Source organism: Seriola dumerili, unplaced genomic scaffold (genome assembly GCF_002260705.1).
Source record: "Seriola dumerili isolate Sdu_G_001 unplaced genomic scaffold, Sdu_1.0 BDQW01000874.1, whole genome shotgun sequence".
In the NCBI taxonomy this organism is placed as follows: domain Eukaryota; kingdom Metazoa; phylum Chordata; class Actinopteri; order Carangiformes; family Carangidae; genus Seriola; species Seriola dumerili.
In genome coordinates, this window is record NW_019175129.1 from 4,454 (window position 1) to 148,632 (window position 144,179).

The window sequence follows — 144,179 nt, forward strand, 5'->3', positions numbered from 1 at the left end:
ATAATCTTTTATGCCTTAATATACTATGTTGTATTTTTGACATTTTATGCCATACTATACTATGACGTTTTTTGACAGTTTTATGCCATACTATACTATGACGTTTTTTGGCATTTTTATACCTTAATATACTACATACTTACATTCCTTACCATACTATGATGTTTCTTGTGACCTTTTATGCCTTAATATACTATGGTTTATTTTTGACATTTTATGCCATATTATATTGTGACGTTTTTTGGCAATTTTTTGCCTTATAAAACTATGTCGTTTCATTCCTTACCATCCCATGACATTTTTATAATCTTTTATGCCTTAATATACAATGATGTGTTTTTGACATTTTATGCCATATTATATTGTGACGTTTTTTGGCAATTTTTTGCCTTATAAAACTATGTCGTTTCATTCCTTACCATCCCATGACATTTTTATAATCTTTTATGCCTTAATATACAATGATGTGTTTTTGACATTTTATGCCATATTATATTGTGACGTTTTTTGGCAATTTTTTGCCTTATAAAACTATGTCGTTTCATTCCTTACCATCCCATGACATTTTTATAATCTTTTATGCCTTAATATACAATGATGTGTTTTTGACATTTTATGCCATATTATATTGTGACGTTTTTTGGCAATTTTTTGCCTTATAAAACTATGTCGTTTCATTCCTTACCATCCCATGACATTTTTATAATCTTTTATGCCTTAATATACAATGATGTATTTTTGACATTTTATGCCATATTATATTGTGACGTTTTTTGGCAATTTTTTGCCTTATAAAACTATGTCGTTTCATTCCTTACCATACCATGACATTTTTATAATCTTTTATGCCTTAATATACTATGTTGTATTTTTGACATTTTATGCCATACCATACTATGACGTTTTTTGACAGTTTTATGCCATGCTATACTATGATGTTTTTTGGCATTTTTATACCTTAATATATTATATACTTTCATTCCTTACCATACTATGATGTTTTTGTGATCTTTTATGCCTTAATATACTATGGTGTATTTTTGACATTTTATGCCATACTATACTATGACGTTTTTTGACAGTTTTGTAACATACTATACTATGACGTTTTTTGCCATTTTTATGCCTTACTATACTATATACTTTCATTCCTTACCATGCTATGATGTTTTTATGACCTTTTATGACTTAAAATACTATGGTGTATTTTTGACATTTTATGCCATACTATACTACGACGTTTTTTGGCATTTTTGTGCCTGACTATACTATATCCATTCATTCCTTGCCATATTTTTACGTTTTTATGACCTTTAATGCCTTAATATACTATGATATTTTTTTGACATTTTATGCCATACTATAGTAAGACGTTTTTTGGCATTTTTATAACATACTATACTATGACGTTTTTTGGCATTTTCCTAGCTTAATATACTATATACTTTCATTCCTTACCATTTGATGACTTTTTAAAGACTTTTTATGCCTTAATATACTATGATGTATTTTTGAAATTTTATGCCATAGTATACTATGACGTTTTTTGACAGTTTTATGCCACACTATACTACGACGTTTTTTGGCATTTTTGTGCCTTAATATGATATATGCTTTCATTCCTTATCATGCTATGACGTTTTTTTGACCTTTAATGCCTTAATATGCTATGATATTTTTTCGACATTTTATGCCATACTATACTATGACGTTTTTTGGCATTTTTATAACATACTGTACTCTGACGTTTTTTGGCATTTTTGTGCCTTAATATACTATATGCTTTCATTCCTTACCATTTTCTGACGTTTTTATGATGTTTTAAGCCTTAATATACAATGATGTATTTTTGACATTTTATGCCATACTATACTATGACGTTTTTTGACAGTTTTATGCCATACTATACTACGACGTTTTTTGGCATTTTTTGTGCCTTCCTATACTATATACTTTCATTCCTTGCCATTTCATGACTTTTTTATGGCTTTTTATGCCTTAATATACAATGATGTATTTTTAACAATTCATGCCATTCTATACTATGACGTTTTTTGACAGTTTTATGCCATACTATACTACGACGTTTTTTGGCATTTTTTGTGCCTTCCTATACTATATACTTTCATTCCTTGCCATTTCATGACTTTTTTATGGCTTTTTATGCCTTAATATACAATGATGTATTTTTAACAATTCATGCCATTCTATACTATGACGTTTTTTGACAGTTTTATGCCATACTATACTACGACGTTTTTTGGCATTTTTTGTGCCTTCCTATACTATATACTTTCATTCCTTGCCATTTCATGACTTTTTTATGGCTTTTTATGCCTTAATATACAATGATGTATTTTTAACAATTCATGCCATTCTATACTATGACGTTTTTTGACAGTTTTATGCCATACTATACTACGACGTTTTTTGGCATTTTTTGTGCCTTCCTATACTATATACTTTCATTCCTTGCCATTTCATGACTTTTTTATGGCTTTTTATGCCTTAATATACAATGATGTATTTTTAACAATTCATGCCATTCTATACTATGACGTTTTTTGACAGTTTTATGCCATACTATACTACGACGTTTTTTGGCATTTTTTGTGCCTTCCTATACTATATACTTTCATTCCTTGCCATTTCATGACTTTTTTATGGCTTTTTATGCCTTAATATACAATGATGTATTTTTAACAATTCATGCCATTCTATACTATGACGTTTTTTGACAGTTTTATGCCATACTATACTACGACGTTTTTTGGCATTTTTTGTGCCTTACTATACTATATACTTTCATTCCTTGCCATTTCATGACTTTTTTATGGCTTTTTATGCCTTAATATACAATGATGTATTTTTAACAATTCATGCCATTCTATACTATGACGTTTTTTGACAGTTTTATGCCATACTATACTATGACGTTTTTCGGCATTTTTATAACATACTATACTATGTCATTTCATTCCTTACCTTACTATGACATTTTTACGATCTTTTATGCCTTAATATACTATGGTGTACTTTTGACATTTTATGCCATACTATACTATGACGTTTTTCGGCATTTTTATAACATACTATACTATGTCATTTCATTCCTTACCTTACTATGACATTTTTACGATCTTTTATGCCTTAATATACTATGGTGTACTTTTGACATTTTATGCCATACTATACTATGACGTTTTTCGGCATTTTTATAACATACTATACTATGTCATTTCATTCCTTACCTTACTATGACATTTTTACGATCTTTTATGCCTTAATATACTATGGTGTACTTTTGACATTTTATGCCATACTATACTATGACGTTTTTCGGCATTTTTATAACATACTATACTATGTCATTTCATTCCTTACCTTACTATGACATTTTTACGATCTTTTATGCCTTAATATACTATGGTGTACTTTTGACATTTTATGCCATACTATACTATGACGTTTTTCGGCATTTTTATAACATACTATACTATGTCATTTCATTCCTTACCTTACTATGACATTTTTACGATCTTTTATGCCTTAATATACTATGGTGTACTTTTGACATTTTATGCCATACTATACTATGACGTTTTTCGGCATTTTTATAACATACTATACTATGTCATTTCATTCCTTACCTTACTATGACATTTTTACGATCTTTTATGCCTTAATATACTATGGTGTACTTTTGACATTTTATGCCATACTATACTATGACGTTTTTCGGCATTTTTATAACATACTATACTATGTCATTTCATTCCTTACCTTACTATGACATTTTTATGATCTTTTATGCCTTAATATACTATGATGTATTTTTGACATTTTATGCCATACTATACTATGACATTTTTTGACTGTTTTATGCCATACTATACTACGACATTTTTTGGCATTTTTGTGCCTTTTTATACCATTTTGTTTAATTCCTTACCATACTATGACTTTTTAATGACCTTTTATGCCTTAATATACTATGATGTTTTTTGGCATTTTTATGCCTTTTTATACCATTTTGTTTAATTCCTTACCATACTATGACTTTTTAATGACCTTTTATGCCTTAATATACTATGATGTTTTTTTGACACTTTATGTCATACTACGCAATACTATGACATTTTTTTGCCTTACTATACTATGTCATTTCATTACTTACCATACTATGATAAATTTTAAGACCTTTTATGCCTTAATATAATGTGATGTATTTTTGATATTTTATGCCATACTATACTATGACGTTTTTTGACATTTTTTTGCCATACTATACTATGACGTTTTTACGACCTTTTATACCTTACTATACTATGACTTTGGAGTTCTAACGAGTAGAGTTAGGCAATACTTACACTTGTACAACATTAAACACACCAGTAGTTATATTCAAAGACATTTATTCATAATACAACAAAGTAAAACATACAATGTCTAATCTTAAATATATACAGGAGTGTGTGTGTGTGTGTGTGTGTGTGTGTGTGTGTGTGTGTGTGTGTGTGTGTGTGTGTGTGTGTGTGTGTGTGTGTATGCAGGTGTATATCAGGGGACACAGCATAGACTGTATATAAAGATGTATGTAGCCTCCGTGACATCACTCATAGGTTTGTGAAGAGTGGGTTTGAACCTCAGAGTGGGCTGTGCAATCGTTGCAATCTTGCCAGTACCTGACTCCGCCAAACTCCCAGCTAATCCAAAAATGGACAAAGAGAAGGGGCACGTGTGTATCAAAGACATTGGTGCATGCCAACTTGTTGCAGGCACATGTTCACCTGCTTGTCACTCAAAGCAGCACGCCCTCAATTATGCAGAACTTTGAGCCTCAATAAAAATTTAAACGAGTGAGCTGTATAAAAATTCACCCCTCGTAGAGTTGGCATGAAGGAGGAAATTAGCCCTAGAAACCAAAATTGTTTGTTGAGGTGAGTTCCTTAGTTAGCCTAGTTATAAGGAGGTTAGTTGCATGTGTTACACCCATGAAGTTGTATACTCCAGGGATGACATACTTTAAAAAATGAGTGCCTGTGAGTACAAATAACAAAGGCACTGTGGGTGAGCTGGTTTTCAGTTGCTTTACTTACAAAATGTTAACTGCCAACTAAATCAATACAATCATCACAATTATCAAAATAATCACATCAAAATTACACTATTTCAAAAATGCAATAAAACTATTCACTAGATATTTCTGTTTTATTTATGTTAATTCTATATCATTTTACTATTTACAATTATTATCTTTCCCTATATAAACAATTATCTTATTCCCCTTTATACATTAAATCACAAAATAATCATATTTACAATGTATCTATAAGAAAATCTCCCTCTTCCTATTTCTGCAGCACTGCAGCCTGTGTGCTTTCTGGTTGCCTAGCAAAGGTACACTGTGCTGTGCTGTTAATCAGCTGCGGCCCTTTATGTAAGATCTGTAATATGAGACAAAACCCAATATCTGTCTGAGTTCCCCTACAGTGGCTGGTCTCCTCTCTTTGAGTGCCTGGACTGGAGCCAAGTCCTTACGGTCAACAGTATAACCCTCTCCACTGACCATTTTCCCCAGAAACCTGACATTTCTCTTGAAAAGCTCACATTTACAGGGAGGGAGTTTAACACCATGTTGCTGGTACCTCTTTAACATCATTTTCACAGGCTGAAGCTGGTCCTCTAAGGTGGAGCTGTGTACAAGATTGTCATCAAGGTACGGCTGGCATATTGTGTCTCTGAGACCTGGGGGCGGAGCCAAGGCCAAAGGGGATTCTTGTCCACTGATAGAGGCCCCATGGGGTGATGAAGGCAGTCAGTGGGCGGTTTTCAGGATCCAGGAACCCCTGATGGTAGCCTTCTCCTTGATCGAGGACAGAGAACCATAAACTGCCACTCAGGGAATCCAGCATGTCTTGTATGCGGGGGATGGGATGACGGTCTGGCACTGATTTACTGTTCAACTCCCTTTAGTCACAACAAAGGCGAAGACTTCCATCCTTCTTTCTTACACACACCACAGTAGAGTATGGGGACCTAGAGGGGGTGATCCAACCTTTGTTCAGCAGATCTTGGAGATACTCCTTCACCTCTGCATGGAGCAGCTTCGGGATGGACATGTATGTTTTCTGCACAGGAGTGGGATCATTGACTGTGATGTGCATGTTCGGTGTTGGTATACTGTTGATGAATGAATGTTAATAAAAGCCCTTTTTTTCCCAGTGTTGGTCTTTACCAGGCCCTCCATCACTTCCAGGCCGTCTGGTAGTGGGTGCTGGTCACTGGGGGTAAAGAGAACTTCTTGACCCTTGAGCATAGCTCCCAGATGAGCTGGCAAAGAGACAGTTGTCACCTTGTTGGCAGGCAAGCGGACTTTTCTGCAGCCCGTTGTCACCACTCCAACACTTTCACTTAGGTCTGGGGTTTGAATGAGTTTCACCACCATCCTTGCTATTCTGGGTCTGATGGAGAAGGTAGCACTGACAGTTGCTATAGTTGCAGGGTCTACTCTGGAACCAGGGCTTTGAGCTTTAACCACCTCCTCAATAACATTGTACCCTATTATAGGTTTCTCTGCCACACCAGGGTCATCTGACACAAGGATGGGGACAGCAAGGGCCTCTGTTTCTACCTCCTTATTGCACAGCTTAAACTCCACTTTAACCCAGCAAATGAAAGGAATTTCAGTCTGGTTAGCTGCTAAACCAGTCAATGTTTCTGATCCCAGGAGTTCTTGAATGCTGAGGGTGGTGTTCGGCTCTCCAGGCCTCATTGATGACAGTAGTCTGTGCTCCACTGTCCCACAGAGTTTCCACTGCAGCGTTATCTATCCTGCAGTTCACCAGACACTGTTTCCCGATGAGGATCACTAACTTTGTCTTTCAGTGTGGTTTCATATAGTTTACATGCAGGGGTTTTGGTGCAGATGTGGAGGGAATGCTCATGAGCTGTGGTGTTCTTTTGTGTGGGTTTATGCCTGTTGGTTCTACCTCTCTCTCTCTGGCAGGTTTTTGTTGGGACCTGGGGTGTGGAACTACTGGTGGTCCCCTCTCAGCAGCTCATTCTTGTCTCCCATCTGTCTTGGCCTCCTACACCCACGAGAGACATAGCCAGACTCTCCACAGTGGAAACAGTGATCACAGGGATCTCCTCTATATGCCTGCTGACATGCTTCGCAACCCCTGGGTCTTGCCCTAGTTTCTGGCCTTGCTCTCGATGCTTGCCGGTAGGTGGTTGGTTGAGAGGTGGGGGTTGTGGGTGCTGGGAGGTGGCTTCCATGGCTGCCAGGAACACTTGCCTCATTTTATAGACATCAGCCTTAAGTTGCTCCAACATTAGATGGGTGGCGGAGTCCTGGGCTTGGGCTTCTTTGGACTGAGGCTGTGACACCTTTGCTGTCTTTGGGGTGGGGCTTTTCACCATTGGTGAAGCTGTATTGGGAACTTCTGCCTGTATCTCACACATACAAGCTTTCCTACCACTGGTGGATTTCCTCAGCTTCTTTTCTCTTGCCTCTTGCCCTCCAGACTTGCAGCTTCACTGAGCTTCTCTATGAGGATTTCATCCCTCACTGTGACATCACTCAGAAAGGGTCTCATTTGAAACTTTATTGAGTCACTGAGAAGACCTGTCTCGATTGCCTGGAGAAACTTTCTCCGCACTAATTCTGGGTCATAGTAGTCATTAGCCTCTCCATCATTTGACTTCCACAGTAGCCTCTCTTTCAGCTCAATGGCGTGGAACAGAAAGGTCTGAGTAGTCTCCTTGGGCTCTTGTGAGAGGTTAACCAGCTTGTGGTAGATGTCAGAGGTGCTTTCTTCCTTGTAGTGCCCCTTCAGGATGGTTTTGAGAGTGGAGAGAGTTAAATTGCTCTTGATTTCAAGCATGTCTTTGAGATGGAGACCTGGGCTGACTGCTCTTATTACTGCCTCCATCACCTCTACCTCTGAATGTCTTTTACGGAGGCCTGATCAATCTGGTGGACTAGACTGGTGTAGGACAGCTTGTCTTTTTGTCCTCCTTACCCTATCTGTCCCATGATCTTAAATTCCCTCTGGAGTGTGACTTCAGGCACATTGGAGTGATGAGGGGTGCTGCTTCTTACTTCCCCAGTTGGATGCTGGTTCAGGGATGAAAACTGGTCATTTAGGGGACACTCACCTGCTGGTGAGGTATCGTGGTGCTTGCGGCTAAAAAGGTGGCTTTGATCAGGTGTAATGTTGCTTGCTAATCTTTATGCGCCCTCTCTTTGTTTTGCTGGAGAGTCACCCTTCAGCAGGCATAGAATAGTTTGTGTACTCACATATCTTAATAAGTGAGTGGTCCAACTGGTATAAGGCAGCAGTGACTTCAGTCAGTAAAAACTCCATATCTCTGTTCATGTTGCTGTGATGCTACTGATAATGATGAAGATGATGATGATGATTATGATGATTTGAAGATCTGGTTCGTCTAACTGGAAGTGGCTCTTGCTGATCTCGGATTTAAGAACTCACTCTTGGCTGGCTTGCCAAAAATATGTTACGCCCAGTCTGTAAAAATATAAAACATATATACAAATAAAACAACATACATTAATGAGTGGGCAATTAAATTCATAAATAAATAATATTAAATAACTATCCTATGTGCCACACATGCAGGTTCTAGAACTGAGATGCACTACATGTACATGTGTGAACATAAAAGTACCAAATTAACTGTGTGACTAACCACAAATGAAGCAAACATTACAACAACAAAACATTAACCAACATGTACATGTACATTAACAAACATTTAGAATTCTGCTGCTCAGCTATTCTGTGCTATGCTGTGCTAGCCCCTGAAGTAAACTTGTCCGAGTGCTTCACTGCTGTTAAAGAGCATAGTTTTGCAGTCTGCTGGGGGCAGGCATGCAAGAGAGCTGTTGTCTCATGTAGCAGTGCTGACCTGGGCTGGGAGCCTTGTTGCTCCCTGAAGAGACGAGAGGGAAATGGAGCTGCTGCTCTTGAGCAAGCTAAGGAGAGAAGAGAGAGAGAACAAAGAAGGGGATCTGGTTTTGTTTGGTGACACCTTGGAGGGTCACATGTCACACACTGACCAACATTGACTGTTTAGTGAGGTCCTTGGGGGAGGGTCATCCCCAGGTGTGAGCAGTGAGGAATTGTGGGGAAGTGAGTTCTTTGTCTCTAGAACAAAAGAACATGTGGTCTCAGTCCCAACAATATTTTTTCCCAACAACATTTTTTTGCCTCACTGTACTATCACTTTTTTGGGACTTTTTATGCCTTATTATACTATGACATTTTTATGACTTTTTAATGCCATACTATACTATGAGGTTTTTATGGCTCACTATAGTATACTGTTTTTTTATGACTTACTTTACTATGACTTTTTATGCTTTACTATACTATACTTATTTATGGGGCGGCATGGGGATGCAGCGGCTAGAACTGTCACCCCACAGTGAGAAGGTTCTGGGTTCGAACTACGGGTCTGGGGATTTTCTGCGTGGAGTTTTCATGTTCTCCCATGTTGGTGCTCTCTGGGTACTCCAGCTAAAGACATGCACATTATGTTGATTGCTGACTCTAATGCCTTCCTATACTATGACGTTTTCATGCCTTACTATACTATGATATTTGTATGCCTTAATATACTATCACATTTTTATGTCTTACTAAACTATGACTTTTTTTAGACTTACTACAGATATAGACATACTGAAATACATACACACACCAATAACCACAGTTGTTGCTGTGTCTACCAGACTGAAAACTTAAAGATTGTAAATTTAAGTTGTGTGAAGGTTATTCTACTTTCTGTTTTTAAAGATAGACACCATATCTATCTCTGTCTCTCTCAGTCAATACTGCCTTGTGTGGTTCTGTCCTCTGAGTAGCTTACCATTGATTCAGTATAGATTGAATGGCCATCACTCGTCAACATACTGACCAAGCACTAACGGACCTGTGCCTTTGTGAATGTAAACTACTGTTATTGGAATTTGACGGGAATATTGTAAAACAGATTTGTTTGTGCAAGCAACCACCACTGTTTCGACAAGCTAACTGAATTATTAACACAAACAAATCAAGTATAAAAATTGCATACTTGTTCCCTGTGTTGATGAGACAGTGTAGTGTGTTTTTCAGAATAATTGTCAAAAGACAACAGGCATGTAAATAAGTGTTAACATGGGGTCATGTTAAACTGAACACTCCATGACCAATGGATTGTTATTGCCGGTGTTTGTAAACTGCGTAATAAATTAAACCAGAAATATAAAAACCCGGTGTGAAAACCTGTAGTGGCTGTAAAAAAATACCTTCAGAAAGAAAAAAAAATAACAACAGCAACTTGGTGGCATCTGTTTATAGAGGGATCATTGGTAGTCTACAGCTGAGTTAGCAGCACAAACTGGAACAAAACAATAAAAGGAACAATAACATGGACATTAACAATGAGATAAGACAACAATCAAGATACAAGAGAACAAGAGAAATGCGATGAGGCAGAGAGATGGGATTTGAGCCAGCTAAACCAGCACAAGCATACACAGCAGCGGCAGGCTGAATCACTTTATATACTTCCAGCCAGGCTACTTCTGCCATGTGAAGTCACTGTGTAACTTAGGATAAGACTACAGGCTCAGAGCAGTCTCACAGTAGTAAAGCAGGTATACACACTCATATAGAGAGCAAAGAGACGGTGAGATAAAGCATGAATGGACTCCAATAGTCATTTTGCATATGGATTCTGTCTAAAGTGTCAGTGCCAAGGTTCTATGGATGGTAAAGTTGGTATGTCATGGGTCAATTAGTCCACCACTTTGGTTCAGATTGAAATTTGAAATTTTCCAGTGCAAACAACTTTTGGATGAATGATCATGAAATTTGTTGCAGACATTCACGTCAACCTCATTATAAACTTTGGTCATCGCTTGATTTTTCTTCAAGCCCATCATGGGGACAAAATTTAAATTTGTCAGTACTCTAGTGTAACACCTGCAAAAATAATCTAATTTGCCTCATCTGTAATTAGCAAATGTTAGCATGCACACACTCAATTAAGATTGTGAACATGGTAAATATTATATATGCTGAACATATGCATGTTAATATTGACACTTTAAGCATGTTACTATGCTGAAATTCCATGTTAAAGCACTGAAGCCTTTTCTATAGAGACACTGACAAATGCTGCTCACTGGTATTCAAAATAATATGGTCCATCTTTGTAGCAGTGTTTGAAATTGTGATTAAGTTACTTCACAGTTTTAATCTTTCTTCCTCTGCTATTCTTTGAACTATAACTTTCTTGATACAACTGGTACTGCCAAAGTAAGATATGGCACATAAAGGATGGTAAGTTACAAATTATGTTGTAAGTTGGTGTATTGAATTACAATACACTATGTTCGTACAGGCACTTTAAAGTTAGAGTTAATTTGAATTGGGAGCTGGATGAAGACAGAATGGGGTCAACGTTAACAAATTAGTAACTTGAATTAAAGGTGGCACAACAATTTGGGCAAGTTGAATGTGTTTAATACTGTGGTTGTGCTGTTGTGCATGAGAGCCAGCTTGAATGAATATATGATCTCACTCAGCAGCTGGACACAGTCTACAGAGCCTGCAGCTCTCTGCTCAGTACTAATCACTAATGTCCAGTCACTGTTTGTGTTGCTGCAGTTCCCTTTCTGTCCCTCGTCTGGTTCTTGGCTCACTGTCCCCTTTCATCCTCACACTCTCTTTATTTTCTAATTTATGTTTGTGTGCTTTTGTTGCTCTGCCTGTTTTCCAACATACCCACTGAAGCATATAAAGCCCTTGTTTTCTCAGTATGTAAAATAACTGTCACTCTTGTTGTCATTGTCTCTTTGCTTTTGTTCGCTTCCCTCTCTTTTAGTTACTATAATGCTAAGAGTCTGACATATGGAGTTTGATAGACCGCATCAGAATCAAATGGCCTCTTACCGCACATGTAGAGTTTTTTGGTTTTTTTTATTAGTACAGATTTGAATGGTTATATGTTCTTCTTTATATTTGCAGAACTCCACTTTCTTCAGCTAATGATTGTTGTGACATCTGTTTGATGTAAATTAGTGGGTGTAGCAGTGTTTATTAACAAAAATATGAATTCATTTCTCAAATTTCTGTTGTTCTTTAATTACCTTCAGAATGTAAGTTATTTCTGACATGTTTGCTTGGGCTGATTCTCACCATTTTTATTGGTATATTTAGTTTTTGTAATGTTGCTGTTGGTTGTTGTGGCCTTTGTTTGTCTCATCTACACACTTGTATCTGCTCCTGTACATAATAATAAAGATAGTATATAGAGTGAGTAGTGACATAACATTTTCAGGTCTCTATATAGCAGTTTGCTCATACAATTCAGAGAGCTGATGTCCTGGGTTTGACCTTTATCACATATCATACCTCCTCAATCTCTCCATATTTCTCATTGTTCTCCACTATCAACTGTATAAAAAAACAAAAAGCCATAAATACAATCTTTGAGATAATAATATCTGTGTCAGGTCAGTATGATAAATTTCTCCCTGTATTTTTGTTGAGTACTGGTGCAAAATTGTCAGTTCAAAAATTAGTTGGTTTTATTTGATAAGTACTAACACCAAAAATCTGACATTTACAACTGCTGCTGCTGCTGCTGCTACTGGAGGAAGCAGAAATATGTCCTGCAATAAAAATCAATCACAGCTTCACTGGAGACACTTGTCATCCAGAGCGATATGAAAATATCTCCAATAAACAACAGCGTTGAAATCTTTAAGGTGAATCCTCGTCCGTGTAGGACTTTCTGCTCTTTCCCAACTCTGTGGAGGGACGAGATCTAAATCTTTTATATAACTGACGAAGTAATGAGGGGTAGTAAAGCCCGCAGGTGGAAGCAGGTTGAAGGTCACCTGACGCACACAGTTGAGTTTGTATCTCTACCAACACCACATCTTTGGCTGTGAGAAGGATGCAGAAAGAGAAAACCTTCACAGCAGCAGAGTATGAAAGAGATTTCCTGGCCATGTCCAGGCAGAGGATAGATGTTTAATGTTTCTGAAGGTTGACTTCCTCTGTTGCTGATCAATAAAGAGTTTACTTCCTATTCTACCTCTGCACATTCCTCACTCTGTTAATTACTGTAGAAACAAGGGCCATTTGCACATGCCAGTTAATTAATTGGTTTTCTATTTTTTTATGAAATACAGCGCAAACAGTTACTTATCTTCACTTCAAAAATGAACTGAATGTGGAGTCTCCAGTAATCCTTTTTATTTCTAATATGAAGAAATTTCCATGATGGGTGCCCTTGTGTGTCTTTGTCGCTCTCCCAGATCAAAATTAAAAGAATGCAAACAAAGATGGAGGTATGCACTTCAGAAACATCCTGCTGGGAGTCATCATTGCTTGCATTATAACGAGAACTGCAATGATTTGAAAATGGTACCCATAAGCAATCAAAATCTGTGTATTTGACAAAAGAAGTAGAATTGCACTCAAGGGGCGTCGTGTAGCGTAGTGGTTTAAGCAGGCGCCCCATGTGTAGAGGCTACAGTCCTCGCTGCAGTCGGCCCCGGTTCGAATCCCGCATCGGACGGCCTTTCACTGCATGTCATTCCCCCTCTCTCTGCCTCCCCATTTCCTGTCACTCTCCACTGTGCTGTCCATTAAAGGCATAAAAGCCCAAAAAAATATACTTTAAAAAAAAAAAAGAATTGCACTCAAGAGAGCACATACCTCCACCAAGGCCAAACAATCCTACACATGTCTTTTGTTTTCATAGGTTTATTTATTTATTGTCTAATTTTTATGCAAGACATCTGTATTGTTTTATTACCTGTTGTGTGAAATGACTATGTCAGCATTAAACAATTGAACAGCTCTACAACAGTATGACTCGTCGCAAAGTTCTGCTATTTCTACAATTTTATTAGTTGCATGTTCAAAGAAATACAAGCATTCCTAAATGCTGCTGCAATGTCACTTACTATTAATAATGATAATAATGATAACAACTCAGTGTGAGATTTCTTACATAAAGATCCACACATTATTTCCAGGGAAATTGATGAAAGTGTAGAAAAATGCCCTATTTCACAATGTTGAAGAAATTGATGAAAATAAATTCCTGGATCTGCCCCTTCACAAAATTTCTCTGGTACGTGCCTAATCCCTCGACCAAGTTTGGTGCAAATCAGTTCAGTTCTTATGCGTAATCCTGCTGACAAACAAACAAGCAGAGGTGAAAACATAACCTTCTAGGTGGATGGAACTAGAAGGGCACTCAGTTCATAGTAAAGCAACCAGATCTGCCCCAAAATTTAACATGTGAAAACATAACCTCTGACTTAGACTAAAATAGTAGAGGTAAAAATTACATTAAATTTCCTAACACAAAATATTGCGTTTATTGCCTTGAAATTTTTAGTTTTCTCAACTTTTTCCTTTCAATGGTGTTGTTCTTTTGTTTTTGTTTTTACAGGATGCTCTACAGGATTTTTGACAAGTCTTCTAGAAAAAAAGGTTTTGCACACATTCAAAGATAATAAAAAAAACACATGAAGGAGGACTTTCTGCTTTCACAGTGCGATTTTATCTATCACATATGGTGAAGACCACATGGTGATATGCATCACCTCACTTGATAAATAAATCTAGGAGCAGCTCACAACACAACTATACACAATTATATGAAACAAAAAAAGCCACAGCTTTTTCACAAAATTCCACACTAGTCGGTGAAAACAGGTTTATATTTGGGAATTAAAACTGTAATCAGATTGTCCCCATGGGGCGAAATTGGGTTTCATCCACTCACTTTGGGGAATAGCTACGATAAAACAAATTCTACAAGACAATAAACAGCACAATAAACAACACAAAGTGGACAGTGAGATAACACATAACAGAAGTGGACTGCACAGGTTAACAAGTGTTTCTTTACCAACACTATGGCGAACAGGATAAAAGACTGTTGTTGTTTTTTCTTGTAGCCCACAGACCTGGAGGCTGATTCCAGATGTCCTACAGCATTCAATCTTTCCTATCTTGATTTGACCAGAGTTGAGGTTATCACTTGGAGCCTCTCAGTGTGCATCTATGTTTCATTATCTAGTAAGCAACATTAATGTCATTTTTTTTTTTTACATATCTGATTGTGGAAGAAGACATACAGTATCTGCCTCCTCTCCAGATCTAATCATTTCTCTCACTCTCCGATGAGAGTGTGGAGATTTTGGGATATAGCTGCATGTTTATCCTGTTTATCTTGCAGACACCAATAAATATTATAATCCAACAGCCCTCTCTATGGTTTTATGAAGTGGAGTTAAGGGAGTCTGGCTCTTTGCTGAGCTACAGCAGCTAATATTAAGTTTCTGAAATCCATCTGCTTGCTAATTCTCGTGGTAGCTATGAAACTCCTACGTGGCCCTGTGGGGCTATCGATTGTATCTGTTTCTCTTGTCACTGCTAAAGAAAAAAAAAATACGATAACACCAACAGCTGCTTAGTCAGCTCTTATACAGATAAATTATCTTGGAGGTAGAGGAGGAGGAGGAGGAGGAGGAAAAGGACGAAAGAGAAAATAAGGAAGAGGAGATTAAAGAGGGAGATGGAGTGGGAAAATGGAGGGAATGTAGAATGGAGATAAGGAATGAAGAGAAGAGAAAGTGAGAAGGAGGAGGGTGAAATTAGGGAGGCAAGTAAAAAAACTGCAAGTAAAATCTTAATGTATACACCAGAACAGTCATTAATTCATGTTTTTCACTTTTGTTTTCCTAATATAATGCTTATTGTCACATATGAACAATTTCCCCAACCATTGTTAACCCCAGTCACATGCAATAGTTAAATGCAACAGATCATAAAAGGTAGAATAGGATGGTGATATTCACTGACCTCCAAAAGCATCTGTCTCAAATGTTTCTACCATATATGTATTCAGACATTTATTTAGCACCTCCTGCCGTCACACTAATACAGTAACAGATTTGTTTTTTCCCCTGGTCAGTACTTCAGAAGATGCATTAATGGATGAATTCATTTCACAAGAGTATTATACAGATTCCTTGTTATAGGGTAAACGTTACTTGTAATCTGCCTTGTGCATCACTGTTGCAATTTAAAAGTCTCTTACTGCCCTCTGTTGTTCATTTACATATTGCCACTTCAATAATGAAGTAGGCCTACACCATTTTTTTATTTTATTTTTTTTTGCACAGTTTAAATGATAACACTGCCTCTGGGGTGTGTCTTGTTTTCAAAGTGTCCTTTTTTTTTTCTTTGTCACACTAGAGAGCCTCCCCATGCCATGAAAACCATCGTTCTTTGTTCATTTTCATTACACTAGCCCTGCAAGACTCCGGGTCCCAACTGTGAGTTTTCATCCTCTTTTGAAGTCTGCTGCTGGTCTGATTTAAAATGGAGCTCCAAGGCAGAGCTAAGTCATTCTTGGCCTGAAAAACTTTGACAGAAGAGAATGATGCATGCAAGAGCTTGATTTTACAGAGTTAATTTATATAGATAGATAGATAGATAGATAGATAGATAGATAGATAGATAGATAGATAGATAGATAGATAGTAGTGCACCCTCAGTTTTTGAAAGTTTATGTGATAACACCAGTGCTGTGGTTGTGTTTTAATCATGTCTTTGGTTCTCCCCATGTCAAAAAAAAAAAACAATCCTCTGTTTACTCCCATTATGCAAGCACCGTGTGGTTGCAGGAGCCAACTGTGAAAGTTTTCAGCTTCGTTTGAACTCTGCTGCTGATCTGATTTGAAATGGAGTTCCAAGGCAGAGATAACTCGTGGTTGGCCTGAGAATTAAAAAAGGCGCACAACTGATTCACTCAAGGGAAAGTTTAATTTCAAGGCTGTTAAATTGCCTTTTCAGTTCGACAGATAAATCCCTTGTACTTTCTCATTCGAATAACGACTACACATTTCCTAATTTTCCTCTCTGAAGTGTGCAAAAATCGATCTGTATGTATGTATGTATGTATTCTGTACAGGCCTGAGCCCTGAAGGGCTAACCCGTGTTTAGCCACTCTTCTCTGGAAGACTTGACTCAGCAGAGTGCTGGGTGTCGAGACAGACAAGAGTAGGAAATACACAGCTAGAAGGCGAGAGAATGTTGGACTTATAGAGACACAACTCCAAATGAATTCTAAAATTGTTCCGTGTTTGCCGGATATGTCAATTGTTTGCTAACACGACAGCCACAGCAACTTTATAAGGTGATAATATGTCAGAGCTGTTGTGAGCTCTGGTGCATAGTGCATCTAGTCAGGGTGCACAGATGGAGTGGGAGGGTGCTGTGTCAGAGCCTCATAAAAAAGGCACTCGGGCTATAAACTGGAACAAATTGCAGGAACATCCTACAATATAATGCATAGTGCTATAATAAATAACCTCATAGTATATATCATTAAGTTATTGTTAAGTTTGAGCCATGATCCAACTATGACAAATTTTCTGGCTGCAGTTTGTGCAGGGTGGATGTTTTAAATAATTTTCTTTCAAATTCAGATTAAGTCGCTCTGTGGTGTCCTCAAATCCCGCCACCACACCCTACTCTTGTGTCTTGTGTTTCTCTCTGTGCCTCCCTGTGTTTCGCTTTCTTCCCACTTTTTCACTTTAGCATCTACAGCACCCAGTGAGGTGACAAAGGACTTGCTCACGCCTCCCTCTAATTGGAGTCTACTGAGCTGTTAGCTCTGCCTGCATCTATCTCACTCTCATTGGTCAGCCGGAGAAGAGGTTCAATTTATTTTAATAAATCATTTTAAACTAATGTCCGAAAAAACTAAAGTGCAAATATAGATATATATTTATAGATATATGGTGTGTGTGCTCACTTTATGAAGGCCTTGAAGAATTTACTTATCAGCTTCCAACTACAAACGATGGGGTCCGACTCAAACACACTATTAATATGCAAATTTGCAAAACAATATCATTCCGTATTATTTTACCAGCACGTAGCACAACCACAAAGTCCTGATGAAGCAGTTTAGGTTGCAGCTGAATGTTAAATTTTTTAATATTTATCACTTCCACGTTGCAATGCTTCTATAGTTGTTATACTAGTTTCCTACCTAAACTCTCAAGAGGGCACACTGTTCTCTAAACATCCACTAACACATTCAATTCTACCTTGCATATTTATCAATGGAAAGTGCACCCCCTTTCTCCTGTTCTGTTCTGATTTTTCCTCTAGCGCAAGAGCGAAAGCATGTATGTGTGTGTGTGTGTGTGTGTGTGTGTGTGTTGCGCTGGTAATATGTGTGGGGGGGTGTGGGCGCGGGGGGGGGGGCAAAGACTGTGTATGCTGAGTGTCATGTGTGGAGGGTTGGGGGTGAGGACAATGCATCCATTGCGTATGGATGCATTATGCATTATGCGTATTATTGCCCTTAGCATCTAATCACTACTGAATACCATTTTATATCATATCATATCATATCTCTATAGAAGCCCATTACTGCCAGTGTGATGAAAAAAATGATCCTGTAGGTCATTATAGTAGAACGCTTTCTCAAAACAATGATTTAGTGTCTCAAAAATAATGATTTAGTATCTTAAAATAATTACTTTATATCTCAAAATTCAAAGTCTTTTCAAAGTCTAAGAGATACTAAAATTTAAGGGACTTAAGGGATAAAGATATTAAAGTAAGGTAAATGACTTAACCATCAGGCATTTGAGTGCTAGTGTATGTGGCCGTGCTAAGTTTGAGCAACCCACCATAAAAGGAAAAAAATTACCAACTTTTTTTTATTTTTTGTAACACCTTTTTAAAGTATAATAAAACCTAAACCATATTTGCCCCATGTCTTTAATCACTCAAACCATAATTAACACTATGGCCTAAATATAATATAGGACACACAAGTTGTTGTGTCTTTTGTGAGTACATAGAACCGTGACCAACTGATAATAAAGTACAGTCCAATATAGCATCAGCTACTTAATACTCTGCCAGCAAATAATAAACAGAAAAAGTGTCAAAGTTTATATTGTGTTTATATATTGGAATTCATACAAGTGTTCATAATATTGTGCCCTCCCCCTGTCAACATTCAGTGCCTCCTGTAACCGCACAATGTGTTACAATGAGGAGCTGCAAATTCTGCTAATCAGATTTCATAAAGCACATTTGGCATCATTAGCTGCGTTGGGAGAACAGTTCTCTACCACAACAGTACTGGAAAAGACAAGCAACAAGAATTTGGCAGTGCAGCCAAGATATCATCCTTCCTCTGCCAGTGAGGAGATACATAGAGGTTACTCACAAACACAGACACAAACACACACATACACACACACACTCCTCACTGTCTGTGTGGAGATAGAAAGATATATCTTGAATACACACACACACAGACACATGCACACACAGAGTCTCAAAGGAGTGATGAAATAGATGAGAAGAGGATCCACGGTGAGCCTGGAGGACTGGATAAATATTGACCTGAATGCATGAGGTCTGTCACAGTACATAAAAAGGGCTATACGCTTACTCCGACTCTCTCTCTCACACACACACACACACACACACACACACAGTTATACATACACACTCAATCACCAACATCCATGCCCTCAAAGAACCTCTAAAGAACTCTATAAACTACATCTGCAAATCACAGTTCAACTATATATTTTAACAAAACCTGGAATCAATATTAATATTTATGGAGAAACGGAGATTGAGCTTGACTGGATGTGGTATAAATAATGAAAGTCTTGAGTGTGTGTGGCTGAAATGTTCCCTTACATACGCACTGCTATGCATGGTATTTTTTTATGTTTTTATGCTTGCAGGTGAGGGTGGGGCGTCACTTGCATATCAATTAAAAGAAGACGCAATAAAGGCTGATAGTAACGCATTTAAAAAAAAAAAAAAGATTCTTCATGATCCGTTTCTGCAATTTCTTCCGTAAATACAACACTGCCAACTCACAGTCAGTCTGTTCTCCACTCGAAAGCCCAAAAAAGTTATGGGCGAAAAGTGCGGCTGACAGAAATGCTACACTCTGTGTGTGAAAAGGAAGATAATTCATCATTCATTAGAATAATGAATATGAAATAAAATAAGAGCTATCTTGGGTGAGAAGCAGCAAAGAAATGCAAATTGGAGTTAAAAAAAATACTTTTCATCGTGTAATCTTGTTAAACACATTTGAGAATATTCAAGTAACAATAGAAGTTTCCAAAATTTGCTAAATATTTGCTCATAATTTAAGTGGAAACTGCTATGACCACTATGGGTTTCAATAGCTGGTTCCATGTTGGAGGTCAAACACTACGCACAAGATGGTCAGCAGTATGTAGTTGTGGGGGATGGCTATACAGCTCTGATGCAGTGCTTCTTTGTAATAAAAGTGAAACTCAGCTTTATCAAAAATGTGCGGGTGGGGTAAGGCAGTAAAGAGTAAAGGTTCCCCTTAATTGGTTTACCAATGGGAGAAATACAAAGGTGAGTTCAGACTTAAATGATGCAACTCGAAGCAACGTGAAGCCAGAACCACTTCAGTTTTATCTGTCAATATGTGGTAAACAAAATCTAGTATTCCTAGAGTAATGACAACTGCATAGAACATGCTACCTAATGATATGACATGAAGCTGATTGTCATGAGCCTGCAGGTACAGTCTCTCTGTAGTCTTGGTCCATTGAGCCTGATGTGTAGTGATAAGAGTAACTGCGGTAACTGAGAGTGAATAGGAGAGACTGTACTCCCATGAAGAGCAACCCTACATTCAGCTTGTGTAAGCAGCTTATTGAAACGGAAAAAGCAAATGTTTGGCAATTTTGGCTGAGGTGACTTCAATGATTATCAAACTTCTTGATCAACATTCTGTCTTCCGTTTGCTTTTTGCACAGCCAGCAGTCCAAAGTTCAAAATTGCTCAGTTTACAGTGAGATATTTTTGGTCAAGAGATGACTGCAACTCCAAGGTTCACGGTCTCATCTATTGCAGGTAGGATTACTCATGTAATCTGTTTTGACGGACATGCATCTTGGAAAGCCTGTTACCAGATATGACTTAAACCAGCCGAGTGCGGCTCCTTTAATCCCAATGACATGTTACAGTATATGGATAGGGAGACAGTGATCCTTCAGCACCGATATTCATTCTGCAGCACGACAACTAGCCGCCCAGACACACAGGCAGAGTCATGAAGAAGAGACAACAAGAACACGGAGTCCTGCAACAGATGGTCGGACTCCCACAGAGCCCTGATCTCAACATCATGGAGTCAGTCTGGGATCACATGAAGAGACAGAAGACACTCAGACAACAACAAGCTACCTGCCAAGTAAAAACTAGATGTGTACCAAGGGGAACTGGTGCTGTTTTAAAGACAAAGGGGTGGCAACACAAAATTGATTTATCTTTTTTTTTTTGGTTTTTGCAGTTTGTATGAAGTTCATGGTGTTACTTTTGGAAGCATCCTCTTTTGTGCAGTGCTGTGATTGTAAACCAAACTAGTATTTTAGTGCTTGGAACAAATTTTTAAACACACAGGGGCCTGTGCCAAATTGTAATACCGACACATACCTTGTCTATGGCTGCCATGATGACACCCTCATTAGCTGCGTCAAACAGTGATCCAGTTGGGACATGCATTTGGCCAACAGAGGAACAGTTGTAATGTCGGGGAATTCTGCTTTTACCTGAAACACAATGAGTGATAGAAAAAATCAGTCAAATTGATTCTTGTGAATCTTCCTACATAGTATAATTGTTACCGGGCTAGATCAGAGTGCACAACACAGGAGGAGAGGCTGGGAATTGGAACAATGGTTCATTTATTAACAAGCTGACATTATTTGTTAAGAATGGGCAGCAGAGTCTTTGTGGGCAGAGGAGAGCAAAGGCTAGATGAGGGGGAACCGGGGGAGAGGTTGAGGCTGAAAGCAGGAGTCCGAGGCTTGAGACATGAGTAGGGGAGCTGAGAAGGGCAAAGCAGGTGAAGGGCAGAGGCTGAGCTGATCTAGTGCATTTTTCAGACAGAGCAGGAGATGGACAGGCAGGGGTCGGGCCGGAGAAAGGCTCAAACAAGCAAGGATGTTCATAAAGGCTGGAATGAGACTATACTGTGTAGCTGAGTCTATGATGTGGCAGTTGAAGCCCAGTACTTAAAACAGAGAAGACTGGAGATGATTAGCAGTTAGGTGTCTTGGTGCAGCAAGACACTTAAGCACCTGATCCCACTCCTGTAATCAGAGCACAACACAGTCAGACAGACAGATAGACAGAGAGAGGAGCTCCTGGCGAGGAGGGAGAGGGGGCACAAGCTGAGGGCATGACAGAAATACATGATCTCACACCAGTTTCAAATATTAAAAACACTTCAGTCATCATGTGTGTTGGGGATTGAAACACGAGTCTGCTCTTTTCTGGGTAAATAAATATGTGGAAATGTATGTGGTTTTTCTTTTTGCTCATTCACCCATCAAAAAGGTACATCACAATTCATGTCCCTTTCTGCAAGATATAGACCTTCTCATACTCACTCATGTCCAATTTGATAGTATTTACCACTCAGAAATCTTCTGACACTCCATTAAGATATTTTACTACTGAGGAAATCCTGTTTTATCTGAATCTCACAACTTCAGAAATATGATTCTATAGGTTATAGAAAACACATCAATTGGTTTCACAGTACTGATTCTGTAGCAAAGACAGAACTTCAACCATGGATAAAAGCAAAACAAGATCTTTTTAACTGGGCTTTGGTTTTCTTTGATACATCCCAAACTAAAATACAAAGAAAATATCAAAATATTACCTTGCTCTAATAAAAAAGAAATGTTGTCCACTTGTCTCAGAACTCTGCTATGAAGGGATCTGAATGAATGGATTCCTGTCCTCTATAAGCAAAGGTTCCTTCCATTTTATTTTTGATCAATGCTGGTTCTTCTTCTTGACCTCCCACAAAAATGCTTGCCTTTCTCCCTCAGGACTGTCTTCAGCTTCACCTGCAGCTGCAGGATAATCAGGACAGTAATTGACTTTGGCGTTCTGTTGCTTCTTCCCCTGGTTTGGATCTTGGCTAGTGGTGCCTTGCTTTTCTTTCACAGCTCAACTCGGGGAAGCCAATTTACATCCACGTTAGTTTCCATCAAAGACCACCAAGAGAGTTGACCCAAGGTTGTAAGGCATGCCTCAAGAGCTGCTCCCAAGCACTCTGCCGTGTGATGACACAAAGAGATAAGTTATTTAGACCTAAAAGTTAATAGTGACATAAATTAAAGATTATTCACTGTAATCAGCTTCAGGAAGTTGAGAGTATTCCCAGTTAAGGGAATTCTCTTTTCTGAAAACAATGGTGAAACACCTTTAGATTCAAGCTGCAGCTCTTAACACAATCATAATAGGCTGTCAAAAAATTAATTTATAATCTAACATCTTACGTCCAGAATCAATCAACGTGTGAACTTTTGAACCCGTGGTATTATCTTCATCCACTATGCATATAAACAAAGTGAAAATGATGAATGACCTTGTTCTACTCACAATTTAGGATAAGACCTTTTGAAGCTGCGATATTATCTCCCACTAAAATGCATATGAACAATAGAGCGATCATGCATCAACCTGTCTTGGGGATGCTGGGAGGAAGGGGCATGGGGAAGCAGTTAACCTTTGTCTTGACCAGTCAAACTCAGATGGGATTCCAAGCATCCTTGGCATTGACCTTTGACCTAGACCTGAAGAAGATCAGGATAGGGAACATGCCCTAGCATCATAAAGGCCTATACCATGCCATCCTTGAGTGAAATACTGAGCTCCTATTTGCTCTATGGACATTATTCTGGAGTTGAACCTGACCTCTGACTTGCCTGCTGAGGGAGACAAGTTTACAATGGACTAAAAGAGGAAGAGTTTGCATTTAAAAGTTTTAGTATATGTTAAAGCATGGTCAGATTCTCAGCCTAAATCCAGGTCATCTTCCTCACTTTTTAAGCAACACTACCATCTGCTGTTGTCATGGTGAGAGCACACCTCATTAAACATGTCAAGAGTTACCTTGGCCTTTTTATTTGCATGCCATCATCTGACAAACACAAGTGAATGTTTAACTTGTTTTGAGCCATTCACCTGTAATCACTGACAGTCTGTGTGATTAAAGTTTCACTCTTTTTAGTACAAAAATCTTTTTGTGTTGCTGTCTCTCTGCCATGGCTCAGCAAACAAACACTGTCCTTTGAAGCTCAAAGAGGGTGTTTTGTACTGTAAGGACAGGACAGCTGATGCCTCATTCTAGTGTCAGCTGAACTTGAGAACAAGGATTATGGATTTTGTCGCCCATCACTAAGATCAAAATCGCTTTAGGAAGGAATCTCTTTGTGCCAAGTATGGACAAAGAAAACAGTTGCAGCAACCAAGAACTCGTTCAAAGCACATATGGGGTTGGTAGTATTGTAAAAAAAAAAAAAAAAAAAAAAAAAATGTGACCCACTACTTTAACATGTTGACTTCTTCAACGTCTCTGTCTCTCTCCACTGTGCTGAAACATTCACCTCTGGTCTCTCTCTCTCTCTCTCCCTCTCCATGGTTCTGAAGCATTCACCTCTGGTCTCTCTCTCTCTCTCTCTCTCTCTCTCTCTCCATGGTGCTGAAGCATTCACATCTGGGCTCTCTCTCTCTATGTTACTGAAGCATTCACCTCTGGTCTCTCTCTCTCTCTCTATGGCACTGAAGCATTCACCTCTGGTCTCTCTCTCTCTCGCCATGGCATTGAAACACTCACCTCTGGTCTCTCTCTCTCTCTGGTGCTGAAAAAACTCTTTCTATGGTTCAGAAATGATGAAACCCAGACTCTGTCCTTCTCTGTGGTGTTGAAACATTCAAACCCATGCTTTGACATGACTATTCCCTTCCCATTTTCAAATGTACAAAACTTAAGATTCATCATCATTTTGTGTCACCATTGACAGACTGTACAGTGTTGAATAAATGCATCAGTGTTTTGCGAAAAAAGGATACTTTGGTACAGTCTTGTACTATACAAGACTACAGGTACAGGTACAGTCTTGTACTATACAAGACTGTACCAAAGTATCCTTTTTTCGCAAAAGTTATGATAATAATGTAAAAACCATAATAAAAACTATAAAAACTATTGCAATAGCTTTCATTCTATATTTTATTCTCAACAATTTCTTATCAATATGTTTTAAACATTTCAAACCCTGACAAATGGATGGATTTTGGTCATATTCAGAAACTTAGGTGCCTAATAAGAATGCATGAAGTAAAATGTCAGGATAATACTTCCTCTTCTGCCTGTTTAATCAGTTCTTTTCTATAAAAAAAACTATGCATTACACAATCACACTCTTTTGAGCCTGAAAGCTGACAGTTAACATATTCAAGAATTGTTTTCCATGTAAAAAAAACATTCCCAAGAAACAAAATCCTTCATTTGAATCACAAATAACTCACTGTGTTGTTGGAAGAAAAAGCTTTGTGGTTGAAAGCTTTGCAACATAGCCAAACCACAAGCAAAGTTTGTTTAAATTCGACAGAAGGGACAGCGGGGTAGAAAGGAAGAACGTTCTCTCATTATCGCCCAAAAACAGAGAGGAGGGGGTCCATAGCACATTTTGTTTGAGGCCCATTTCATAAGAGCCCAGTAGCAGCTTTGTGTACACAGAAATGTATTAAAAATATATACATATATTGTACACTGTGCAAGTAAGAATATGTTTAAGCCCTGTGTTGGCATAGGCACTTTCACATGTCTTTCTTTTCGAAAACAAAAGCAATACATCAACAACACATTTCCAAAACGTATACTGTGATTAAAATAAAGCTGGGTTCCCATTTGTGTATTTCCCCCCTCTCTTCTACCGATCACACAGGTTGTTTCACTTTGACTTCTATTTTCATTTGTCTTCTTTATCTTTTCTTCCTCCCTTTTCCTGGTTCCCTCTGGTTTTATAGTGCTCTTCTGGTAGGCTTCTTAGCTTCTCAGCAGCCTAAAAACACAAACATTGAGCTTTTATACAACTGTAAAGACAAATGCAGAGACAAAGAGCGATTCACTGCAATTCTGGATTTGCAATTATAATTAGTGTGCTGGAAGAAGGTCAACTTTTTTTAATGGGCCTGTTGTAAGGGATGTAGGCCTCTCTGACCGTTTGTGTTTTCTCTGATATCTCAGTTTGCTATTTCTGTTTTGCTATTTGTCTTTTTATGTAAGCTACATATGTGTGTGTCAGTGAGTTTAACGTCAGATTCCGTTGATTCGGTCTGATAATTTTGACTGAAGATTAATGACGCCATTGCACCTGAAAAGTCATCTGTGGCAAGAACCGTGGAGAAACACCCCAGCTGTCACAAGTGAGAAAAGTGAATGAGGGAAATCTGAGGGCAAATGGAGAAAAATTAATCTTGAGAATGACTATGAGATCTACTAAGAGATGCTTCGTATTTGCAAGGCTACAGATGAGCCTTTTCTCTAACAACATCAACAAGAATATCAACATTCCTTGTGTCATGTTTTCCACTGTTGAGAAGCTAACTAGTCCCCCACATATTACTACCTTGACTTTGTGTCTCTCAATGAGCCTACTGAGCTTCTTTTTTGTGTGGTCCCCCAGGGTTCGATTCTTAAGCCACTGTTATTCAACCTGTACATGATTCTGTAACATTGGGTCAAATCACAAATGACAATGACGTTGCTTATCACAGCAGCACAGATTATATTCAACGTAGCTCTTTCACCAGGCGACGATGGTCGCTTAGACTCACTCTATCAGTGCTTAGGGCAAGTAAACGGCTAGGGACAGTTAAATTTCATTGAATTAAATAAAGACAAGACAGAAATCAATTTATTTTAAAGTTATTACAGAGCTTGTTTCCAGAGCTATAAAGACAAACACCCAAGACAGAAATCTTGGTGTCTTAATTGACTCTGATCTGAGCTTCAGTAGCCACATCAAGGCAATAACTAAATGAGCATTTTATTATCTCAAACAATGAGCAAGATTAGACGTCTCATGTCTACACAAGCTCCAGAGAAACTAGTTCATGCCTTCACCTCCAGCAAGGTGGACTATTGTAATGATCTTCTGAAAAAGGCCATTAGACAAACAGCTCATTCATAAGTTCAGAGTAGGGCTGGGACGATTATCCGATGTAATCGTCGTTGTCGATTATAAAAATTATTCGACGTGGAATTTTAGTGTCAACGTGTCGTGTAAAACCACACAGGGTAAATGTTAATAGAACAAAACCAGAACTTTCTAATGGGACCGTTTATATCCATCGTCTTTGGTTTACCCGGATACAAGCGCAGCGCAAGGGCTGGGACAACGCAGTGATGTAATTGAAGTCATTGACTATGTGAATGATTTGTGTCTGTGTAATCTATTTGAACAACATGGCGGTGTCTACCAGCAGTACGACGGAGCGTGTGGAGCAACACGCGGCAAAAAAGGCTCGCACGCGGTCCTCCAAAGTTTGGGAATACTTTAATCTTGACACCAACAGTGCGGTAATCTGCAGACTCTGCGAAGTGCATCTGGCATATCACTCTAGCACGACAGTCATGCACGAGCACATAAAGAGGAAACACCCTGGTGCAGCGAAATTACTGTTAGGTTAATAAAAAAAATAATCGTTAGATTAGTCAAATAAACGAAAAAATAATCGCTAGATTAATTGATTAAAGAATAATCGTTTGGAACAGCCCTAGTTCAGAGTTCCAACAAGAACCAGGAAAGGTGAACACATCACTCCTGTTAAATCCTTAAATCTTTACAATTGCTCCTAGTGACCTACAGAACAGATTTTAAAGTGCTGCTGTCAGTTCCAAAATCAGTCAACAATTTGGGGCCAAAGTATATTTCTGATCTCAGAGTAGGGCTCTTAGAGCTTTGGGAAGCAGTCAGCTGGCAGGACCTCGACAGGGTGGAGCTGCTTTTAGCTGCTATGATGCACATAGATGGAACCAACTTCTTGTTGATGTTGACTTTCAAATCTTAATGAAAGGCCTTTGGTTGATTGGTTTCTGTAATCCACTTTTATTTCCTTTGTTTGCCTTTGGGGCAACTTTTAACTTATTACTGTACTGTAACTGCACTGCAACTGAATCTCTGGTCTACTAATATCTTTGTAGATTTGTATTTCATTTTAATTGTATGTATTTTATTTTGTTTCATATATTATATTCTGTTTTATTTGCTTTTATTCTGTTTTTTATTCTTATTTTTTTAATGTTATTCCAATGCTTTTGTCTACATAAAGCACTTCTGTCTGAAATGTGCTTTATAAATAAACTTGCATGGCCTTTTCCTTCATAGTCTCTGTATGTAAACAATAATACTAACTTTGTATCTCAAACCTCACTACTATATAACAGTGGAATTGTACATATGTTATATTACTCACCTGTTCAGGGGTGAGGTCTCTCTGCTCCAGAGCAAGCATCTCATACCCGACCATAAACTTCTTAACTGAAGCTGAGCGGAGCAGAGGAGGGTAGTAGTGAGCATGCAGCTGCCAGTGGGAGTTGTCTTCCTTTAAATAGGGACCAGTGGGGGCTCCTGGATAAAGAGAGGGAAATATTTGAGTGGAGACACAGGACTAGTTTTACTCTAAATGGAGAAAAGGTCAATCAGAGACTTTGATTAGCAGCTTAATCTAATCTAACCTAACTGTTAATGTGTGTGTGATACTCTGTCAGTTCCTAATTATCCATTTCAAGAATATTTCAAAAAATGTATTTGCAATCCATAAAATGAAACAGATTTTATTATTACATTCATTTCATTTTGTTCAAAGTAATTTAAATTGTTTGACAGTTTTGGGTTCAGTGACCATTCAGCTGAACAATTGTTCTAAAATCAGTATGTAAGGTATCTAAAACTGTAGGCAACAATGGCAGCTATAGCAACAAAACCTTGTGCAAACTAACTAGTTATGTTTCACAGGTGAAACAGACCAAAACTTGAGTTAAACTGACTGAAAAAAAACTTGGGAAAAAGGAATACTTGTGCTAAGTGGTAAAGGTATAAGCACAATAAAACAGTCTGAGGTGTTCTGATATAGAAAAAAACAAGACTTGGACTCACATATGTCTGGTCTTATATATTTGTCTACAAGGACACCTTATTATGCGTTATATAGGGTTCAACACTAATGTCTGCAGTGCAAAAATTATATCATTCATGCTGCAGAATAAATTTTATTTCCTCAATGTGTCTGCAAACAAAAGTGTGAGACAACCAAATTTCCCATAGGTGTCCAACTGGTTTCAGATCTGGTGACTGTGAGGCCCACATGATTTACATCATTTTCATATTCATCAAACCATCCAGAAACCCACCCTTGGAAGCATCTGCCTTCATCATGTTTTTCTGCTTCTTTATTCAGGTTTTTTACTTTGTCACCATCTGCATGTGTAACTTCACAAAATCCTGCATGAAAAATTGCATTACTGCAATAGTCTCTAAATCCTCTCGAGAGGGTCATTCCAAAGATACATTTTCAGTGATTTGTGACTGTATTTTTCATTTAAATACCTCCTTTGCTGCCTGTTTGGCTATCTGATCTTAGTGGAAGGTAATGAGGTGATCAGGGAGGAAGAAACTGCTGCGACATATCTGTCTTAAAAAAAAAACACAAAATAAGTAAAAAATGGATCCCTGGAGGTATTGTGAGCTTTTCCTTTAGAGTCGGCTTTCTGACAATGGGGGCTGATCAGACACAGATAAGGGCGACAGGAGGGAGACATAAAGGAAACTAATGGATGGCAAAAGAAAAAAGAAGAACAAAGCAAAGACTAACGAGTCTAGATAAGGAATGGATAGAGATGGATGCTCCTATTAGTAGACAATTACATAGTTTTAAATCGTCCTTGTGTTTGTTCTGCTGCAAGTGTGTGGCTGCATGAGTGTGTGCATAATTTTAGAATTAACATAAAAGTTACAGATATTCCTAGATAGGGGGCCACCTGTTGTTACTGGTGTAATAATCAGAGACAAATCATAATAAGGAATAAGCAGGTAGCTTTATCTAATCCCTGATTTCCCAGGTGACTCCAACACCATCCAACCACTTCTCCCTCTCCACTCTGCCACTAATAAACCTAGCCCTAAATAAAAACCGGCTGCCTCTAAATGAGCTAAAATAAAGCAGAAACACAGATGGGGAGATAAAGCAGCTCATTATGTGGTCAGTGTGTACAGTATGTGTGTAGTGTGTGTTTGCGCTCAACAGCAAAGTCTCGTTTCCCTTAATCCCCCTTGATGATCTTAAAATAACACCAGTATTTTGGGAGTTGAAAGTTCTTCTTGCAATTGAAAAAAACAGTTGGAAGTAGTGCAGCAGTGGAAAAACACTAAGAAAGTGGTCCACTGCTAGATGTTACAAAAAAAGGGAAAAAAAAAAACCTTAATTCCACATAGTCAGAGGATCTTGAAACAGTTTTGGCAGTCGATATTTAGGGTTATTTGTTGCAATAGTGGGAAGTAATTCCATTTTAATTTGAATTTTTAGCTTTGATTCATACTACAGATGGCATATTACACTAACTGATCCATCGGAAGAGTGGTGTAGTGGTGTAGTTTATTTCTGAAACTGCTCTCCTCCTCTCTGCTTCACTTGAGGTGGCTGAAAGAGACTCAACTGTGGGAGGTAACATGTCTCAAGCTGACGGCTGTGTGACGGATTCTTGATGGAAAATAGCAGCTGCAGGTGTTTTGACACAGAGAATGAATAGAGGCAAACCTCACTTTGCACTTCTTTCCAGTAGGTTGCAGTTGTAGCTCAGGCAAAGCTTGTTAGTTCACTTTGGACAAGGTAACATTACCGTACCTCAGTTAAGGTGGTGTGATATGAGCAATGCCTTGACATTACCGCAGACTGTCAGCCTGAATTTGTATGTGCGCGCGTGTGTGTGTGTGTGTGTGTGTGTGTGTTTACTACAATGTTTTCCTCCATAACCTATTTAGTTTGCCACTAAAAAATAAGATGATCCTGCTGAATACCTGCTTATAACCTTGAAAACATGGCTGTTACATGACCTATGAGTTTAATGTCTACATATGAAATAAAATGGACTAGCAGATTAAAGCCAAAACTTAACACAAGATCTGCAGGAGGCTTCACTACAGGCAACTCTAGACTGAGATTTTGCTTCAAAGATTGGATATCTGATAAAATAAAAAGAAGAAAGTGAGTCGATGACTGTGTCCTCTCCTGCCCTCTGTCCTTCTCTCCGCACTACAGTTTGGGGGAGAGTGTATCATCTCTCTTTTTATAAACTATCTTTCATGTGGGCTGCCTTGCTCTGAGCATGAAAAAGCAGCAACAGACTGACAGCAGCAGGTCAGCGACCCGGGTATAGTGTGTTCAAAAAAGATACAGATCTTCATTCTCTGAAATAGATGAGAGGATATAATCATGGCTTGAAAATTGTCTCTCTTCAACATCTTAAATTTTGATGAGTTACTTTCTGTCTGTGGAGCCGTGGACTCAATTAAACAAGATTTATTTCAACCTCATGGTGAGTTCTTATTAGTCGGACAATATGCGGATGGCTTTGGCCTGAGGCTACTTATGAAAAGTGAAAGAAATATGTATATTACAAAATATATATTAATTTGGAGAAAGTAAGAAAAGGGACAAAACAATAGAGGAGGAAAAAAAAATTTGTTCTAAAGAACATTACCAAAGATCAGTGTCCCTGTTTTTGAAAATCGTTAAAACCATTCTGTCAGAAAAACAGGCATGTACTTATGTTATCTTGAATTTTCCTCTAGTTCACGCAGCAGTGAGGTTTCCTTTGTCTAAAACAACTCGGCAGGATGCAGCTGCAGCCGGGATTGAACCTGCAACCTTCAGCCTCTATAAGGATCACTCTGACCGCTCAGCCATGATGACACCGCTCTCCTTTCTGTCACAAATCACTCATCGCATCACCGCACTCTGCTGAACCTTCATCCCACTTTGAACCGGCCAAAAGGTGTTTCAGTGACATCGCTCAACGAAGAAAAAAAAAAAAAAAGGTTTTTCCCCTCACTGTCTCAGTGCAGGTAACTATCAGAAAATGTCAGTGCTGAGCTTTAGATTCACACGAGGGACAGCTGCCTGGATGTCAAACACCTTTCTGTCTAAAGCTTACAGCCTTGTGTGTGTCTGAGCAAATTGCCTCTTCACGTTCACAACAGGCCAATTAAATGCTCGTCAGGCCGTCAGTGAGAGAAGATTCACATCCACATCTTGACTGATGTGATGCAAGTTATTTCAAAATAGATTTATTTTGGATGTTATTGTCTGAGATCTATGCAAATGTGTTTATCACTCTGCGTGTTCTGTCAAAATGAAAAAGTAATTTGGCGCTTGTTGCAAAGGTGACAAGCATCCAGGGTTTTTGCATGTGTGCTTGCTCATTCACTTGCTCTCTGTCTCATTACGGCTACTTTTCCTCTGACCTGTGGTGTTTTGCTGTGATGCAAACGTAATGGAGCCAAAAATTATTTTATAATGGTGACATTATGCAAAAAATCTGCATGCATGTATTCAGAGTGTTTAAATGCAGCCTTTTTCAGAGTTCAAGTTATGACATAAAATGTAATTTAATGTTACTATTTACAGGTTCCTGTTCAGTCAGTGTCGCTTTCTAAGAGTCCTTGACCAGTCTCTCATTTAAATATCGAAAAGACGAACGCTGTGCAGCTTTCCTGTCTCCCCATCCTACTTTAACTGAATTACACCATGAGTGCTCTTTTCCTGTGAGAACTCTGGCTTTCTATAGGAGACACAACATTAAGTATTCTGATGTGTATGAGTGTGGGCTGAAGGGGTAATGAGAGAGTGGCATTAAAGCTGAGAGTTTCTTGTTTGCCAGTTTATTCCAGCAGAGATGATGCTAATGCAGCGAGAGCTTTCTAACCTGTAGAGAACGAGTTCTTTCCTGTGACATTGGACAATCAATATTCATATGCGATATTAATGCCATGTTGGTGCATGATGTGAGCTAATATAAAATTACATTGGACAGAAAAGATTGGAGCATACTGACTGATGAGACAAGACGATGGTGGAAGATGAGAGGAGAACCCCTCTGTGTGTAAAATTATATTGATCTTATGTTGTTACCAGCATAATACAGAGTGAAAATTGACTTCAAGGACAAAAGGAATGAGAAAAGGATGGAAGGATGGCAACAGAGTTAAAGAGAGGATAAAGAAAGGGAATAGTGTGACGAGATGGAGGGAGGGAATGGGCAACGGAAAGCGAGGAACACAAGAGGTGCAAAGAGAAAAGCAGGAGGTGGCATCTTTTCTGTTGCTTGACATGAAGATGTGGAGGTGGAATGTATTTAGAGTATTAAAAACCTGCAGGGTGTCAAGCTGTCATAAAAACTTCAGGTGATGTGTGACAACATTTTAATGCATGTCTTCCCTCTTTATCGCTTGTCATTCCTGTTTAGGAGTATTTTACAATCCTGACTGTGAAAAGACTCGATTTCACATATTTCATCACCGACTCTTGCAAATTACGGTCACAGAAGAGCACACTGCCTCCAGACTACTGTCAGCGAAGCTCATTCACATATCAAATTGACTAAGAGCACTAGCTTACAGCCGGCGTGATATGTGAATAGCCCCCAGTTTGTAGCTGTGCTCTTGGGTTCCAATGCACCACCAATCCGCAGATTGTCATGTATTTAGACTGAAATTATCTTTAATCTTTTCCCCCATCTGTCCCTCACTCCGTCTGTCACTCTACAGAGGAGACTTTAAACAGGTTACCACATTTAAACCAAAACTTTTTTGTTTTTTTTCAACCCTCCTATTCTCCCACTTTTTGTCTTACCGTGCCAGCCCATGGAGTAGGGGAAAGAGACTTCAAACAGATTGTCATACTTGGTCAGCAGTCGCTTCATAATGTCTGCCAGATCTGACAAAGAGAGAGAGACAGAAAGAGATAAAGTGAAAAGAAAAAAAAACAATACAAAAGTGGAGGAAGCAAGATGATATTCGTTATTGAGTATTGTTAATAATGAATGACTTGAGGAAGGGGAGCTGAAGAAAGTCCATGTAAGGGTGAAACCTGAAAAACAGAAACTGAAAACTGAGCGAAGACTATACGGCTGGAAAAGTTGGAAATTGAAAAGAAGATAAAACTTTCATTCATCTTGAGGGGGAATGAAATATAAAAGAAACACCTGAATATATGATGAAAAAGTCAGACAGACCAAAAAAAACAATGTGCATACTGTAGTTACATAAACACGCACACAAGTTTCTCTGTTACACACAAACCCTAGACAGATCTACCATAGTTATTTGAATTATCAATTAAATTAACATAGTAGTACATTATTTCAGTCATAAATAAAAAAAATAATAAAATTGAATAATGCAGATAAAATGTAATAAAATAACCAAATAATTACTCAAAGTGTTGATGATTTGACAAATGCCCAAACCCAATTGAGCGTCATGGTCCATGAAACCATGCATGACGATTTATGTATGGTAGAAAACCTACTGAAAATACCCATAGGAACAAGTGTCTCTGGGATACATAAGTACTGTTGTGCCAACTTTGCACGTAATCGGTTAAATACCTCCTTGATTGAGCAAACTCTTAATGGTAATTAAGTCATCATTTTAGGCATCAGGCACTAGCATCAACAAATCAACCTGCTGCTCTGCTGGCTGCAGGCAAACTACTGGCACAAGTTGTGACTCCACGGTATGAAATGACTTGAAGTGCTGGATCAGAAGTTGGTTCAGACCACAAAAACAACATCCTTTCTGGAATCTGCCGACCACAGGAGCTGATTTTGATTTGTTTTTCAGAGCTGATGCCTCTCCCATGTTTAGAGTGAAATAGCGCTGATGGGCTGTGTCTCAGAAGACACCAACCCACTGATGCTTCTTTTCTATGTGCCTTAGGCTCCACATCTTGACTTTACACAAGATCAGTCTGCTAAACAGTCTCAACTGTCAACATACAGTAGGTCTTCCAAGTGAGTCCGTAGTTAATTTGCAGAGGCAGTGGTGTATGTTCTTGAAGGAGAATGGGTTACCTTACTAGATCGTCTCAATTTTAAGAGAATTAATTTTCTGAGAATAACATCTGTCAGAGTGATTTAAACCCCATACTGTAGGAAAAGAGGGAACTGAACAAAATAATCATTTTTTTTAACTATCAAGGTGCGTTTTTATGGTTTTATAAATTCTATAAAATTGGGAGGGCTGACAGGGATACAAATATATGTTAAATTTCATTAGTCTTTAGATCTGACTGGATTCATTTTCAATTTCTTTTATTCAAACACTATAAGCACCACTCCATGAACTGAAAGTTCACTGTTGGTCTAAAATAAAGTGATTCCTCCTCCCCAAGGCGCCCTGAGTGGGAATCAAACCTGCAGCCTCCCCACTGAGCTACTGACTCACCTTAGACAACTCAAAATTGCCTTGTTTTTCTCTTAGTCACTCACTTGGTCAGTATCTTTGCACAACCACACACACTCACCCTCCCTCTCATCTGCTGTCAGGTCGCCGAGTCTGAGGATGTGTCGTCGTGGTAACAGCAGCATCTGGTAGGGCCACGTTGCCCAATATGGAACCACCGCCAGCCAACGAGAACTCTCCACCACCACACGCTCCTAAGAGAAATGACAATGTTTTTGAGTGTCAGGGGAAGTAATACCACATGTTTATAGATTTTATTCTTAATTGTGATTTTTTTCTTTCCAACTAAGCCTAAAACACAATGCTGAAAAGAAACCAGAACTTTTGGGATCTGTTCCAGAAGGAAGCGAACATCATTCAAAATGCAGATGACATAAAAATCCAACTTTATACTCTGGTGCAGCAGTGTGATTCACTCAATTCATCTCAAACATTGTATGGTTTTAAAAAATTATGCATAATTGTTTTAATATGGCAATATACCACACCAGCTTGTTGAAACCAATTGGAGCCAGTGAACCTGAATCTTGGGCATCTATGCCAATCATCATTCAATTGGTTGAGCTCCTTGAACACATCTCCTCTGTGAATTTAAATTTTTCAAAAACAGTTGAAGCATTTTAACAGTCAATTTATCCACCAGTAGATTACAGAGGACAGCTGATCTCACAATATGCTACTGCTTGACTTGTCTCAGCTTTTCTCATTTCATGATTTTGTTCCTCCTTTTCACATTTTGCTTTTTTACAATCCTTCTCTATTTAGCTCTGCTCTGTCTGACAGATATCCTATAGACAATACAATCCAGCATATGTCAGCTGTTTGTTGCACGTAATTACTGTGCGACAATGTAAGCTGTTTTACAGATGAATGGTGATTGAACATGCTGATGAACAAACCGTACTTCACATTTACCCACCTAATGTTAGAAGTGACATGCATATACAAATAAAGAAAGACAGTACGAATTAACTTGATCAGACTGCTTTTGGCTTATGGACCCAGAATCAAAAAGACAGAGCAAAGGTTGACTGATCAGGTTTTCACTGAGTTTAAAATGGTAATAATACAGGTCAGTCAAGATTGGCTGTTTGCAGCAAGAAGCCTTATTATCATAAACTGTTTAAATGCAGAAAGTGGCAGAAGCTGAGATTTAACAAGCTGATGAGCGGGCACAAACACGACCTAACCTTAGTATTACAATCCATTAGAAATAGATTAGCTCTATGTTAGAGTGTGTGTGTGTGTTTTTTTGTGTGTGTGTGCGCATTTTAACATATAATATCATACAATAACTGTTATTATAGTTATTATAGATTCTTGGCAAAATCTGAGGCACTCAAGAGGGTGGTGATTATAAAGTCTTTATTTCCTCATGGCTTCATTATAACAATAAAAACATCCGTATGCATTTCAGCCATTAGGCCTTCAAGTATAAAATGGCCACCTTTGGCTTCTTCCATTTATAAAGTAGCATTAGTCATATGATCAGAATGGACAGAGAAGTTGTAACATGATAGGTCCAAGAATTTGCCAAGAATCTAGAATGATTTAGATCCCCACACTGAAGAGCACCAGAGCGACACTTTTTTTCCACACTCAAGCAGCACTCCTAGCACTTTTTTTTAACTGTTATTATATATTTCCTAACACAACTCCCATCAGTTATAATTAGAGCATATGATGCACTGTATTAATTGATTTTTTTTTTTTGGCCATTTGAGAGAGAGGAACTCTAAAACAAGCATACAAAACACACAGTCCTGACAGTTAATCAAGTTACTTAAAGGGGCTATTTGTAGGTTTTCTCTTCCACCAAACATAATTTCTTGCCAAGAGCAGTTGGTGCTGATTGTCGCTTGACAAGAACTTCAGCCATTGTTGTCTTTATAAAACAAGAGGTTATAATACGCCCTCTGAGCAGCACTACATCAGACTGGAGGCTACAGTGAGCCGCTAGCTGGTTAGCGTGCTAACTTCAGTAGAAGAAAAGACATCATAGAGACAAAAGTTAACATTGGTGTTGCTTTCCATCTCTGGAGACAGCTCTTGGTGAGTAAAGGAATGAAGTTTCATGCGGAACATCAAAACATTCTTCTAGACTGGTAAGAACTGTTAATGCTAACATTGGCTATGTAGCAATAGCAAAACTTACAAATAGCCCCTTTAAATAATGTAATATCAGCATTTCAGCTCAATCAAACACAACCTGAACAGAGGCATAACTTGCCACAATGACTGAAACCACTTGTGCTGGTGTGCAGGGCCAGAGGCATTTACCACTGTCATCTCACACCATTTAATCCTTGGGATCACAACTCTCTAAAATTTGTGAATTTTACATGTATAACCAACAGAAAGTATATACTGGGAATCCTTCTGCCAACACTCATGGTGCTGGGCTCAGAACTGGAGTTGTTCCAAAAATCCACTGGCACATATTTCCACATATTTTTCAAGATGCTATTTGGCTTTACATACTATGTCTACAAAGCATTGTACTGTTGAATGATGAGTCACTGCTTTATCTGTCAAGATGTCAAAACAAATTCCTCTCTTAGCCTGGATACCTGCACATCATTTAAATATAAAACAGATTTTGTTTTAGATGGCTCTACTTTTTTTCTCTCATTCTTTCTTTCACTCTTTCCTCTGATTTTCTTATTTTTTATTTTATTACATTTTTTTGTCTTAACCTTGCATTTTTATGGTATGTCAGACAATTGTATTTAATATTCTTGCGCTGTGTCAATAGTATGAAAAATAGTAAAACAATCTGATCATCTGTAATCAGACAAAGCAGAAAGAGTAAGAGCATCCAGGGCTATAATCTCCCAGAGGTTTGAACAAACTTGTCCAGCAAGGCATTAGTGCATAATTAAGGAATCTACAGGGAATGCTGTGCTGTTTAATAACTGTGGAGGAAAACAGAGAGTAATCTAAAAGAATCCCAAAGTGTTCAGTTCTCTTAATGAACTGCACTTGCAGTATAGAATTCTACTTAGTGCCTGGTACAATAACACTTTGACTAATGCCTCCCTTTCAACAAATAGGATATTTTGAGGAAGGAAAATGGGATGAAAAGGCATAAATATTATGTGTATCTGCAAAGTATTTAGTGACACCACTGTGAACAACATTTTAGGTGGTTATGCATTATTGATCGGATCCATTATTTTTACTTAAAGACAAAGATTTTACCATTTTTATTCTGGTGAAGGTTTCAGCTTTGTGCTCCTCTGCCTTTAACAGTATTATAGAGGAGAATGAAGATAAATAAGAGAGAACATGGATGGAGAGGAAAGATTGAGGAGGAGTGGGGTGAACAGAGAGAGAGGAAGCAAGTGTTGGATGTCCATAAAACACACACCTCACACGAGGCAAATCCTGCAGTTTTTTCATTCAATTAGCTTTAGAAAGTTTTTGTTTCAAAGTCAAGTGTGTCACCTGGGAGCCCGAACCCCAATTCAAACTCCTCCAGACACTGCAGTGTGCCAATTTACGGTCCTAACCTTGGGTCAGACAGACAGGAGCAAAAATACAAGCACACGTGCACGCGCGCGCACACACACGTGCATGTGTGTGCGCGCGCACACACACACACACACACACACACACACACACACACACACACACACACACACACACACACACACACACACGCACACACACACGCACACACACACACAAACACACACACACAAAAATGCACTAACGGACAGGACCAAGTAGTTTAAGGTATTCTTCCAAACAGACACACACTTCTGCTCCCACTCTGATTTTATAAAGGTCAGTCCCCATGAGCAGCTGTCTAGGAGATTCTAAGTGTCTACTCTGCTCTTCTCAAAACCTTAATGCTATTCTCTCACACCCACACACACGCACGCATGCACGCACACACACACACACACTCCCTGTAGAACAGGTATCAGCTCATTCCCTGAATGAATCAGTGGTTCTCTGATTTCCCTTTCCTTCTTACCTCCACATCTCTTTCTCTCTCTCTCTCTCTCTGACTTTGTGTCTTTGTTTCCGTCTTTACTTGTCTCTCTCCATCCCTTCGTCTCCTTCTTTTGCTCTCTCTCCTTCCCTTTTCATCTTACCCCTCTGCCTCTGTCTTACTTTGTGCTTCAACTCTTTTCGGTTAATTTTATACTTGCTAATCAAGCCCATTCTCTGCCTCCAACTATTCTTGAAGAGGAGTGAAATACTTTTTCTATAGACACTCAAAGAATCAGCTTGAACTCAGGAGGAGAAAAAGTAGAAAAACCCTCCTATTGAGATAGTCCCCAAGTGGATTTCAGCTTCGTGTGTAGAAAGTTCTAGGTCTTATTTGGTCCAAACGTCTGAAATGGGATATTCCTTGGTCTTACAATACATTTTTTTAAATCACGGTTATGTTTTCTAACAATATGAATGCTTAACTCTGCATATCAAATGTAAAATGACATTGAGATGATGTTTGATACATTGATAACCCTAACCAATGTCTGATGAGTGGATCAATACCAACTCTGTGTTTTGAAGAAACAGTCCACCATTTTGGGGAAAACTTGTCTTCGCTTTCTTGCTGAGGGTTTGGTAAAAATATCAATACAACTCTCATGTCTGTGCGGTAAATATGAAGCTCCAGCCCGCCACAAGTTAGCTTAGCTTAACATACAGAGTGGAAACACAGGGCAACTGCTAATCTGACTCTGTCCACAGGGTAGGAAATCTGCATACCAGCACAGTGTTTTAGTGCTCGAGTCCAGGACTAAGACTCAAGTACAACCTGATTTTCAGGACTCAACTTGAGCATTGACTGCTTTCGGACTCAGAAGTTCGAGATGTGGACTCAGACTTTTATTCCTAGTTTTAGTGGCTCGACTACAACACTGTACCAGCACCTCTATAGCTTAATTATTAACAGATTGCATCTTGTTGTATTAAACAGAATGGAGTCTCCAATCCTGGCCAAGATAACCACAAACAGATATAACATGTTTGTAAGTGGATTTTGTTACCTTTGGACAATGCCAGGCTAGCCGTTTACCCCCCCATTTCCAGTATTAATGCTGAGCTAAGCTAAACAGCTGCTGGCTCTAGCTACATATTTACCATACAGACATGAGAACGGAACACAATGCCTCCGGCCCTGGTGAAAAAAACTGGCATCAAATTATTGCTGTATAACCGCAATAACAAAAATCTGTTCATTACTACTTAAACTCAAGGACGATTTAGAGGTTTAGAGGTCACCTAAAAAGTAAGGTGACAAAGTGCTTCCTGTTAATCTCATTAGATAAACTGGCAGCACATTTTATTGGCTTCTCACTGGATAAACACACATGAAGCCAGTTTCAACAAGGGGTTTTAGCTGTGAATATAACCTGAGATTAAGTATATTAAATAATTAAGTAGCATAAGTAAGACATCTTCCTACAGCTTCAGGCACAGAGAAAAAAAATTTATGGCTCTGTCAAGTTTAATTCTCCTGCAGAAAGTTCATGGTTTCCACTAAATGTCTGCTTACTAATAAGACATTTGCCAGCATGGTAAATGTGCTCAGACCCTGTCTTTTTTTTACTGTTATTGAACCTTCACACACATGACTGGAGAACCACTCAAAAAAACACACACACCCACACCCAAACACACACACACACACACACAAAGTTGGTTTTCCTTCACGCAGGTTGAAGATGTATGCTGCAGCATTATGCTAATTAGCATCTCTGCTGTCCAATCACACGGTTCACTGACTGAAAGACAGGCAGAGGATGCTGATGGGAAAAAGAGAGAATGATGAAGTAAGAGAAAGAGTGGGAAACATGGCAGGAAAGGGTGGAAGTAGATGGATGTGGGGAGAGGCAATGAGGGCAATCACAGTGAGAAAAATATGATGCCACTGTTCCTCTGATGTTTATTATAAACCACAAACATATAATTATCTAAAATGAATTTGATGTTCTCTTTATCACTGATTATATTACTGATATTACCCATGTTCATCAAATCCAAATTTCAGTGAGGTAATTCAAACTAAGTAGTTAATTTATTCATACATACCTTTTAAATCACGTATTACCCATTATTCATTTACTGTATCTGGGCCCAGGTTTGTTGCGTATCTTAAGGTTTATTCACTGTATTACCCTAATTGCTGCAAATTGTCTGTTTTCTCCCACAACAAGGGGGAAAACTGCCTTCTCTAAGCGATTGTTGAAAGGTATTTAGGTGAACCCAAACTCAAGTTGGACTTAATGAGACTGGAAGAGAAGTAAATTACGACTTTCTGAGGGTAAAATCTATCTTTAAAATTCCTTTTGAAGTATCATTTGCCGGTGTGTTTGTATGTGTATGTGCTGTACCTTTTTCTCAGCCTCTTGCTTGGCGTACTGCAGCAGCAGCGGCTCTCCATGTTTCTGATAGTACGCTCTCTGACAGCGGTCTGACAGAGCCGGCTCATTAGGCAGGAAGTTGCTGGCCCACACCTATAATGTCACAGGGAACAGGAGGAAGATGGAGGAAGTTGATGATGAGACATGACAAAAACCTCTAGAATCTATCTATAAAGTTAAGAGTTATGTACAGTAATACTGCACTTTATTTAGAAAATTAAAAGAACCTGTCAACTTTTTCCCACCGCCCTGATTCCAAATGGTCACATTATACCTGTGATTTGATGAGGTTATATAACAACACCACTCAAATAAATATTTCACAGATGCTGAGATTTTTGGGTTTCAAAACTCACTTTTATTTTTCTCTTTCAGGCTTTTTAGATTGATAAATGGGTTTTCTGCTGCAGCCACCACTTTCATTTATTTCAGTACACTGTGAAAATCAACCTGCAGACACTAAAATGTAATTGAGATGGGTAATTCATCACAGTGAACAACATCAGGTTGGTTTCATGTACAAGCATAAATGGCCTTAAAAATATGTGTAGGGTCAGTAGACCCACTACACTAGATAAACTACAGTAGATGAACACAAATCATCTGTCAAACTTGGAACAGTTGTGCTGATTTCACATGAGACATTTTCTGTATTTTGTGTTTTGCCAAGTGCTCAGGTCACTGGTCTGAAGTGAAGGCGAGTCTCTGCTGAAAAAAGGTGATGTTATGTGCTTCTGTATATAAATCGCAACTACCAACATTTGCTGAGGTTTTTGGGGCTATTTGCTTATGTTGCCATGCAAGTGTCAATCAAGTCTAACCATTAGGAAGCAGCTTAGTTTTTTGAGTATTATTACTTATGAATATTAAATGTTATTCAGACTTCAGTTTTCAGGGCTTTAAGCATATAGTAGCTCTTGGATTAAAATAAAATTCATTGGACATGCATACTCTGAATTTATTTATCAATGCATGTCTATTGTGCATTTACATCTGCACGAGTATCCTATTTTTGATCATATTTGGAATATGGGGTTTAAATGGATCATGAAAAACCTGGTTATTTCAAATCCCTGTTTACATGATCATAACAGTATCCAGGTTTCTGATCATGCGATTGCAGCCGCGTCTTGATTTCTAACCATATCAAGTTCTCGAGGTAGTGTATCCAGTTTTCTAAAATTGGGATATGATGTTCACATGTACAAAACATGAGCAGGAAGCTCCAAAAACCCGATCACAACATGGATACTAGTGAACACACTCAGTCTGTCCACTGTCCTCACTCTGTCCAGCAGTTCTCTGATTCATTTACTCAGTAAATCCCTTAATGTACTGTAAGTCTGCCACTTTCTCCCCTCAGTCACATCTCTACCAGATACAAAGTAAAACACTTTAAAAAAGGGTGTTGATCTCATTTACAATTACAAAAACAAATACTCTCAATAATTCTGTTGTGCACAACATTAAAGTCACACCAAAATATAGCTGTAGCAATCAGTGTGAAACTGTTTATTAAACCAACACAACAACTGATTCAGCTACAGTTAACAAACTGTAAATGTCAGAGCGACATTTAACGTGCCCATAGAGACAGAAACACACACGCACTGACAAAATCAGCGTCCTGATTGTGGTTAATAACATCTATAAAAAAAAAAAAAAAAGATTTACAAGTTCAAAGCTGCTGTTTTGATGTCTAACTGAGACAAACACATTGTTCAATCTTTGCTCTCATCAGCCACCAACTGGCATTCTGTACCACACACTATTCACACAACATGAGACAATGGTATTAACTGTGACTGAGGAAGTAAACATCCCTGAAACAATAAACGTTTGATGCCAAAAAACAGACAAGATACTGTAGGTCATTTAATTTGTGGAAACCATTCATCTGTGTCACTCACCTCGACAAACAGCACTGCAGCCCATTTTAAATCATGTTTTGGAGTAAACACTTTTAGGCTGCAAAATTAGCTTCATAATGTACTTCTACGGCATTTCAGAACGCTTTTTATGGTCTACAGTGAACATCACGACAGGCATTAAAATAATTTATTTTGCACTTTATGGTATTTTAATGGACATAAAAACAGGCAAAGACTGCCAAATGACTGGGGTGTTTACATATTGGTTTGTCAAAAGTGGCACCCAGAGTATGAAATTATGCAATGTATATTCATGCTCTGAGCGTCAGACCTTCACCAAAATATTGATTAGTGATGGCTGCACTGAGGAGTATAAATATGTGTGTATGTGGCCTACAGATGGGTTTCTTGTCATAATTTGTGCAAGCTGTCCAGGTTAGGAATTGCTGCAAACTGCTTTGTTTTGATTTCTAGAGAGATTCTAGGCCTTTTACAGTATAGTTTTACTGAAAGGAACATATTTGTGCCACCAAGAGTAGTTTTTCCAATTATTACATTCCATCGCATCATGAACAGAGTAATAATCAGAGGCATTCTCTGCTGCTTTGAGCAGCACTGCTTCAGGCTGCATGGCAAATTGTTTTCTGATTAAACACTCCTCTTCTCACCCAGAATGCAGTGCAGGAATCCCACTGTCATAGGCTGCTATAAAAGGAAAAGGGAAAAATAAGCTGCATTAACTTCATGGGGAATGTAACAAGGGTCCTCTTGATGATTAGCACCTTCATCATTTTTTTATTTTGAGGCAGTTTATAAGTGTCCTGCTGGCCTTGCCTCACGGGCACGTGTCATATAATGCAGTTGTATCCTCCTCTGTTTAGATTCATGAATAATACTTAGTATGTAGTAAAGCAACTGCAATCAGATAATTGTTGAAAAAAAGCTGGGAATTAGTAATGTTTCCTGGTAGTTTTGCCTTAAGCCTTGGTAAGATTCTGTACACAATTGCTGCAATGACAGTAAACAATCAGATTAGCGTAATGTTAATATTAATGGTTTTGAATATTGGCTAAAGGCTGTGCCATGTTTATAATCATGATCCTGGAAAGACAAAGATACAAACACTGTGTGAACTGTGTGAATATGCGTCAATATTCTACATCTGCAAGCCTCCACGCATTTTTAATAGTATCTGCACGCCTGCCAACATCTGTAGCTCTGGGTCTATTTGAACACCTGTTTTTTTGTATACACAGATCTATCTCCTTTCCAGCAGCAGACTGCTGATTCACAGAGAAAAGTAGAAAGAAGTAAAGATAATACACTCTATTCCTATCAGAGAGAACTTCTGAAAATGACAAGTATTACTCTTAACAGCTATTATGACACCATCTCCGCTTTTAAATTCAGCATCCAAGTGCTCTTCAACAGTGAAATACGTAGTTAGGGTGTAAGTATGAACTCGATAACCGTCTGCTCCTGAGAGGCAAATGTTTTCAAACACATTCTCTGCACTTCACAGAATTAATACTGTATATACTTTGGGCTGCTTATATAAAAAAAAGGATATTTCTATTCCAGAGGCATAAGTTTCCCTCCTTCACTTACATGAAAATACATACAACTCCATTCCTCTGAGACCAAAGTTATCAGAAGCAACACTGCCTCCAGAACATGATTAACATTTTCTGTTCGTTATTCTTCAAAGTTTTAGATCTATGCTTCATACGTTTTGGCCTTGAGGGTTTGCCTGGCTGTACTCACAGACAGGCACACATTAACACTACTCCTCTCTTGGACTTTGATGTTGTAAGAAAGGGAAATCTGGACTGCAGGAAATATGAAACAAAACCGCTAAAACTTTTAAAAAGCTCCATCAAAGGCCGGATCCAGGTTTGATTTTGAGTTCTTTTATACTGGACCACACGAAAACAACACAGATATTTTTTGATCTGGTAACACTTATACAAGTTCACAAGACTATGTCAGCACCTGAAAATATATATTTTTGGGCTTTTAAACCATCAAAAACATGAAGCTGAATGTGTTTGAAGCAACTTTCTGAAGAAACAAATAAATAACAGCCCTTGGCAAGGAAAAAGATCCGTGATGGCAGATTTATGATAGTGTTATTCTGAGGTCACATACTGCCCTCTGCTGTTCATTTCTATATCACAGTCTCAGAAAACTTAGAAACACAAGCTTACTTGGATTTCTTTGCTCTATCTGTCTGTCTGTAGAGAGTCAATTATTTATTTTACCCCAAAAGCTTGAGGTTTCCCTGGATTTGAAATGTCATAGATTAACCAGAAAAGAGGAACATCAGCGACTAAATGCAGTCAGCTGCTGTACTGTGTAACAGCAGCTATTAAGTTACAATAACTCCTTCAATGAGCTCCTCATCAAAATGACATTAAACTTTTGTAACTTTTCCATTTCAAATATCCATTATGTTTTTGTAATGTGCAACACAACTGTCATTAGGAGCATCTTTTCTGTTTGATATTAAAAGCAGCAGCGTGGACGGCAGTGAATAATCAAGACAGTATTCTTAAAGGAATAGTTCAACATGTTGGGAACAAGATATACCCCATTAATTAGTGAGCTTTGATAGGCATCATCTTAGCTATTTGCCCCTGCTTTCAGTCTTTATGTTGCGCTAAGCTAACCAGCTGCTGGTTACAGCTTCATATTTACGGGACAAATATGAGAAATATGGTATAGATCTTCTTATGTAATTGTCAGCGAAAGAGCGCAAAAGCTTATTTCCAAAAATCTCAAACTATTCCTTTGAACATTTTCAAAAAGCACTCAATAAAAACCATCAGCTCTTGTTTGAGCGCTGTCTTTAGCATGAATGAGACAGGCTATATTCTCAAAAGGACTGAAAGTGGTTTTCATCTGTTTAACATATTTTTCCATCTCTATCACAATGAAATTTGTTTACATTTTGCTCAGTCAGTAATATTCTGATCATAAATACAGTTAAATTTGGTATAATAGCCTCATTCAGAGTGGCATCTGTGGCCAAAAAGTCATCTTTATTTGCTTGGATAACATATTATTCTGACAATATTGGAAATTCAATATATCACTTTGTCTGCCTCAACTAACCATCCTTCTGTTTTTGTCGTTCTCCCTCCTGATTGTGCTGTTTCTCAGCATCACACTCTGAGGTAATAGTCTAACAAGAAACGTCTCTGTCTTTCCGAGTTGTCAGTCTTGCTTGAATCACCTTACCGAATGGACAAACACGAAAAGACAAGAAAACGCCTGAGCAGTGATATAAGTGTGACTGTCTATAAAAAGCAATAAAGGAGGAAATAACATAAACACACATTCACTGATGATTTTAAAACAAAGAGTCAATTAACAGCTTCTATGTTGAGACACGCCTGGCTCAAAAACTTTTTAACACATGTCAACGTCATTGTCACAGTGAATCTGAAAAGCCAGATGTGCAAATTGGACCAAAGTGACAGATTGTATTGTGCAAAAGTACAAACATATTTTAACAGGTGGAGCTGAAATCACTCAAAATCCAGACAAGGTTGGAATAATGTAGCAAAAAAAGGGGTGATGTGTTTGCACATATGTAGAAGTCAAAAGAACAGCTTGCATGTGTACGTGCATTTCCTACCTGACAGTGAGGATGTGGATTTGAACAACCCATCATGGCTCCTTTATTCTCAAATATCTGAAAACAGAAAATAAGAGGGCAACTTAGTCCCAACTTTAGTCCCTTTCATCCTTTGCAAATATGACATTTTACTGATCCCCTGGTTTAGAATATGAGTTAGAGAAAACTTTTTTATCCTAGGTTGACCTGTAAACATGATCTAAAAATGTCAATCCTTTACAAAGCACACACTTGTTGAATTACTGTGTAGACTGTGTTGGAATATATAGGCTAGTATTCTGTGATTGACTATTTGATCAATTTGCATAATACAATCCTTCGGTTTAATTGTCTCTTTAATAAAACACAAAAGAAAATGGATGAAACCCTTTTTTTAAACTCAGCAACTATAGTGCAACAATTTGTTAATGATTCCTCAAACTGTAATTTTATGGCTGTAGGTTGTGTCTTCTCACAGTAATGGCTCATGAGGATATCCAACACACTGAGCTGACGGAAAAGCTGTAATTTTCCTAGCTTCAGTGTGCATACACCTATTAATGTACATGGAGATGTACATCAGCCATTAACCTCTAAATCGACCAGCAAAATGCAGTATCTTCATTTGCTGTCATATTCTCTGCATGCGATATAGGAAACGCTTCAATGCTAGCTGTATAAACTTTGACATCTTATCTTATCCATATCCTTCTCTCTCTGCTGCTACAGTTTGAATTTGCGAGTCTGCCTAGAGGCATCATTAAAGTTTCAACTAATCCAATAAGAGAGGTATTAAAATGAAAAATTGGAAAGCACAGAAAACTGGATGATCAGTGACGCTGGAGCACAGGGTGAAAAGTTTACCTCTTACAATTTTACAAGTATCCAGCCCTGGGAAAAATTAAATCATAATGTGCATAATGTGATTAGGAATGTGTGTGTGAATGTGATTAGGAATGTGTGTGTGTGTGTGTGTGTGTGTGTGTGTGTGTGTAGCACATACCTGAACCCAGGGGTAGGTAGTGCCAAGCTCTGCAACAAGCTCTGTCCACTTGTCAATCACCTTAACAACCTCTTCTATTTTCATGAGAGGGAGGGTGATGTCAGACCAGGGATGGAAGCACATGACCTTACTGTAAAACACATAAGACAGAGAGAAAAGCAGCGGAAAGCATGTACACATTAGGCAGGTAACAGGTGCTGCAGTACTCTGAAACTTGAGGAAGTTGTATTTATTTTTTTATTGATGTTAAAGTGTTGTTAAAAATGTTTTTGTTGTCGCTCCTGTAATTGTTCTGGTAGTCATGAGTAGTAAATGTGTTGTCTTTCTTGGGTTTTCCTTGATGTACATTGATTCCATTCAGTTGAAATATATTATTCAGTTGTGTGTCTTTAAAGAAAAAAAAATCTACACTACAGGCTGAGAATTTGCAATGGTTTTAAGCTACTCAGCTCTCTGCTGTGCGTGTCACACTACTGATTATTGTGCATCAGAATTGTAGAATTGTAGATCAGAAGGCTGGTTCGAAACATTTCACGTTCATGACTTAATACAGCATACTCCCAGGAATAAAGATATGCAAGATCTGACCACAGGTAAAGCTCTTATTCCCTGCTTACCAATATACGGCTTCTGGGGTAAATATCACTGCACTGAAATCTATGTCATCGTAACATCTTTCTGAAGTTTTTATTAGAGTGAAACACCCCCATCTGCTGGTGGCACATTGGAAACACACATCTTAATGTATGTATTACTGTGTGTTTGTTATTTTGTTTTGCACGAAGACATCCATTAAACAAGTGGCATGCAGTGTGTTGATTAACAAAGTGAGCTTCACCAAAGAGCTGATTATGATGATGACAACCGCAACAAGTAATGAAAATAATAGTATCATTCATTAAGATACATCCCTTAATAAATTCTAACCTAATATACTAATTTATATTATATCATATTACATGTCACATTATATATTCACTGTACATTTCTTTACTATATGTGTCATTAAAACGATTGTATTATTGGTATTGTATTTATTGGTAAAGGATCAGGCACAACATCAAACATATATGTTGTTTGATATCTGAAGTTGTAATTACCCTTCATTGTCAGTCCCTCATCATGTTTCAATAAATAACGCACAAACTTTTTATACAACGAGAACGAGAGAATTCACATGAACTGTTCAAGTACTGTACAGTATGTCTGTCTGTGACATCGAGCTTTGTTCTTACCAGACACCCCTGGCAGCTTTAGACTGGAACAATGGGTGCTGAGGCGGACCTGAGGAAGAAACAGGAAATGTGAGTTGTTTCAAAAAGTAATAATGTGTGACTGTGCACTTTCAACACTTTATTTGCTTTGTAATTTTGACTGAGCAGTTTATTGGGCTTGAAGTTATCTCAAAATAAAATATTTTGTGCCAAAATGTAAACAAAATACTCCTCAAATTATTCAATTTAAGCAGAAAAATGCTCTACACATGCATGCTAAATAACAAAAAACTGAATAATCACATATATAAATGCAGCAAGCAAAGAAGTCAATGTGTAGTGAAGTGGAAGTATGGACTATGCAAACAAAAATTGGGTTTAATTCTTACATAAATATAGCAACTAGTCATTAATTTCCCATTACGAGAAGTAATGACTTGTTATTAGTACTTTTACAGTATTAGAAATTGCACTCACCTGGATCTGGAGCATCTGGCTGAAGAGCAGGGAAATCATTTCCAAAAACAAAAGTACTGTCATAGTCTGGATTTACCTGGAGGGACGGAGACAGACAGACAAACAGACAAAAAGGGGATTGAAATTCCACATTCATTGTGTTGTCCAAATTGAATACCATTAATAAGGCAACATATGTTGTTTGGTAGCTAACCATTACCAAACTAACTGTCATTCCCAGTGTAATGTAGGCCTAAGTACACATCTGCTCATTTATTATATCGACTTAGTCTTACCTCTCCATTTGCACGTGTGTTGCCAGGACAGAGTGGATTGTGGGGGTCATATCTGGGAATGTGCTCCTCAGGAGGTTTTTCTACCTGACCTGCCCAGGGTCTCTTCATGCGGTGGGCCGACACCAGGACCCAGCTGTCCCGCAGAGGGTTATAACGCAGGTGCTGATGTTCTGAGGTATATGATATATGCAATAAGACAAGGCAATTCAATTAAACACACATGCTTACAGAGAGTGCTGGTTCTCTTGATATCCAAAAACCGACCTAATCATGCTATTTGTAGTGCTAACAGCTAGATGGAATTACTTATGTGTCTTGTTGAATGATGCCAAGTATGACTTCAATTAATTATTATTTCAATTATCTATTAACATATCATTTTAAAAATTATATTTTACAAAACAATAAATCATTTAGTCTATCCAATGTCAAAAAGAATAATATACTCCTTGTTACACATAAGCAACACATCCAAACGTATTCAGGAACAAATGGGTTAAGTGCCTGTAGATTCTTCAGGATTCATTGTAGTAAGCAACAGGAACTCAAGTCACGAGGCCTCACAGCTGGCTGTGTACTAATGTAAAGCAATGAGCAACCTGTCAGTTCAGCCTGACAAATTAGCTTTATCATTACATTGTGTCAGTGGGCACACTGAGTTGACATCACAAAACATACTGATTTCAGTATGCCTGAAATCAGTATTAGCCTACCCAAAAATATACAATCTCGTTTACATGGAAACTCAACGAGACCAAATTCGGTTGAAAAATATGCTAATTTACCATTGCTCTAGTATCAAACAAATCTACCTCATTGTAAAATATAGCTAAAGACATTTTATGAATTGCTTTGACCTACCAGTAAATTTGGCTGGTAAAAATTCCACGAAGCATCACTTTGGTTCGCAATATTGTTCATTTTTAATCATTTGGTTACAAGTGTGATACGTTTTAATGTAGGGTAATGGAATAGTAATTCTAGAGACTGCCAATATCGATGGAAATGCTCGGTAGAGTAATGAATCCGAGCAGAGTTCAACAGTGTATCCTACTTATTTGCAAATTGTCTGTTCGTGTGTATTTTGAAGTTCAGCAAGGTAAAGTAAAACTGCCAGACTTTAAATGGAGTTTGGAATTACTACCTTTGCACAAACGTTAACAGTATCTGCTGCAGCTACTCCTCCTCAACTTTGGTGATAAAACTCCATACCTTTAGGATCAAAACTGACTTCTTTTCCGCTCATTTCGGCCGTGTTGTTACCTCTGTGTTAGCTCTCTCTGAACTTTAGGTAGCTATTACTAGAGCCATGCAACGAGAGAGTCGCATCGGCGCAGGTCCAAAATGCTTTATCGTCACGTGATTCATAGATCCCGGAAGTTCATAGCGGGGAATTTGAAAACGTAAATACAGAGACACAGAACTGCAATTTTTGGTAATAAATAGTCAGTTAATTAATTGGTTTACGATATTTATACAGCAGTGACTTTCAGATAGGACAGAGGGAGACCAATGGGTGACTATCAATGATTGTCATGAATTAATGTCATTAACTTTCATTACATTTCTAATAAACTCAGAAACATGAATAACATGTTAATTAGTTTGTGCCCTTTCCTCTTTGTTGTCCTTACCTATAATCTACACCACAAAGGGGTAAAAAATGGTTAGCTCAGGTCAGCAGAAGCAACCTTACCATCACTAAAGATGCTAACAACAAAAAAATATGTGAGAAATTCACTTACCATTTGGAAGCTTAATGTTTGGCTCATTAAAAATAAGAAACAGGGTAAGGCTTTTAAAACCTCAGTGAACTGAGACACAGGGTGAGGATACTGTCTCATTGCATGGATTCTTCAGGCTCCATTGAATTTCCCTATGGTTCTTGTGGTGAACGAGAGGGGAAGAAAAGACAGAGAAAGAGTTAGACAAACCTATATGTACTCTACATGTGATTACAAACCTATATATAGCTACTTATACCAAAAGTATGGGTAAAAACGACCAACTAATAATAACATGAAATTTAAATCTTCGTTTTAAATAAGGTGTCTTAAAATGTATCTTTGTGCGTTAATCTTTTTCATATGAATATGCGCAATAAATCAAAACCACCTAAAGAGGGTTTTACAGTGTGCTGGCAACCCAGGACTCGCTGTTGCCGACACGACAAACTCGGCTTGTGATTGGCCCATCAGCCACATCCCGCCCCCACCTGAGCAGGAAGAAGCTGTCAGCTGGACTCCACGCCTCCTCTGCCGATGGCGTGTTTGGAGTAACCTGTCTTCCCCCGTGTGCACATGTAGTCAGACCTGCTGCTGTGTCTCTGTCCCTACGTGTTGTTTCAGCCATGTCTGTCGTCAAAACGAGTTTAAGACTGTTTGTGTTCGCCGTAGTCACCGTCCTAGCCGTGCTGCTGCTGCGGCACTGGATGGCCACCAAGCAGTACGTTTTCAACAAAGAAGACGTCGCCAAATTGGCCAAACAGTACGCAGGTGAGTTTGGTTATGACGAGTCTTATGTCTAAACTGAGTCAAGACCACCCTGTAGGTCACTTTCGTAAAATATAATAATGAATAAACACTCGTCCGAGCCCTCTATATTTACTGTAAATGTCTCTATTCTCAGGGCAGGACCATGAGCAGGCCTTCTCTAAAGTGGTGGTGGAGCTCAGGAAGAGGTAACAGTTGCATTGTTTTGCACTAGAAGGAGGACACTTACTATTATGGAAACACTCAGAGCTGCAACTAATACAACTTTCATAATCATAATTTGATATGAACACTTGATTAGCTTCAACTAAGAAATGTGTATCAGAATTGTGATTGACCCGTATTCTGGCACTTGACTTACCATGACTTCCAGCATTAGACTGTTATAGTATGTTCAGTTCAGCCCCTGTTTATAGTCAGGTGATATGAGGTATTGTATAACTGGGCCCCTGTTTACCAAACCTGCTAAAAGTAAAATATTGGACTTGTGTGAAAGACAAAAGTAAAAATCCTCCCCTTTACAGCTTCTCAAAAACTTATGCTGTTGTTGACACTTTTTCCTGACAAATTATCTTAAATGTGAGAGAGCTCCAGAGGTTGTTACAACTGGATCCTAGATGAGTTTTTTCCAGTAATAACAATACTAATACATAAGCTGAAGCAGTCTAATTAAGAATAGAGTATATTTAGTTTGTTATTTGCTTTTGAACATTTGTTTGGATGCTATACCACTTTTTCCTCTTTTGTGCCTTTATTAGGGGTTCAAATGAACAACAAAAATACATCTAACATTGGTTTTAATTGGAATCACTGTCTAGCATCTTCATTGTCTGCATTTGTCAGTGTGTTTCTAAATTCTCCTTATCATATGATCTCTCTGATGTACCTCATCTACCAACAGCAGAATGTCCTGCAGGAGAATTTTGTTTCCATTGCAGTTCATTTCCTATTGTTTCATCCCTATTTGTACATTCAAAAAAATACTAGATTGTTGTTCATTTGTGCAAGATTTTGCACATATTAGAAAAATTAATGTTTTTTAAAACAATGTAAAGTATGACAGATGTAGGCAAAACTGTGCCTCTGATTGGCTATTCCTTCTCTGAGCAGACATGTGATCACTTGAATTTCTTTTAAAAGTTACTTTTACACTCCCCTGTAAGTAGGAGGACACCACCTGATAAATGTCTTATTGCTCACACTAAGCAAAGAACTTTCTTAGTCTTAATTTGGTACTTTAGAGCATCCTTGTGTAATTCTTTGACTCTTCGTAAATGCCACCAATTCCTCACATTTCTGAAGCTGGGCCAAGTGAATATTCAGCAGTTTTTGCTTGATCAATACCCTAAATGATTAATCAGTTATCAGAATTGTTGATCGACGAATCCTTTCAGCACTACTTGCAGATCAGCGATTTATTCGAAAGGTCTTGTAGGAACCAGCTCAGTTTTACAAACTGAAGCAGACAACAGCTCTGCGTCTTTGCACTTAATCCCTTGCTGGAACCCTTGACTTCATCTGGACTGTGATTGGTGGAGATAATCATTCATCACTCTTCCTTAGGCAGTGTTTCAGTAATCGATATGATGTGTCTATGTATTGTTTGGTCACTAGATGAATGTTTTAAGCTGTGTTGTGTCACAAAAAAAACAGCTAACAAAGTGTGATTGAATTAGATATCCTGGCCACATCCTGCCAGATGAGGACCTCCAGTGGGTGTTTGTGAATGCTGGAGGTTGGATGGGCTCCATGTGTCTGCTCCATGCTTCGCTTACAGAGTACTTGCTGCTGTTTGGTACTGCAGTGGACACAGGAGGACACTCAGGTGAGGAAGCAGGGGGTTAAAAGTCAAAATAAATCAAAATGAAATGAAGATCAGTTGTGGGGAAACTTTAATTTTGAATTCAACAACTTCTGTTGTTGTCATGCTATGATGGAAAAAAATGTCTTTTTCTTGGCAGGTGTAATGTAGATCCCCTTGTTCTTTTCATAGGATTTTGTGACCAATCTGTGTAGAAAACTATATAAATTTAACTTTATGTCCACTTTGTGCTTCTGCCAGGTCGTTACTGGGCTGAGATTTCTGACACCATCATCTCTGGCACCTTCAGACAGTGGAAAGAGGGGACAACCAAGAGTGAAACTTACTACCCTGGTAATACCTTAATCATTGTTAATCTGAATTGTTGTGTTTTTATATAAATGTTTGACTATTTAATTATTGGGGTAAATGTATCTGAATGACAGAAACAGCCAGTGTATTTTTTCTGTCTTTTGTCACACCACAGGTGACACCATCGTACACGGTGTAGGTGAGGCAACGTCAGTCCAATGGAGCGCAGGGACATGGATGGTTGAATATGGCAGAGGTTTCATTCCCTCCACGCTGGGATTTGCTCTGGCTGACACCCTGTTCAGCACCCAGGACTTCCTCACAATGTTCTACACTGTACGTGTTTACGTCAAGGGTCTGCTGCTGGAGGCTGGTACACTACTTACAGACGCTGGAGTTTTCTGAGGCATGGTTGAGGCTCGGAGACCTGCACATGGACATCAGAAGTTCGCCTTGTCATGCCATTTTACCCCTGACCACTAAAATCTAGCATGGGGTGAAATCTGTGCAGAATAATTCCAAGTTCAAATATTAAAGAATTTTTACCTGAAATTGTAGACAATGCAAGTTTGCTCCAGCACAGCTGATCCCGTCATCATTCAAGTTCTCTCCCCTCATAAAGGCTTCACAAAAGAAGGTGTTCGACTCCACCTCAACTAGTAGTCTTAACATTTACTCTGTGATGTCAATTTGCTGTACTACTCAATCAATACCACCTGAGAACATATCATTCTGAATCTAAGCCATCACATAGTCCCTCAGTGATACTCAACATCTTAATCCACACAATAAGCATTCCCAAGAGAGCACAAACTGCCTAAATAGTCAGGTACCCATGAAAATAGACATTATCCAATTTAGGATCCAGTTTAAGGAATTGAGGCCTAAAGACCTTACAACTACTCCTGCCAAATCTGAGATTCTTCTGAGAAAAATAAGGCAATAAATGTAACCAGGTTTAACTTTTTCAGCAGCCAACAACATTTACAAATAACTAAATATCAGAAAATATAAGTTCAAACTGGTTGTTGTTGCACATTTGGGGACCAAGGAAATACTTTAAAAACGAATATGCAATGCTTAATTTGGCTTGTAAAACAAACACAAAATATATAATGAAATGCCAAAGCCACTGTTTTCTTAGTTAATACTCATTTCATATTTATATGCATGTGGATTCTCAGTAAATGAGGAACTTGTTTGAATCTAGCTTTACGAAGATCTGCCTCACTGATGTGTTGGTACTATATATTTTTAGAAAATGTTGATGGGGTGATATGTTGAAGAAACCTGCCTGGATGATGTGTGTGTAATGTCCCATCTTGGCCAAATATGAGCCATTTTCAGATCCGTACCAGCTCAGAGACAGCAGTGTTTTTAATGATTATAGTTGTTCTCAACTATTTCAGATCTACTGTGCAGCAATACATTTATTTCAGTGGAGCAATTTTCACGTTTCTCCTTTTTCTTTCATTTTACAATCCCAACATTTTTATCTCAATCCGTAAGGGTCAAATCCTGTTTTTTTTCCCTCCCAAACCTTCTATAGAAGTTATCAGTTAAGTCTAATTATATTTGTAAACCTAGACTTTTTTTTTAAACTATAATGCAAAAACTTACACCACAAACTTTAGTAACTTAGACCTCTGCTGTGTTATACTGTAATTGTACATATTTCATTCATTCATTTAATTGGATGGATCAAATTTGTAAAATGACCTCATTCAAAAACTGGTTTTATGATATTAAATAGACTTGGCACAATATCTTTTTTGAAAATGTAACTGTAGAGATAAACTTGAATGATTTTGACTAATCTACATGGCTACAGTTTCTTTGCACTAGCCCCACAGGGCAAAAACAAAGCACTATCCACAGACCTTGTCCTCTACAGTTCCACATTTTAATATAGTACTGAGCAGAAAATCCATCTGGAAATCTTCTTAGTGAAATTGTACTGTAAAAACAAATCACTGCTGCTGTATCTCCCATTTCCAGATAAAACAGCCTTATTCTCGGACTGATGCCTGAACCCATCAATGACCACACAGGGTTTCCATGGGAGTGAAAATATACAGTAAAAGAAACTGAAAGATGGACAGAACACCTGTTACTGTACCTTAAATGCTGATGTGCAGATGTGCAATTTACTGTAAGGTGAAAACTGACAGTGCCAGAAGAAATAAATGTTTTTGAAGGAAAATGATACAAGACTGTTTTAATTATTATTGCATACATTTTCATCAAGATCAATCTAAAAGAACTCACCTGTACTGAACTTCCACTGTAGCCATAGCACCACTGGCATGTAGAGGTCAACTGCTGCCATGGGGACCACATGTTACCACAATGCTGTAAGTAAAAAACAGGAGCCTATAATCACAGTATTGCTTTTCAGTGAACTATTATCACAGCATGTAATTCATCACCTTTGCCCTTGCCTTACAAAACAAACAAAAACAAACATTAGGGATAATCTTTAGCAGGTAAACAGAAGGTGAGTGAAATCACGAAATTGACCTTATACTCTGGAAAAAAACAGAAGATGAGGTTGGAGATGAGAATAGGGATTGTGGGAAGGTGGAGGGATGGTGTTATTCAGTAAAACAGGCCAACAGAAGAGAAGGACACATCCATCCTCATCTCCGTCTGTAAATGTCAAGAGGATGCAGACAACCTGATCTGTTGTCATCATATCCATGGGAGAGGACTAGGTGATGATGATAGAAGTGTGTGTATTTCATGTGGGTGTGTGTTAGCTTATGTCTGTTTTTATGTGTGTGTGAAAGTTAATGTTTGTGTACACGTTCTACATACCATCACACGTGCCATTCTGTAATGTTCCTGCTCCCTGCCTATCAATCCATCTGTGCATGTGTGTTACCATATTACCCAAGATATGGATTTAATGTCAGCTTAACAAACTGGCCCGACCCCGCTGCCCTCCTCTTTAAGCCCTTTAAAGGAGATGTATTCAGAATCGAAGACAGGCGGCTGGTGCTGAAATACCAGCGTGCTCAGGAAGCAGCCACACCTTAATGGGATAGACGACGGCCTCTTTGACTAATTGCCTGGCTTCTTCCAGGCTGATGATATCCTCCCACCACATGTTGGGACTGTGCAAATATATCATTTAGGGGTGGGGTGCGGCGCGCACACACACACACACACACACACACACACACACACACACACACACACACACACACACACACACACACACACACAGAGTTTGGGATGTAAGTAGAAAATATTACATAGGATGCATACATGGAAAAACCACTCCCAAAAATTACACACATGCACATTCAATCAGACAACCAAAATAAACGTATCAATAAACAAAACAAGATTCGCAATCACACAGATGGAAAACCAGTGACACACAGCCTTGTCAACTAGGCTCACGTAAATAGGTGTCCATTAGAATGAAACATCTGATCTGGGAAATGGATAGAACCCCTAGGGCTTCATTGAGGCTCCAATTTACTCACAACATAGCTCTTTACTGCTCTCTACTGCTCATATTTAGTATCACATCACACACATTTGATAAGATAAAAATCTTTTTACATAACCTCAACAGGGGCAAGACATGAGCTCCAAAGTAGGTTGAAGTGAATTCTCCACTGACAGCAATATTTGTGACTACAAAGAAGTGAAACTGAAATAGGATTACAACAACAGTGCAATATTCTCTTTGTCATTATGCAAGAAAAGGAAATGGAAATGTGCTCTGATTTACAATGCTGTGAGTAAAATACAGCCAGAAAAGTTATTGTTATTTAATTGTAGTTTATTAAGACTTATCTGTTCTAATTACTACTCTCATAAACTATTTTTCTTTGAAAGGAAAAAAAATAACTAGAGGTTTTTGCCAGAGCTGTCAACATCTCATGGTCATTTTCTTTTCTTTCACTTATAAATATCTTTGGCTTTGTAATTATGGATATGATAAACTATTTCATTTAATTACTCTTATGATTTCAGAGGAAATTGTGTACATTTTCAGAAAAAAGTTTTTTTGTCTAAGAAATATAATCTTAATATTATTATATAATTTTGGCAGCTCTGTGGTTCTGTGGCATTGTCATTGTTAAGCAGTATTTAGTCCTTTTTTCGGTATTTGTATTCAACCTTTTTTTATACACTGTGTGGTATTCATACACACATACAGGGAAAATGTACACCTGTTAAGAACGGAAGCCCTGACGGGACAGCGTAAGTCCCCATATAAAAACAAAGGGAATAGACTAAGAAGAACAACCAACCATCAAACGAAAACTGCCAGACTTGCTGTCTCACTAATCTTTCAGAATCATGATGGAGCTTTCATATCAATCCATGAAAATTGCTCATCAAGCCCGGGAGGCGGTGAGTGTATAATGGCTTTAATTTTTTTTTGTATTTTCAAGCAGATTTGACGGACAACTGCTGGTAAGTTGACAACTTTTAGCTAACTGGGTCATGAAAGCTTATGGCAGAATTAGAGAAGACGTTACTTGTCCCATATGACATGTAACGTCATACTGATTAATAAATGTATCCACTGCCAAGTCAGTGTGCTTTACACTTTATGTCATGCAGCAAACAGCAGCTAAACTGTCACAACTAAACAGTAAGCAGCTAGCCGTTGAGCTAATCAGGCTAGTTTTGCATGCAGCTAGAGACACAAATACTCAGCGTCCACTGGTTGCCTAGATACCAAGTCAGGTGGTTGTCATTAGTGGCAATTTGTCTCCCTCTACTGGCAACTTGTCTCCGTCTACTTCCCAGTTAGGGTTAGACACCGCAACGACGCTCTCCACACTTGTAGGAAAAGTGTAAGCTACTGTAATACTCAAGTACTGTAGTACTACTATACTATACTACTGTCTTCAAGTACTGGGCTTCAGCCCTTTTTCGCAGCAGACATATTGATTCGTTAAACACAAGTGTTATTAATTACACTGGTGCTGGCTGTGAAAATAAAGAAAAAAAAACTTTTCTGATTTCACTGTAACAGCAGACTAGTCTCTTATTTTCTTGCCTTTCCAAAATATCGGGCAACAGCACTTCTACTAAATCAAATATACTGGGACACTAAAATAGGAAAGTTAATGTTATTAGTGACACATGCTTTTCCTACTATGACAAGTCAAAATGTCTGCTGTGAAAACGACCTAATTCTAATAATATTGATAATGACAAGAGTACTTGTTATAAGTTATTTTCAAACAGATAATATCACACCCTGATTGAACCAAGCTTTAAATTTGAGCTGCTTCTGAGTCTCTGTGATGAAGCATGCTGTGTGATGTTGTCCAACAGGATGAGCTGAGGACTGAAATGAGGAGGAAGAGCCTTCTCATCCTCATCTACCACCACCTGCTGGGGCAAGGGTCAGTATGAAGTATAACAGCAGCAACTTCATGATATGTGAGGTGGATCTGGTCTTTGTTGCAGTTGTTACAGTTGCAAGTGAGAGAACAAGTATGAAATATTTACATTTCTGGGTCTATTTGCAATTACTGTAACACACATTGCTGACGCAGCAGGTGTGTGAGTAACATTAATATAAAGGTTTTGCCAATTTGTATTGGATGTGTAGTAACAAGCCTACAGATGGCTGGAAGGAAGTTTGTCTCTGTGTGTGTATACACAGAAAGTATAGATACATGCAATTAATAGACAAAACAAACAAAATCATGTTGGATTCCTTAGGCACACAAGACACAAGACAAAGCAGAAATAGTTGGTTGTGTTTCTTTTTTGATCTTTACAATGTGTGTGCATGTATGCCTGTCCACCAGCTATGTGGCAGCAGCAGTGGCCTTGGACCAGGAGACAAATGGAGGTGTGAGGAAGTTCGAGGTTTGCGATAACATCGATCTGGAGATGGTGCTGATGGAGTATGAGAGTTATCACTATGTCAAGTTCCAGAAATATCCCAAACTTATCAGAAGAACAGTAGAACCAGGTATATGACCACTACTAAATCACTGAGCAACATACTCAATGGGACAAATTTGCTGCTAAATTTTGAATTATTGGGATGTGCTTGTTAATTCTCAGTGATAGTTTGTCTTCATTGTCTGTTGTATTTCTGTTTTTTTCTGGTCAAGGTGAAAACAGAATTGCAAAAGGTGGAGTAAAGAGGTAAGAATGTACAGCTCTCACACCTTTATTTTATTTTATGTTCAAAACATAATAGTCGTACCTTGTCCTTCATGCTGATGGTATATCTGTGTCTCTCTTTGTCCCTCAGGAGTCCTTGTTCAGCTGTAAAGCCTCTTCCCAAAATCAATCCGTCCCAGAGGCCACAGTCTGGAAACGGAGCAAAGAAGGCAGCCGCCAGTGTAAATACACATATACAGCATTAAGCACATAACAAAACAACCAAAATAAGTATATAAGATAAAAAGTGATTATTCTTACATCCTGATGACTGCGTATCATCTCCCAGGAGAATGGTTCGTCTGTTCCTTCAGAGTCATCAGAGTTTGGTCTCAGTGTTTCCTCCATTAAAAATGGACCAGCAGGGGAAGTAGCCACAATCAGGAAGGTACTGGGGAAGTTATTGATGGTTATTTTTAAAAGATATTTCTTTATTTGGATTTCAGACATTATTAATGCTATGGTTTTTCACCATGATCACCCACATTTTTTATTGTTTTATTGTTTCACTAAAAATTGTATTTGTATCTCCTGCTTCCAAATCTCTCATAAATAGAAGACCATTCCTCTTTTTATTTCAAATTACAATTTGAAACTGAATCGCTAGTGTCTGTTTTGTTCTTATTATGCCTGTGTTCACCTACATGTGTCAGAAAATCATGTATTTTCTGTTTTAGGGACAGGTGACTGATGGTAAGGGTTTAATCCAGGATGCTGTCAAAGGATCTGGCATTGACTCAGACCACATGGTAATTACACTGGAGTGTCTGAACAACACTGCAAAAACAAAAATAGTAACGATCCTCATGATGAGCAGATAAAACCATCTGTAACCATCTGTTTTTTTTAGTTTTTGTTTTTTTTAAATGGCGCAAAATACTCAAAAACTTTTTTTATGTTGTTTTTGCAGGAACGGCTGCTGAAGCCCCTCAGTGGCTTTTCTGGAATGAGTGGTGAAATGACAGAACTGGCTGCAATCATCAGCAGGGTACTGCACACACTCAAAGGCTATACAGTATACACTGAACAAAAACAAACTTGTAAAGGAGCTGACTATATTCTAAAAATGTGAAAGTATCCTTTAAGTGATTTTAATGATACCAAATATGTCCACTAGAGAGCAGTGAGAGCTTTGTTGTGAATGAATCGATCTGTTGTATTAATGAAGGCCCAGGTTCGATCTATTTCCCTTATCTGATGTTTCATTCTAAAGGACACCTATTTACGCAAGCCTAATCGCACCAAGAGGTGTGTGTGTGTCCATTTCCAGCTGATATCTTCCACATGCAATCCTTCACTCTGTGTGTTTGTGTGTGTGTTCACCCCTAAAGGACATCTATTTGCACAGCCCCAACGTGCGATGGGAGGACATTGTCGGCCTGGAGGACGCCAAGCGATTAGTCAAAGAGGCCGTCGTCTATCCCATTAAGGTGCGTCCGCTGCCCAAGCACGCTGGTATTTCAGCACCGGTCACCCATCTTCGATTCTGAATACATCTCCTTTAAAGGGCTTAAAGAGAAGGAGGGCAGCGGGGTCAGGCCAGTTTGTTAGGCTGACATTAAATCTATATCTGGAATAATATGGTAACACACATACACAGATGGATAGATAGGCAGGGAGGGAAGCAAACGCACATGGAATGCCATGAAGAATTTATATACGTAGCTACATTAACACACATTTGCCTCTGCATACAGAAAATTCTCAAACAAATAAAAGCAGGCATGCAACCACATTAGTACACAGACAGAAAATACATACACACACTTCTATCATCATCACCCAGACCTCTCTCATGGATATGATGACAACAAATCAGGTTGTCTGCATCCTCTTGACATTTACAGACGGAGATGAGGACGGATGTGTCTATCTTCTCTTCTGTTGGCCTGTTTTATTGAATAACACCGTTCCCCCACCTTCCCACAATCCCTAACTTCTGTCTCCATTATTATTCATTCTCTGAGGTATAAGGTCAGTTAGGTGATTTGAGTCAGCCCCTGTTTGCCACCTAAAATTCAAACTGATTTGTGATATGTTGTATTTGCAGCACTGATTCAGCCATACATCAGCCTAATCTGTTTCCTTTGCACACAGCTCAGCTTCTTAATGGTCTGCAGAAAATGGAAATACATGTTACGTTGCTAGAAGTTGGTAATAATTTCAGAGCTATAAATGCTTTTTATATTGAAATATAAGATGATTTGCTAAAGGTTTGTGTCTATGCTGTTGTCATTTTCATAGATTCACTCACTGCACTCACTTATGACCCCCTCTTTTCCTGCCTTCTCTGCCTTTTTTCTTTCCTTTACTAAATTTATTCTCCCCCCTCTGTCCCTTTTATCTTCCCCTCCTCCGTCTTTACAGTACCCACAACTGTTTACAGGCATTCTGTCTCCATGGAAGGGCTTGCTGCTCTATGGCCCCCCAGGTAAGACCTCCAGTGCTGTATTCCTTCTTCAGGTTCCCTGAAGGAGGAAAAACATGTTGTTTTCTTGCTGTTCACTGTGTCCTACTACAAAGAATTTTAGGTCCAACATTTTGGAAATTTACCTGACATGTAGTCTTGTGACCATCTGGCTCACATACACACAGGCACAGGTAAGACGCTTCTGGCCAAGGCCGTGGCCACAGAATGTAAGACGACCTTCTTCAACATCTCAGCCTCTAGCATCGTCAGCAAGTGGAGGGGAGACTCTGAGAAACTGGTCAGGGTAGGTTGCTGTTCAACACATAAAACAGATCAAATACAACAAATAAGAAAAAAAACAAGTTTACACAGTCTCCTGTACTTTTTTTGTTTGGATGTGTGTAAATCTATGTATATATATTTCTGTAGGTCCTGTTTGAGCTGGCCAGGTACCACGCCCCATCCACCATCTTCCTGGATGAGCTGGAGTCAGTGATGGGCCAGAGAGGAACCAGCATGGGGTGAGCTGAACCACAGTGTGGTAAATGCAGATATGGGAGTTTTACCAGTTTTACCAGCGCTGCTAGAATACTGTACCAACACTGTTTCTCCCACAGAGTTGACCCTATAGTTATTGTGCACTAGTATAGTATAGTGGACTGATGTCTGTTTTCAGAGGAGAGCATGAGGGCAGTCGCAGGATGAAGACAGAGCTGCTGGTTCAGATGGACGGACTGGCGAAATCAGAAGACCTGGTGTTTGTACTGGCTGCCTCCAACCTGCCTTGGTAATACTTAGCATAAACACATACTACTTGAATTTATATTTCATAATGATAATGACAACCAATTAATATTTCTGTATTGTCTCACACACTTGGAAATTTCCTGAAACAAAAACATGCCATTATCGTTGTAACATCTGCAGTTCAAAAACACCAACACCACTTCAAAAGGATGCTTAATTTGCAGCCACTGAGAATCTACTTCAAATATAAATGCATAAAGAAACAAGTTAAAAGAAAATGACTATTTTCCTTTCTTCAATCCTCAAACAGGAACTTAATTTTTACAATTTAAAAAATGCAAATTGTGAAGAAGACAGTAATGGTATTTAGAGAGCATATAAAATGATAACGTAGTGAACTGCTGTCTGTACAGATTTGTTACTAGTCCTCTCCTCTCAGGGAATTGGACCACGCCATGCTGAGGAGGTTAGAGAAGAGGATTCTAGTGAGTCTTCCACAGTCACCTGCTCGCCAGGCTATGATCTCTCATTGGCTGCCTCCTCTCAACTCCACAGGAGGAGTGGAGCTACGAACTGAGTTGGACTATGAAACCCTGGCAAAAGTGTGTTACAGTGTGATTTTGAGATAACTAACTAACCCTAAGCCTAAATGTTTCATTCATTTATAATCATTTATCTGCTGCACTTTGTCATTAATATGAGTATTTTCATGTTTGGGGTAACTTTTTCAAATCCGTCTTGTTGCCCCTGAGGAGAAAGAATATATAATCACAATACACTGGCTCTGAGTTAGGCCTTATCTGCCTGTGTTTTTGTGTGTGTGTTTCAGGGCATGGAGGGTTACTCTGGCTCTGATATCAGATTGGTGTGTAAAGAGGCTGCCATGAGACCAGTCCGCAAGATCTTTGATGCTCTGGAGTCACATCAGGATGGTAGGACTACATACATTTGCCAAATGAATAGAGGACCTAAATCCACAAAAGGAGATCAACTCCCACAACAGCCATGTCTTCTGTAAGTGTCCCTAAATAAAACACTGTAGCCTCACTGTCATTTTCCTTCACAGAAGACACTGACTTGCCAGCCATCCAACTGGAAACTGTGACAACAGCTGACTTCCTGGAAGTCCTCGCACACACCAAACCCTCAGCCCGAAACTTGATGGACAGATACACAGCCTGGGAGAGAGAGTACGAGTCTGTCTGAAGACTGAAGAATAAACAGACATGAAGAAAAAGACTTTCACACTAACACTGCAACATATCTGGATGAGATTTTTTTTTACTGCATACAAATTCACCTACTGCAATTAATGTTACACTTAGTGGGAGCTATAGCAAGAGTTGCAATATTATGCTCTCTTTTGGCCTATGTTTTTTAAGCTTTGGACATGTGTCACATATTACAAACCTGGAACTGTAGGTTGGGACAGAACTGGTCTGACAGCTTAAAGCCTTTCAGAAACATTGTATGCACCAGTACTTTGTGTGTCAACATTATGACTTCATATTTGACACTGAGGAAAAAGAGAAACTTAAGACAAAGCAGCAAAATACTGAAATAATGTGTAAATACAAAGGTCCTGAGCCAGTGTTACTAATTTTAATACTGTCTTTCTTAATTTTGTTGATCTGTACGATGAGCATAAGCACAAAAAATATTAAACAATAAATACCAGCTGAATATTTTCATTCAAACTTAAATTTATACATCATGATATAACGACAAAACATTGTGGCACGTTATTTTGGCAACGGATGGTTGGCACTTCTAAAACGCATGCTTTACTTTTTATTTTCAACATTTTAGACCTAAAGAGAAGAGACAGTCTAACACTCAAATGGACATTTTTTACATAGAGAATATTGGGACAGTTAGTCAAACTTAAGAACTTCAAGATGGGTATTTTTACTTAATCATGACAAGGGGGTGAGGGGAATCTTTTTACTCCCTTATGTCCACTGTAAAAACACCACTAGTCTACAACAGTGATAACCGGTGCCTGCAGTGTTTCTTGTGCATATCAAAGCCTGTATACAAAAATGAAACTGTAGAATTCTATTGTTACATGTGGCTTATAGCAGGTTCGTCAGGATGTGTTCAACAGCGTCGGGAAAACTGTCACAAGTCAGGTGGGGAGGAGGGTTGATTTTACTCTCATCTCCTTCTCTGTATTTACCTGAAAGATGGCAGGAGGAGAAGTTGGAATGGCATCAACCACAAAAACAGCAATAATAATCATCGTATTTGGTTTAGTACATAGATAATGAGATCAGATCCAATGAAAGGCACCATGAATATGTGGTTACAACGAAGACATGATAGTGGAAGAATAATTTCTGGTTACTGTGCAACATGTAAATTTAGGTAGGGACAGGAAGAGGAAGTGAAGCTGGTGGAGGGATGAGAATAAACTTGAGGAAGATGTCTTTTTTCTTACCAGTTCTGACTAGAATACCCAACATCCCTGCGTTCTGAGCCCCACCCACATCATCTCTTGCATCCTGTAAGAAAACAACAAGGGGACGCAAACTATCACAGACCAACGTGATAAAATGTACAGTTGTTACTGTTGTCTGTCAGATAAATGTTGAAAATTAACTAAATGAACTTGCTGTTAATGAATCACAGTTGAAAATATACTTACATCTCCTATCATGACAGCTTCACTGGGGCTACAGCCTAAATCAGATAGAGCCTATTTGAGGGAAAGAACCAGAGACCAATGAGAGGTTAATCAAGTGTGTTAATTTAGACAATGCATACTAAAACAAATAATTTAAATTAAAAAAAACAAAACAAATATAATAGAAGCATATCATGAGGTGTCTGAAATATTCATGACATGTACTTGGGGGGAAAAGGTGAACAAAGTAAAATTGAATTTTTAACCTGTGTGAAGAAAGTCTTTTCTGGCTTTCCCACCACAGTGGCTTTACAGTCTGTGGCGTACTCCAGTCCCGTCACAAAGGGTCCAGGACCAAGGGCCAAACCATCCTTACGTTTGTAGTACCGAGCCTTATGGATGGCGATGAGAGGTGCTCCATCCAGAATCATTCTGAGGAGAAATGCACATGATTAACAGGCTGCAGTGACTGTATCAAAAAAAACATTCAGGGGAAAACTAGGAAATTAAGCATTGTAAAGTTTAGAGGGTAAGAGCCTGACTTTGGCAGGAAGTTCGTTCTATCAATAATCCTGTATCTTTTACTGGTTAAAAGGCAAGATTATGGGGCATCGTGTGGCGTAGTGGTCTAAGCAGGCGCCCCATGTATAGAGGCTACAGTCCTCGCTGCAGTTGTCCCCGGTTCGAGTCCCGTATCGGACGGCCCTTGCTGCATGTCATTCCCCCTCTCTCTGCCTCCCCATTTCCTGTCTCTCTCTACTGTACCATCAATAAAGGCATAAACCCCCCCCCCCCAAAAAGCAAGATTATTAAAAGGTTAAATTATCAAAAAAAAAAAAAGGTAAATTAAAAAGCTGATTTTGGTTTTTCAACTGTTGCATCATTTGACCTGATGGAAAAACATCTCAGCTCAATCCCCCATACCTTCACTGAAAAATAAAAATTTATCATAGACAAACATGTCTCGTGATTCACTGATGAATGTTTCTTATAAATGAGTTTAGCACCTGAAAGCTTTGTTGAGTGTTTGGTAGTTGAAGTGATCAGGAGCGAGTCCAACGACGACAGCGTTTGGTTCTGACGTGTTAATACCTGTAAACAAAGCGAAACCTACAGTAACTGTTTGAAAATTATTAGTCGGGTAATGAATTTTAAGCTTGATATGTCTATTCAGTTGTCAAGTCATTTATTAATTACAATCAATTACAGCTTCACAAATGTGAAGAGCTGCTACGTTTCTTCGCTTAATGTCATTTTAAATGGAATACTGAGGGTCAGAATTGATTCTGGTCATTTGGGCCTTTGTAACTAATTTTAACAACAAACTAAATGAGTAATGGATCAATTGAAAAGGTGATGTGCAAAGGGGAGATCAAATATGAGTGTTTTTTCGTCTTCATCCAACAACTGAAGCAAGGTATCTCTTGTTGTATCCTTGGTTCAGTTCATGATTGATGTTCAAATGGTGTTGGAAATACAGTTGGGGGTGGGATTGGGTATATACAGGATTCAGTTGTGTGATATGTGGTGTGTTGCAGTGTGAGACCACGGGGTGGCGCTCATTCATTTGCATGTTAGTAAAACAAGAGATCTTCCCGGGCAGTTAGTAGCCGATGTGAGTTAGTAGCCGATGTGATGTATCGTGGATGCATGTTTTCGTCAGTAAAAACCCTGGAACGACATCGAGGAGTCCTGCTTCATTTTTATGGAAGTTACAGTTAAGTTCCCACATTTTTTGGTGCCGAAACCCGGGACACGGGAGACGAAAGAGTGACGACGGAACAGTTAGCCGATAGCTGCAACTAGCCGAGCAACGGCAGGAACCGGGACAATGACGGAACGGCTACAGAGGCTAAAACAAAGGCGAGGTATTGTGAGAGCCTCGACGACGAAGCTGATACGGGCTATCGAAGATGAGTCATCTAATGAGGATGTGAGTTGGGAACGCATACGAGAGCTGCTGTCCATGTTATCGGTGAAGGAAGCGAGTCTCCTGGAGCTGGAAAAGGAGATAGAAGAGGAGATACCGATGGACGAGCTCGAGGCGGATATCGTCAAGGCTGTGGATTACCAGGACAACCTCACCCTCTGTAAGACTCGAGCTATGAGAATGATTGAAAGACAAGGAGCCGCCGCGGGCGGAGGGATGTCGCCGCGGCTGAGCGACGTGGGCGCCCACTCGAGCAGAATGACCAGCAGACCATCGGTAAAGTTGCCCAAGTTGTACATCAATAAATATGGCGGAGATATATCGATGTGGCAAGAATTCTGGGACCAGTTTCAGACTGCAATCCACGAGAATGGTGAGTTAAGCAAAACTGAAAAGCTCACTTACCTGAAGTCATATTTGGTGGGTCCAGCAGCCAGAGCCATCGCGGGGTTAAAGATAACGGAGAGCAACTACGACGCTGCAATAGACATGCTCAAAGAGAGATTTGGAAGAAAGGACCTGATCGTGAGTTCACACATGTCTAAACTGTTAAACTTAACACCAGTTAAAAGATCTTCAGACATTGTTGCTCTCAGAAGACTTTATGATGAGTGTGAGGTCCAGATCAGAGGCTTGGAAGCAATGGGAGTAGTGTCAGACACATATGGAGGATTGCTGTGCCCCATATTACTGCAAATGATCCCAGACGACCTTGCTCTTGCTTACACGCGTGAAGTAGGCTCAAACCATGAACTGCAGATTCCAGAGCTCGTTGCCTTTCTACAGCAAGAAGTTGAAAGCAGAGAGCATGCCATGCACCTGACCAAAGCAGGAAGCCACAACAAGGAATCGCAGTCCCCTAACCAGCACAGACACAGACCTGAATCAGCAAGTGGAAAGTTCAGGAAGCCAAGTCTGCCGTCAGCTGCCATGCTCTACACCAGCAGCTCACAGTCCCCTCCAGGTTGTATATTCTGTGACAGCACAAGTCATAAATCTGAACTGTGTACCGACAACACACTTAACCTGCGAAAAGAAAAGCTGAAGAAAATGGGACGGTGTTTCATATGTTTAGGACAGCGACACATGGCTAAATTCTGCAAAACAAAGGGAGTGACATGCAGTGTGTGTGGACGGAGACACCACCCCACGATGTGTGAAAAAGCTGAAACGAGTGAAACCCAGAACAGCGCTCCGGAAACAACTTTGGCTGTCATTTCATCCGTGGCCCCTCACACAGTCAAGACAAGCACAGCAAAGCAGAACACAGTTCTCCTGCAAACAGTAACAGCATTGGCAGAGGGAATACGAGGAAAGAAGAAGGTGCGTTGTCTGATGGACGGAGGAAGTCAACGGAGCTTTATCCTGGAGAAGCAGGCAAGGGCATTAGGATTACCTGTTAAGAGAAAAGAGACTTTAAAGCTCCACACCTTTGGCAGTGACACACCAGTGACTATGGAACGAAACGTTGTGAAGTTAATTCTGCAAAGCATCTGTGACAAGGAGAAAACCCTTGAGATTGAGGCTGTGGAGACGCCGCAAGTCAGCTCTGCCATCATGCAGGTTCCAGGAGAGCAAATCCAGCAGCAGCTGGAAAGAAGAGGACTGACATCAGCAGATGTCTCAGGCAGCACTGACCAGGAGCTGGAACTGTCCGTCTTGATAGGTGCTGATGTCTACTGAAAGATGGTTTCTGGCAGAGTTGAAAGACTGTCAGACACCTTAGTTGCCATAGAGACTATGTTTGGCTGGACTGTGCAGGGCCCAGTGTCCATGTTGAGCATGATGAAACTTTCATGCATGAAGATCTGCACTGAGGAGACCATGCAGGTTTCAAAACAGCTGCGAGCATTCTGGGAAATAGAGTCTCTGGGCATCTCCTGCAAAGGTGAAGAACGAGCAGCAGACGCTGAGGCTCAAGAACACTTCAACAGGTCAGTCAGCTGCAAAGAAGGGCGATATGAAGTTAAGTTGCCATGGCATCAGGACACAACAGAGCTTCCAGACAACCTGAGAATTGCCCAGAAAAGATTTGAAGGTCTGAAAAGAAAACTGAAAGCTGATGTGACACTGTTCAAGAGATACAACGATGTGATAGATGACTATCTTCAACAAGGAATATGCAAGGATGTCCCAGAGACCAAAGACACAGCTGGAGCAGAGAATATCTACGTCCAGTACTACTTGCCTCACCATGCTGTGATAAAGGAGGACAAAGCAACGACCAAGCTGAGGGTCGTCTTCGACGCTTCTGCACATGAGGAAGGCTGTCCATCTCTTAATGACTGTCTGCTTCCTGGACCAAACCTGAACCCAGACCTCCTCAACGTCCTTGTCAGGTTCAGGTTGCACCCTATTGCATTCACGTCAGACATCACAAAGGCTTTCCTACAGATATCCGTCGCAGAAGAGGACAGAGATGTGTTGAGGTTCCTGTGGCTCACTGGACGCCCTGATGACAAGAACACAAACCTGCGCGTGCTGAGAATGGCTCGTGTGGTGTTTGGTGTGACTTCAAGTCCGTTTTTGCTGGCAGCCACAATCAGGAAGCACCTAGAAAAATACCAGGCAAGTCATCCACAGGTCATTAACACTCTGAAAGACTCCTTGTATGTTGATGACTTTATTGCCAGCTCAAGCAGTGTTGAAGAGGCTCACGTGTTGACAACAAGTGCAAAGAAAATAATGTCTGACGCCAGCATGAACCTCTGTAAGTGGACAACAAATTCACCTGAACTGAAAGCAAGGTGGCAGCAAAGTGACTTTGACTTCGCCATGAATCCTGAGACAAGCGGCTGCGTGTTAAAGGTGCTCGGCCTAGTGTGGAGGCCAGAGACTGATGACTTTGTTTTTGACCTGAAGCACCTCATGGACATTTTTAAGGACAAAGAGAACACAAAGAGGAGCGTCTTGCGCTCTTCAGCCAAGCTGTTTGACCCCATGGGCTTTCTGACACCATTCACAATCAGAGTAAAATGTCTCTTTCAGGACATGTGGCAAAGAGGCATCAGCTGGGACGAGGAGCTGCCAGATGATCTCTCACAAAGCTGGCAGCAGTGGTGTATGGAGCTCCTTCAGTTCCATCAGATCGTCATTCCCAGGTGGTATGGAACTGTCATGCTGCAAAACAGTCAAGCTCAAGTTCTTCATGTTTTCAGTGATGCAAGTGAGAAAGCGTATGGGGCAGCGGCTTATCTCCAAGGACAGACAGCTGAAGGTGAGTCCATGACAAGACTGGTCATGTCCAAGTCCAGAGTCGCACCCATTAAGAAACTCACATTGCCACGCCTTGAACTAATGGGGGCTCTGATTGCTGCGAGAATGGGAAACAATCTGCTTCAAGCACTGAACATGCAGCCGAACCAAATCTGAATGTGGACGGACTCCATGATTGTGATTCACTGGATTTCCAGTTCACCGCACAGATGGAAACAGTTTGTTGCCAACAGAGTGATGGAGATTCAGACCCTGACCCCAGCGGAAACCTGGTCCCATTGCAGTGGGAAACTCAACCCAGCCGATCTCACTACAAGGGGCCAGACAGTCACCAGGCTGAAGGAAGAGGAGCTTTGGTGGTCAGGGCCACAGTTTCTGACTTCAGCAGCGCAGCATGAGTCTCCTGATGAAAGGCTCTGTGAAGAGGAAGTAAAGACTGAGCTCAGACCAAGTCATGTCACAGTCCAGCTCAACAACATGGAGCAAACATCTACAGATCCACTGTTACAACTGCAAAACTACAGTAAGTTGAGAACAGTTTTCAGAGTCACAGCATGGATTCAAAGATTCACGCACAACTTACGCTCACGTGAAAAGAGACAAGGAGAGCTGACAGCTGAGGAGTTGGCTGAAGCTGAAAGATACTGGATTCTGCAGGCACAAAATCAAGGTTTCCAGAGAGAGAAAGGTGAATTAAAGGCAGGAAAAGACATTCACAGAGGCTCGAGAATTAGAGATCTGAAGCCATTTCTGGATGAGCACGGTCTGATCTGCCTCGGAGGAAGACTACAGCACTCAGACATGAGCTTCGGTGAGCAGCATCCATACATCCTGCCTTCAGACCATAGACTCTCTGAAATGCTGATCAGCTGCTGTCATGAACAAGTGATGCATTCAGGTATGAGAGACACTTTAATGCAACTAAGAGACAAATATTGGATTCCACGAGCCCGACAAATGACAAAGACAATCATTGCAGCCTGCACTACATGCAAAAGATTCAGAGTAAAGGCAATGCAGCAGACGACAGCACCCTTGCCCAGAGATTGTATAACAGAAGCACCTCCGTTTGAAACTGTTGGAGTGGACTTTGCCGGCCCTCTGTTTGTCAGGGCTAAAAAGGACAAAGTGGAAAAGGCATATATAGCACTGTTCACCTGTGCTGTGACAAGAGCAGTCCACCTGGAGCTGGTCTCCGACATGTCAACAGAAACATTCCTCCTGGCATTCAAAAGGTTCATATCCAGACAAGGCCCGTGTAGGACAGTGTATTCAGATAATGCACGCACCTTCAAACGAGCAGATCAAGACATCAGAGAGCTCTGGAAGAGCATCAAGGAGCCTGAGCTCTTAAGGTATTTCACAGAAAAGGGCATCAAATGGAAGTACATCGCAGAGCGAGCCGCCTGGTGGGGGGGGCTTTTGGGAAAGACTGGTGAGATCAGTTAAAACATGTTTAAAGAAAGTGATGGGAAGAGCTTCACTGAGCTTCGAGGAAATGACGTCTCTACTGGCAGAAGCAGAAGCAACAATAAACTCACGACCATTTACCTTTGTTTACAACGAACCTGAAGAGCCTCAGCCCCTCACTCCAGCTCACTTTCTCATTGGAAAGCGACTCGGCTCCCTGCCACCCAAACCCTTTCATGCTGCCAGTCGCACCCCCAGCTCCAGCAAAGAGGAGCTGACACGGAGATGGAAATACCGCCAGCGTCTTCAAAATGACTTCTGGACTCGATGGAAAAGGGAGTACTTACTGGAGCTGAGATCTGCCCACACCACGAAGAATTCACATTCTACCCCTCTCAAGGAGGGAGATCTGGTGCTCATCGGGGAGGAGAGGACACCGCGCCAGATTTGGAAGACTGGGATCGTCCAACAGCTCTTTCCAGGAAGAGATGGGCTTGTGAGATCGTGTGCTGTACGCACATCAGACAGGGCAATATTAAGAAGACCAGTTCAACTGTTGTACCCCCTGGAGCTTTAATTCCAAGAACTGTCTTCATGGGGGGGGGGATGTTGTATCCTTGGTTCAGTTCATGATTGATGTTCAAATGGTGTTGGAAATACAGTTGGGGGTGGGATTGGGTATATACAGGATTCAGTTGTGTGATATGTGGTGTGTTGCAGTGTGAGACCACGGGGTGGCGCTCATTCGTTTGCATGTTAGTTAAACAAGAGATCTTCCCGGGCAGTTAGTAGCCGATGTGAGTTAGTAGCCGATGTGATGTATCGTGGATGCATGTTTTCGTCAGTAAAAACCCTGGAACGACATCGAGGAGTCCTGCTTCATTTTTATAGAAGTTACAGTTAAGTTCCCACATCTCTCTCTCTCTCTCACACACACACACACACACACACACACACACACACACACACACACACACAACACACCACTTGGAGCCCAGTACCAGTGAAGTCTTCCAGTGCACTGTCCTCCACCAGCAGCAGTGGTCTGTGCTGTTTCTGCTCTAACAGACTCCTCGCTGCACTCAGAGACGTGAAGATCTCCTTTTCCTGCACAAAGTAGTTCATTTTCAAAGGTCAGGGAATAAGGCAGCACTCCTGAGATCAACATCAGCACAAGAATCTACTTTTTGGAAAATAAAGACATTGCTGTTTCTTTCTGAGGCAGAGCACCCAGCAGAATCAGACCTGTTTCTGCTTATTAAGTTCATGTCTTTAGCATTACAATAAAAGCATCTGCACTAAATCAAAAGTCTTTGATCTTTTACCTGGAGATCGAAGTTGAGACGTTGCAGTCGTTCCAGTAAGTTCCTCTTGCTCTCCTTGGTTGTGTTGGTCACAAATTTCACAGCTACAGACGCCTGTCGTAACCTCACGGCACCAAAACACAAAAGCAAACATCTTAAAATCTAAAATACCAAAATTATGATGCAGTGACACTGGAGAATTTGTGGTCTTTAAAAGACATGACAATGTGGAGCAGTGATTACACTTTCAACCAAATAATTGTAGATCAGTGGTTTTCAGTCCTGAGTCCTAAGGACCTGTCCTGTTGGTTTTCATTCATGCAGTAACATTCAAACTCTTGACCCTCCATTTTAAGTCTGTCCGTAGTTTGGGGGCTGTTTCCTACCTGTTGAGGGCGTCCTGCGCCCCGGGTACCGCTGTGTCCTCTATATGTAAAGTTCCACTCAGGTCAATAAGCACGGCCTTCAGAGCTCGTCTGCCCGCCATGCTGGAAACCTGCAGAAGACATGGTGAACATGACCCAAGGTTAGGAAAATGTTTCATAGCTTGTAGGGATGCAGTGGCATGTGAGCATGATAGCCTGTTCTACACCTGCATCTGTTCCGACACTCTTTGGTTTTTGATCGTTGTTAGGACATTCACACGCTTCAACCAAGCATAAAACAGCCAAACACTCGACAAACATTTTTGCTGTTAGATAAGCACCGCTTCTACTGCAGTTTCTGATTCTGATTTTCTAAACCCCTAAATATGACCAAGGTCCACTGTGAATGGAGCTTTACTCAGTTTAAAAAAGCTTATTCTTTCAAAATAATTTATTATTTTAGAGATTACACATTCATAATCATAATTCACATCGGTAGTGGCAGAACTGATCAGATTACTGCGTTATTCAAACCTATATCAGGACAAACTGAGAGGATTATTGACTGGTTTGTCTCAAGCATTTATGGTTTCCTGCCTAGAATACAGATTTTAGGATTCTATTTTATTGGTATTTGATTTCTGACTGTGTGATCCCCTTTTATTTAGATATGCTTGGATTTCTGTCATGTAGTTATCAATGTGAGGGTACAATTAATGCTCTTAATACCCACCTAAAATAGCTTAACCATACACACTCACACTCAGCCTGTAGATCCTGTATCTATTATTTGTATTTAGCTCAACTAATAACAGGAAATAGGAATAACAGGCTATGCCAAACTGAGAATAAGCTTTTTTCTGAGCATGTGTGTGTAGCAGGAATGTTAACAGGAAACTGGGGCTGTAACAAGCTTCACAGTTCTACAGCTGACTACTAGTGTGTCTGTAGTATTAAACTGCCCGGTTTCAAAGCTTTCCAATAATACTCAACAGTATGCAGCGACATTATGTTGTGTGAACAAGTATAACATAAATTAGAAATCCCAATGTTTCCAAATATATAAAATATATTGGGTGGATTTTAGGGAAATGTTTATAAGGCTCAATGGTTTCTATTTGATGCACCGTTGTTGCCAAAGCATCTTAGGTTATAGACCTTAATCATGGCAGAATAAGCACAGGTGTAACTAATGACATTAATTACTCTGGCCCTTCATCATCCTGGGATGCAGCCATCGTTAATGTTATAAATTACACCTGTGTTTTTCCTACCATCACAAGACAAATGTGAAAAAGTGAGAAAGGCACCACTAATCCTACAATACCTCATCATAATCATGGTATTATATTTATGTTCTTTACTCACTGCTGTCACACTTAAAGGTTCTCATCTCTTATTTAGTAACTCCACTTTATTTCTACAGTATCCCTGTGTTATTTCTACTATGGCTTTGCATTCTTTCTGCATTACTCAACAATGTGGTGGAACAGCTTGTTAGTCTTGTTTTTAAGGCTATTTGCACTTCCTTTAGTTTTACTGCAGTCTCACTACTCATTTTTATTAACCTCTACTGTATCACTGTAACATTCATGCTGTAACTGTGATATTTAATGGTTTAGCACTTCTCAAGCAATTTACTAAGTTAGAATAGCATACTTTTCAACCGCTATTACATGTTTAGCTGGAAAAGGCTGTAGGTTTGCTAATAATAGTCTAAAAAAGCTTCCTCTTCCACTGTTGGACCTACAGCTTGTGCCACACATGAATGATAAGGACAATTCACGTAGCTGTTAAATTAAATTTTAAATTTTCGCACATATAGCGAGTTCATTGCTGTTCGTTGCTGTTTCAATCCTTGTGTACAATATTGTGTGCAATAACTATAAAGTCATTATGTTTAGACAACCTGCCTGGCTAACCTTTAGCAACAGCAGCTGTCCCTCCTGCTTCCTGTTGATGTTTTCTTCTTCGTCGGTTTAAATTGGACTTATGCTGCCCCCTGCAGCCCATACACTGCAACTGCTCCCACTCTCATCAATTTCTGAATCATGTTAAAAGTATTATTTTCTCAATTTTCCTCGGGAAAAAAAAACTAAAACAAAAAAAACAATTTTAATATGACTCTCTCTTTTTGATATCACCCTCTCTTCTTCTCTCTATTATTATTTTTCCAATTTATATGTTGTAATCAGATAAGAGGGTTATCTTTAACCACTTAATCACTCATTAGAATAATAAAAAAAAAACATATGTGTCCCATCTCACTAACAACCAACAGATGTATCGCATTAGAGCATCTTTTAGGGCATTCAGATAGATTTAATGTGGTGGGAGGTATTATCAAAACATCAAAAACCTTCTCTCTGCACGATGCCAGATAACACTGATCAAATCCTCTTTTCATGTTACCTCCACATAGTGAATAACACTGTTTCTTTTAGTTTTCAGTTTTTGTGTCTATATAGTATGCAGCTCAGATGATGGCTATGGAAAACACTGTGCTGCACAACAAAATATCTAAATTAGGACCATCTTTGAACTCCCTTCTCATGGCTTCAATTCAGTGTTATGGTTCAGATTTTGATTGTTTTCTCTCTCTCTCTTTTGTTTGCTTTTTATGTTTTATATGTTTCTTTTGGTATATTCACTGGCCCTTGCTATTATTAGAAACAAACCTCTGACTTTGTGGCATGCTTTGTGGTCACATATTTTCTATTCTGGATGTTTATACATTTTGTCTCCACATTTTTTCGCATTTTTATGTTCTTGAACTTGTTTTTTGGAATTAATTAAACTAACAAGTGGCACAAAAAATCGAAAACTATATGATTGAGCAGCTAAAATGAAGAGGAATTATAAAGCTGCTTCAAACCAACCTGTCAAACCACATTCTCAAGATTTATTACTGTCAGACCACCGACCCAAAAAACACATAACCTATCCTGTGGAGAGCAGATACATATGCATGTTGACTCGCCTGTGATCGCTTACAGATTTTACGGTGAACCCACAGCTAAACTCCGACTAATCACAGATCAAAGTGGCTTTACTGTGCAAATCTCCCTGATAAACATATGCTTTTAATTCCAGCAGATCCCCTTTTCCCTCTCACGCCCCCTCATATGCATTTAGGATCAAAACTAGTGTTAATAAAAATGTTTGTGGAGCTTAGCAGGGGAGGTAATGGTGATAATTCACAACATATGGGGATTATTAATGAAGTGGAGCACAAACATGGTGTATATCTATACAGAACAGTGGTGGAGAAGATACTCCAGCATCCTACTCAAGTGAAAGTATTGCTATTTTGTCAAGTGCGAGTAAGGTACTGCTGTAAAAGCAAGAAGGGGCTTGTTTCAAATGTACTATTTATCTATTTAGAATAGATGAAAAGTGGTAGCAGAGGCTAATTTAAATGGGAAACAGCAGAAACTCCTGTCCACATGTTCTCTGTTCCTCTGCCACACTCAGAAAGAAAAGATGATAAAAAGAATTTCATTATACTGAATAATACATTTATGGGTGTGTAAACAGTACAAAAGTACATTGTTGCGAGTTGTGTTTGGCAATAATGTTTAAAATTTACATTACACATATTTAACAAAATTCTAACAGGAGAAATAAAACACTGCCCATTTTACGCTTCAGTGGGTAGAGATTACTGAGAATGAAGGAGCTCTAACTGTAATTTCTGTTCAGGCTTGGTTTTGTGAAACTCTTCAGTAGGTTGTGAGTTTCCTTCACTGTCACAAATGAGGACTGCAGGACCATTAGAACTATAAAGTAACAGTCTTTTTGACAACCAGTCAACAAGTGTTGAATGTCTCCTTGTGTCTGTCCCCAGAAGTCCACTGTTTAAACAAAACCCTTCTTCTGACAAGGATTACGGTTATAATTTTAACAGCAGGCACTAGCATAATTTCTGATTTCCAAACATTATCTATGAGTCTTCACTGGTGACCAAACTGTACACCTGGAACATTGCATGGTGAGAACCAGTCCTGAGCCCCATTTAAAAAATACATAAACTGTGCACTGCAGCTGTCCATTATGATGTTATGGGAAGTGAAACTGGAAATACCGTCCAGACCTACTGCTAACAACACTTTGCCATATCTATAAAAAGTGACAAGTTCCTCCTTGGTCACACTAAAATAAAACATGACACATATCATCATGAAATCATTCAAACTGATTCCCTTCAATGTGTCTGTGACCAAATATGTGATGATACAAGTGAAGACAAACACTGTGCAGCACAAAAACAAAACTCTGGGATCTATTTTATCTATTTTGTCCTTTTGGTGTGACACTGACAGGGATGTTAGGGGCCAACACAGGCCATATTTTTGTCCAAGTGATGAGTTCTCTCGTTTCAGTTTTGAAATTGATTTTGTTTTGTTTCTTTTTTTTCCCCCTTTCATCCATTCCCCTGCCAATCGTTATGGGAAAACTTTTCCATACTGCTGAAGACTGGCAAAATGACACACAATACAGTGTGTGTCTGTGTGAGCATGTGCAGTTGTTCCTTGGCACGTCTGGTCCCCTGGCTTCATACTGGCGCGCAGTGTTAACCAAACAGCAACAACAGGACGATGCAGGCTGAATTCACTATGATTAAAGGCACTGGAAAAAACAAAACACATAAACAAATGTTTCTCATTGGAAACTTTAGTTACAAAATCCTCATACTCTGAGTAGTAGAGCTGGGCATTTGTGCACTGACCAGAATGTGTCTGTAGCCCTGAGTATTAAAGACTGTCAAGTACTCAAATTTAGCTCAGTTTCTTAGTCAGGTGACCATCTTTCTGATCAAAACAAAATTAAACCTTGATCTATTTTCATGTAAATCAAGAAATCGAACAAGACAGTATTATGATGTTATCAGGACATTTCACAGGACACCCAGCCCTACTGAATATGACATTCACACAATATTTACTCTTAGATTATTAAACATTGTCTTTTTTTTTTTTTTTTTAGCTTTCCCACCTCTCATGACAGTCCGGACTGAACGGATGAGATTGAGGATCTGGGCTTTGACTCCTGGATCATCCCCAAAACCTCCGACTCCCTGGTCAACACCCCAGCCGACTGAAGACAGTGATGAAGAGGGTAAAGACAAGAATGTAGAAAGGATAAAGAAGACAGGAGGTGGCAGTGGGTTAACAGAGGAAAAATAAGACAGAAGATGTGTTTATGTGGATTTTTAACCATTTATCCTCCTCTTATTTTCCCTTAAGTAGCTGGGTGTAGTAGAAAGCAGCTAATATCAGCTAGCTACTTTTAGCAGGTATCCACCGTTATCTCAATAAAGTGTGAAGTACGTTATATAAAATATGGCGGAATACTTACTCTTGCTGAGAAACCGCTCCTCATGTAACACAGCAATTGCATTTGTGCACAGAATAGCGGTCTGGATAAGGGAGTACAGTGTAAACGCCATGCTGGCAACTTCTTCTTCTTCTCCTTCTTCTTCGTGCACCACTCCCAGAGATGGAGATGCCGTAAACGAGCAGCGGAGGTCGCGCAATAGAAGAACAGGACGTCCCTCCCACAATGCATCCATGGTCCCTCTGTTCACTTCAAAGTGGTCTTGTTCAAGGGCTGCACCCTCCGTGTCAGGACCTAAGGAAGGGAACTTGTACTTAAAAATTGTACCGAAATACGCTTCTTAAAAAATATTTCAAGGACAGTCGTAATTAGAATTGGCCGTAACATTTTTTAAAATTTGTATTTATGTATTTATTTTCTTATTTACGCCAGATTATGTATTTCGCCTAAAGAAAAGAAAAAATAAAATAAAATAAAATAAATTATGTAAAAGGCCAAGTAAGATAAAAAAAAAACAAAAACAAAACAAAGAAAAACATAATTAATTAATTTCACTTTAAATGATTTTTCTTTTCTTTTTTTTGTGAAGATTGATATCGCAAAATAAAAAGCTGTGGTCATGTATAAATGTCTTTTATATCTCTGTATCTTATCATTGTATAACTGAGCTACACTGTTGTTTGTGACATCTCTTATTTTCCTTTATTTAATTTGTATGTACTGTATACATGTTTTTATTTATTTATGTATTTTGTTTAAATACATGTGTTTTATATTATTTATTTTAATTATTTTTTTATTTGAGAGGAGGTGGTCCATTAAGTGTATGACCTTGTGAGCTCTCCTGTTTCACTTCTGTTTTTATGTTAAAATGCAACTAAAGCACTAATTAACATTATTGTGTGTTTATGAAATGACCTTTCATTTTCAAGAGCATCAAATTATCAAAATTGTAAGCTATAGTATCATTAAATTCAGAACAGAAATCCGTTAACATCAGCTTAAAGAATTTCATTAACATAAACAATAAACAGTCCTAATCGTGAAACCAAATTCTGGTTGTTGTATAGACTTTTAATTTACACATAAATAGTAGAGAAACTACAAGAACATATTTAAATACATCTGCATTAACAGTTTATAATGATAACATTCTTCATCAGTAAATGACCACTTTATCCATTCATTCATTTCATTCTATTAACAGGATGAGGGTAAGTTCTCATTTTTATTCTCTCTGACATACACTGGACTGCACCGTCATCATCGTGTCTCTTTCTTTTTCTTTTAACATTGTAATAAATAATATTTTCACAATCAGGGTCTGATACTCAAATAAATAAACAAACAAACACATACAGATAGACATGACTGTGGGGTTCAGTGTTCTCACTTATGACATTTTATACAGTCAGGTGAAATCATTTACAGGTAGATATACAACACTGACAAACTTTGCTCCTTGTGGCCCAGACATTCTCTTGGAGAGCAAACAAGCAAACTGAATTGGCCTGTAATTGTCTGTTCACCATCTGCTAACACCCCAAATATATTTTAAAGGCAGATACAGCAGCTGATTGTGGCAATTTTAACCTCACCTTTGGGTGGAAGTGAAGCCTGTAAGTTGATGGTTAGAAAATTTGAGTGGAGGTTAAAAAGTACCTTCAGGGTGCCTTTAAACAAAGGAGTCTCCAGCTGTGCTGTTCGATATGCTCAGAGGTTAACATGAGGAGAATGTTACTTAATACACACTGTAGATGGGACAGGATGATGTTTTAAAAAATGCATAATGCATAAAAATGCAAAATGCATAATCAGATGCAGCAAAATCTGCATTGAACATAATACTGTAGGTTTTTTGTACATTCAGGAATCACTCCCAAATACTAGAACTATGGGTAAAAGTGGGAAAGCTTTCTGTGACACAAACATGTATCAATACTGGTCAAATTGCACCATTAGGTTTAAAAACCCAACACATCAATGCTCCCTGTGCTCTGATCCCTTTTTCCCCTTTATTTTGTTCTTCATCTGGCATCTTCCTGTTAGGGAAAACTAAAAGTTCATGTGAATCTAGTCTCACCAACATCTGATGTCTTCAGTGATCATGTTGATAAACAGGGGTAATGATGATTCGTGTTCACAAGGAAGTTTGTTTTGGTCAGTAAACACAACTGGACATGAGGAGGAGAATCCCTTTGGGATCTAATGTTGACGATAAATAAAGGTTGGTATGTTTGTTTTTCTTCAGGGTCCTCATTTGGTGATACCACAGCAACAACAACATTAACAACAGCAAAAAATCTTGTGTGAAATCCATCCTCATCCACAATCTGGTGTATGTACAATTGGGCCAGCAGCGGTCACAGTCACAGACTTAACACCCAGTCTTACCAAATCTACGACTGTTCTTCTTTTAAGAGCTTGGAAAAAAATTCAGAGTGTCTTTTTTTTTTGAAGAAGTCTACAACTGCCTTCCTGGTGGTTTTCAACAGCCCTAGAAAAGTTTTAGAGTCCACAAAGGGCAAGAAAGGCTGTGGTTGCTTTGGTCCTGGTTGGGTAAAGCTTTGAGTCTGACTGCCAGTGCAGCAATGAGGAAAAGAGCAGGAGTCTCCTGATGTCACCAGTTCGTCTTCCGCTCAGTTCAGTCAGTCTGTGAAATAAATGTGACCAAGGAAACAGGGATGAATCTTGCCAGCGGCTACCCCATGGCAGTATGAACTGGTCCAAATGAGTCATTGAGAGTTTAAGTGCAGGGCTATTAACAGAGGTGGTGCTGAAGAAGCAGCCAAATACTAATAATAATCTCTCCTATATTTCTCTGTCAGTTTTCCTGTGAGCTGTTTTTTTATTCTTGGAATATTCACAGAAATCCAAGCAGCTTCTTCCTGTTCGATGAGATTTTCTTGACTCCACCTGTAAAGACGTTAAATAAATTAAAATCGAACATTGGTATCATGGTCTGGTTTGCAGAGAGTTTCAGAGATTAATAGGATTTAATAGTTACAGTATCGTCTGTTACAATGTGTCCAGAGACTGGTGTTGAGGGTTAACTTGTGAAAAGCACTGTGAATGCTTTATACTGTAGCTTTCAGATGGCTGGCCTTCGCTGAGCCAGGATAACTACTTGTCAAGTATGTTACTCAGTAAAAAGTGATTGAATTTCATCTATAAATCACCAACTGAAGTAAAAGAAAATAAAGCTAATGTGCAGATACTGTATTTTATGTTTTCCCCCTGGTCTGGCTGTGAACTGTTAAATGATGAAAAGCTGCATTATTAAATTAATAAAAAAAATAGTCACCTTTTAGCTACTTGTTGAGATGTGAGCTGATCTTTTCTTTTCTGAGGATGTTTGCGTAAGGAATCTGAAAGAAACAGAAGTTAGAGGCAAAAGTTAGATTAATCCCGAAAAGACAGGACTTTGAAAAACACCTTTAAATACTGCAGTAAATATACATATATATTTATATATATATATATATATATATTATTAAAAAATGATTGGTCACAGCCCTCGATGTGTTCCTGGTGTGTAAGCTCTGATTTTTACCAAAGATTCCAGTAATAAATATCAGTTAAAATGGTTCAACATTGACAATTATTTCTGCATTTAGTCTTAAAATAATGGATTATGTGAAGGTTAATACATTCTTTTGTCTCAGAAACTCAAAGTCTCAAAAACACATTTATCTATTTTTGAAAAGAAAGAAGTGAAACATGATTAAGATTTCATCACAATTATACTTGAAAATAAGTCAGTCCAAATTTTAAAATATGCCGCAGCAACATAAATCAAAATTTTTTGTTGGAGTTCATTTTAAAGTCTGTGTGAAATTAATGTGTCATTACGCTCAGACAGATCCATCTGCTTCTTCTAGACACATTTGTCAATTTTGAACATTTTATGTGTGCACGTGTATGTGCGCACGCACATGCTTGTAAATGAGTTTGAAAGCATGTTCAGTCGCGTGACTTTGTGGCTACATGAGTGCAGTGCGCTCTTGTGTGCGTCTCGGTGTACGTGCAGGGTTTGCGATCATGTGCGCGTGTACACTTGTGTCAGAAAGCAAAGACAAACACCGTCTGTCAGCACGTCTGCCAGCTGCTCTGGTGATTGATGCGGACGGAAACGCTCAGACGTCTGCAGAGGAACTTCTCACCCATGAAAGACAAACTAGATGACTGCCTCTGCCTTTTGATGGACAAATAAGCAACAGCACAAGTGCCCAGTTTCACTCCCATTGATGCCTTCTCTTCCTTTTCATTTAATTTCTGTTTTAGCTTTAAGACTTGGCTCAGGATTTCTTATTTATGTCTACAATCTACCGTAGTTGTAGTGTTAATTGAGTTATTATTGTCACATTTCCTGAACCATTTGGATTTTGTCTTTACTTGTTTGAACTGTGAAACTATATTTTCTTGAGTAGTGCTTCATAATTAGTCTTATCATTATAAAAATCATTACCAAGACTGTTTTTCAAAGCAATCAGTGAGGTTTTTTTTAAATTCATGTATCTATAAAAGGATGTTTTATTTGTCATTTAAAGGCGTAGAAATGATATTTATTTTCTATCAGTATTCAGCACTGATTGTATCATTAGTCGTCTTACCATCTGTAACTGTTGGACCATCTCCTCTCTGTAGGCGAGCTCTCGTTTCATCTGGTCTTGAAAATTATCTGAAATTAGTGTAAAAATCTATGATTAGCTTGAGCAGCATTATCATTTAAATAACTGATCAAGTCACTCAGCTGATGAAGGATAAAGGACAGAAGCAATAGGGGAAAAGAAAAGTAAAGGAAGAAAAGACAGACAGGTACTGAGGAGAAAGTGGAAAAGACAGAGAAGGAGACGTTGCCCTTCAGAGTGAGAAAAAGAAAAGAGCGGTGAGGAGAAAAAAAAAGACTTACGGAAGACAGGAAATGGTGAAGTGCCCTTCAGAGCGTGAAACTCTTGCTCCAGTCTCCTCCTGAAGTCGATCTGCTCCAGCAGAACCTTCTGAAGCTCCTCTGCAGGAGCAGGACAGAGCAGAAGAAAGAAAGTGAGATGAAGGAAGGAAAGAAAGACCAGGGGATTACTTGCTACCTGCAGTCAAATATTTCTGACTCTTGGGGCGGTGTGTATGCAATGATTCCTCTGTGCAATACTAAGCAATAAGGATTGGGCTTACGTTTTTTTAGTTTTTTAGTACAGCAGAGCGAGAGTTAGTGAAATGAACAGTCTTTACCTTTCTCCATGTTTTCAACATCCTTCTTCAGTGGGACAGGAGAAGCAGCTCTTTGGCTTTGATCACCTGAAAACATGGAGCGGTCTCAGTCAGAGGTAGTTACAGTATATCGGTTACATTTGGCACCAGGAGTCGTTTCGTTCAACCCTTCCACAACACCAGACAATATATTTCATTTGTAAATCATATCTGCGTCACATGAACATATTTAGTGTTATGGACTGATTCCCCACCAGTCTTCTCTCAATGTATCCTCCATGTATTTTTACATGAACATTCTGAACCCTGCTCTATTTCCTAATGCTCTCTCCGTCTTCAGTGAAGCAATGTAATTCACTCCTTGGCCTCTGGGTGTCAGTGTAAGTTTGTGGTAATGGAGAATTTTACTGCATTTACTCCCTGGCAAATTCAGTCTCTTCTTGCAGTCATCAAAAAGCTTCTTATTAAGAAAAGAGGAAAAACACTAGCACCAGGACACTGATATTGGAGTAATTGAAAGCTGAAGTGAAGGTCTGAGCTGATAAGTAAAAAAAATTTAACTGGACATTCCACCAATTTTACTTAAAAAAACGCAAAGCCTGCAGGTTACTGTGCTCTCAAACTGTTGCATTAAAATGTCAGCGACTGTATTTTTTGGGCAGATGAATTGTTGTACCACAGTAAATTTGTGTATAAGAGTATTATCAAATTTATACAGTACTTCATGTGATCTGTATTTTGTCTGTGTAGATCTACTTGTTGCTTATAAAACTTCACAGTTTCCGTTTTCCTTTTTACACAAACATCTCCATCACATGCTGTTTTCAGATGTACCAGTTTGAAAAGTGTCTGCATTGTTTTGCGCCTATCTATGTGTTTGTGCTAACGTCTGAGTTGTGACAATGAGGCATTGAACGCCTTAAATGAAGCAATCCAGCATCCTCGATGTGTATATTCTCCTCCAGTCATTTCATATCTTGGCTCCTTAAGCCTCCCTATGCTTCTCTCTCTCCCTCATTTAGAGCAGAGAGAGCTCTCCTCTCTCCTCCTCTCCTCTCTCCTTTCCTCTCCTCTCCTCTCTCTGTCTCATTTGACAAGCAAATTTGCAGACAGTGCCTGAGGATAACAACCTCGTTTGACAGTCAATTAACCGTGAATAGTCAAAGCCAAGGCGGTTTGCATTACATAAATGGAAAATTAGATTATTTTTTCTCCCTAGAAACAGAGGGAGAGTTTAAAGACAGTGGAGGGGGGGTGGTGGGACTCGGAGGAATCAGGCCTTCTAATCACGTAGAGCTTCCCACCGCCCAGGGAGACGTTTGGCAATCAGGGGAAAGGTGGTCTCATTTAATTTGTTTCGTGTAATTTTTCGAAATACATTATACATTATGCGCAGGGATCATTACGGTGTGTGTGTGTGTGTGTAGGGGTTGAGGGAGTGGGGGGTAGATATAAATGTTGGCACAGATGTCATAAAGCACTTTTAATGTCTTCCTGACAGATATAAAAAGGCAATAAGCTGTGATCTTTTTCAAACGGGAAGGGGTTTTTTGCGCTGAGGAAGGGAAAAAAAAAGGCAATTATGTCGGCAGCGATATGGGTCTAGGATGGAGATTGCCAACGCGGCTGCTTATCTCTGAGCTGATGTTTTCTTGTTGAACTATAACGGCCCCCCTAAGAGTAACAGCCCTGGTGACAATGCTGCTAAAGAGAGCAGCTGTGGCAGAGTGGCGGCAGGAGCAGCTTTCCACTGCTGTTTCATCTCTCTGTGTATTATTATGAATCCCTTAACTCACCGTCTGATAGGAGGAGGAGACTGAGGTGGATGAGGCTGAAGACTGTGGAGCCTTCCCTCACTGCTTTAAGTATTGAGTCTCATTTTTTGCAATAAGAAGAAATGTCACTGTAATTTTTGCATTAAAAAAAATCATATTTTTTTTTCATCTGAGAACTTAGAGAACTGAGTTTTGTTTGTTTTAAATATGGAAATTCATCTACACATTGTGCTACATTAAAAAAGGGAAGGAGAATTGTAGCTTTTGATGCCATTAATGCAGATTTTTTTATTTACCTTTATTATTATTCAATATTGATATTTATTTTTAAATGTCAGACTGCAAATAAATATATATTCCTATTCTGTAGATAAGTTTTTTAGAGATCGTAATTCTAATTTGCTAACTTCCATTTACAGTAAAAAGTCACTTTTGCATGTGTTCATGTTTGAGAGGTGTTTTTATTTAATTTCCTAATGTATATGTTATATCAGGATTTAATCTGCAGTTTTATTAAGACCTCAGTTAATCTGTGATATGAGATTCAAATTACTGAGGAGTGAAACCACATGCAGAAATTAAGTTAACCTTTTCATCCTAATAATTCTCTTCAGATAGTACCTAACCTGCCATTTTTACATTTTGCTGTCTTGTCTGCATTTATGTATTTGTTGTTTTCCATCTGACCACAGCTTTTCTGCAACCACTTCCAAAAAAAAAAAGAAAAAGAAAAACATAAGTGAGTATATGTACCTGAGCTCTCCCTCCAGTAGTCTGCTGCTGACGTCTCACTCTCCGGTGCAAAGAAACTATTCTGCTCTTTGTTTTCATCTGAGAGAGAGAGACAGAGACACAGACAGGACGAGAGATTCAGTAAGGCCCATTGGTTGAGCTGGTTATCCGGACACATGGAGATAACTAAGTGTGCGCATGGTGTGTGTCTCCGTTGCGTATATGGGCCATATGGCCACGCGTATGTGTATGTGAGCACACCGCTACAAAACACACAGAAGACATTTTCTTCAGCAAAAGGGTCAGAGTGGGAGATGAGAGGAGCAAATGAAACGTCACAGGAATATGAGCCTTGCAGGGACACAGAGACACTATAAAACCACTCACTCAGACAATAAATGAAACAAAGATGCTATAATACAACCGACTCAGATGTCTGATGAAACAGATAGTGTGTAACAGTTTGCTGAAATAGATTGTGTAATGCTATTTGATGAAACTGTAAAAACCTTATCAAACATTTGATGAAACCGAGACGTTGTAAAACAACTGCAGGGTGAAAGACGTAGTGTCAAGAAACCCACGCAGACAGTAGAGCGAGCAAAGTGCTTTTTGTAGATTATATATATGAAAGACAATCTGTAGTTTAGTTTTGCAAATGCTTGATGAAACAAAGAGAGTGTGTAATATATTTGAACTTTTTGCGCAAACACTATTTAGCAGTTGAAAAGGATGAATTGCATGAAACTGATAGACATAATTACACTTTTAATGCAATCAACACTATAATGCTCAGAATAATTTCCTTTCATATAATTCCTTAAATTTTAAAACTCTACATTAGAAAAGACAAAGAGAGGAAAGCTTTAAAAACAATAGATTAAAATGTCTGTGCTCACCAGAAATGCTGGAGTTGTCTTTGGTTGCGTACGCGGGTAGCCCTTCGTCTCTGTTTTTGTGAATCTGGAAATCACATATAGTCAGTTAGCATTTCATATATCGGTTATGCATCATACAGTTCAGTTACATAACAATAAGGCAGAGTAATGCCTGTATTTTTTTGATTATTTGATATGATGGTTATTTTTCGTTTTCCTTTTTCATGTACAAATAAATTTTTCCTTCAGTGTTGCTCTGCTTTTTATCAGCCAATGGTTGTATGCATTTGAAATGATCTAAATTTCAGTATATGGTTAAGTCTTTTTTTCCGCTCTGCGTCTCTGAAATCAGTGAGATGTATTTGCAGTATGTAACTCTATGAATGATTTAACTTGTTCTAGTTTAAAATGCTCCTCATAAATCTGTGTGTCGCTCCCTCCTCCTCCTTCTCCTCCTGCTCCTCTCTCAGAGGCCTGGTTAATGTGGGAGTCGACAGGTTAAAGATTAGAGTTGCCCTAACAGGCTGAGGTGACAGAGGGAGAACAAACACACCGTGGCTATTAAACAATCCACGCCTGGGCCTATTAGCCGGGATCAGAGTGGGGTGACTGTTTCAATTTCTACAGGGAGAAACCAGCCTATCAATCTGCTTATGCAGATCACATCACTGCCTGACTGCAGCACCATTTAAATAATAATTAGCTAAAGTGGCCTAGAGGGATATTTACGTTTTTGTAAGCTGGGTCCTCTCGGTGAGGTGGGTTGGAGCTGGAGAGAGGCAGGCTGGCTGGAGGGGAAGCAGGCAGGCTGGGGGACTCCTGCTGGATGGGGTCCGAGGAGGAGGGAGGGGAGGTGCTGGGGTACGATACGCCACTCCCTCTCTCCTTCCCCCTCTCCTCTCCGGCACTGTCGCTCAGTGCAGGGAAGTACAGGTTGGTTTGAGTCTGTGGCGGCCTGCTTGTGAAACTCCCTTCCTCCTCCTCGTCCTCCTGCTTCGATGACTCCACATCCACCTCCCCCTCCTCCTCGCTCTCCGCTCCCTCTGCTTCTCCGTCGCCTCCACTTTCACTGCCATAACTACAGCTGCTGGTGGGTGATAGCCTCTGGTGGCGGTCTGACCCGGCGACCACGACCCCAAAGTCCTCATCCGTTGCCCCAGTGACTCCTCCACCATTGCTGTGGAGTTTGGCGAGGCTCTCTGCATCCTTGATGACGGGGCGGAAGGCCGAGCCATAGCTTGGCTTCCTGGTTTGGAGGGTCGGGGTGTCCAGGAGTTTGAGCCAGCCCTCTGATGTCACAGGGCGAAGGTCAGGGGTTGTCGTGGTGCAGTCTGGGTCAAACAGCCCAGATCTTGGAGTGGTGGTCCCATTGCCAGAGGCCATGGTTGCACTGACACCATTTCCATTGCCAGCTACAGCTCCAGGCTCACTGGGGTCTGAGAGATCCAGAAAGGCCTGTCTGAGAGAAGGGTTGTCTGCCAGGGAGGTGAGGGCACTGGGCTGGGGCTGGAGATAGGTGGGGACAGGGATTCCTCCCGCTGCTCTTGGTGGCCAAAACATGCAGAAAGGTGGATAAAACGTGTCTTTGCGGCCAGGCCATAAAAGACCAGACAACCCTGCTCCTTTCTGCCCAGCTGAAACATCACTGTCCTCTTTTTTCTGCTGGCAGAGGCCAAATGCTGGGAAGGGGTAAGGTGAGGGGAAGAGTGATGTTGGAGGGAACTTTTGCAGCATGCCGAAGCCTTTGCTTGGGACGGGGATGACAGGGTAGCTACGTGGTGTTTTACGAGGAGACAGACTACCTCCATCCAGGTCATCCTCGTCTTCAAAGCGGGCTCTTTTCTGAGCGCCCAGGTCAGGTCCCATCATGTGAGGCACCACCGAACCTGGGAGAGTCTTCATGGGCCCCATGGAGGGACACTGGGCTGAAGAGGGCAGTGCTCTCTTCCGGCTCCCTCCATTGAACATAGCTTTGACGTCTTCCCACGCGTAAACTAACTCATCAGGTGGGTGTTTATCAGTGAGTTTGAGATGCCGTCGCCAGGAGTTAAAGTTGGCAGCATCAGGTTGGGTGTACTTGGCGTCTGGTGTGCGATGGGAATGGAAAATGAACTTATTTGGGGAGAAGTACATATTGCAGAAGGAGCACTTGATGCATTTGGCTCTGGAGCTGTTGTAGCGTGCCGGTATGAAGTTACCACGGCAACCCCAGGCGCACTCGTGTGTCACATCGAAGGCAAAGTTATCGGGCAGTTTCGGCGGCGAGTTCTCTCCCAGGAAGGACTTGCACAGGCGCTCTGCTTCACGCTTGGTGATCATGCCACAGCGGCGTGACGAGATGGGCATGGCACCAGCCCGACGGAGGATCTCCAACTGAACCGGAGTGCACTGGACACAGGTGATGCCCAGTGCCACGCGACGATTATGAATCTCATTATAACTGTAGTTCTTCAGGAGTGTGTTGGAAATCTGCGCCAGGCAAAGTCTCTCATTGTTATCGATGACCAGTGATACAATGGGAACGCCGTACAGGATGACCTGGCCAACCTGGTTGGGCTTGAGGGGTGAGGAGGAAGAAGAGGGAGAGGGTGAGGACATAGAAGAGGATGAGGAGTGGATGTGGGTGGGTCTGGGTGGAGTCATGGGTTCCTGCTGGTAGCCAGTTGAGCTCGTCATAATGATGTCATTAGAGCTTGAAAGATGGGTTTTATCCATACTTGGAGAAAAACTGTAGAAGGACCTAAGTGAAAAAAAGAAAGAAAGAAAGAAAGAAAGAAAGAAAATAAATAACTTGTCTTTTCTCTATATATTATATATAAAATGAAATAGCTGATAAATCCTTTTAATGCGCTTATACTATCAAAAACGATATAAACAAAATGTGTAGGAAAAATTGTGCACATTGAAAATACATGATTATTTTAAATTAGATGTATCTAAATTAAATGAACTGAACTCCCAGTTTACAGCCAAGCACCACAATGCTTTTATTTTCTATGTATTAAAAAACTCACTCAATTTGGAAATAATTTAACATCAATATAAATTTTAAAAATGAGCTTTGACTTCGGCTTCAAAATGGGATTGCTGTCATCTGAACTGCTCTTACAAAATTATTGAGTGCACAGAAATGTTTTAAATAACTATGACATTGTTTGAAAATTAAAGACTAGTTAAGTGAGGTGCTTGGTTCACAGCAAATGCAAATACTGCATTTATATGTCACTTTCTGCATTTATTCCTGTATTTTCAAATTATTAAATCTTGAAGATCAGTAAGTTCATTTGTTTTCCCAAAAATTATAGTCTCTGTATTTCAGAATATAGATCCCCATTCATAGCTCTAAAGTAATGTGTTTCCCTGTCTGTGTTTTCAAAAGCAGCTGTTAAAGGAACAAACCATGAAAGAGGACAATAACATACTCTTCTAAAATATTTGTTACAATAGATGTACAGTCTTATCCAGCTAACAAGGCACAACTTAATGCGTAAAGTTCAACATGTCCAGAGACCACAGTCTAGTCTTTTTTTAAAGTCTCTCTGTGCATATCTATTTAGATTCTATTCTATTCTTCTTCTATTCTAAGTAGCATCATCAAGAAAAAAGCAGAAAATTTAGTGAGAAAGCATATATAACATTGGGTGAAAGCAAAATTGACCATGTTATATTATTTCAACAAATTATTCTGCAATGTTTTTTGCAACACAAAGCACAATTTTTAACTTTATTGTAAACATCTGCTTAGTGGTGAATAAGTTATATTACTTGGATATTCGTTTTAGTTTTTCATAAAGTTGGCAAATTCTGAAATTTATATTTTAGAAATTCTCATTTTACATACAGCATAACTAAACCCTTTTTTGTGCATCACGTGTACCACCGAAAAAAGAGAGAAATTGCTTTCAGTTTTTTCCCCAGCTAATTTTCAGGAAATGTTTGTTTCAACAAATAAATTACTAATATATTTATTACTTTTATTTATGTACACAATATATTCGAGGAAACGCTATTATAATAACAATACGGAACAACATGGTATTAAACAGGCCACATAATGAAAAAAAACGAAAAGATGTCTTTCCGAATGTACTTGAAACAAATTATCGGCGCAAAATATGGACTAATGTGGTGTCGAATTGTGTGGGCTGAGCAACGACCTATGAAGGAGCCAATAAACTAATTAAGCAATTAGCCCAACGCCCAAACGCAGAGTTCATAGTTTAGATTCAAATAGTCTGTTAGTTGAACTTTTAGGCAAATTTAAGAATTTTGTTCAACCCAAGTTTAATTCAAGGCAATATGTAACGGTAGCCTATAGGCCTTCAATGAAGTACTGCGCTTCTCATTTAGTCAAGCGTCCTGTAACTTATTTATGGAACAATTTCAGGTAGACTAAACGATCTGTTTAACAAAAATGCGTTAATAATAATACGAATGGATATACTAATAATAAAATGAATAATACAACTGATAAAAGCCTAATAATACAGTCTAGTAATTTTAAATTAGGGTCAGAGATGCAACGGAATGTGAAAAATTCACACACATATTTTCAAGCATTTTCTTCTTCAAATCGTACCTGTTTTTTGCCAAATCGCTCATGTTAACACGTGCAGTTTTCATTAAGCAGGTATATTTTTACAAACATTTTAGTCAACTTTAGCGTACAGCTGAAATGGTCGAGCAGTCCTTACCTCTGACTCCCGGGAATAATCCCAAATGCGTCAAAAACAAAAAAAAAACCCGTCAAGAGAGAAATCGATTTGTCCTACACAGTTTTAAAAAACTCATTTTTATCACGTGAACGACCAGATGTAACTGAATTATATCCGGCAAACATGGAATAGGCACCAGCTTCTTTCTCCAGCTGACGAGTGAGCCTGCTCGTGAGATGTGAGTAAACTGCGACGCTCGCGCCGGCTTTATTCGCTTTTCAGAGACACCACGCGCCGTCCTGATCCGTCTCTCTCTCGCTCTCTCTCTCTCTCTCTCTCTCTCTCTCTCGCTCTCTCTCTCGACAACGCACCTGCCTCGAGTTTGATTGGCGTGTTGCGCGAGCTCAGCCCACCATCCAGGACACACACACACACACACACACACACACACACACACACACACACACACACACACACACACACACACACATTTTATTTCTCCACTTCTTCTCGATACCCCATCCAACTGAGCAGACCTGCTAACTGCCACTCAAAGGCTGGAAAAGTCAAACTAACGGCGCGGACGGACGGAAGGATGGAGAGGCGCACGAGCCTGCACTACAAACACATTCGCTTGTGCATGAAATGACCCCCCTCCAAGGGTGAAACTCTCATAAACTATAAAGACAATACAGCATATCCCAAACAGAATTTAAGATTCACATCATTTTGGCTAATGTACTCACTTATTAGTGACTTAATGAATATTAATTTTGAATTAATTTGACACTGCACACATCTCTACAACCAATTGTAACTACAGTACAAGCTGTCGCTATTAGATGGGTGTCTGCCGGTCCACTGAACACTCTTAAGGGGGTGGGGTGGGGGGGACTTTGACATTTAATAGCCTAGTTTGGAAAACCCTGGAATAAACAACACAGGAGCGTGACTTTTGATACACAAAGCCCTGAGTTGTGAATTAATTAACAAACTGATGTTAAAAGCGACTGCTGGCACCAGACACAGGCAGCAGATGAGCTTGGCATTGGAAATGTAGCTTTTAAACACAGACACAGTGTGGAGTAAAACATTAGCCTGACCATAGGGGCCAAGAAAGAGAAAATAAAGGCTGAGGCAGCAGTCAGACAGGCAGGCAGTCAGGGGATCAGAATAATGTCTGTCAGTACAGCTGATACTCACATTCAACGCTGAGAAGGCTTTTCTAAAAACGACTCTCTATACATGTGCAGGATGTTCCCAGGAGATAAAAGGCAGCAGGAAGCATAGTGTAGCCAATGTCATCTGTTGTAATTGTGGGTCAGGGGTGTGCAGCTAGAACCTAATGCTAAAACAGCAGAGACAATTCAGTTGAAGAGGGCCATCAAAAATTGCAGGGGGGGGGGGGGTCAGATCTCTGGGTTGGCACAGGAAGTTCTAGCTACGTCCCTGCTCCAAGCTCTTAAACCAGGCATGTTGCTCCTGCTGCTCAATTACTTTTTCCACTAAAAATATGAAAGCAAATTACAGATATGACAGAAAAGACCTAAATATGAAGTCTATAACCCAGATATTAGTTGCCTCATAGTCATCAGCAAATGTTTGAATGATGAAAGAAAGGATCTCATTTAACTCTGAATTGGAATTGAGTGAACTGTTGTCCCAAATACTGATTGTCCCTGTTAATTAAAACAACTTCATGAAGTTCTTTTAGGGACAAATTCTTTCATGACCCATGGAAGAAAAACTTTGTGCCAATAGTAACTGGCAGTGGCTGTTCAATTGGGATGCAAGTTCTAAGATGGGTAGGCCATAGATAGGCTACAGTTCATTACTGAGGAGGACTGTTGGTGAATAGACCATAGTGTCTTGTCAAACAGGCACTTCTCATGAGTTGCAGGGGTAATACATTTTTAACAGCATGTTTTTGATGATACATGAAGGCCAGAATAACTTTGATGCATATAGTGTCCCTGCTGTTATTCAGGCGTGTAGGCCTGTTGGTATTCAGAATAATAAAGAATTACCTGGGGCCAAAACAAGCAGGGATGCAGTAAAGTAGTATATATGGCTAATGTCAGTGTATTTCAGTAGTACAGCCTGTGAGCCTTACTAAACTGTTTCTTTACAAAGGTGTAGTCTTAATCGTTGCCTTAATTTGCCTAAAAAGACTTTTGTACTCTTGTAAGTGATTTAGTAAGACTTAATATAGCGGTTAGACATAATAGCCTTTTACTTCCATGTCAGCCGTTTTTTGTAAATGTTGAAGACTTTCAAAGAGATAAAAGTTACTTTAACTAAATTACAACATAGACGTTTGAGAAGAAAAGTGTGATCCAACTAATTTTTTCCTTTTTGTTAAACTGTAAATTACAAATTTCTCTGTCTAAGCAACTGTCAAACTGGTTAAAAGGCTGTTGGATATTAATATTGGGTGTAATTTATTCCCTACCAATCTTTATTCAGTAGCATCTTGATAAACATGACAGGACCGCTTTTAGGCTCAGTCTTAAATCTGTGCGTGTGTGTGTAAGCGACACAGAGGAGAACACGAGCCCCATCTGCCTCTTTTCAAACCAATTTAGCTTGTCACCGCGCGTGCTTTTGTCTCGCGGACGGACGCCACGGGAGCACTCGCTGCGATGGGACAAGAGGGGGGCCGCGGGCGCGAGCCACGCACGGGCCGCAGCTATTGAAACGGGTGACGTCACAATAGAGCGATGAGAGGAAATACTAAAAACAGGTAGAGTAGCTTTAAGAGCTAATAACCAACCATTTTCAATAGGAAAAAAAAATCAATGTAATGTTTCTAAATATTTTATGAATACTTCAGTTTTTATATGTCCAGTTTTAGAAGCTGCCTAAACGTATAGGCCAAGTCATGTTTCTGTAAGGTCCCACCTTTAGAAACATAGGTTTTTAAAGTTTTTTTTTTTTTTTGCGATAGGATATTCTCTAGCCGAACTATATATGGAATTTCCGTTAGCTATATTAATAACTTATCAAGGTTTAAGTCTTATGGCAACACTAACATAATAAAAGAACTAATGTGAATTCCCTGTGTTTTCAAACGACAACAACGAATCAGTTTTTGGAAAGCTCATAGTAACGCACAACTTTCTGTCTGTCTGAGAAAGATGTTTCTGACATGTTATCAAAAGCGGAGCATGTCTAACCCATGTGAAGCAGGAAAAGGCTTATTGGAATACAATAGCGCTATTAGCCCCTTTGGAATACAATTCACTTTTTTCATAATGCATTAGCCGGTCGCCCTACTGAGAAATTAATCATGCGTTTAAAAAAAGAATTGCTTGTGTGACCTCGGAGGGTCAAACCAGAGAGAGAGAGTGAGAGAGGGAGTGCTCCAAACATAACAAATTAAGAGCTACAACACTAAGTGAGCTTGAGACATTTAACATCAAATCTGTCAATAAATGAAACATGCCCCGGGTGAGTGATTACCATATTGAAATGCATCACCTCCTTTTCTCAAAACGCACTGGGTCCAGCCTGAATCACCAGACAGAACCAACTTCCTTTTTATCATTAAAATCTTTTCTTAAAAAAATGGAATTGGTAAAGCTTTAATCATATGTGGTTTTTAATAACACAATTACCATTTTACTTCTGTCTCTCTAAGAATATAAAATATTACACAAATCTGTATTTAACCAAGTCCCAACATATTAGGCCATCCTAACAACCCACCAGCGCTCATATTAATTTATTGTGGATTTAAAGGCAGATGTAGGCTACAATATGGTGCACAGTTGCCCTGCATGCCCCAGTTTTAATCCTTACTTAATGCTGCACGTCTTTTACTGAATGAGTCTTCTGTTCATCTGCACTGAAGATTTACTGTGCATTACAATTAACACACATCTTAAATAAACTGGAAAAAAACCCCAATGATGATTATTTACATTGTTTTTAAGTCCGCCCACTTTCCTTGATGAGGACAAATACGTTGGATCTGGACGGGGGGGGGGGGGGGGGGGGTGCACGTGCGCGTTCCGCTGTGTCTCCAGTTATGTGCATTTTATTGCAGTATGAATAAACCTATCAAAAATAATTATACATACACATATTTAGTCCTTCAACAGCCCGTTATTAGCCTACAATGCATCCTATTAAAACAAATTACCTATATATATAAAATCAAGACTTCTCTGTTTTCTTTTACTTTTTTAGCATAACATACCATAATATTTTGGTCAGTTTTCGTTTTATTCATCATATTAGGTTAATTGTTACCAGCACACACAGCATATGTGAAACATTCACAGCACCAGTAGAGGCGGGCATGCGGAGCCATGTGTTCTAATTTAGCTTTTATTTGTCATGTCTCTATTTTTACAGTGTTCCCATACCAAGACAGACGCAGCCCTGCGAACGGTGCTGTCCTCAGTTTGTTGGATGTGAGCTTGCCTGGGGCGGTTGTACCAATTAGCGCAGCAGACCAACCACTAAGATTCCCATATTTCATCAAAGATCTGGAACATTAGCCAGAGTGAATTATTAAGAAATGATCATTTTACAGAATATGATGTGATGCAATGTTCAGAGGAGCTGAGTGTTTTTAGCAGCCATACATGCATAGGTCTTAAATCCTCTATAATTGAATGCATAGGCCCCATAGGATTTTATCTATTTATTTTTGTTTTAATGTTTTTTTTTTATTATTCAAGAAAAAGTAATGAGTTTTTTCCTTGGGTGTCAGCATAATAATTAATTTAACCATATTGTAATGAAGGTAAGCTATACATATGAGTATAGCTTGTTTGTAAGTATGTTTTATTTTTTTAATTCCTCTAATGACTTAAAAATCCAGACAGCAGATCTGATTTGTGTGTGTGTGTGGGTGGGGGACTGTAGGGCTTCGTGTGTGTGTGTGTGTGTGTGTATTGGACTGTTTCCTCTCCAACTAGGCAATACATAATGACATATATACATGATTAAATAAATCAGTGAATAAATAAGTAAAAAGCTGCTGTGACACAATAATGAAACTCTTGGCTTGAGTATCCACTTTAACAATATGGGGTATCAGAAACACCATTTAGTTCATGTGGGTTTATATTATATTATAGAAAAGTCCTGTAGAAGAAATCCTACCAAGAGACTCTAACATAGGCTGCACTGTGAGGTTAACAACACTGTGGGTTTCACTTGCTGCAGACAGTTAAATCTTATACTACAGAGATGTCAGTCAGAGACCCTCACTAACAGTTTGGGTGCAGAGGCCTGTTTGTACCAATATGAAAAAATAAACAACTTCCTTAATTTAATTTAATTGAGAAAGTGTTGACCTCACTTCAATAGACAAACCTTCCTCTGACACAGCAGGTCTTAATCTAGTCTGTCTCTACTCATGTAAATAGAGCACACCAGGAAAACACTGTGTCGAAAACACACCCCTAAAATTAATAATATTATTCTTGTTAATATGCAGACATTTAAATGCCCATATTAATTAATTAATTAAACATAATATTTAATTATTTAGCATTTAATGAGACAAAGATGTGCACATACATTTCAACATAGAGGACAGAATTCAACAGCAACCAGTCCTATAATGAATAAATATCTATTTAACTTAATGAAATTAGAGAGTTTATATACCCTTGGGGTAATTTGTGATCGGTTCAACTCTACTATTGTTATTGAGATTTAAAGTGTTTTGAGTTCACAGTGGCCTGACTTGATACAATGTTTTATTATCCTATCAGTGTCATTTTTCCAATTCCACTGTGACGTTTGGACCTTTGCCACATTTACTATGGGATCACCATGGTTGTATTTCATGAGCGATTTTGTAAAGGACTGAATAAGGATACAGTACACTGAGACCTGCTGGGAGATGCAACTTTACTTACTGAATGATCCGGGTTCATAATTAAAGGCTTCCTTGACTTTTAATGACCCCTGAACACAAGCAAAGTTGTGGAAGTTACTCTAAGTGGAATGAGTGATGAGACGTTAACAGTGAACACTGAGCTGAAGCCAATTAGCTCTATTGCAGACAGACTGCTGGGCGCTACAGTGTGCTTTAAAGGCAAGCAGAGAGCCTACAGGGTCAGAGAGGGCGGGGTACTGTATGTGTGTACATGAGTGTGTGTATGTATGTGTGTGAGGAGAGAGAACACAACATGCCTGAATTGGGACATACAAAGAGTCAATTTGTAGATTTACTGTATTCTGAATGTAAGAAAGTAAAGCAGACATGACAAAGGTTTTATTAAATGTTCAACCTATCTTTAGAGTTGGCCGCTAATTCTTGTGGTGCATTTTATTTTCACTGCATTGCTTACGAAACCCTTCCAAAAACTCATGTTTCTGTAGCATGTATTGGAAAAAGCAATGGGTGCTGAGTGTTGTTGGACGTGTTGTATAAAGTATTGTTTGAATCAACCATCACAAAACCAAGGACATTCTACTACTAGCTTTATGTGGTTTATTCAGATGTGTGACAATATGAGTATGATGTGAAACTTACAAACTAATTTCCAGGTTGGCGGTTAGCTGATCCATATTTCCAGATGCAGAGCAACAAATGTTGGAGTTTCACATTTTAGATGGCCAAATTAACTACAAAAATATTCCAGATTTAAAAGTTGGTTGACATGACAAATCCATCACAGTGAGTATTTAGTTGGCTTTATTTTGTGGTCAAAGTTTCATTATTTTTTGACAACACTTTCTTGTTTCTAGGTTCAAGCGCCGTGGGAAAGCTCCATTATCAACCTAATCTGGGAAATCTATTAAAGACCTTGATGCTATACTATAGAAAACTGTCAGCAGTAATGTAATGTATACAATACACTTTGAGGTTAATGGGCTAAAACATGCAACACCGTCGATATGGTTCTTTAAACGTTCTATCTTCTGAATATGACTCAGATGTGTTGATAAACATCATTTCTTATAACTTTGAAATGGGATTTAGCAGTGGGGTACCTGAGCTAGTTTTTAGACATATATCTGATACTCTTATTGATAATGATATTGAAAACTAGCAAATATATAAAAAGTCAACGGGAGCTCAGTGTTTTGCTGAAGAGCACACTCATTCTCACACCCTGGGTCTCGTGATCTTGTGGTTATGGGAAGTTCAATCTAATAATTAGGTCAACTGCTTCATTCATCTTTTCACACAATTTTGATAAAAGTTACTGTACTGCTGATATTTACAATGTTGTTTTTCTTGTTTCAGCCCTTGTATGCCTAATTATCTTTTACAGCATTATACAACACTAAACATATAACTTCATTTTCTGGATCAGATTTGTAAAGAGAAGAAAAGAGGCAGAGAGGAAGAGAGATCTTAGGCAAGCGACACACTGTATAAGACTATTATCTCTCGTCCAAGAGAATCATTCAGTTCTCCGCGGGGTGTCAAAGCGACACATCTCGGCGGGGAGAAGATAACTAACCGAGATGATCTCACAGTATCACGGCTTAATTTTCTTTACTGGGGAATATTCGGCAGTAATGTAACTTAAATAGGCCATTGTGGAGCAAACTGCCTCGTTTTATATGGGACATAAAATCATGGAAACTCACCAAAAAGGAAGATTGGCACTTAGGCCTGCACAATGCGTTGAAATGGATTCTGAATGAATTACCACAAATGTCGTCCCATAAGGCCTGTGCTCAGTATTTTCTCGCTGTGTGCATGTGTGTGAGAGCTTGTTTTTTCAACGAAAACTTCAGTTGCTCATTGTTATTAACCTTGTACTCATTGTAGAAGAACTCAATTCCCACATGATTATGAGCACATTTGAAAAGAAAAGGCATGATTAAGGGCAGGAAAGTAATTGCCTTTTCTTGTCTGTGTACGTGGGTGTTTGTACATTTACATTTTACTGGAGCTCACATGCAACAACTGACAGGTGAGGGTTGAGCGTGTTACTCGAGGGCACTTCAGCAAGACACATTTCGGCTACTGCTGTGACTGAACTTGCAACCTGTTGGTTACAGCATGGTCTTTGGTTCCTGCAAACCAACCAACACGAACAGCAGCTTGAAACAAATCTATTTATTATGCAATATATGGCTAAAAGTATGTGGACACCCCTGTCACGTTGTGGACTTTTGTTCTGGGGCTGTTTTTCATTAGTCTGTTTAGTTCCTGTTACGAAGGATCTTAATGCTACAGTGTATAATGATCTTTTAAATTCTTTCCTTCACAAAGCCAGGTCCATTAACAAATGGTTTTCTGAGTTTGGTATGGAAGAACTTGGCTGGACTACACAGAGCCCTGACACCAACCCCGTCCAACAAATCCCTGCAGGCAGGTTCCAAAATCTTGTGGAAAGGTTGTGGTTCCCGTTAAACACAGCCACATAATTTATATCCATGTAAGTTTATATGCTCTGTACCAGATACATGGCGTCTTCACTTTCACTTGTCCATGTTTCTGACTTGTTCGTCCATCTGCCCGAGTAAACAAGAGGCATGTTAATGTGAACGTTAAGGGCTCTATTAGTGCTGCAGACAGGAAGCGGAACAACCAGGGCTTTTTCTATTCGTCTATTATTAATGAGGACTGGAGGTTAATCTACCGCTTAATCACCAGGCAACATAGAGAGTGATGCAGAGAATGGAGGGGGTGAATAAAAGGGGCGAGTGGAAAGAGTTGACTTTCCGCAGAAATCAAACAGAGGAAGTGAGAGAGGAGAAGAGGAAGACATCGGTATTGGTGACCTCATCAACTATGAATCAATCAGCAACAAATATGGATGTGTAAGAAATCTCTGTAATTGTCCCTGTGACAATTAGTTAAAACATGAGATCATCCCATTAGTGCACTATGGAGTAAATGTTGTCCCATCTCAGTTAAAATGGCCTGGGTTCATACAGTAACTGTCTTGTGTTAGAAAATAAAAAATAGAGGGGAAATATTTCATCTGTCTTTTTTTTTTAGCTCTCTTGCTCAGAGTAAAACCTTCCACTCAACCACAATATACACAAAAACTGCTTTTGGTTATGCACCTTCAATTTCCAGTGCCATTTTGTTGGTTGTTCTTTTTTTATTCCTCTACACACTGGTCAAAGAAGATTTTTCTTATTCCCTAAGAAACAAAATCTAAAACACTCATAAAAGTAAGTTATACAAATCAGGATTAGCATGAATGTTTTCTATATGCATTTGCTTTTTCTCCCGAGTTGCCAAAAACGGATTTATTTTGGTTTTGCAATCTTTTAATCAACCCGAAATGAAAACAATATAGACAACAAGTTAATCAGAAACATGTGCCCAACGCTCATATGTGAAAAGTATAAAAAATTACATGATTAACAAACTTAAGACAGCAGTGTATTGTGATACTGTGTGAAAATTATTCAGTTTGTAACCGGGGGCCTGTGCACACTGTGGGGTGTTTTGTTTGGTTGGAAACTGCCCAACAATAAGCACTTCTTTCACTATGTCAAGATACACATGATTGAGTCCAGTGCATGTTTGTGTGTGTGTACCTGGTGTTTGTGTCGTCACAGTGTCACATCAGCGAGAACCCCCCCCCCCCGACATGCTGTAATTGTGTAATCCTGTGATCTGGCTTGTAATCCCTTCAAACATACAGTACAGTATCAGAGGTCTCTGCCAGATTATACTTTGTGGAGTTGATCTCCATTTATTGTTGATGTGTTGTTAAAAAATAGGCAGAGAAATATCAAACCTATGAGGAAGCCTGGTCAAACTAAAGCAAAGAATTAATATATTTTCATTTAGCTATGACCTGCAAAATTGAGATGAGTCCTCTACACTTTTAGTTTCATTTTTTAAAAACTGAAATTCAGACAAATAGATGACCAATAATCTGTGTTAATATCAAAGATGCTTCTGTTTGAACAAATTTGGAATGGAATCTCTCCACGCTCACTCCACATCATTGTAAAACATGAATTTAAAGATAAATTTGGAATCTGACACCAAACACAACCAAGAACAGTCTTCTGGAAAGAACCAGCTCACACGTTTCACTGGCAATTAATGTTCAAACACAGAAAAACAGCACTTTTATTTTTCAATTATTTGATTTTTAATTATTTGATATTTGTGTTAAATGCAGTTCCGCTCAAGGGCTCGCCATTATAGATAGAGGCTGAGTTTTAAAGAGGGGCCACCAGGCAAAATGGTAAACAACAGAATTAAATGGTAATAATTATTGTTCCAGAAAATAATTATTGTTCAGCTGCCTATCTGCTCTGGTGTTTAAATAACAATGAATATTAGCTGTCTTTTTTTTTCCTGTAACACAACTGTGTGTGTGTGTGTGTGTGTGTGTGTGTGTGTGTGTGTGTGTGTGTGTGTGTGTGTGTGTGTGTGTGTGTGTGTGAGGATGAGGTGGCTTAAGTCAAATCACATATGCAGGGCACAGATAGGTGCACACAAGTGGCAAGCACAATAACACACACAAACTCAGCTGGAGATTAAAACACACACAGATAAATAATATATTCTGCATGTTAATGCATGTTGTTCCATCAAATATGTTGTCATTTTTATAACCAAAGGGATTACTCAACCCAGTAATTAGTTTTTTTTGATTACTTTTAGTTACTTTCTGATTTATTTGCAATATTTCTAAGCTGGAAGTAATGGTACGTAATGGTACACATTGAAAAAACATGACAAAGCATTTCAATATTTTGACAGTTTTAGAAAAACTCTGACATTAACAATGTGCCAAATTCTAATTCTCAAAATGATTTTTTCCATGGGAGTAATTTTCCAAATTGATCTGTAATAACTTTTCATAAACAAAACAGATCTTGTTTCTCTGATACAACAACTTTTTGCTCCGCCTTCCAAACAGGATTCTATGCACCACATATGGGTGGATTTTACATCTGTATTGTTTTTTGATGTGTTAATCCTCCACAAGTCAGTATCAAAACAGCTTTTATCTTTATTATTGTTATTATTATGATTCTGCCTGATCTCTCTGAATTACTGCTGATCCACCGATGCGTAAATACCCTTCTACCACAGTGTGTGAACTGAAGGATTAACAGCAGGGCCGAAAGATACATGCAGGATATGTGACACTGATCTCACAGCACTAATGATTGCAGAAATGTGAGCCTCTGTTGTTTTTGATGACACCCAAACACACTTGAGTCACATGTACAAATTTATAAACACACAAACAACGCCTGTTCGCTGACGTAAGTACATACACAAACATATAGTGCCTTTCACACTACAAGATGTTTTTCATGTCTGTTTTGGTTGGATTATTTTTCCCGCAAAATTACTATAATCTATTTTCACAACCTAATGACAGATGTCATGGATAAGAGAATAAAAAAATATTTTTAATATTAACACTGGAAACTTACTTAGGTTCATTGATACACAGGACATTATCCTTATAATTACTTTGACTTATTTTTGAGTTTGATTACATTTAAGAGTGATAATCAGGGCAGTTCTATACTGTAAATCTTACACCTTCAATCATAATGGACTTTGTTTTAAACCTGTTGTTGCACATTGTTGTTGCACCTAAACTTTGAGTATATATAACTTACAGTTAGTCAGTGCATCAACTAAATGCATAAACATATAGTAAAATGTTGCCACATGGTTGCCTACCAATTGTTTTCCAGTTGACACATAGTCTACAGTCACAACATACTCATACATGTGAGGTAATGCCAAGCCACTTTTGCTCATACAGGCCATAAATCACAAATTAGCCTGACAGAGCTTTACCTGTACAAGATACAACACCCTATAACCTTAGACCTTAATTATTCACATGAATATTTAGCCATGCTAGCAGCATGGCTGTAGGGATAGCAGTATCAGTCTATAAGAACTCATTTGTCCCATCATCCATCAAGATTTTAAACAACAGCAGTTAAAAGTTGTACTGGTTGTTGGTTTAACATGCAATATGCTGTTACAATGTGCAATACTATCTTATGTTATCTACATTTTATCAATCCAATGGTCGGTTGGTCCACCAGTACTCCAGACTGATATATCTCAACAGCTATTGGATGGATTGCCATCAAATTTGGTCCAGATATTGAAGGTCCCCCCAGAGGATACATTCTAATGACTCTGGTGATTCTCTGAATTTTAATCTAGTGCCACCATCAGATTTCTTGTTGTTTATTTTCTTTCAAAATGATGAAAAAAACAACACCCTGTAAAGTGTACGTCCAGAAGAGCAGTCAATCCCATCCTCTCTAAAATTGGCTGGAAGTTGTTGAATCTCTGTTTTGAATGTCAAAGGTCGGTCAGATTGAGCTCTACATGGTGAATGAGGAGAGCTCTATCCGCAACTGGAGTAAAACGCATCTTATCTTCCTCTTTTGAAATAAAGAAATCCTCAGACTCTAATCTGAAGGCATCAGGACAGCCCAGGTTTTTTTGGGGGGCATTTTTTTGCCTTTATTTGATAGCACAGTGAGAGGTCGATAGGAAAGTCAGGAAGAGAGAGTGAGGGGATGACATGCAGCAAATGGCCGTGGATCGGATGCGAAAGCATGGCCGGTTAGGACTAAGTCCATGTGGTACACGCTCTACCAGGTGAGCCACCGAGGTGCCCCAGCCAAGGTTTCTAACCTAGAAAAGTTTCAGTGGATTGGGATGGGTATCTGTGCAACACAACACAGAAAACTGTAACATGTTCACTTTAGTTCCTGTTGCCCTGAAGTGGTCCCGCTGCCCTGCATTTGACTCTTAAAATACTCTGCCTTTACCAGCTTCCACTCTAAAACATGGATTAAAAATCATAGCTGAGAGCATAAATATGTTTGTGTCTTTGGCGTGTGTATTTGGTTTTTATAAAATCCCCACAGCATATTACACTTTCAGGGGCTCTGTGCGCTAAGTAAGAATCACCAAGTGTAAAATTGACAGATGGGGCTATCTGGGTTTCCTTTAAGTGCTCAGGGACACTCACACAGTTTGGGTGGGTCTCTTGTCATCAGTGGTACTTTGGTTAATGATGACAGCTGCACTCAGTCGTGATTTACTTATTTTAAAAGAGAGAGTTATCCTCAAACACCACCCACCTCGCCACCCTCACTCACCCTTGCTTCCTCTCTCACATGAAATTAAGGACAACATGTTGACTTCTAAATCTAAACATTAAAAACATATGCGGTCCATTAGCATAGTCCCCAGATGTTGTGGTGGTAATCCCGGGCCTTCTGCCATTCTGATTGGCCCAGAACTTTAATCATGAGATTGTTAATGCAGAGTACTGAAAACAATGAAAGTGCTCTGTGTGTCGGGAGCTTTTCATGACACATGCAAACATTGGAGTTTTCAAAACAGATTAATATAAAAAGTGGCGCAGGTTGACACAGGATACAGGATACACTATATGGTCAAAAATATGTGGACACAGCAGTATGTGCTTTTGGTCAGCTTGTGTGCTGTCTATAATTAACAATTTTTTGAAATCTGAAAATGTATGCCACAGGTATCTGTGGCAGGACTTCTGTTAAACCCTTGTGTCAAGCATAAATCCAGCTTGAGGTAGTGGGAGGGTAACAGAAGAGGTTTTTTCCTGGGCCCTATTCTGTTATATATACATAAGTATTTTTAAAAGGTACCTCCTATCATTTATGTGGATGATGTTGAATTACACATCTCATGTAAGTCGAAAAAGGTAGAAACATTGTCCATTACACATAATGGCATTAACTAAAATACTGGATGGCAGATAATTTCCTACAGCTCATAGCTGACAAAACAGAGGCTCTTATTTCTGCCCCAGCTGGAAAAAAAACCTTGATCAGAATTGGTCAACCAAAACTACCTGTCAAAAGTTTTAGCACTCCACACATTTTTCCAATTTATATTGAAATTGAAGTAGTTTAAGTCCTGCAAATAACCCTAAATGGTACAAAGGTAAGTGATGAACTGTATCATGTACATTTCATACAAAAAGGCCTTTTTCAGGGATTATGAAATTGGTTAACTTACATCTTTCCTACAGCAATGGAAGTAAATGAAACCTTGAAAGTTAATGAAAACAATTCCTACAGGTGCCCCAACTCTTTTTGATCACTCACAAATCCTCTGTTTGTACAAAGGCAGTGATGGATCAAACTGTGTTACTGCACTTTCTGATGCATTAAGAGGACAATACCGTAGGAAGTAGTGCTCTATATTACTATCAGAATGGTGAGAAAAAGGCAAGTAACAAAGGGAGACAGACCAGCTGGTCAGGGGTTCATCCCACAGCAAGATAATGAGCCAAAACATTAGAAGGAAAGAATCAGACGGTGGTTTCACATGATGGAAGACCAGCACAGTCTACGGACTTAAACCCAATGGGGCAGGTTCAGGATAAACTGGACAGAAAGTGAATGCAAAGCAACCTGCACAGGCTACACATTTGTGGGAACATCTGCAACAGTCTTTCTTAACAATATTTGAGAATGTCATGGGTGTGTTTGGCTGCTAAATAAGTACAAAAGTTAGTTTAGTTCTAATTTAATTCAACTGTTTCTATGCTTTAATTTCAGAAACACTGAATCATGTGCATTTAAATAACATCTGGAAAAATGTAGATGTTCTGAAACTTTGGTTCTCCACTTCTGGTAGTGTATACTTTAGATGATGCTTGCACACATGTACATGTCATACACTCAGTTCAGGACGGAAATGCAAGGTCATGTGGTGCAAAAAATCTTAAGGCGATTTAAAATGGTTATTTTTCAGACACAGTTTTAAGTTGATCCTCTGAGTGTCTGATCTCTAAATGAACGTTACAGATTTAAATCTCTCACTCTTTCTACTCGCTCTCTCTGATCCCAGCCTGCTTGTAAACCTCTGAGTTGTATTTGAAACCCAAAGGCCACAAACAAGATATTTAAGAGAAAGCAGATCTTTAAATGTTCCATCTACTGGCCTTCTCAGCCATTTGGTTGATGTTTGCCAACAGATTTTAAGTTGCAAATGGAAACAATGACAGACAATGACAGAGTTTTTTGTTTTCTGTTCATGTTCTTAAGCAGGAAAATTTTTACATAAGACTCCGGTACATAAACAGAATATCAGGTTGAACCTAAAAATGTATGCTATTAAGCAATTTTAAATCCAAAGATCCAGAAAACTCCTTTTAATGCAACCTGGTCTAGAGAGAAGAATCAGACAAATACAAAAGTGAAAATTCAATCACCAAAAAAGAAAATCACAAAAAAATGCTTTGAGCTGATGCATGCTTAATTTCTGCTTCCTACTCAAACCAAGACAGCTGCTCTCAATATGAAAACATAAGGTACAAGGATTATGCTTAGTCTCAATGCAGCGTTTGAGCCACAGAGGAAGCACGATAAACATCTGAGTTGTATTTGAAACACAAATGGCACACACTCGGTTTAAGAGCCAATAAAAGCATTAGGGATGCTGATAAACTACTTCGCCTTGATATTGTTCTGAATAAGGAACGGTGGAACAGATGTGCTCTGGTTGAACTGACATTCGGAACAAGAAATCAATTAACATCCTACAGAGAATAAAGTATTACATATACAGGCAACAGACAGGTAGGCATGTATGGGATTAGATTTGATTCACAATAAGTGGAAAAAAACATTAATTGTAAGTCAATAAAGTTACTGGTAGATTTTCTTCAATTCCTACTGACGCATAAATAACTCCATAGGATACTTCACCTGTTGAATACCTCCTATTCCACTGTGATTTAAAAACAGAGTGAGAGTGTAGCGAAAACATCAGTACAATATTTGAACAGCACTTTTGAGAAAGAAGAAACATATGCAGTGACATTTATGTGTGCTGTGAAAGACTACCAGGCGAGAGATGTGGGATTAGTTTCATATGGCTGTTGTCTCTCAAGCTGATGCAGGTCACAGTTTTATAAGCCTCTGAGATGTGCTTGAAACATAAAGTTCATCCTGGGCCAAAGGCAAACACATTCCAGGAATAGCTGAGCTTTATTTCACATTTGCACATGTTGTACTGTGCTGTACATTATGCACAGTATACTATATGTGTGGTGTGGAAAAGTAGACTGACATATAATATTATTATCACACATCTTTGATATCTTGAATCTAGTTAATGTGTTGTTGCTGGATTGTGATGCTCACTGCATTGATCACAACCTCATTAATTAAATGACAAAGATTTCATTCCTGATTATTTCTTAGTTGACTAATATACCTGAGAGTGTTTGCCTCGTTAATATAATGTGTGTGCTCCCTTCCATGCTTTGCCCCCAATTACAAATCCCTGTTCGTAAACACACACACACACATGTACATGCATGCTTGTCTTTGAACATGTACACATACTAAGCAAAGACCTCATGACCTAATCAAATTCTATTATTAGAGAAAGTAAGTATGCTATCTTCTTGGTTTATATATGGCCAAGCGATACAGACAAGCAAACAGGGGCTGAAATAATATATCGATGAGTTGATCAATAGAAAAATCAATCCTCCACAATTTTAATAACCAAATGATTGTCATGTGAAAATTTAACACACACACACACACACACACATACACGATGGATGACATATGGCTCCAAACATATGGATGTTGTCATTTGTAAACCTGACAGTTGTATAAAGCCAGCTTGTTAGCGACTAAGGAGAGTGTGTTAAAGGAGTGTTAACTTTCCTGAAAATGTCTCAACACTCAAAGACAAAAGTTTAATTCAAGTCTAGATTTTAAATGTTCAAAGTGTGAAAGATTCCACTGTTGGAGTTACAAGGTTTTCAACATGACAGCAGAGGTACTGCACATGTCATTTTACAGTAATGCCGCTCATATAGGTCAAATCGAGGCATCGAGTCACTTAGCTGCTGCACTGGGTAATCTGTGATCGCTGCGTATTTACAGAGAATATCAAATCTCTCGCTTTCTGTCTCTGTACATTAAGATTTTCTGGTATTTACAGCAGCTTTTAGTTATAGCGTGACATCTGTATATTGAAGTAATCGAGAGTTATAACAGGATCAGGTTCGTCCAGCTTCGGATTTCCATGCCAAGGGGTTAGAGTTAAGGTTAAGTGTTCCTTGACCTTATGAGATGTAAATAATGTCGGTGTAAGAGATTTCTGTTTTTGTAATGGTGGAGACCTTATTTTGCAATTAAAATCTTGTTTGGCTAAAATATTTCATAAATGTATTCTACTAGAATCCAGCATGAGAAACAAAAATGTAGTAAAAAAGAAAAAGAAAATCAAAACCTTATTGGTACTTGTGATTGAATGCCGTCTGCTAATCTGTTTGATTCATTATTACCATAAGCAATGTTCATCTTTGGACTATAGTGGTCTGTGGTCGTACTGGAGAGTTACCATTCATAAACACATGCATACATATGCGTATAATATGTGTGTACAAAGCTTAGCAATATCTCTCCAATATCTCTATAACTCTCCAAATGTAAGTAGAGAGAGATGGGAATTATTGCCCCAAGATGTTTCCATTATGGTTTTATTGTTGTGTGACAGAGGTTTTCAGGATTAGGATTAAAAACATATGCAGCTGATGCGCTGACATCTAACAGCTGCCGATTTCCACACATTTGCAATAAACAAACAATGTATTATGTAAAATACAATATCTAAAATTCAATGTTAATCTTACTGTTCAGAATATGTAGTCTTACAGTTCAAAAGCACAAACACTGGATCACACTTTTCTTTTCAAGACGTACAAAAGGAAATTACAATTTTAATTTGTTTGTCATGGCAAGGCTTTGAGTTTTGTATTTCAGCACCATGGACAGAGACAAAAAGTGGTATATAATTTTCTATTGTAAACATGGTGAAAGAACTTATCGGTACAAGTAATGTGATTACCATGGATCTCAAGATATGTTGCATGTCTTATCTGGAGCAGCAGGGTAAGCGAGGCAGCCCAGATTTTCTTCTTCATAGCCATGTCATCCAGCTCTGCCTGACTGATTCTACGGCATTCCCAAGCCAGGTTGAAAGGCAAATGTGCAGCAGTACCACTCTGAGCTCTTTCTGTACATTTGAGCTCCTTCCTCTGTCTCTAAAGTTGAGCCCAGCCACTCTGCAATAGAAGCTTATCGGCTACTTGAGTAAAGCAATCGTATTCATTTCGTGACTACCCAAAGCTCATGACCACAGGTGAGAGTTGGGACATAAATTCAATGGTAAATTGAGAGCTTGGCTTTCAGGCTCAGTTCTGTCATCACGACTGTCAGATGCAATGACTGCATGAGTCAATGCTGCAGTAATTCACCTGTCAATAGGCTCCATCTCTTTTACCCTTGCAGTCACTTTGATCCTAGAATGAACCATGTTTTTTTTCTGGTCTCAGACTTGGACTTTAATTCTCAACCTCTTCACCCTCAGCAACAAACCACTCCTGCACACACTCGAGGCTATTTCCCAGTGAAGGCAAGAGAACTACATCAAAAATAAGCAATGCATTCCTGAGATCCTCATACTAAACACTCTTCACTCAGACTGAATTGGTGACATGGATGACATGAGCCAACAACAAACTAGATCTGCTACTAAGACTAGAGAAACAGCTTTGAGTCTCATTTTGGCTCTCACTCTAACTCCTGGTCAGACCCTACTCCCTCTTTGCCTGGAGGCATTCCACATCCCAGACCTTTACACCTAACACCATATATGACAAACCAGCCAGATGTCATGGGAAACCCCAAATGAGTGAGTGTTTCAGAGAAGTGCTTCAGAAACCACTGGTCAGGGAAATCTCAACACTAAATATCATCAGTGTGTTATCATTACACTGTTGCACAGGGTAAGGCTAAAATTACTTAATTTGAGTGTTTGACCAAAATGTGCCTGTAGACTCTATAGGCACATTTTGGTCTTCAGTGTGGAGGAATAAAACAGGGGGAGGTACACGAAGATCAGAAGCAAAAGCTTAAACTTCTAAATGATCAGGCAACATAGGGAGTTAATCCAGCTTCTCACCATGGTGACATATTATGTCACCATAAAATTCAACTAGCTGTATGTCACAGATGCAGGGAGGATGAAGGTGATGGCAGAAAGAGGTCCATGACCCAGTTTACATCTCACTGCAAAAGGATTATAACTGGAGTTCAAATAAATAGGTTTTTGTCGTGGATTTTTCTCTGGTCTAAATTTTTTTAATTTTATTAATTCATGTGGCTCCATTATGAACTAATTTAACATCAGTTTTTATTTTTAGTAAGTTTTGAGAAACCCTGAGGAAATCCAAGCATTTTGGTTCCTAACAACACTCCTTAAGGGATTGTTTGGTTTTTAGACTTTCACTCCTTCCATATGTGTCACTGGGCGTTCCCCTTGAACCCTTGGAGAAGACTGACGCGTTAACATCGCTTTCTCTCTCCCCTCTTCCTCCTCCTCTTTCCCTCCCTCCACATTCTCTGTCCTTCCTCCGTCACGTCACACAGCGTGTCCTGCGGGATCCGGGAAATGATTAAGGAAGACAGTTTCAAATACCTTTCAAGTCTCTCCCTGATGGCACCGCAAAGTAGGTGGGCATGGAGAAGGTGGGAGCTGGCAAGAGGAGGATGCCAAGCTGTCTGATAGAGACAGGAGAGAAGGTAAATATGTGAGTATATGTGGATACGTGTGTGTGCGTGCCTGTGTGTGTGTCTATGTGTGAGTTGAAAGGGTCATGAGTCTGCATGTGCATGGGGGTGTGTGCATGTTGGTGGGAGGAATGACTGCTGGTATTTTGCTGGTGGATATAAAAGTCTGTGGATAAGTGCGTGCGCTTGTATTTGCAAGTTATAATCAGTGTGCACCTGTATACTGTATGCGAATGTGTATATGTGCGAAAGTAAGAATAAGTAAGAAAAATAACAGAGGCACAGTGATACAAAGCCTTTTGAACTCTCACAGCAAAATACATTATCTCCTTTAAACCTGTAATATACTTCACATAGGAGTGCTCATAGTGACATACATACAGGGTCCCTCATTGTGACATGCTGCTCATTGGAGTGTGTGCATGAGTGAATACATATCTGTGTCTGTATGTATGTCTATGTATGTGCCTATATATGTGTGTGCATGGGTCTTTGTGAGGGAGAGATAATGAGATCTTGTTCAGCTGAGGCCTGGTCTTGATCCCCAGAAGCCCTGGACTCATTTCAGTGAGAAACCTCTGAGTGAATACGAAACTGAGCACCTCTGGCAGAAACACAAACCTGGTCTCAAGTACAGGGATCCGAGCAGACGATAAGACCGTTATGCACCATAAGCCGACAGAAGGCCAGGATGATAGTCTTTGTTCTTTTTTGAGGATATAGCTTTTTTCTGGCATCATTCCTCAATTTCCCTTTTTCAAGGAATACAAAAGTCCCTACACGGTACCCAAACTGCTTTCTACAGTCTGTGGGGTTTTTCTTTGTGTCAACTGCCTTTTTTGAGCTGCACTTTTTCATCTCAGCTTGTACAGCAGAAAGAAGAGGCGCTGAAACCTGTTTTCATCAGCTGCCCAAGTACTGGTCAGGAGGGGGGTTGTTACATTATTTGGAACAGGATCTTGATTTTAACATCTGCAAGACAACTGAGCAAGAATAATAAAAGAACTGCACCATGTGCAAGTCTGTTGTGCATACTTTAAACACAAACTTGTTATCCCATACAGCTATTGACAATACATACACTAGTTTTAGCACAGACAGACACAAGTCAAAGTACAGTCACAATTTCATCTCTTCCTGCTGTTTGTTTCTTGAAAGCAGTCTGATGTTTACAGACAGCTGGCAAGTTAACATTAGCTACTGGCTACAAACCAGACACAGACCAAGCAAAGTAGAATCTGCACGCTATTGACTCCCATGGCTTCACCTCTTGTAACCAGAGATAATGGTGTGCCACCAAACACAAATGAAGATCTCAGATCAGTGCGTAGTCTCTTTCCAATGTCCTCCCCTTTATAGTTATGTTCGTTGGATTGCTATGATATCCAGAGCCACAACACTTGTGTAAACCGCAGCAGGTGTAGTACAATCATAGTTAATGGGTCTGTTGAGACTAAAGACAACTCACACAGTTAGAATTATGCATCTACGTTTTCATCTACAGAAAATGAACTTTTTGTGTACATTGTACACATTTTACACACATATTTTATGCAGAAAGAAAATATCAAAAACTAATCAAATTAATTCCATATATCACCGGGCCCTAGTTTGCAGTGACTCAGTTATGTAACCAAAGTTTACATAAGACTTTTTCCACATTAACATTAAAGAATATCTAATGGAGGCCCCATGGTATAAGCTTTAACATAAAGGCCATTTTGCTGTCAGTACTATTATACTACTACCACTACTGCTACTACTAATGATATTATTATTTATCCAAAAAACACCATCCATGTCACAATTTAAAAATTTAAAATACACTGCTTAACCCACACTGGTAATGTTAACCATGTTTGATAACTGCCTATAGTTGTGAAATCTTATCTCAGTATTGTAAACTGCTGTGCAATCTCTTTCTTTCTTTTCTTTCCTTCCTTCCTTTTTCTCTCTGTCCTCTTTCGCTCTCTTCATTCCTCTTTCACTCCTCCCTCCTCCCTCTCCTCTTCATTGCTGTCAGCTAGCTTCACCATGTGAGTTAGCCAAAGCTATCACTGTTCCCTTTTCTTTTTGGCATTGTTCAAACTAAATGGAAACAAGGTAATTAGCTTGTTACAATTAAAGCGAGACGAGCGGATGAATTGTAATCACCCGCAATGGAGTTCCTGCTTTCTCCCCTGCAGCCTCCAACAGGCCAGCTGAGCTATCCTCATTTGCATAATTAAAATATACAAATGATAATGGATTTTGTAGTCAATGTCCAGAGGCTGCAGAGGCAGGGATGAGAAGAAAATATGAAATCACAATAACAACCACACTGGCTTCGCCTAGAGGGGAGGGGAGGGGAGGGACGGGGGAGGAGGAAAGGAAAGAGATGGGAAGAAAAGAATGTGGTGCCACTGGAAAAGATGTAAAGAGAAAGAAGGATGTGAAGATAATGGAGGATAAGCGAGAAGAAAGAGAAAAGACAGCCTGAACATCAGGGAGAGCAGAATAAAGGTGGACCAATTACATTTGCAAATAGCACACGCCTGGCCCTGGCCTGCGTTGCCCTCCCTCTAGGGAAGTCTTTCGCCTGATTACATGAAATTGGGATAGAATTAAACATCTAAGAGTTGTCCTAAGACAAACCAAAATGAAATTAGAACCCGACTTCTTTTTTACCTTGGAGCATCACAGAGCTGCACGGCAGGGAGGGAAGGAGGAATGGAGGGATTTTTGCAATTAGGTGAGGGACAATGTCGGTGAAATTAGGCCTTAGAGCTGAGTTCTTTCTCCCTCTGCTTTTTCTTTTTTTTCTCCTACCCTGGCTTTCTCTATAGTTTTCTTCTTTTTGCTGTGAGAAAGTTCGGAGGCATAACAGCTGTGATCTCTTGTTGCCGATGTGGTAATAGGCTTCAGACACACACAGCCCCGCTACGCCAAAATACATTTACACACACACTTGAGCCTTGGTGATTTGGCCTGTATGGCAGCTCAGTGCACAGAGAGTGTGGCAGTAGAGTGGAGTGTGCTGTGAGCACTGGGCATGGCCCCAAAACAACAACTGAACAGCTCTCTAGTCACTAAACAAACTTCTTTCTCTCTACAGTAAAGGTTTGAGGGAGGGGGTTCTTATGTAGCGAGGAGCCTCCTTAAAAAAATAAGTGTTACTTGCCTCATCCAAAAAAAAAAAAAGTGTATGAAATGTGATCCTCTTTGTTGCTTAGAATTTAATTTTACATTTCCATTGATTTATGTGGGCTCCCCTCAATGCTTTAATCATAATTTGCCTCGTACAAATGTAAGACAGTGTCAAAAATCTACTAAATCAGAAAACATCAATTTGAAAGCGGTGTGTTGTAATCATGATCACAAGATAATTTATAATATATTTTATGTTCCATTCAGTTTTTTGTTTTTCCCCACAGGGATCAGTGGTGGTGCATTATGTCATCAGATCATATCTAATATAAGATAATGCAAATGATACAGTTTTCAGTTCATTTTCTTAACAACCTAATGAAGAAAATGTGTCATTTCCAACACAGCCCAAAAGAGAGTGTTTTAATTCAGCCACTGAGGAAGCAGAAACAAGCTGTGATCACAACACTAACATATTATTTACTTTATGGCAATGTTAGCTTACAGTTGCATATTCACACATCCAGCTCTGCTGTTAGTGTCCTCTAACTCCTGAAGAAAATATCACGGTCTTAAGCCACTAAATGGTCCTCTATGTTTACTTTGTCTGTGTGCAGCTTGGTTCTGTGGATGTAGCATATATGATACATACATACATGATACAGTATTTATTTTTCAACAGTGTTTAGTAATGGTTTTAGAGAGCACAGGCAATTGATGTCATCCTGCCAATATTGGTATCGGATCGGAAAACACTTTTCTGTGTTGTTCTAAAGGGCTGTTGTATTTTGTCATTTAATTTGGGGGACTTGTTGAAGTCTAGTTCATTTTATTCTATAAATACCACAGTCTTGATTTCTTTGAGCTTTAATGTCTCTTAAAAGAGGCCAGTTGTTGACAAGTGGCTAAATGAGACTACAGAGGTTGTTGGGGACGCTAAACGTCATCGCTCCGAACGCAAAAACTGATCTACTCACCTGTCCACCTTTACAGCCTCATTGTTTTCATACTTGTGCTTTTGCAAACTATTAGTATCTTTGTAAGGGGAAAGGCTTTTGTAAAAGAGGTAAGCGCTAAACCAAACTACAAGTTGGAAGTTTACTAAGTTTGCGACCATGGCGTAGTTCGCTCATAGCCTAACATATGCTTTTTATTTTAGGTGATTGTATTAAGGCTTCAAAAATCATTAAAGCGGAGTTCGTTTGTGAAGACGATCCTGCAGAACATAACATGTAAGTATCATTAACTTATGTTTGTCTCAGATCTTATTTTCTGCAGTAATCCAAAAGCCAATGTAAAAATCCCATTGGCTTTTTGTCAAAGGAACCAGGGTGATGCTAACTCCTGGGCTGGCCAACAAAAATAGGATATGTCATCCCTGCTGCACTCTATAGCCACTCTGAGGTTAGGGAAACATCACTATGATGATTAAAAGAAGGTGCAATAGCAATGTCACACAACAAGAGGTCATTGTCAGGACAACATAAACTTTGGTTGTTTTAAGCGTTTGGACAAATTACCGCTACTTTTGATGACATAATTCTTCTGATGAGAATACTCTCCTTCTTGTATATGTCATTTTTTTTTGTTTACACTGCTTTTCTTTTTCATCCATTTCCACCTCCATGTGTCAGGAATGATTTGTACTGCATTTGTCTCCTCCTCTTCTTATTCCACTTTCTTTTCCATCCACTTCTCTTAGCGTTTCCCTCCATGATGACTCAAGTGCTTCTCTCTGGCTCTCTTCCTTCGTTTGAAGCTATTCCCATGAAAACTGTATTACCAGCATGTGTGCAATGAAATGAAATGTTCATGGTGGTGTTCGAGGGTTCCCTCTGTCTCTCTATTTAAACAGTCATTTTCTCTGTTCTTTTGTCTTCATTCTCTCCTTATGCTCGCAATGACAAACACACACACACACACACACACACACACACACACACACACACACACACACACACACACTGTATACTCTTTTACCTCTTCTTTTTGTCTTCCCTCTGCAGCCATTTTCTTTGTGTCCATATTCTCTTTTACATTTCTCTGAACTCTTTTCACTCACTACACAAACAAATCTGCCCTTTACTATTCAGTCTTTATTACTTACACTTTATTCTTTTGTTAAAGTTATACATTCTTGTATATAACTCTGTATGTGTTTCCCTGTTTGCATCGGTTCCCACCTCTCTTTGTCTGTGTGTGTGTGTGTGTGTGTGCGCGTGAGTGAAAGCAATAACAGTGGCAGAGCTGTAAGTAAATAATGAGGAGTAATCAAAGTTAATGGAACCCAATGGGAGCCACAGCTTCTGTGTGTGGCAATAATCTCATTTAGAGAGAGAGGCAGATTTAGTGGATAATTGGGGCCTAAGTACTCACTGATTCCCCTGCTAACTAACGGAGCTGCCGATGCTCGTTTTGTTTGCAATCACGCCGACACAGATGGAGCGCAAACAAAGGAGAGACTTTCGATGCATTCCCTCGTCTTGGCACGTGTTCTTCCTCGCTTTTCTTTCCTTTTTCTACTTTTTTTTCTTCTTTTCCACTTTTACCCCCGTCATGTTTTCCTCTCCATTCCTCCTTCCCTTTTATTCCTTCCTCCACACTTCTGTTCTTATAGCTTTTTTGTCATTTCCCTTCCTATTTCCATCTCCTTTTTTATTCTTACCTTTCATCTTGTCTCCTCTCCTGCTTCCTTTTCATCTCCTCGCCTTCTTCCCTTTAAGCTCCTCTGCTTACATTTTCTCCCCACAGGTCCCCTTTTTGTTTTATCTCGTCTTGTTTCCATTCTTTCCCCTCACCTCTCCTTTCTTTCTTTTTTTCCCCCTTTTTCTTGCTGTTGCTCATTCCTCCTACTCCTTTCCATTCTCCTTCTTTCCTTTCTTCTTATCTCCCCTCATTCTATTTTCATTTAACTTGTTTCCTCTCTTCTTTCTCTCTTCCTTTTCAGCTCATTTCCTTCTTCCCTTTCTTCTCCACGCTTCCTTCTTTTCATCTTGTCTTGTCTCCTTTCCTTCTTTCCTCTATTCCTTCTATATGTCTTTGGTCTTGCCTTCTCTCCTTTGTCCCTGTCTTCTCTCCTCTCCTTTCTTCCTTTCCTCGCCTCTGTGCTCTTGTCTTCTTGCCTCTCATCTCATCTGAACTCCTCCTCCTCTCTCCTGTATGTGTCTACGACATAAAGAGAGGTATGTACATGTATGTATGTGTGGACATGTATGTTTGTGTGTGATGGAGTTAATGGAGGATGTTGTCAGTCGCACAGTGGGGTTCCACTTGCTCTTGGGAAAGACCAGCCTTTGCACCAGGTGTATGTGCGTGTGTGTGGGCGTGCGTGCATGTGTGTGTTTTTTTTTTTTTGGGGGGGGGGGGGGGGGGTTCTGTGTGTTTTTACATGCAGGGGTCTCTGACTCATATGTGTCCAGATGTCATTACGGAACAACAATGTGTGTGTGTGTGTGTGTGTGTGTGTGTGCGCAGCTTTTCTCTAGTGCTATACAGCTGAGTCTTTAACCCTCAATTTGATTAGACGGACAAATCTTACTCAGAATGAAGAGTGGACCACAGTCAAAACCTCCCTGTCTCCTTCCCCTTCTCACATTTCTTCTCCACCTCTTTCTAATCATGTGTCTTCGTCTCTTTTTCCTTCTTATCTTGTTCGTTTCAGCTCAACTTATCCCACTTCTTCCATCCCTCCCATTCAATTTTTTATGGGCGTGAATCTCAGATGAACAGTATTAACAAAGCATCTAAATACTAAACGAAATTAACAAGAGAAATAATTAACAAACAGAAAAAACATAAGCCACCTGATTTCCCCTATGTCTCTTTTGTTTGTTTATGCATTTCTATAATCTTTTATTTGCTTTTACCTTTCTTTTTTCCGTTCATTTTTGTTTTCTACCTGTCTTTCATCTACACATTGTGATTAAAGTATGATGAAGTATGCTTAATCACTTCTCATTTCATCACATACTGCATTATAATGGGCAACACTGACTTAGGGATCAACCTGCTACATTATCAGAGCTAAGTAAGAGTACAACTCCAGGTCTCTGTGGCAATTAAATCTGCAACTGTGGCAGCGTTAGCGCCTTGCTTTTGGTCTAATCTACAGAGACTCATTACTCTAACAGGTTTTTCTTCTCTGTTTGACTGTGCACAGCAGAATTCGATCATTCGATGTTGTTACACACTCATCAAGCAGAGTAATTTTTCTAGGGTGCCAAAAAGCCTTGCAGGTCAGGTCACATATTTAAAAGTGCAATTTGCAAAGCCTTCCAGCTACATTTAATATTTTTAAGTATGGTTATGCCACTGTGATTATAAGTATATGTTGAGTGTGTGAACACATGATGGTGTCTACAGATGTGTGTGTGTGTGTGTGTATGTGTGTGGAAACAGCTTAAAGCAGCACAGCAGGGCAAAGCCAGACTATAAAAGATGTATTTAATCTGAAGATATTCAACTCAGGTTATTTTTACTTACCATCATGCAGTATTAAAAAGCACAGTTACAGTTATTGTGCTGTCAGGAGGTAGTTACACTTATTGGAGGGGACCTTGGGAAAGCAGGAAGCTGCTGAGATTAAAGGGGGGGCTGTTTAATCAAGGAATGCACACACACACACACACACACACACTGAAAACACAGTTAGAGCTCACTTGTACACTGAAAACATACAAAAACCACATCGCACAATTACACTTTTACACCTGATGTACAAATATGTACACCTCTAGAAATAAGAGAGCACAATTTGTTCCCTCACACACCCACACACACACACGTGCGCGCGCACACACACACACACACCCACACACACACACATCTAAGGCTTCTAGAGGCTTATGAACATAGTGTTTCAGTAAAGTCCCCATTACATAAATGAGCAGGATAAGATGCTTAAACGTTATTTACACACAGGGCAAGAGGGGATTAGGATCGACTCTTCCTTTTGTTTCGTTTTGTCTTGTTTTATTTCTGTTTTTTTATTTTATTTTTCCCATTTTACACTGTTTTCCTCCCTTCTCTTGTTTTCTCTGAACTTAAACTCAAAAATTATGGAACTGTCCAATTCGCCAACACAATTCACAACTTATCTTTTTGTCTCTTCTTGTTTTACAGATTCAGCTCCTTTATTTCAAATGGTGTTTGTTCAGTACTGTATGGTTTACATACACTGTCAGTACGTGATATAAAAGATGCAAATAGAATAGAATAGAACGCAGATGAATTGAATAGAATAGAATACTGTTATCGACTCCTGCCTACAAACAGTACAAACAGTATCACTGAGTGAGTCAGGGAGTAAATCGACCTCTGCGTATGAGAGCTAACTGGAGCGACAAGTCATTCTGTCAGAAGTCCTGATTGGCTCATTTAAATACCGCTCAGGTGTAATTGGCTGGCAAATTAAACTGTCATTATTGGACAGGTGAGAAGGGAAAAAAAGCACAAGGAAGTGACAGGACAAAATAGCCACTGTTCTCTCATGGGAAAACTCAGGGAAATAAGGGAGACAGACATATACACACACAGAAACACACACACTTAGAGACCTCATTCTAAAGTACACATGATGCATGAACTCACTCAGACATGCATAAATACATGCAGGCCATCTGAGTTTTTGCAGAAACAGAAAATGAAAAGGTGCATATATTTACTTAACTACAGCTGTGTAATTCCTTTTCCCTTTGACTTTATCTTTTACTTTCTTAAGAGTCTCTTGTTATCTGCCTTTTTCGAATTCAACAATCTATTTCTATCTCGCATCTCTCATCCACTTTCTGTTTTGACATGACTCAGTAATAAAACTGATGGATGGACAGTGACCAGAGCTTCTCCAGGTGAACCCTGACCTCCCAGAGTGTGTGTGTCACTATGGCCCATCTGTGTGGGCCGTTAAGAGCCTCTCTTCCTTTGCCCTCTTTTTCTGACCCACATCCTCAATGGTCAACACTGAGAGCACTCAGGCCCTGGGGAGCTTGTCTCTCTTTCTGTGTGTATGTGTGTGTGTGTATTTATTAGTGTCAGTACATGTAGGGGTGAGTCTTAGGAGGGAAAACACGCAAAACACACACACACACACACACACACACACACACACACACACACACACACACACACACACACACACACAAAGAGTTTTTCATGATCTCATCAATGGATTGTGAATACAGTATTAACGATGGCTGGGCGGCCCCTGGCCACTACTTACTGAATCAGATATGTGACATCTGATATGGCTTCAATTTGAAATCCATTTGTAATGCAATATAGCAGTGTACTTCATGTGAAGGTCAGGACCCAAAGTTGGGTCACTGAAAGATCATAATTATTTTTTGTATGAAGCAGATTGCCTGAAAACGAGAGTCATTTGCTCTTTTTTTTTTTAAATGTTTGAAATGTGTTTCAAATGTGTGCTGTACTTTCAACTTTGAATACTTGAAAGTCAAGCCTTGTACGTGAGCCTGCCATGAGATATAAATGTATTTTCTTGATGGAATATCTAAGCCCAAAACATTTTAAAAACAGATTTTCATTTACACTTGCTACCAGTTATTTTCCAAATTCATCAATTAATTGATTGATGAAGTTTGGCTGAAAAATGTAAGAAAAAACTGAAACATGCCCAAAGCCCAAGGTGACATCATCAATTGTTCTGTCCGACCAACAACTCAAAAGCCAAAGACCTTCAATTTACAAAGACATAAAACAGAGAAAAGCAGCAAATTTCACATTTGAGAAGCTGGAAGCTGTGATTGTCATTCATAAAAAAAAGTGACCAGTTATTAGCAGAGTTCTAGAATAATTGTCTGGCAACTGACTAATTTAAGCTCTAATTTAGATAAAGCATGGACTACTTTGTTGATATCCTCTATGTTGATATTTTGTGTCCTATCGTCATTTATAATGTTAATGTGTTAGAAAATGAATTCCAGCTACTGCCTTTATATTTTTATCTAAGGGATACACTTTCCCTTTTGCTGAAAGTCAATAACTGAACATGAGAAAATGTGTTGAATTTTTTGAATATTTGTTGATTACAGCCACAGTTCCGCATCATTTTCAACTTTGAAATAAATCCGCACACCACAGAGAGCACACAAAGTGGCTGTCAGTAAAGTCGAATAAATAAAATCTAACAATGAGAAGCAGTACATTCAATCTTCTAAGTCAGAGATAAACTTAGAGACTCCAGCACTCTCAGATCCTCTGGAGCAACAGAGATGCTCATTGCTCATGGTACTGATCACTGTTGAGGAAATGGACACAATTTCTTTTTCAGGTTTCCCTAAAGAGATGTTCCCGGCCACAAAACTGACTGATTGAGCTCTAGGCTACAGTTCAGCAGTTATATTATTACTCGCATATGCAAACAAAACAAAATTGAACCTGTACAGTTTAAGCAGGACATTACATATGTTTGTGTCCAACTGTTGCACAGTAATTACATGACTTTTACTGTTAGTCTGGCCTCACTAGATGATAGAGTCAGAGCTGGAGGTTTCAGTAGGGAGCGCACAATATTTTGCCTCATGCTATCATACTATTAATAGGTGGTATTGAATATGACATTATAATGGCCAACTGTATTCTGCTAATGACATGGTCCAGTGAACCATCTGTCTGGGGAATGACAGGACAGTAGTCATTGGATCGGCTGTCAGTGGTGATACACAAGTGTAGAGATATTCTGTTTGTACACAGACACACAAAGTCACACACAAGCATACATTGCTGTTATTAAGTGCTGTTTAGGATGGAAAGCCTTTGCTCGGTGTGTGTTTGAGTGTGTGTTTTTTGCGAACAAAGCTCAAACAAATGGATTCAATACCTCGAACTGTGTCTGTGTGGGCGTGTATGTGTGTCTCAAAGGCCCGTGCCCCTGTTGTGACATCATCTATGAATGTCATAATTGAGGGTCGGTAAATTGCCGCTTTTCCCCGCTCAGCGTCGCCCCATGTGTCAATACCGAGGTTCAAGGTGACGGTGCGGATCAATACGCAGAGACAGGAGCCATCCGTTGAATTTACAGCCCAGTAACAAGAGAGCCATGAAATGACGCTGCTGTAGCCTTCAGCAAGCTGCTGGACGAGACTGCAGCGCTGCCGGCGAGCATTTGTCAAACATGCACACCAGTGATTCTCCGAGGAATTTTCTGCTCTTGTTGTTGTTTTGGAGGATAATTCTGGTTTGAGTTTTGCGTCAGTCACAACTGTGGGTGGTGTTTTGATTTTAACTGTAGGAGTTTTCATTTAAATGAATAATAGGCCATTTTCAAAGGAGATATTTTTACTTGTCATAAAGGAGCAACTACAGGTGAAACTAATAATATTAACAATGGCTCTGTTCCATTTAGTTTTCCCAGTGAGTCATGCCTGTGAGCCAGCATGTAGGATAACAGGGCCCAGAAGTGAAACACCTGTATGAAATACAGCTATTATTAATATGCTTAATTACACCTGTGCTTCTCTGATGAAAATAACTAAATACATCAAGTTAAGTAATTAATTTATATTTTGAGGTACTTGTACTTCATTTTCCCTTTTTGGTTACTTCATACTTGTTTTTCACTATATTTTAATGGAGAACATCTTTTTTTACCTCCTTAAATTCATCCAACATCTCTAGAAGCTATTATTAGGTAACTACCCAACAGTATGAATTAGTTATCTAACACATGACAATGTTATTATTTATAATAATAAGCTTGGATGATAAAATAAATAATAATATAACAACCTGAAGGGAGCTGTTCTCCATAATCAGCAGTTTTGATATTTAAATACATTTTGCTGATAATATGTCTGTGCTTCAAAGACAATCCAAAAAAAAGGAGAAAAAGCAGAGGCTAATAAAAGACCAAAAGGACCTACAGTATTCCTTCTGTGGAACAAGGAGTGTGTATTTCTTCTTCAATGTAGTTACACTAGGAAGAGATTGCTTCACAGCCAGTATGGAAAGTAGGAATCTTTCAAGGTGCATATGTGCATGTTCTATTAAGATAGACTAGAAATAAATTTGAACATACAGTATATTTTAAGTGAAAGTTTGAATGGATGACTATTTACTGTTAAATGTATATCTTTGCATTGTGGTGTTGCTATTTTTACCTAAATAAAGGATCTGAATATCTTTTCCACCACTGCTGTGCTTTTCCTGCCATGTCACGGCTTAATGTCTTCAGTCGTAAAAGTTGTGTATCATCATGTCATTTTTGCTCCATTTGCATGGGGCCTTTAAATTAATGTGGTTACAGGCATAGATGGATTCCTGAATGGGCTTGACATTCATAGGCTCAAGGAGCCCAAGCGATCAGAAAGCCCTGAAGTTAGACCTTCTTAAATGACTGTTGTTACCATTTCCTGTTGGAAACCCACAGGGCTGCAGGAGTCCAGATTGTGTTCTTTGCCCCTGATCCTTCAATATTGAGTATTTATATATGTACAATTTCTTCCTATCAGTAATAATACTGCTGCATAGTTCATAGTTAGACTTAACTGACATTAAATTTAGTAAGGAAATTTGAATATATTTGACAGCAAAATACTGAAGTGCACAATCTTTTTTAGTTAAAACATGTAATTTAAAGACAAAATCGTAAAAAAAAATAGAATGAAATCATACTGTATGTGCAAGCTTGGGAACTTCAGTAAAGAAAAAAAAAAACACTTTTTCATTTCTTTGGTCTTGTAAACAGCACTTGTGCATGAGTTCACATACATGTATGGGTGTTTATGCACATGTGCGTTTGTGTGCAGTTATGAATTCACACAGCAGCTACAGTGTCCAGCAGGCATGGATGTCACAATGATAGTAGGTGAGCTGTGAAGGTGACGATGCCTGCCGTGTGTGTCGGCGTGTGTGTGTGTGTTCCAGGTGATGGATTAGCTTCATTTCCAGTGTAAGCCGTCTGTTGTAAGTGAGTGAGGGTGTGTATGCTTGAACCCCAGCAGCAGGAGGGAGTGTGTTAGTGATATGTGTGTCTGCTGGACCATGTGTGTGTGAGAATGTGTTTCTGTCACATTGTGTCTACTTATAAGTGTCTTTACCTGCATGTGTGCGTGGCTGTAAGTGTGTGCGTCTGTGTGACAGCGGCTGAGTGATGGGTCCAGTATAGCGTGTAGTATAGCAGACAGACGGTGGGTCTCTATCGCCGGGGGCAATGGCGAGGTGTGTGTACAATCAAACGTGTCTTGACAGGCACGATGGACATCACACAGTTATGACCTCAACCTGCTGCAGGTGACCCCCCCCCCCACACACACACACACACACGCATGCAAACACACAGACACACTCACAAATTGAATTATTGTTCTTTTGGTGTTTCACTTTTAAACTTATTGTAGACAAATCCACACTAAAATACCGTTTGCTAGTACAATAAAATAAAAAAAACAACATTTAGTGAGTAACAGTCAGGGGAGATTAAAAGAAAGTGTCTTATTTGCATAGTGTTTATTTCATGCCATTCATGTGTGCAGGCAGTAAACAGGAAGTCAGCCGGGGAAAGTCTATAGCTGTGTCCCAATTCTGAGGTATGGCATGTTTCCACTTTGCGTCACCAGCTGTGCCCGCCCTTACTGCTGCGTTGCAAAGCGCCGCTCCTGTCGCCTCACAAGCTTGACAAAATTTTCAAACACATGAGGTTTTAAGGCCCTTATTTTTTTAACAGTTGTACCATTAGCTGTTTCCCTGAGTTGAAACAGTAGGATGCGGAGGATGTGGCTCCTGAACTGGGATACAGCTTGTAATGCACATGTTCTCAACCGGCTTGGAAGAAGTGGAAGCTTGACAAACTTTTCATGTGTATACACCCTTTGAATGCAACATCATGTGTGGAGCGGCATCTTTGAACACAATATCCTGTTTTCTTAATACAGCCAGTGCTTGCAAATAACATTTTGGGTAAAAACTTCATGGTCCACATTTGTTTTCTCTTCTAAATTAAGTTTGGTCAACCTGGGGCTTTGCTTAAAACCTGTATGACTGTTTGGTATTTTTCTATACAAAGTCACTAGTGACTTCGATAGCCAAATATCCAAAAACAAAATCCCAAAAAAAAACAGAGTTATAATGAATTGGAATCATTCACTGAAAAAGGACAGATTCAAAACAACGTCAGGAGTTTACAGCCACTCACTCAGTTTAAACTCTAAGACATGGGCTACAGTGAGGTGAGAGAGGCGTGTGCAGGCTGGCATTGTTTGTCTTTTCAGTCTCAGTTATCAGGTAGAGTTTCAGAACTGATGATTAATATATTTAGAATAAACCGTATGTGGGTGTCCTTTCTGCTGTGCATAAAATAAATGAATAAAACTTTTTGATTTAGAGAAGTGAAGTGAGTAAACAGAGTGGCTTTGACTGCATGTCTATTTGTATGTGCGAGTACATGCTGGTGTGTGTATGCAGACGTTTGTGTATATGTATTGTATCTGTGTGTACACACTTGCTTGGCGTGTGTTTGTGTGTCTTTTTTTTTTTTAGTCCCCCTGTGAGCCCAAAACAAGGTAAACGTATAATAATAACATCTTCAGAATGTATCTTCCCATCTTTCTCCCTTGAGCAAAACAACCCACACCACATACCTCCTCCACACCTCCTCCCTGCCTCCTCCCCCCGGCGGTGCGAGGAGCATCCGGGTGTGAAATGTAAAAGGGAGAACGCTGTCGTTCAAACTGTCCCAACCACCAGTGTCTCCCTCTCTCTCTCCCGCCCTTCCTCTCATTCTTTTCCCTCCCTCTCTCTCTCTCAGGTGGGCTGGCTGCTGCAGGTTGCAGGTGCGCAGGACCCCTCAGCCAATGAAAAATGAGTGCCGTCGCGCGCCGTGACTTTGATGAACCTCACCGCACGTCGGCCTATCACTCTTCTCCATTTGGCTTCCCCCGGAAAAACCGCCCTGCTACACATCCACACAGTACACACACACACGCACACACACACAGGTGGCGAACACTCGGGACCAAATATTTGTCTTGTTGAAGGAAGAGGCTGCGCTCGGGTAAATACGCGGTCAAGAGTGCCTGTTTGTCTGTGTGTGCATGTGTGTGTGTACTCACACAATACCCAAAACGTGGAGAGTGCTTGAGATTATTTGTAGACACATCTGTTAAAAAGTTATTTGACTTTGAAGCTACTGCACTGAAAAGTTGACTGAAAATAAACAAAGTGATTTTTAACAACCTGAACGCTGAAAACTTTGGGTGCATTTCATGTCCGTGTTGGTCTGTGTAGTTGTGCAGCATAAAAATGTAATGGTAATGTTAAATAATAAACCATTTCACTAGAAAGAAAATTAGAAATTAGACAGAAATTTCTATTTTCCAATGAATCTAGATTTTTTGGTCAATGTGATGATTGCACAGCAATCTGCCAAAAATGGTCTATTGATATAATCGTTATAAATGCACAGGACTTTTAACTCCATCCACTCTGTAATGTGAACCTTCTTTAAATGTTCCACCTCCTCCCTCTCAGTCACACACATTTCCCCTCCCTGCACAAAACATTTTTGGATGTATAACACACATCCACAGTCCAGAGGTCACTACTGCGTATGCATGTGTAGCTCTTCACAAGTGTGTGTGTGTGTGTGTGTGTGTGTGTGTGTGTGTGTGTGTGTGTCACAGACATTGTGTGTCTGATATCTGCTATGTGAGCAGCTATAAGAGTCGGGGGGCTAATCCCTCCCAGTTGGTCCCTAATCCTGTTCTAATCCCTTTAAAACTCTCTATCAGCCTCTCAGGACCTCAGCGGGGTTAAATCTTATCAAGTCACACACCAGAAATGCACACACACACACACACACACACACACACAAAATCATCCTGTACTACTGGTTAAGTGTTATCAAGTCACCACCCTTTGTAAGTGAAATGAGCCTCTCTCCACTTCTTAAATGAGATTATGTCATTGTAGGTTGCAGGTCAAAAAACCTTTGCTTAATCTTGCCATCTTCATTTCTCCTCACTCACTCATATCCCCTCTCACTCACTCTTTTTCTGTCTAGCTCTCAAAATGGAACAGAAGCAAATGCAAGACAACAACATTTGTAAATTTGCTGATTTTGGGGATTTAAAGGTATTTAGAATCATGGACACTTTTGATCACACACAGTGGCTGCTGATTGGATGAAAGTGTACTAATTCCTCAAAATAATTAAATGCAGCATTTACAATACAATTACGGACGTCAGAGCTCAAGATCACGCTAATGTGTGAATTTCTATGATCTTGCATCCCTTAACCAATAGCAGAAATGTTAGCGTGACCCCAAAGCTGAAAATCAATAAAGGAATGCATGTTTTGATGTTTCTGCATTACCCTGTTCTTCATAACTGGGCCTTATCATAGTATAAGAACAAAATTCTTCGTCTAGGTTAGTTTGAAACTAATCAAGCTAACCTTGTTGTTCCAGGGTCCGAAAAGAAAAACAATTGTTATAAAACTGTGCAAACAAGAAAGGAATGGATAAGATAAAGGTATAGATTATTCTGTGAGTTTGTCATTTTCTGTATCGGGACATCTTGCAGTGCATTATCATGATTGTACAGTGACAACTTATACAAGGAAAATGTGTTTAAATTGTTTGTAGTCAGTTGATCAGTTCCTCCAGTGAAATCAATGGTAACAATATGTAAAGCATCAATGCTGTTATAGTCTGTGGGCATGGTATGCGTTACTGTTCTAATAAAACACAACGTAATTTATCTTGTTTGTACAGTCCTTGGTAAAAATGTCTGTAAAATGCAAAAAAAAAAGTACCCACTTTCATTACACAAACACACACACACAGACACACACACACTCCCTTTAATCCTCTTGTTCAACCCCCCCCCCCTTTCCCAAACAGACAAACGCATTACACAAATGAAAAACAAGTGAGAGACTGGAGGAGAGGCAGGGAGGAGGAGGAGGAGGAGGAGGACGAGGGAGGGTGAGTGAGATTTTATTTAAGTGTTCTTGTAAGCCATCTAAGATATTAATGTTGCAAAGCTACTTATCAATATTTAAGAACATAAAAGGAGCATGAGGGCAGAGGGTGGTTGTGTGTAGGGAGGGCAAACCAGGAGGGACCTGCACTCTCGAAGGTGTGTGTTTGTGTGTGTATGTGCCTGTCTGTTTGCCAGAACCACAGTACAACCATCAGAGACGAGATGAGGTCTCTCTGACAGTTAGAGAAGAGGAATTGCTTGGTCTCTGTCCCACTAAAAGCTTTAACACACCCACAGACATATGCATACACACACACACACACACACACACACACACACACACACACACACACAGAGAGAGAGAGAGAGAGAGTAAGCGCTGTTAAGTGATGGTCAGGAGGGTAAATACAACTGCTAATGCCCCATAACCACAACATACTTATTCTATGTTGTGGTTAAAATGCACTGATTTATGTTTAAGTGTGTATTTATGCGTTTATGTATGTACACATTTATTTGTACTGTAAATGTACATGCATGAGCACGGGCATGTTTTATGTATTCTGTCTGCACTGTTTGTATTCACATATGTCTGTGCCTCATGATGTATCTGTGTATATGTTCTGCAGTTTCATATGGTGCTATATTTTCTATAAGCCACGGACACTTGGATCTGATTTAAATCTGATCTGACTGGAATCTGATTTTGTTGCATCCGTTGTACATGTAACTTGACTTTGTTGACCCCATGAAATTCTCAGCACTGCATCATTTTACCAAGCGGAAACATGTTTGATGACTTGCGAATTACTTTACACACATTTCACCAAAATTAAGTCTGATACATTTGTTCTCTTTAGAAACTTTTGGATCTCATGTTGAATTTTAGATCAATTTTGAGATTGAAAAATGTTTGCGTCCATAGTTTGTACGAACTGAGCCACCATCAGAAAAGTCTGGTTTAAGAGGTTAAACGACTTTTTAGGCGTGTATTTTAGAAAGTGACATAAAAAAATCAAAGTGACAAAATATTGCCACTGTCAACACGTTCTTCCTACCTTTGCAGTCTCCCTCTTACCTCTCTGTTGTGTTCCCACCATCCTGCTGTCTGTCCATCTGTCCGCACCTCCATCTTCTTTAGGCCTCAGTCCCTCCCTAAACATTAGGAATCATCAGGGAGGGTGACGAGAGGTCTACTTGCAGGATGAGACAAAAAGTACTGCAACCTCTCTGGAGGGACAAAGAGAGAGACAGAGAGAGAGAGAGAGAGAGAGAGAGAGAGAGAGAGAGAGAGAGAGAGAGAGAGAGAGAGAGAGAGAGAGAGAGAGAGAGAGAGAGAGAGAGAGAGAGAGAGAGAGAGAGAGAGAGAGAGAGAGAGAGAGACATTTTCAATTCTGCTGTCATCCAATGAAAAAATAAACCAAAGCAAAAACTCCTTTGTCTAAAAAACTTGAATCTAGCATTGAGTGTTTGTGTATATGTGTGTTAGTATACAACAGACAAAGACAGTAAGGGGTGAGCAGCATGAACAGCACTCCGCAGGTGTTTGCCACCTCTGTATTTCGAATACATTAGAGTGACACAAACACACACACACACACACACACACACACACACACTGACCTCTGGACAGTGTTCTGTCTTCCTTTGTCTTCCCGTGTCATCTCTAGTGTTACACATCCAAAACACTTTCTGAACACAAACCACTAAATGATGGCTGCAGGGCGGAAGAGGTGTGTGTGTGTGTGTGTGTGTGTGTGTGTTTCTGAGGACAAGAGAGAGACAGAAAGCACAAAAAACAAGGAGAATGATTTTGTGGGAGTGTGAATGAGGGAAGCTGTGTGTGTGTGTGTGCGTGTGTGTGTGTGTGTGTGTGTGTGTGTGTATGTGTGTGTGTGTGTGTGCGTGCGTGCGTGCGTGCGTGTGTGTGTGTGTGTGTGTGTGTGTGTGTGTGTGCGATGACCCTAGGCAGGGCTAGATGAATGGGTGTTCTGACCTCCCTACAGGGGTGCAGGCACGCTTATTTAAACAAACCACCCTTAGGTGTGTAGGTGTATGTGTGTGGGTGTGTGTGTGTGTGTAAGACAAGCCTCCAAACTTGGTTTTACAGAGAGCAACACCATAAAAAAGAGGTATTATATATATATATATATAATATATATATCACTTTACCTGAATCCCTCATTTAAGGTGACTTATCAAATATAAAAAAACATAAACATAAAAAAAGAAAGAAAATGATTTCAAACTAATGCTGGACATGGAAATAATTAGGCATTTCTGAACCTATAAATCTGGCAGTGTTAGTGCTTTGCTCAACACAGGGCAGCCCATACACGTATGAAGTGTGTGTGTGTTGGTATATTAACTGGTCAGGTGGTCTGGTTTGTTGGTTCATGTTTTTACTTATCTATATACACCGTATATTATCTATATATTTATGTCTTTTCGTCATTACACCTTAGCTGCAAGGAGGAGAAATACATCATCCACTCCTCCGCTGCACATGTAGCTCAGTTTGTAAAGTTTACAGTCTGCCACACTGTTGCTCCTCTGTTAGTTACTATAGTTTTCAGCTTTCTTCAAACCCATAAATATCAATATAATTTGGGATGACTGACTCCAACTGTGAGCCAGGCCTTATCGCCCAACATCAGCCTCATTGCAGCCATGTTCCAAAATCTTATGGGAAGACTTCACAGAAGAGTGGAGGCTATTGTAGCAGCAGATTAATGCCCCTGATTTTGGAGTGAGGTGTTCAATAATCACACCATGGATTCACATTCTGGTGTCAAGGCACTCTGTTTTCCAAATCTGTTCCCATGTACTTCTGACCTTGTAGATATTGGCTATGTGAACATCCAGGGCCACACTGGAAATTCTGGGACCTGTGATACTACATTTGTCAACCCCACATGGAACCATGTGGAGGAATATAATGTAAAATGTTACTGGCACATGAATGTCCAAAACTCCTTATCAGAGAGGACATGGGCTGAAGTTTAAACCAAGGACCTCCTTGTTGCCACCATGTTGCGTAGTGATAAAGAGCTATCATACTCAACTAATGTTTGCAAGGTTTGAAATGTCTGAAATGTTCAGAATAAAATACATGTACAGCACAAAATATAGACAAACAATTGGTAAAGCTGCAACATCTGCTAGTATGAAAACTCAGCAGCACTTCTACTATATGACATGCAAACACACACACACACACACACACACACACACACACACACACACACACACACACGCACACACACAGCGCTGCCTCTGTGATAATTTCTCTGGAGAAAGATTGGGCCACTGCGTTCCCTTTGGAGTTGGATTTTGGTTGTTAAATATTCACTTCAGCAGACCATTTGAAATGAATAAAGTTGTTGTTGATGATAGTACTACTTGCATCATTATTTATTTAATGTTAACTTAAAATTTTAGCACCTTTTCAGCTTACTGAGGTTAAGAAATACACATTGCAGAATTAACCACACCAAGTTTTTAAATGAGTAAATAATTTTCAGACTCTTTCAGCAGCGAATAAAAACACTGTACTTACTCTATAGGTATCCTCAGACAGCATGCTCCTGTTTATTTATTTATTTTACATAATCAAGACTTACATTTACTTGTGATGAGTAGTCAAAGTGTAGTCAATCAGCTGTTTCCAGCTGTGTAAATAAATCCAAAGCCCTGACAATAGCTTTCACAATTCAACAGCAGGTTTCTCCAGGTTTAAAGTATGCTTGAATAACAACCCTGTCTGTTTTTATAGTGTATGTGAGAGAAATTTGTTCTGCATCCAGAGAATCACATTGATTTTCCTCTAAAAGGTGAATAAATTGTGTATGTATTTTATGGAAACAGAAAAATCCATGCCGCTGTTTACAATGCTTGCTGCTTCTGTAAATCAGAAGGTGATCAATGTGCATATTGACTGATCCATCGCCTGAGTGTGAGTATATACTATCTGTGTATGTGTTTGTGTGAATAAGTGATTACATATGGAAACACAGTGCATGTGCAATATGTCGGTTTACATATTTACATTTTGTTTAAAGAGTAACTTTTCTTCTCTTTTTTGGAGTTTTTTCTGGATTGGACTGTGTGTGTTTGTATACATGAGCCTGCAGGTGTTTACGTTTCTATGTCAGTTATTGAATGTGTGCAAACAGGCATGAGGTTTGTGTGCAAGTGTTTGTATGTGTGTGAGTGTGTGTGCCTCATTTCAGCCCTCCAGCAGGGTCATTTCTGTATTGACAACCTGCTTGTCCCTGTCATACAGAGAACATGAGTAGAAAGGCCATTCTCATTTAGCCTGATAAAGCGCCTGTAGCATCATAATGACCTCTAGCCATTTATAAATCATACTTTAACATGAGGGAGACGGACCTCTAACTGCTGACTGATTGCAGAATTGATCAAAATTACTTATTCATGAATCAGAGTAGCATTTCTGCAGAGTTCTGTGCACAGTCTCAGTCACAGCATTTTGAAAGGTGATACGTTCATGTGGGAAATAACATGGTGGTTATGATACGATAAATATTGTAGTAGTTATATTTTGGCTGATCTTTTGCCTCATGTTGTTATGACTTTATTCTAGTGTACAAGTCTGGACCCCATTACTTTGGCCTATTTAGTTTTTTTCTTTCCTTTCTTGATTTCTTTCTATCTCTGAGTCCATCTCTCTTTTCTTCTTTTTTCCACCTACCTCCCCCATCATATTAATCTGCATAGGAACAATCAGTGGCTCATGTTTACTGATTCACCCAATCAGGTATCAGTTCTCCCCTGAGGTTCAAGGTCCCCATCGACAAACTGTGTGTGTGTGTGTGTGTGTGTGTGTGTGTGTGTGTGTGTGTGTGTGTGTGCTGGACAAAGGAGGAAAATCCCAGGGAGAGCCGTGCAGAATGTGTTGATCGATCCTCTGCAATTACCAGCCAATCGAAATGTGATTTATTTCCCAAGGAATCATTTCAATATCAAAAGAGCCAGTGAGCAAATGGAGGGTGTGTGTGTGTGTGTGTTTGTGTGTGTGTGTGTGCGCGTGTTAGAAGGGAGATCCTTGTCAATAAACTACCACTTACTCCTCTTCCTCTGTCCTTCTATGTCTCTCTGAACCCATCTATCTATCCATCTATACATTTTCTGCCTGCTCTTTCACCCCCGTCTTCATCTCACTTCCTCTCACTCCCTCGCTGCATCCTGTCTCTCCACCTAAACCTCTGTCTTCATCCCTACCCTTTCCCTCTTTTTCTTTCCTCTTCTCCTCATACACTCATCCTGTCCATCTCTCCCTCGCTACAAACATCATTTCTCAATCTAACCCTCCCCTATATTCCTTCCCTCTTTTAACTCCCTTCTGCCTTTTTTCTCCTTCCAGCCCCCTCCCTCCTCCCCTCCCTGACTGCTCCCCTGTGAGGCTATCATTCTGAGGCCTTGTCAATATGACCAGTCAACCAAACAAAAAGACCAACTGACCAACTGAGGTGTTTTGACTCTTAATCCCCCCCAACCCTCCCTCTTCCCACCGTTTCACCACCGCCTCGCCCCTCCCCTCTCTCTTCATCCCTTTTTTTGCACTTAATTAAGTCGCCAAGTGGCTGTCAGGAATAATTTTTTGCTGCGGCACGGGGCCGAGGGCCGCGGTGGACTTGACATTTGATAATATTGCGTCTCCACGTTGATTGAAATTGATTTTAGGGGGGAGCGAGGACCCCAGCTCGCCGCCGCCGTGATCGTTTGACAACTCTCAGCCAATCAGCCCCAAGGACAGCCCGTGGACCCCACCCCCCTCCCTTTCTTTGGCGTGGCAACTCATATTCCTACGAGTGATGGCTGGGCGCCTGTTTGTGTATGTTTGTGTGTGAGAGAGAGACAGTGTGTGTGTATGTGTGTGTATCAGGGTGTCAAGGGTCGGACATGGAGTACCGTCGCAGGGTCATGGAACTGGCAGTCACATTTCCCATAAATCAGCTGGCCAGTGCAGAGGGAAACGTGTGTAAGTCTGAGCATGTGGACAAGACTGCCTGTTCCCTAACGTGTGTGTGTGTGTGTCTCAGTCTCAACAACCTCTGCCCTCTTCAGCTACATTTTTCCCTCGCTAGCTAATAGAGGGTATAATGTTAGATGCAAATGACTGTTTTAATTGTTGCCTTATTAGCGGGGAGTGGGGGTATTAACTAAAGAACATCATGATGAAATGCCACTCAAAAGCAAGCTGCAGTCGGAATCAATCAGGGTAATTAATTACAAACACGAACACCACCATCAGTGTTTCCATAATGTTTACAATCAGACTCCGCAGCGCTCTCACTTCACTTCTCTCTCCGACTGCAGGCCCCGACCTGAATCTAGCGGCGGGGCCTCGTTTCCTGTGCTGGTCCCCAACATGTTTACTGCTATCTTTTTATGAGCTGTTGTCCCAGGGCAAAACTTAATTGTTATTTTGTTGTTTGAAAAGATAAAGTATTTTGGAGCACCCTGCCTAAGGAGGATATAGACTGGCAAAGCAGTGTTTTAAATTACTTGAAATGCTGATTTAATTAGTTTTGACCAATTTTATTCTCAGTGTATTGGACAGATTCTTTGGTTTTCAATTATAATTATGTCTGGCAGAGTCTTTTTTACTGTTTATCTTACTGACACTTATTTATTGTTATTTTACCATGCTTTGTAACTTTAATGAAAAATGCAATTCAGATAAGCAGAACCGCATCAAGTAACATCATCAAGTTATTAATGTGATTTTTTATGGAAACAAAAATTTGAAAAGTATTACACATCTATTAAAGTTGTAAAATGCTGAACTTTTTTCAGTGTTATGCAATTAGAAAATTCCATTAATTCCATTAATTTACTATGTCTTCTTATTTTTAGTAATGCTGAAAATAAGGCTCAATGTTTTCAGTTTGTATTTACCAATTATTACTTTTTTTTTAAAGTAAATTTATTCTCAAAAAGGAGCAGACAACTTCAAATTGGTTTTGATTTCATATCCAAAAAAATGTATTTCTCCTGCTGCAAAAGGGCAGTTGTCATTACAGGTTGTAGTATTTTTACCCAGATTTGGCATTCTTTATCATTTTTTTTTAAATCAGATTTTCTCTTATTAAAATCAGTCATGATAATTCACATAATTTATTTTTAAATGAAAACTGAAATTAACGAGCCCAACTTGAAACCATGAACAATTTGACCATATTTCTGATGTGAGAATGTCCTTAAAAGACAAGACAGTGGCTTGTTGCCAAATATTAATGTGTGAAAAGCCCTTGAGCAAGGCAATCGGCTACCACAGGCCTGCAGAACCACCTGATGAAAACTGAGTATGTATGTTAGTAAGAAATTCACTAATTAGAAATCCATGAATCACACACCTTAACATCTCTGATACGTCACAGTGGAGTAACATTTGAATGTAGTCATCTATAGGACTGACTGTTTTCCAGCATCTACCCTGTAAACATAGTAGAATTATTTGTGACGTCCCTAGCCAATTCCCATTCAGTCTTTTGCATTCTCATTTGCTCCTGTTTTAATTGGGTTATGGGTGTCACTTGGTGTGTCTCTGTCTGTCTCTGAGAGCCGTTCCATATTTCTGATGAGGTTCTGTCTTCTAACCCCCTTTTTCTGGCGCTCTAATCGCCTCTCACCGCTCCAGGCAACAGACAAACTGTACCAGACGCACACAGAGGGGAAATTGCTTTTATTTTGCAGGGGGCTTGTCTAAATTAATTGTGATTTTTTTATTCACCAGCAGTTAACTAAAATGTTTGCTCTGGTAACATGGCCTAGATAAAGATGGTCTCAATCGCAGCCTGAGAATGAACAGGAGTGGTCTGACAACTATGGTCAACTTTCCTATAAAGGCCTTTTGACTCATGACAAAAATGTCATGACATGTGAAGCCCTGATCAAGCTCTGGTGGTTCTTTTGGAAAATAAAAAATACTTTTTAAAGACTTGCATCCAATAATTCACCATGTAGTGAAAAATGTAGGAAACACACACAAAAAAGAAAGTATTTGGAGCTTGATGCAGCCTCCTGAAATAAACGTGGAAGATAAATCGCTACTGATTTTCTTTTTCTTCTGGCATAGTAACTCCTCTCTTTTCATGTCATGCATGCTGGGATAAGTTCCAGTTTGGTGGGTGGATGGATAGATGAGACTGTCTTCAAAAGAAAATGACAGAATTTGTCATTTGTTTCTACACCTAAAACAATCTGTGATTAACTTTGCTCTTCTAACTCTGCTGCAAAACACTGTTAGGCCGTGCTCAGATCAACTTGAGCCTTTTGTGAAGCCTCCAACTTTGATACTGGAAACTGCTTTGAATCCCAGTCCCTGCCAACAGTCGATTATTGTTTGTTTTAGTCATGTCCTGGACTTATTTGTTTCATTTGCTTAAACTTAATCAAAAACTATCCACCATCAGGGCCATAAGATCAGAAAACACTCATATGGGTTATTTTGGAAGGCGATGACATACGACCTGTTTTCTTGTTTAGTTTGGAGGACATGTAGGAAGGGTTGGATGGTAGAGTATGTCATTTCCACAAATTTCCCTTATTGTGATCTCTAAAGGCTAAATGTGAGAGGGGTTTTTCCACTATGACAGGGTTACATAAGCAGGTGGCAGTGAATGGATATATGGTAAATATTGGCTTTTAGCTCTGTAGAGAGGTCAGGATGTGAGAAATGCTGTCAGTCTGTCATTACATTATTCAAACGTGAAATCTAACCTGTATAGCTAGTAACTGGAAACTCCTTCCTCTCAACTTTCTTTCCTTTCCGCTCCTTTCTCCTCATGTTCCTTCCTCATCTCCTACTCCTCTTTGCTCTCCTTTCACTCCCTCCTCTTTTATCTTCTGTGTCTTCCACTTTCCTCTGCCCCCTTCCCTCTTCCACATCTCTCTCCTGCCCCATCCGCCTCCTCCTCTCCCCTCTTCTTTGTCCTCTCTCCCTCCCTCTCACCCCCTTCTCCCCTGCTCAGCCTTCTTGTCCGACAACCCAGCTATTAACCTCTGGCCTTGCGTCTCTCCTCCCATCACCGCTGCAGTAATTAGGAGGTCAATCCAACCCTCCTCTATCATTTACCCTGACACACACACACACACACACACACACACACACACACACACACACACTTACTTACTACTGACGTCCCTGATAGCACACAACATGACAGGTTTGTTGCATTACCAGCTCCAACCAAACATAGACACATGAAAATGTATGCACTGACACTCAGTGCAGATTATAAAAACTTACAAAATTTACAAATTGCAAGTATAAAAGTAAAGATAACTATTGGTCACTTTTAATGATAGTAGTCAACTTGTTAGGGGGAGATCATTATTCAGTACTATAAGAAAGAGTCTCTCAGTACAATCATATCATAACATAACATTTCTGACATTTCTCCTGGGTGGCAACTTGTTCATTCATTTATTATTTTCAAGTGATGCACCTCATGGACCCATTTTGCACATATCAACTCTATTTTATATGTGCTTGAAGATTAAAAGGAAAATTTGGAAAAAAAAAGGAAAATCTTTACATTAACTTGTTAGTTTTAATGATTTAGGAAATATCATAACATATAGAGTGAGTGATAATGGTACTCATATTACTAAATGGTTACATTTCACCAGATTTTATATTTGTTGCATGAATGAAAGTTTACACACAAACACATTCAATATGGTAATTTGATGCATAATTTCAACGTGTGTTATGAGCTAATCATGCATTTCAGAATATGTTCATCTACATAGCAAAGGTACACACACACACACACACACACACACACACACACAGAGAGAGAGAGAGAGAGAGAGAAAGGGGTTGACAGAACTGGGCAATGAGCTGTCAGAGCAGTCTCTCTGCATCACACAGGTCATTGGCTGATCCCTGTCTGTCTCTCTCTCTCTCTACCTTTCTCTCTGTCCCCCTCTCTCCCCTCCTCCCTCCCTCCCTCCCTCCCTCCCCTGCGTCTCATTAACACAACATACAATTAAAGTGTGTGTATCAGTGTCAGACCCCTGCTATTAGCACCTCAGCCTAAATGGCACTTGGCAGAGAGCTGAATCGCAGCTTCCTCTTCCCAGTCAAACAATTAAAGGCCTCACACACACGATCAACGCCAAAACACGTTAACAACTAATTAGCCTGACACATCAGCATATAGTCTGGCTGCAGTGTGTGTAGTTGAGCTGACACTGTCCGGCTCCTCTCACCACCTAAGACATACTTTGCTATTGCTTTGCCATTGATCGTTGGTTTGCATTGGTGTCATGTTGTTTAAAATAAAGTCAGCATATTTACACCATTCACTTCAAGACAAACTAAACTACTGTCACTGTCTAAACCACAGTCCTATCAGACTTTGCTAGCTGGTGCATTTTCCAAACATTGCAGTGGCTGATTTAAAAAAAAAAAAAAAAAAGCAGGCTTTTACAAAACACTAATCTGTAGTACCAGCACGGATGTGGGTGAATTTATCTTATGTCCCATGCACTTATTTATTTAATTCATTTAGAAATAAAGAAATTGTCACTCACTACAAAACAAAGCTCAAACAGCAGCATGGATTGTAGAGGTGAGAACCCAAAACTCTCCCGCGAATACTAACATATTTTGTGGTTACATCTTATATCATTTCAAACCTTTTAACAGAGGAAGTGGATTCTTTTGTTGTTACAAAACTGTGTCATAATAATGTAGTAATTTAATGTAGATGCACAAATTAGTCTCATTTTCAAACTAATCTAAGTTTAGATTTATGTCACAGGAAAAAGATTCACTCTAAAGACAGCAGCAAAAACAACGACAGAAAGTGAAACTTTCTCTTGGGCAATGAATCTAAAGATCTATAAGTATATTTTCAACGCTTTAAAAAAGCACAAACTGGACAAACAAAAGTTTTCAACAGGCACAGTTGTATGTTTCAGGGCTGACTGCAGTGATTCTCACACACACCTCTGACACACACTCTGTCTCTCTCTTTCTCTCTCTCTCTCTCTCTCACACACACACATATTATACCACACCCTCTCCCACACTGCAGCAGTAAATATCTGAGATCTAAATCCTCTTCACAGCGTTGCCTAATTACTCCCAACAACATGGTAGCTGATTAACTTGTAATTGCTGCTATGAACGCAGCCTGTCCCTCTCTCCTCGTTAGGGTTATTACTGACTATAATTACCGCTAATGTGCAGAGAGGAACACACACACTCACACACACATAACCTCAAATGTACACAAACATACTGTACATGCAGGTGCATGCTCGTGCACAAACACCTGAACACACTTTTTCTCTCTCGCACACACTCATGCACACACCTCACCAGGAGGATACTTAGTTTCTTGGAAACTATGACTGGAGCACAAAGCAATAACGGTGAAATTCAGGCAACTAAATTCATTTTCAGTATGTTGCCTCATTTAAGCAATGCAATTCACAGCAGCCAAGACACTGTAATGGTCTTCATATATCACTTCATGTCTCGCTGGTGTCCTTTAAACCTCATCCTTTCCCCAAAATCGGACATTTTTGTCCCTTGATCATGCAAGTAACGCTTATGACATGTTAAACCTCTGCTACTTTCTCCTGAACATTTGAAATGCCATTATTTTTCATTTTATTTTAGGTTAATTGTGATGACAGAAACATACAAACTGCAGATTCTTCTCCTTCTGAAAGTAGCCAGCAATGGATAAGAGTACCAGTTGAAAAGAAAAAAAAAATAAATAAAATTTAGTGGGTAACAACAAAGCAAAAATCTCCTCTAATAAATTACTGGTCAAGCTAATCCTTTAAACAGATAACACCACAAAAACAATCACGTTGTGGAAGTGTTTGTGTCATGAAAAATTCACATTCCTAGTTTTGTAGTTTTTACAAAAACAATCTCCTGCAAACATATGATTATCAAAATGTATTTTCCATGTTTTTTTTGGAGGGGAGGGGGGGGGGGGTTGTTTTAAGTATATCCTCTCATCACAGAGATCATATCCCAAATTGTTTTGATATCCTGCAGGAAATCAGATAAGTAGCGACATATGTTTTGCATTTCCATAAAAGCAACATTTGAAGAATTACACTAACTATCCGCTTGTAAAACCCAAACAGGGAATTGAGAAACGCTCATCTGTTTATGAACCTTTCCTTCCTGTGCGCTGCAGAGAGAATGAAAATACTAGTAATATTATCATTATTATTTATATGAATAAAGATACGTTTTCTCTCTGCGTGTACAGCAAAAAAACAAAATAACAAAATATAAACACTTGCCCAGTGATTTCTGATTGGAAACTACATAGCAGCACTTAATCATGTTCATCGATGAAAATAAGTCGTCTTTGAACTGATACACATCACTAAGCTGTGTGCCGACAGCATGATGCCACCATTGTTCATCTTTCTATGCTCACTCTGCAGTACCTCTTGTCTCCCTTCCTGCCTCCTCCTGTGTAAAAAGGCATTTGCGTGAATCGAAATCCGGCTTAATCGTAAGTCTCCAACTAAACTTGCTGTGGAGAAAGCTATGAGCGCAAAGCTCCTTTTAAGTTCATAATCACTTTCTCCTTTAGTCGGGGATAATGGTACTACTTGTGGGAGATTTAGCCCACGTCTGTCTCTCTCTCTCTCCCTCTCTCTCTCTGCCGCCCTCCCTCTCTGTCTCTCTCTGTTTTCCCCAAACACTATCTCTCTTTCTTCGGACCATTAGTGATATTGCCGGGCCGCAGACCTCTGTGTTAAGTCACTTAATCAAAAGCAATGGGTTGAAAATCTTGTTTGGCCTCTTACGTCTGATTCATTCCTGCAGACAAGAGCAGCAGAGAGACAGAGAGAGGGCCGGGGGGAAATAAATGGAGAGCGAGACAGATAAGTAGAGGGAAGGGAGAGAAAGTAAGTGAGCGAGTGTTGATGGTAAAGTGAGATGGCGAGAGGGAGAGAGAGTGTGAGAGAGAAAAGAGAGGACATTAGGTGGGGGTCCTATGTGTTATCAGATAAGCAGCAGCAGAAAGGCTATCATTGGCTCTTTCACCCTCTGGGGATGAGGAGGCCACTGTTCCTCTAACCACTTCTGACCACCTCTCACCCACACCCACCCACACACACACACACACACACACACACACACACACACACACAAACACACTTTCTGTGGTTCTTCTCTTTCTCGAACCTCATCTGACGTCTATGTCAGTATAATTCAGACATTTCCACAAAACCTTTTCCTCTCCTCTCCTCTCCTCTCACAACACAATCAAACAGAGGCCCTCCAAGTGAAATGTTCCTGAAACGATTTTGAATAACAGACCAAAACACAACAGGTCCTCCAAATGAAACCGCATAATACTTTGTAACTGCCCTACAAAACAATACATGGAAGTGTTTCCTGATCTTACAACGTGATCGTAAGGATTGGCATTTGTCTTTCAGTTCCTTTCTAAAATTCATATCACACACAAACATGGACGGTAATGGTATTCATGGTAGATCTCAGTGTCATCCAACATGATTTCCAGATTATCGTTTTATGCTCATTGTCTGACTTTTAAAACATTAAAACATGTCCATATGGGGAATCGTGTGGCGTAGTGGTCTAAACAGGCGCCCCATGTGTAGAGGCTACAGTCCTCGCTGCAGTTGGCCCCGGTTCAAGTCCCGCATCGGACGGCCTTTGCTGCATGTCATTTCCCCTCTCTCTGCCTCCCCATTTCCTGTCTCTCTCTACTATCCTGTCCAATAAAGGCACAAAAGCCCAAAAAAATATACTTTAAAACATGTCCATATAATGGAAGTTGCCAAATGGTCAAAGGTCTCTCACATTTTTCAGACACTTCATTGGCAGAGGAGCGAAAACGACGAAACCTGCAGA

General features: G+C 39.4%; 6 protein-coding genes across 9 annotated transcripts; 2 read left to right on the top strand and 4 right to left on the bottom strand.

The window, feature by feature from the left end:
* Positions 1-25,167: 25,167 nt before the first annotated feature.
* galt (galactose-1-phosphate uridylyltransferase) lies at positions 25,168-51,643 on the bottom strand. Of its 3 annotated transcripts, none has more exons than XM_022766593.1 (11): positions 51,579-51,643; positions 50,316-50,485; positions 50,041-50,116; positions 49,585-49,633; positions 48,350-48,479; positions 47,368-47,424; positions 41,827-41,949; positions 35,535-35,667; positions 33,861-33,944; positions 28,428-28,582; positions 25,168-26,011 (listed from the first exon to the last, which is right to left on the bottom strand). In XM_022766593.1, the coding sequence occupies exons 2-11, from the start codon at positions 50,421-50,423 to the stop codon at positions 25,919-25,921; spliced, it is 1,008 nt and encodes a 335-aa protein (XP_022622314.1). In that variant the 5' UTR covers positions 50,424-50,485; positions 51,579-51,643; the 3' UTR covers positions 25,168-25,918. The 3 variants fall into 3 exon arrangements, with proteins under 3 accessions (XP_022622314.1, XP_022622312.1, XP_022622313.1); XM_022766591.1 differs by having other exon boundaries at positions 51,528-51,636; XM_022766592.1 differs by lacking the exon at positions 51,579-51,643 and adding an exon at positions 51,177-51,279.
* Positions 51,644-52,543: 900 nt separating this feature from the next.
* Positions 52,544-57,115, top strand: sigmar1 (sigma non-opioid intracellular receptor 1). Its single transcript, XM_022766610.1, has 5 exons — positions 52,544-52,810; positions 52,944-52,995; positions 54,484-54,632; positions 54,870-54,962; positions 55,096-57,115. The coding sequence occupies exons 1-5, from the start codon at positions 52,666-52,668 to the stop codon at positions 55,323-55,325; spliced, it is 669 nt and encodes a 222-aa protein (XP_022622331.1). The 5' UTR covers positions 52,544-52,665; the 3' UTR covers positions 55,326-57,115.
* Positions 57,116-59,204: 2,089 nt separating this feature from the next.
* katnal2 (katanin catalytic subunit A1 like 2) lies at positions 59,205-65,456 on the top strand. The gene is made up of 16 exons (XM_022766583.1): positions 59,205-59,294; positions 60,231-60,301; positions 60,713-60,879; positions 61,025-61,058; positions 61,168-61,258; positions 61,366-61,464; positions 61,754-61,825; positions 61,987-62,064; positions 62,408-62,506; positions 63,444-63,507; positions 63,672-63,790; positions 63,916-64,007; positions 64,163-64,273; positions 64,673-64,835; positions 65,063-65,165; positions 65,300-65,456. The coding sequence occupies exons 1-16, from the start codon at positions 59,241-59,243 to the stop codon at positions 65,437-65,439; spliced, it is 1,557 nt and encodes a 518-aa protein (XP_022622304.1). The 5' UTR covers positions 59,205-59,240; the 3' UTR covers positions 65,440-65,456.
* Positions 65,457-65,568: 112 nt separating this feature from the next.
* On the bottom strand, positions 65,569-77,046 carry hdhd2 (haloacid dehalogenase like hydrolase domain containing 2). Of its 2 annotated transcripts, none has more exons than XM_022766586.1 (9): positions 76,994-77,028; positions 75,106-75,215; positions 74,741-74,843; positions 74,417-74,522; positions 67,867-67,951; positions 67,126-67,291; positions 66,881-66,931; positions 66,674-66,737; positions 65,569-66,412 (listed from the first exon to the last, which is right to left on the bottom strand). In XM_022766586.1, exons 2-9 carry the CDS (start codon positions 75,204-75,206, stop codon positions 66,309-66,311), a joined length of 780 nt encoding a protein of 259 aa, XP_022622307.1. In that variant the 5' UTR covers positions 75,207-75,215; positions 76,994-77,028; the 3' UTR covers positions 65,569-66,308. The 2 variants fall into 2 exon arrangements, with proteins under 2 accessions (XP_022622307.1, XP_022622306.1); XM_022766585.1 differs by having other exon boundaries at positions 65,572-66,412; positions 77,007-77,046.
* A 1,022-nt stretch (positions 77,047-78,068) lies between these two features.
* ier3ip1 (immediate early response 3 interacting protein 1) lies at positions 78,069-80,571 on the bottom strand. Its single transcript, XM_022766596.1, has 3 exons — positions 80,443-80,571; positions 80,080-80,181; positions 78,069-79,713 (listed from the first exon to the last, which is right to left on the bottom strand). Exons 1-3 carry the CDS (start codon positions 80,531-80,533, stop codon positions 79,658-79,660), a joined length of 249 nt encoding a protein of 82 aa, XP_022622317.1. The 5' UTR covers positions 80,534-80,571; the 3' UTR covers positions 78,069-79,657.
* A 3,161-nt stretch (positions 80,572-83,732) lies between these two features.
* On the bottom strand, positions 83,733-91,729 carry skor2 (SKI family transcriptional corepressor 2). Its single transcript, XM_022766603.1, has 8 exons — positions 90,627-91,729; positions 89,744-90,251; positions 89,036-89,099; positions 88,158-88,235; positions 85,651-85,716; positions 85,334-85,432; positions 85,035-85,102; positions 83,733-83,789 (listed from the first exon to the last, which is right to left on the bottom strand). Exons 1-8 carry the CDS (start codon positions 91,727-91,729, stop codon positions 83,733-83,735), a joined length of 2,043 nt encoding a protein of 680 aa, XP_022622324.1.
* Between the last annotated feature and the right edge of the window lie 52,450 nt (positions 91,730-144,179).

Bases quoted from the DNA above. Each gene is read 5' to 3' on its own strand.
- galt (XM_022766591.1), bottom strand. From the start codon at position 51,561: ATGAGCGGAAAAGAAGTCAGTTTTGATCCTAAAG. The intron at 50,117-50,315 runs GTAAGACTAAGT...CCGTCCCTCCAG, and splicing joins ACACACGTGCAAATGGAGAG to GTAAATCCAGACTATGACAG. The intron at 47,425-48,349 runs GTATGTGCTACA...TTCTGTTTTCAG, and splicing joins CTACCTACCCCTGGGTTCAG to ATATTTGAGAATAAAGGAGC.
- sigmar1 (XM_022766610.1), top strand. From the start codon at position 52,666: ATGTCTGTCGTCAAAACGAGTTTAAGACTGTTTGTGTTCGCCGTAGTC. The intron at 52,811-52,943 runs GTGAGTTTGGTT...CTCTATTCTCAG, and splicing joins ATTGGCCAAACAGTACGCAG to GGCAGGACCATGAGCAGGCC. The intron at 54,633-54,869 runs GTGAGGAAGCAG...TGCTTCTGCCAG, and splicing joins GGACACAGGAGGACACTCAG to GTCGTTACTGGGCTGAGATT.
- katnal2 (XM_022766583.1), top strand. From the start codon at position 59,241: ATGATGGAGCTTTCATATCAATCCATGAAAATTGCTCATCAAGCCCGG. The intron at 60,302-60,712 runs GTCAGTATGAAG...CCTGTCCACCAG, and splicing joins CACCACCTGCTGGGGCAAGG to CTATGTGGCAGCAGCAGTGG. The intron at 65,166-65,299 runs GTAGGACTACAT...TTTCCTTCACAG, and splicing joins TCTGGAGTCACATCAGGATG to AAGACACTGACTTGCCAGCC.
- hdhd2 (XM_022766586.1), bottom strand. From the start codon at position 75,206: ATGGCGGGCAGACGAGCTCTGAAGGCCGTGCTTATTGACCTGAGTGGA. The intron at 66,932-67,125 runs GTTAAAAATTCA...TCCCTCAAATAG, and splicing joins AAAAGACTTTCTTCACACAG to GCTCTATCTGATTTAGGCTG. The intron at 66,413-66,673 runs GTAAGAAAAAAG...GCCATCTTTCAG, and splicing joins GGGTATTCTAGTCAGAACTG to GTAAATACAGAGAAGGAGAT.
- ier3ip1 (XM_022766596.1), bottom strand. From the start codon at position 80,533: ATGGCGTTTACACTGTACTCCCTTATCCAGACCGCTATTCTGTGCACA. The intron at 80,182-80,442 runs GTAAGTATTCCG...CACTGTCTTCAG, and splicing joins GGAGCGGTTTCTCAGCAAGA to TCGGCTGGGGTGTTGACCAG. The intron at 79,714-80,079 runs GTGGGAAAGCTA...TGTTTTTTCCAG, and splicing joins AGTCCGGACTGTCATGAGAG to TGCCTTTAATCATAGTGAAT.
- skor2 (XM_022766603.1), bottom strand. From the start codon at position 91,729: ATGGATAAAACCCATCTTTCAAGCTCTAATGACATCATTATGACGAGC. The intron at 85,433-85,650 runs GTAAAGACTGTT...CTGCTCCTGCAG, and splicing joins TGTTGAAAACATGGAGAAAG to AGGAGCTTCAGAAGGTTCTG. The intron at 83,790-85,034 runs GTAAGACGACTA...TGTTTCTTTCAG, and splicing joins TGGTCCAACAGTTACAGATG to ATTCCTTACGCAAACATCCT.